General features: G+C 41.8%; 4 protein-coding genes across 4 annotated transcripts; 2 read left to right on the forward strand and 2 right to left on the reverse strand.

Moving 5' to 3' along the window:
- Positions 1-309: 309 nt before the first annotated feature.
- LOC137274544 (NF-X1-type zinc finger protein NFXL1-like) lies at positions 310-37,060 on the reverse strand. Its single transcript, XM_067807787.1, has 19 exons — positions 36,950-37,060; positions 35,144-35,274; positions 33,784-33,954; positions 33,243-33,352; positions 31,935-32,068; positions 30,714-30,892; positions 27,583-27,744; positions 27,025-27,125; positions 26,004-26,118; positions 25,243-25,358; positions 24,319-24,450; positions 23,784-23,874; positions 9,268-9,388; positions 8,974-9,133; positions 5,667-5,780; positions 5,161-5,292; positions 4,050-4,286; positions 3,283-3,492; positions 310-2,756 (listed from the first exon to the last, which is right to left on the reverse strand). The coding sequence occupies exons 2-19, from the start codon at positions 35,265-35,267 to the stop codon at positions 2,529-2,531; spliced, it is 2,637 nt and encodes an 878-aa protein (XP_067663888.1). The 5' UTR covers positions 35,268-35,274; positions 36,950-37,060; the 3' UTR covers positions 310-2,528.
- Positions 37,061-37,210: 150 nt separating this feature from the next.
- LOC137274548 (ubiquitin-protein ligase E3A-like) lies at positions 37,211-68,016 on the forward strand. Its single transcript, XM_067807800.1, has 11 exons — positions 37,211-37,411; positions 39,915-39,974; positions 40,390-40,730; positions 42,180-43,417; positions 44,478-44,622; positions 45,568-45,773; positions 46,444-46,611; positions 47,486-47,641; positions 47,868-47,941; positions 57,904-58,047; positions 58,789-68,016. The coding sequence occupies exons 1-11, from the start codon at positions 37,362-37,364 to the stop codon at positions 58,907-58,909; spliced, it is 2,703 nt and encodes a 900-aa protein (XP_067663901.1). The 5' UTR covers positions 37,211-37,361; the 3' UTR covers positions 58,910-68,016.
- A 2,799-nt stretch (positions 68,017-70,815) lies between these two features.
- Positions 70,816-86,645, forward strand: LOC137272979 (uncharacterized). Its single transcript, XM_067805418.1, has 2 exons — positions 70,816-72,258; positions 84,139-86,645. Exons 1-2 carry the CDS (start codon positions 70,852-70,854, stop codon positions 85,861-85,863), a joined length of 3,132 nt encoding a protein of 1,043 aa, XP_067661519.1. The 5' UTR covers positions 70,816-70,851; the 3' UTR covers positions 85,864-86,645.
- An 8,898-nt stretch (positions 86,646-95,543) lies between these two features.
- On the reverse strand, positions 95,544-118,038 carry LOC137272087 (neural cell adhesion molecule 2-like). Its single transcript, XM_067804451.1, has 11 exons — positions 118,024-118,038; positions 115,513-115,657; positions 113,769-114,029; positions 113,027-113,281; positions 109,414-109,689; positions 105,855-106,112; positions 104,662-104,958; positions 100,155-100,451; positions 98,029-98,130; positions 97,495-97,584; positions 95,544-95,641 (listed from the first exon to the last, which is right to left on the reverse strand). The coding sequence occupies exons 1-11, from the start codon at positions 118,036-118,038 to the stop codon at positions 95,544-95,546; spliced, it is 2,094 nt and encodes a 697-aa protein (XP_067660552.1).
- Positions 118,039-121,569: the final 3,531 nt, after the last annotated feature.

Genomic DNA, 121,569 nt, shown 5'->3' on the forward strand with positions numbered 1-121,569 from the left:
TTTATCTGGATATTTTGGTTTCACTTGAAAATTGTCCGGATAGTGAGACATCCAGTTAAATGGATCAAACAAGCAAAATCTGAAAACTAGGTGAAAGCAAACTGAAAACCGTTTCATGTACGTATCAATAAAACAATAGTCAATACTAATGACAATGAATCATCATAACGTAACAAGTGTACCGATAATGCATGGAAGAGGGAACTCAGTTTACATGTTGACAGGTTGTCTTGGACTTATAACCATGTGAAGCTTCAGGTGGTAAGTTAGATAAAAAACGTAAATCACTATTTTGCCAATTGCATATTCTTTTTTTTTTTAATTTAAGATGTATTTCATGCCCTGTAAACATATGACATCGTGTCAAACTGCTGTCTACAGAAAGTAAATGTATGGTTATTTTCAAGATGCATCGCGACAGAAAGTAGGGAGGCGATCTATAAGCGTTATATACAGTACAATAAGTAGTTTGCCTTAATCCAAATCCATTTGTTTTCGTTTCTGATGAGATGTTCCCACATCCACCAAATCCTAATCAACAACCTGAGTGACATGCGTCCCTAGTGTTTTGATGGGTAATTAATCAATTCACATCAAATGCCTTTAGAATGAATACACTTAGTTGTGCGGTAAATGGTATTGACGTGACACGTTCACATGCACATGTGCACAGATCTATCCATCTGGAATACAGGATCATTTTTAAATTGGAAATCTGTGGGAATGGTTTTTAAAATGTGTCATCCGGGTCTGGAAGCCTGAGATCCAGTTAAGTGAGTATAATTATGGAACGAAAGTTTCGTTTCACATAAAAATCGTCCAAAAGGCGAGGTTTCCATATATGTGAGGCCACATAAACAGGGTTTGAGTGTACAACCTTAGTGTAATGAACAATATCAGTAATGGAGCATGTCTGTCTGTGTGTGTGTGCATGCGTGTATGTGGTCTTTGGCATGATGAGCAGACCAGGCTACCCGAATGCACACGTCTCCAAAGAATTAGGTGGTCAGGTGAGTCTATCATGCAAATGAAAAGTTGGGTAACCTACTGTGACCACAGACATTTGGGATGGTCGAGTAACCTTTGTATTATGCAGCAGACGGCCAAATTATGTTGTCTGAAAATATCACAGGAATCTCATAATCATTAGAATCTAAACATAATAATTAAAAAACTACCAAACAGCTGTTTCAAGAAACACTTGATTTTCTACTCCAAATTTCTGGCTGTAAACTTCCAGAGCTATTTTGGAGGACAGACTTGAGGGACTGGTGATGAGTTTGACCTGACTGTGTAGAGCGGACTAACAAAACCACTGCTTTTTGGTTCACTTTGTAATTGACTTGTGACAGGAGTAATGCATGTCATCTTAAGAGACAGCACTGCACTCCTGGTGAAGTTTTAATGAGTAGGAGTATTTGCATGCATTGGGTGGTCATCAGGATCTGTCACCTCTCCATCACAGCCTCTTCACAGGCCTGTCATATAGCTGGAATATTGGTAAATATTGTACTGAACAATAAACATACAGATGAAGAATTCAATGCAACTTAACTTATTCCTCCAGATTCCTGTACAAGAAGAAAAATCCTTCACAAACTTCTCAATAAAAGTTAAGGATCATCCCATCGTCTTTAAATTACTACAATTAATCTGATATGCCAAACTTCTTTTAAAAATATGAAAGACTTACTGGTAGATGATTCTATACTTTGTTTTGAGTATTATATATCCAAACGAATACAATTAGCTGACTCTGCCTTCTCACAATAATCACAGTTTAAACTTAAATTATAGTCCATTTGGCTCAAAAGCGGACTGATGAATTACAGTCTAGCTGGAAAACTAATAAACATAACACACTCAGTGGAATGCTGATCATAATCAGAACATCATACAAAAACTCTGAGGTTTTTGCAGTATATTTTTCCTTAAAATATAAAAGTTGTTTAACAAATTATCATTAAAATACTGACACAGTTCACTGTTTGCTACTAGGGAGGAGTGCAGAGAAAGGGACAGCCAGGTGTGCGAGGAAGCATGGAGACAGCACAGCACAGGTTAATGAATAAATAACTTTCTTAGCATATGTGCACATGATACACAAACACCTGGATGTGCTTTTTTCTGCATTCCTCCCTGGTAATAAACAGTGAACTGTGTCAATATTTTAATGATAGTTTACTAAACAACCTTTTATTATTAGGACAAAAATTCTGCAAAAACCTCACACAGTTGGTACGACGTTTTGACCATGATCAGCGTTTCATCAAGTATGTTAGTTTTTGAGTAGCACTGCAATTCATTAGTTCGCTTTTGAGGCACACGTACTACAGCATATTTAGTGAAAGACTGATTATGAATGCATAGATGTTCCACCAATACAAATGTTGACTACACAAGCTGTGGTGTGAGGATTACACACAGAGAAACTGATGAATCCTGATGATCGAAGCTGATACAGCAGACATGATCAACAATATATTGAGAGTAAAGACTTAACAGTTCATTGTGTGTTTCAGTGTACATCAGGACACTCCCAGCCAAATTAGGAATATTGCCACAAAGGCAGTGACTAGCGAAGAGACAATGATAATGACTCTCTTGTTTTTCTCCCAAAATGTCAATTCCACAATATCTTCTAGATGTTTACGCTTCTTCCTTCTTCCTTTCATCTTTCTCTCAAATTCTTCCAGCTCCTGCTTTTGTTTCTTCTCTTCTTCCTCTTTCTTTTCCTGTTCAGCAGACTCTTTCATCTGGAAATGAAATAATTACCTTTAAGCAATCTAATGAGTAATGAAAAGACATTTTTCACTTGTTTGGGACAGATTTGCATTATCACACTTTCTTTCCTCTATAATCAGGCTTCAAAACAATCAGTTTCTTTGCTGGACAACAGTTAAGATCAACTGGCACACAAGTCAAGGTACTATACCAGGCACTGATGCCAAAGACATCAAATGAGTGAGTGAATGAGTTTAATTTCAAGCCACTTCTAGTAATATTCCAGCAATATCACAAGGGCTTCACACACTGTACGCATGTGAAGAGTAGAAACCAAGGGCTTCAACTTGACGAGCTAGTGCTTTTATCACCAGGCTACCCCACCGTCCACACACAATGCACACAAGCAACACACACTAAGTTCTAAATTCATAAACATGCACAAAAGCAACACACAAAATACACAAGCCCAACACAAAAAGACACAATAAATACACAAAGCATATATTCCTGCTCAAGTCACACACTCTCTTTCAGCCTTGCCTCTGCCTGTCTCACCCTTTTCTTCTCCTCCTTTGTCTTCTCACACACATCATCACAGTCGAGCACAGCCTTCTCCCCTCCATCTTGTCTCCGCAAAGTGTTGCAGATCACCTCCTTCTTCCTGCGGCGGCATGAACAGCGTACCATCACCTTCTTCTTACACTGGTCAGCACTAGGGCAGTCTCCGCTGTGACATGTTGATGGACACTGGTGGCCGCATGACAGCTGCAGACACATGGTCGGTCAGTATGGCAACAAGGATATAAAACATACTTGGACAAACCAGAATGTTAACCTAGAACACTGATCTGGACACACTTATTGACTGTACATAGTTTTATGCCGCTTTTAGCAATATTCCAGCAATATCACTGCATGGGACACCAGAAACAGGCTTACCCAATGTTCCCATGGGAAGAATTGAACCTGGGTATTCACGTGACAAGCAAACACCTTAACCATTAGGCTATCCTACCGCCCCCATGTTGACATACCGGAGAGAAGTGAGGTATATCCTGCCTTATAACACGTTGAAGAGCTAGATAGTGGTACTGTTATAGTCACAACTGGCTGTGTGTTGTTGACAGTAAAGAAGACTTTAATAAATTCTGTCGATGTTAACAATTCTGAACATGAGATTCATGTGATCGCAGCAAAAATACATGAGGATTTGCAGCATTGCAGCAGTGATGCAGTGAAGTAGGTTCATTAGAATAACAGGTTTCTGTCAATTGCAGGGTCACTTGTGCCCTCAGATACATTGAAGATGCTATGCTACTCACTGATTTGGTGCACTGTCCGTCACAGGACTGGAGTTTTTCTTGCTGGTCCTTCATGGTGACAGTCCAGTCATGGCAGGGGATGTGTTTGACGACAGCCTTACAGTGGCATCTCATCCGCACCATGCTCGTGCAGTTGGGACAATCACCAGGGTGACATGGAAGGCGACAGGGGTGCTTGCACCCAACTGGGCGTCCCTTCTCACATGGTTTCTCACACGTCTCACAGGTTTCTCCTGCCTGGATCAGGTAAGGTTCTCAAAGTAGAGCACTCCTTAAACTTCATTTATTTATAACTTGCTATAGTGTAAACAAAAATGTTATTTTCTGATTAAAATTGATATTATAAACTTATCCTGACTCATGCTCATTATGCTTGTCTCCTTCTTCTATCTGAACATAGCGGAACACTTTTAAAAAAGTTATTTATGACATCTTCGTGTGGTTTTCGATATACTAGTGTCCTACTAGTTATCTCATAGCAACTTCATTGCTTGATGCATCCATCAAGTGAAGATGCAATCCCTTCTTCAGGTACAACTATACCATACAAGTACAGGGATATAACCACTCATACTAGTCTGTTCTGAGACGTGCACATGGGCTCTCAACCACTTTACTCCATGGAGCGTATTGGCATCGACAAATCATGTGATGAAAAAAGGGTAAGATTTTCTCAGCACCTTTCAGGAACCGTTAGTTTTTGTACTACAACGAGTGGACCGATTTGGTGAATGGCAACGATGTCTTCGGTGGTGAAATCTCAAAGGAGGTGATTAGCAAACAGCTTTCCAAAAGCAGCCCTCCAAATTAATTGTTATTGAGCAGTTCCCATGTAGAGTGGCTGTTGAGGCGTGGTGGCTAAACGAATTTAACCAGTCAGACAATGGCCACTGCTTAGGAGTTTTTGGCAGGCCTTACAAAATTCCCAATTTACTGACACTGATTCCTCCAAAAACGAAAATCTGTATAAAACAAAGATAGTTGACCTGCAGCATATATGCCTAGGGCTTGTTGGTGACATGGATACCAGGGTTTGTTAGACTCAGAAGAGGAATGTAACACATGCTGGTCCATAGATCTGGAGATACTGTGAATACACTGGCAGACTTACTGTGTGCTGGTCCACAGATCCAGAAACAATGTGACACACGATGGAACATGTATGATTCCCACATGTTAGCTGCCGATTACATGGCCGTGCGCAGGAATATGGAGCCACTTCAGCACATGGAATGTTTGACACCTGTGAAAACGAATCATGAGGTCAGCAGCTCATACCACGTGTACATGCATGATAATTGGGATACATGTTCTACCATGGCAACAGACCTGTGAAGACCTGTGTCATTACTGTTGCATATTTAGCAATCATCCTGAGATAACTAATTACTGGAAAATACAAATCATTTTGTGAGCACCTTAAAATATTTTATCCCAGTCCCACATCTGACACATACATATATAACATAGAGTATGGACAATTCCCCATCAGGACATTTTCCATTTCAGGCAGTTGCAGTCTAATACTAAAATCAGGGTCTGAATCAAGTAATATTCAAATACAAAGAAACTATCTCTTCCCCCACATGAGGCAGTGATTAGAGTTACCCCCCTTACCTCGTGTTTGCCCATGCACTCTGTGGGTATGGGAACCTGACACGGGGGACAGGGCTTCTTTATTGTCTGTATCACATACGCAGGCCTGGCCTCCCAGGGGCCTGCACGGGGTCGCTGTAAGGGGAAGGATTGAGTCATTAAACAGGTCAAGCATCATGACAAATACCTTATTTTATCTAAGTTTTGACATTGGGAGGCAGACAAAAATCTGACATCTTACGGCAGCTAAAACGTTTCTCATCCTAGCAACTAAAAATCTTTCTAATCTTGCCCAAATCTAAGTTACCCGTGAAGATCCTGATATAGTTGGCACATGTTATTGTATCCAAATTGCATAGGTTGATGCTGATGCTGTTGATCACTGGATTGTGTGGTCCAGACTCTATCACAGACTGGCGTCATATGGCTTGAAGATTGCTGAGTACAGCTTGAAACCAAACTCTCTCACTCTAAACTTTCTCACTCATTTCTCTCCAATTTAAACTGTTCAAGGCCCCTACCTAGGATCTTCAGAGGAGGAAACAGAAACATACCTCTGGATTGTGTGGAACAGATATACAGAAACTTACACACGTCTCAAAAATGTAATTTTCTGAGTAAAATTAATATTTTACACTTATCCGGACACATACTTATCCCCTCCCTCTATTGGAAGATAGTGAACACTTGAAATCCCTTGAAGATCCCTCCTAATTTAAGTGGACGTAAAATACACTAACCCAAAGCACTATCCCACCAATATGTCACATGACTAGTCATGCTTGCCACTCTCTCCAAATCTCATAAGCCCAACATAAAAATTACTGTGAATTCAGCGTACTTAAGAGAGGCAGTGGGGAGGACTTGACGCCATGAGGATAAGTATAAAATATCAATTTTATTCAGAAAATTACATATTTTTCCTTGTCCTCATTCATGCTTATTATGCTTACAGAACCCAGTGAAAACAGCGGTGGGTCAGGCCATTCTGGATTCCTGGATTCTGTTTACTGCCATATAAGTACGTCCAGTACTTCCCCCCTGTCGGGAAGTATAACAGCACCAGTTTGGTCCTGTTCTTCCAATAGTCATCTGTGCAATGGGGGATCACATCCAGTCAAACTTGTCTTCTCTTGATGCATTCATTGACTAGAACGTGATGACATATAGAGCAGCTAACGAGTCCAATGCAACTGTATGTTAAGAATTCCAGTCAAGACCAGTCATGGCCCTTCTTCATGTACAAGCATCTTCATTACAAGTACAGGGTCATAATCACTCATGCTAGCCTGTTCAAGACATGCACATGGACTGTTAACCATTATACTCTGCAGAGCAGAGTCTTGGTCTCAAAAAGTCACGTGATAAAAGGTGGAGTGAAACTCAGGGCTTTTGTGGAAATATTAGTTGTTGTGTGACCACAAGTGGCCAAAACCGGTGAATGCCAGTAACCTCCTACGTGGCAATGTCCCGTAGGCATTGATTGGCCAACACTGCATCTGATTTCTGAAAGCAGCCTTCCATTATAATTGTTAACAAGCAGTTTCCATGTACAGCAAGTGTTGATGGCAAGGCTCTCACTTTGTGTGTATAGAAAGCTTGTGGATGTTTAAGTCTTGCTGCTTTGTAGGCCCTCAAAATAACAGCTCTCATCCATACTGAGATAGTGTTGCAGAATACTTCCATAGGTGTCTCAGTAAATGTTGGAATGAACAGGCACTTGAAACACTTTCTCCTTGTCTAAGTATATTGGAGATAAATTTTCAATGGTCTGACCGGCCCTAATGATATAGGCACTTGAAACAATGTCTCTTGGTATATTGGAGATAAATTTTCAGTGCTCTGACTGGCTCTAATGATATATCATATGCATCATGTGGCTTGAGGACTGTAGATAGTGCTGGGATGTGGAACTGTCTGTCCTGTTGTGCAGGCAGTTAATTTTTGACGATAAAATCCCATCTCAATCCTAGATGTACAATCTGACGATGACTGGAATCAAACCGTGTGCGACTTAAGTCCAGAGCATGTATTTCTAACATCAGTGCTGTTGCTCCTAGCGCGAGTAGGATCAGCGTTTTCTGTGTCAATAATTCAAGCAATGTCCAATCTAGTAGCTCAAAGTGAGTGAGTGAGTTGAGTTTTACACCCCACTCAGCAATATTCCAGCTATATGGTGGCGGTCTGTAAATAATTGAGTCTGAACCAGACAATCCAGTGATAAACAACATGAGCATTGACCTGCGCAATTGGGAACCGATGACATGTGTCAACCAAGTCAGAGAGCCTGACCACCTGATTCCGTTAGTTGCCTCTTTCGACAAGCATAGTCGCTTTTTATGGCAAGCATGTGTTGCTGAAGGCCTGCTATACCCCAGACCTTAACGGGTCAGTGGCTCGTAGACATCACTCATGAGGTGTTGTTGTATGACATTCAAGTTACAAGCTGAAGCCTTAAATCTGCATTGTTGGTCTTCCACCTTGAAGTTGAGTAGTTCAGGTACGTAGTAGGGAGAGCAGTTCAGGTACTTTAGTCCAAAAAACGAATATGGCATAATTTTGATTATAGGACTGAAACAAGTGTTTGCCACTAACATGGTAATGTCCCCTGCCACTAAAGAAGAATGGAATATATATAACACATTCATTACTCTTTACTTTTTGCTCATACACAAGATGCGTGAAATGACTGGTGTCTGGATAATGTTTTATGGATGCAATGTTTTATGGAAATCTGTGTTAACATGAACGAAAAGTGGACAAAGTGTTGTGGTCATATTGACAATAAGATCCAGGTCACCCAAACGACTGGTGTTTGCACAATCCCCTAATGTGGACTCAACAAAGTAGGCTGTCATCTGTCAAATTTGAAGATATTGGGTACAATAGTTCATGTGATATCGCGTTAACAAGAATCGGGAGGTACATACGTAAGTACAGACACTGCTGAATACATAGTCTCCCGCTCAGCGCTGCAGCGGGGGACAATTAAAGCAAAAAACTTATCGCTGTATTGGGACCTAAAGTGCCTCCAACTGTTCTTGTCAGATAATGGAGAGAGTGACAAACATGGCTGGTCATGTGACCATATTGGCGGGAAAGGATGGTGAGAGTCTGCTTCAATTAGAAGCAAACTTCAAGAGAGTTCAAGTGTTCCACTATCTTCACATAGAGGGGGTAGGTAAGCATGATAAGCATGAGTCAGGATAAGGAAAATCACAAACAAAGTAACAATCGCAAATTATACCCAACCACATCCTATACCACTAAACAAAACTCTACCATGGTCGAAAATACATTTTTCTACAAACACTGAAGATTTCTCCACCTGGTCTTCCACTTTGACCTTGACAGCATCGTGACACCTGACTGGGCATGTGTGTTCACACTTGGGTAAGGGCAGCAGACACGTCTGTTGACATGGCGGGCATTCATCAAAGTGACATCGATGTTTGTCTCGTGTTGGGTGGTGGCAGTTTGGAGGAATTCTAGATGAAGACACAACAATCTCAACAAAGATGGACATACATGGTACACTCCAACAATTACTTGGATTGTACTGTTTTGTAGGCTTTTGTCTAGACGAGGTTGAAGAAGAGACAGATGCTGGTGGTGAACTTACTGGCATTTCTTGTTGCATTTAGGTGGTTTTATGTCCTTCGCCCTCCCACATGGCACTGTGATGGATGTGGACTTGCAAAAACATGACAGGTTCACTGTCAGGGGGCACGGGTAACAAGGGCCTGCCACACAAAGAATCAAAGGTGACAGGTGAAAACAATACATCCACAAGAAGTGTCATAGGTGAAGACAAAACATCCACAGGAAGTATCACAAGTGAGAACAACACAACCATCGAAAGTATCATAGGTGAGGACAATACAAGAGGAAGTCTCACCGGTGAAGACTATACAACCACAAGAAGTGTCACAGGTATGGACAATACAACCACAAGAAGTGTCACAGGTATGGACAATACAACCACAAGAAGTCTCACACATGGGGACAATACAATAACAGGAAGTGTCACAGGTGAAGACAATACAACCTCAGGACGTGTCATAGGTGAAGACAATACATCAGAAACAAGATGTTTGGTATCTGAGTAAAATACAGACGGGAAATTGTGTTACAGTCATCCCTCACAATAACGCGCTTGGCAATACCGTGGATTCGGTTAAACTGTGGGGTAATCCGTGGCCCCCATGAAAAGGTTGTACTGCGATCACACCCCTTCACGAAATCAAAAATAGCTCATCAACAAATCCGCTGCTGCGCTCTTATAACTTACGTAAACTAGTGAAATTCAGTAGGGATGGCAACTGACAGTGTTTATCGTACATATCCATAGTGTTTCACATGCTTAAAACATGCAGGGTTTTCTCAATAATAATCGTACCAACATCGTAGCAGTAACTTATGAAAGACAAGACATGATATCAGTAGAGTTACGTCATCCCAGGATGTATGGTGTCAGAAACCACATTTTATTTGATTAAATTCAATCCCAATTTTGTTTATTAAAACTGTTGACAGAAACAACGGAAACACAGTGAGAGCATTACCTCATTCCATAAGCGTACAACTTCCGCTTACCTCATTCGTGAGGGTCCGTTTTTCGCGCCTACCCCCGATAGCGCCAATTTCACATTATTCTTATCAGTCACCAACAGTCTCGTAATTCATGGACTCCGAGACCCGCGATATTGACTCACTGAAGTCAGTTTCAACAATTAAATGGGCACAATTTTGGGTTTTTTTAAATCAAAGTTGCAAGCATCACGGGAAGTCAGCGGTGACTTGTCAAACTGTCTCCAACGTAAATTGTATCAAGATAGGTAACGGCCTGTGTTGATTGTTATGTTAAATATGTTTGCAGTAAACTGTGCACAGCTGATTGCTATTTCCAGCTTAGATGAATAACAATAGGTTTTGATAACAGGTAGTGATTTTTTATTGCAAAGTTTCCCGTACATATACGTATATATATATATTCATTTTCAAAGTTTGTTTATTTTTACCTTCAACAATACGATATATTTTTACTGGACCCAATTCACGAAACAGCAGTTTTGTTATGTCCTTGGAATATATGATCTAACTCGGCCTTTGTTCCACATTATGTAATAGGTACTATAATGCGGATGTCTAATAACGCCGGGGGTCATCCGTGGACCCCAAGACCCACGTTATGGCGAGGGATGACTGTATGTCTTTGTAAATAGAAATGACAAAATCTTTTACATTCATAAGAAATCTCTGCTAAAAGCAGAGTCATATCCTCTGACAATATCATGAGCATTTGTTCACATGACACTGTATTCAGCAGTGTTACACCTGTACAATGCTGTTGTTTTTGATAATTATTAAAATCTAAATATTTTAGATATTTAAATACTTACCTTACCATAGGTCTTATGCATATTACCTCTAGCTTCGCTAAACGAGATCAGACAGTCGTTGATTCGCCATCCCCTCGATGGCTACCTCATGTAATCTACGAATGTAGTCACGGAAGTGACGTGATCTCTCCACTCGCGCGAGAGCGCAGAATCCAAAATTCACTTTTACCGTCAGCCAGAAGGTCTGAAGAGTCCAAAGTGGGGAGGAGCATCCAGCGTTGGGAGGGAGTCACCGCCCTATGGTAAGGTAAGTATTTAAATATCTAAAATATTTAGATTTTAATAAATTTTTAACTTACCTTACCATAGGTCTTATGCATATGGCTTCGACAGATGGATGGTGGTGTGGACTCCGGAGGACCATCCCTCAGCAAACAGTGCACATGCATCAGGAGAACTCGGGAAAACCAATGTCAACGGTCTCAGGATAATACCTGGAACAGGACAAAGAGTAACCCAATAGAACTCCAAAGAAAAACCGATGCACCCGGGGGGTGAGGTTAATCTTAAGACCAACGGTAAGTAGAAGTGTAGTTACCTAATGGGCGGATGGTCGGGTACGTTGCTGAGCAACCACCAATGGACCAAATGACTGTAACTCCTCTACGTCTTCAACTGCCAAGTCCCTCAAGTAGTGGGATGCGAAGACAGTTGATGACCTCCAGAAACAGCCCTCCATGATCTGCGGTACTGTGCAGTTCCGATGGAGGGCCATTGTAGACGCCAAGGCCCTGATCTCGTGCGGGTTACTTGCTACCGGATGAGGCAGGTGCTTGTCGTCATAGGCCGCCAGGATAGTCGATCTGAGCCAGAGGGCAATAGTATTTCTGTTTACTTCGCCTTTGCAGGACACGGCAAAGGGAATGAATAATCTTTTGCGGGATCGTCTCCTAGAGGCTGACCTTTTAATATAGCATCTGAGAGCCCTGACTGGACATAGCAGCTCCTCCTCCATGTCATGATGACCCAGGATCGTAGACAAAGGAGGGATGGAAAATAGCCTGTTAGGCTGCCCGGGAAGCTGGTTCTTAGCCCCAAAATCCCAAAGCAAACCCAAATGAACACGTCCGTGTCTTGACTGTTCAAATCGGATCTGAGTAACGTCAAGAGCATGGATCTCGCTGACTCTAGCCGCTGTTGCCAATGATAGTAAGAAAACCGTCTTCTTGGAAAGATGTTCAAAGGAGGCTTCCTCTAATGGCTCGTACGGCGGCCCTCTGAGATGTTGAAGGACAACATTAAGATCCCAAGCTGGAGGACGGAACTTGGCCTTCTGGTCTTCCAGCTTGAAAGCTTTGAGAAGCGCAATAAGTTCCGGTATCTTGGAGATCTGTGTATCTGACTTGATAGCAAGGACAGAATTCAAAGCTGACAAATAGGTGCCTAAGGTACTGCCTTTGAGATGTCTAGAGTTCCGTAGATAGAGAAGGAACTGTGCCACAAACTGAGGAGATGCTGCCATGGGATTTTGAGATCTTCCTGCGCAAAAATTCTCAAAAGAGCGCCATTTGTCGTCATATAAAGAGCGGGTAGAAACTATAAGCTATAACGTTCGCCACGTGCGCAGAGTAGCCCTTAGCCTTTAATGCCCTCTGCAGATGACCCATGCGTGAAGATGGAATCGCAGTGGATCCGGATGCAGCTGTCGATTGTGTGGATGTCGAAGCAGATGCAACTACCCTGGAAGTTTGTAAGGGTCTCCGTTGGCGAGCCGTCGAAGATCGGGAAACCACGACCTGGCTGGCCACCAAGGCGCGACCAAAAGCAGTCGGAGGTTCTGCGTCAGTCTGATCTTGGCGATTACGTCCGAGAGAAGGACTGGAGGAGGGAACGCATATGCGTCCAGGCCTTCCCATGCCCACGCCTGTGGATCCGGCACGGGAGATACGTACGTTGGTAACTGGTGATTGAAACTGGTGGCAAAAAGATCTACCAGTGGTCTCCCGAGTTGCCAGCAAATCTGGTGAAATGCGTCCGGATGAAGCATCCACTCCGTCGGGGATGGTTTGCCGGGGGGCGCGACAGGGCGTCTGCCAGAATGTTTTTGCAGCCTGGAATGTGACGAGCCGCGATCACGATGCCGTTGCTGTCTACCAGATCCGCTAACAGGAACATCTGGTCCAGAAGTTGTTTGGATCTGGTTGTACCCTGATTGTGAATCACCCACACGACCGTGGAATTGTCGGACGCTACCAGGAGTCTGGAGTCTGTTAGAACCGGTAGCCAGTGGCGGACCGCTAGGATGACTGCCTGCATCTCCAGGTTGTTGATATGCCACTCCCTTTCGGCGTCTGACCACAGCCCTGAGGTTGTCTGGCCGTTCAAGTGAGCGCCCCATCCCAAGAGGGATGCGTCTACAAACAATTCGTGGTCGTGGTTGAAGCTTGTCAAACAAACACCGGCGCAGACGTTCCACTCTACCGTCCACCACCTGAGGTACTGATGCAGGTGCGGGGGTAGAAGAAATGATGACTGGAGGTCGTTCTCCCGAATGAATGGTAATAGGAACCTCTGTAGTGGGCGCAGCATAAGCCGTCCTCTGAGGGTGAGGTCTTGCGCCGACGTCAACAAGCCCAACAGAGACTGCCATTCTCTGAGGGTGAGAGGTAGGGACAGAGCTCGATCCGTAAAGGCGAGAATCTTCTGCCATCGATCGGGAGGGACCCTGACCAGATTGAGCCGAGTCAGGAACAACCCCCCAATGAAAGTTAACTCCTGCGTTGGTTCCAGTTGCGACTTCTCGATATTGATAATCCACCCCAACTGCTGAAGTAGGCGTGTGGAGAAGTCCAGTTGTTTGCGTAGCAACTGAGGATTGCAGTGATTTAGAAAACAATCGTCGATGTAAGGATCGAAGTCTATCCCCCGGAGGTGCAGAAACCAGGTGACAGGCAGTGTGACCCGAGTGAAAAGCCACGGGGCCGTAGAAATTCCAAACGGCAGCACTCGCCACTGGTAGTGTACTCCGTTGAATATGAAACGCAGGAACTTCCTGTGGCGCGGGAATATAGGAACGTGCAGGTAAGCATCCTGTAAATCTAGGCTGGCCATCCAAGCTCCGGGTGACAACTTGGCTCGGATCTGATCCAGTGACGTCATTCGGAAATGCGGGGGCTCGGCTAAATACAGGCTGTTGAAAGTCGCCATGTTGTGAATCATCCGCATTTTGGTGGAACCTTTCTTGGGTATCAGGAAGATGGGTGAATAGAACCCCGGGGAGTGATGGGGTTCTGACACTATCTCTATAGCACGTTTTGTTAAGAAAATGTTGATGTTCTCTAGTATAAGTACCTGTTGATCTATTGAGTACACTCGTGACAGGGGAGTGGTAGTCAGCGGCGGAGCTCTGGCTAGTGGTAGCTTGTAGCCGGCTCTCAGGATCTTGCAAACAAACAGGTCTTCCAGGAATGTCCAGTTGGCCCAGAAGATCCCTAGTCTCCCACCTACAGGGGTCGGATGAACTGGTACGACTGGGGGTGGGAGGTCCCAGTCGTAGTAGTCCATGGCTTCAGCGGCCGGAGTAGGGACGCTTGCCCCTACCTCGACCGGACGTAGATGGGGCATCCCTGCCGCGTTCTCGAGGCTTGCGCTGGACATCTGAGTCCTTGGTACGAACTCGTCCCCTCCCAAACGAGGAACGGATAGACTCTCTCCTGGGTACATATCTTTCTTGGTATTACCCCTGGCTCGGCCACGAAATGCAGAGCCCAAGGCCTCGAAGGTTGACGGCGCCACTTCCGTGTTAGTGAGTTCGGCATGTTGTTTATACACCGTTGGTATCTTTTCATCAAAGAGGAACTTAGACGTAAATGGTGCACGAAGTAGTTGTCGTTTAAATTCCTCTTGCCAAGAACAAGCATCTAAAAATCCAGATCGGCGCATAGTAGTAGTCATGGCTAGCGCCGCGCGTAAATGTCCAAGCAGGTCATGGAGTACTCTGCCTTGCCAAGCAAAAATAGTAGTTAAATGATCCACCCTCGAGGCATTATCCTCTGACAAATCCAAGGCTGCAGCGGAGGTGGCTGACGCAAGCGCCGAGATAGGTTTAAGCATACGTTTCAGTTCCGTATCAATAGCTGCTAGCTTTGAATCCTGAACTCTGTAAGATGACGGAGTTGAGCTTGACAACCTCTTAATTGAATCGTCTAGCACCGCCCCGTTGTCGGCAAAATTCAGACTGTGTACTTTATAATCTGATTTCTTAGACTTCGACACTTTGATGGTTGGATTTAAGGATAACTTCGCAAAGTCCGAATCTAACAAAGCAACAGCATCCACCACCATAGGGTGTGGTGGAATAAGTAACTCAGGAGACAAGTGAATCGACGCCGGGTTGCTTGAATCTGAAGAAGGGGAAGGACAGTCCGGTAATCTGTCGGCAATCCACTCAAAGACAGCAGCTAAGGGAAGATAGGTGCCATCACTATCACCATCATTGCCAGGGTCCTCCTCATAATCTGGACAAAAGAACTGTTCCTCGTGATCCTCCCAGGAAACAGAGGTTGATTCTCGTCGCTGACTAGAGTTGGAAGCAGAGTTCTTAGAGTTCAATTCCTTGCAGGAAGTCCGCAGTGGTTCCGGCGATCGCGAACGCTGGGATCTAGAGAGACGCTGTGGTGATCTTGACCGAGATCGCACTCTACGTCTACTTCTGGTACGTGAGTCTTCCTCTAAGGAGCGCCTTGGAGAGCGGGAAACAGACCGGGAGCGCCGGCGCCGGCTACGGTGTGGAGAACGAGAGTGCCGACCCCTCGGGGACCTAGAACGAGATCTGCGCCGGGAGCGCTCAGCCTCTAAACGACGAGCGCGCTCTTCATCCAACTGGTGCTGTAACATTTCTTCTTTAGTCAGCGTATGAGACACTCTGGGGATCCGATAAGAAGTAGGCATAGGAGCAGGGTCCGGCAACAACACTGGCTCTGGCGTTGGTACAGGCGCTGGCGCCGGAATAGGCGCTGGCGTCGGAATAGGCGCTGGCGTTGGAATAAGCGCTGACGAAAACACCGGTGCTGATGTAAACAAAGGCGCCGGGACAGGCAGTGGCGCCGGGACAGGCAGAGGCGCTGGTACAGGCAATGGCGCTGGCGTAAGTCTAGGCGCTGTCGTTGGTAAAGATGTATAAGTCTACAAAGGCGTCCGAATGCGTAGGCTCTGGAGAGGAGCGCGCCGGCGTAATAGATGAGCGCCCCACACTAGGCGTTGATACTGGTACTGAAGGCGGTGGTAGATCCTGGTCGTCAGGTAAAGATCCCAAGGAAGACGCTGGCGACGACATTCTTCTCTTACGTTGTGTAAAACGTTTCCTCCGAACCGCCAAAAAGGTCTTGAAATCGGCGAGAGATAACACTTGACAGTGTAGGCACCGATTATCGATGGAGCAAACAGCGGACGCACAATCCGGACACCAGGGATGTGGGTCCTTGGCTGACTTCTGCCCCTTGCAGACAGTACAAAAGTGTCGAGTCATACACAGAAACTTATACAAACCTGTAGAGGTTATGAATTCTTTGAAGAATGTCCTCCTTGGGGTACATATATAGCATTAAAATGTCCATTTAAAAATGCCTACGACAGTTGTAACAATATTGAATAAATATTTTACAAAACAAAAACTCGTTTTTGTCTTGTGAGACCACCCCTACAGGGCCCCCACCCGGGCCCCTTAACAGCCAAGAGCAGGTAACTCTCGCCGTGTACCTCATACCTCACTTTTCATGCTGAGATTGTCAGACAGAATGTGGGGAGGCGGGTGGCCGTACCCCAAGGAGGACATTCTTCAAAGAATTCATAACCTCTACAGGTTTGTATAATTCTTTTTCAGAAGAAGTCCTCCTTGGGGTACATATATAGCATAAGACAGACTCCCAACGAACGTGAGTCGGGAGCGGCATTCTGTCTGCTGATGTGTACCCTACACACACTCTCATACACTGCCGAAGCTGCGAGAGATAGAATACACTTACCCAATCACCAAGCCGCTGATGTCAATCAGGCGGGGGCGTGGCAACATAGGGCCGAAAGAGCCAATCGACAATAACCCAGCAAAGGTGATGGACATATGACCACACCTCATGCCATTCACTGTAAATATTCCCCCAAACCAGCGAAGTAGTGCCGGGAATAACAGTGCAAGGGTAAATATGAGCGTATGTCGACGCTAATAGTGAAAAAACCGTCTAGAGGTAGTTTCTCTTTGTGTTTTTGTTGTTTTTATATATATATATATATATATATATATATAAACACCACCACCAGGGGATATCCGTCACCAATATAACAAGAAATGTTTCGTGAAAACCCACCACCAGGAACATTTCATGATAAACAAAGTCGAGATCTCAGACGCTCATTCAGCTAGGGGAATCACGACTCTGCCCGCTGGTGAGAACTGTATGGCCAAACCGAGCACGTTCCCGTGAATGTTTGTCCAGTTGGTAGTGACGGATAAACGTGCTCGGTCGGCTCCAAATAGCCGCAGAGCAGATCTCCTCAATGGGCAGACCCGCGGCATAAGCCTGTGACGTAGCCACTGCCCTAACAGAATGAGCCTTTAACCCATTAGGGATAGGTAACCCTTTATGAGTATATGCCATACAAATGGCAGAGACAAGCCACCTAGATATGGTTTGCTTGTTCGCCGGCAGACCAGCTCTTCCCCCGCCATAACAACAAAACAACTGGTTATCTTTTCGGATATCAGCAGTTCGTTTGATATAAGCCCTAAGGGTCTTACGGACATCTAAGACGTGAGCACGTCGAAGAGAGGTACCGGGCGAGGGAGGCTGCATGAGCTTAGGGAGCTCGATAGGCGCTGTAACATGAAAAGCGCCTGCGATCTTAGGACGGTAAGAATCCGGCAGTCTAATACTGACCCTGTCTTTGTGAAAGACGGTCAAAGCAGGATCCGCTGACATTGCATGAATGTCACCTACCCGCCTGCCAGACGTTACCGCCACAAGAAAGGCAGCCCTCCACGTTAACAGCTGGAGAGAAAGAGACGATAGCTCGTGAAAAAGAGGACCGGACAACCAGTCAAGAACGACTGACAAGTCCCACGGGGGACTAATCCGCCGGACAGTCGGACGGATCCTATCCACACCCGCTAAAAAACGCTGAACAAGAGGGTGCTGCCCCAAGAGAGCACCGTCAACAGGAATATGGAATGCCGAAATGGCCGTGGAATAGCCCCGGATAGTAGAGGCGGCTAGGCCTGACTCTAACCGGGACTGCAAAAATTCCAGTACTTCAACTAGAGTTGAAGAAAAGGGATCAAGAATCCCCCTGTTGACACACCAGCGCGCATAACAGGCCCATCTATCCTCATATTGAACGTTTGTCGAATCCCTCTGCGAAGCCAGAATTGTGTCTGCAACTGGTGCAGAAATTCCGCTCGCTTGGAGGCGATTCCTGACAGTGGCCAGGCCACCCACTGAATCCTGGGATTCGGGTGCGGCGCTCCGTTCTGGGATAGTAAGTCCGGTCGAAAGGGTAAAAGGACAGGAGGCAATGCCAGAAACCTCATCATTACCGGAAACCAGCTTTGAGACGACCAAAGAGGAGCAAGAAGCACTAACAGTCGAGCTGGTTGGGTGGCAAGCTGCGAGAGGACCCTGGGAATCAGCGGCAGAGGTGGGAACGCCCACAATACCCTGTCCGTCCAATCGAGCTGGAAAGCGTCCTGAGCGATGGCTCTCGGATCCGGTATCCGAGAACAAAACACCGGAATCTGGTTCGTCCCCCCAGAGGCAAACAGATCCACCTGGAACGATCCGAACAACCGGGAGATAATCCCGAATATCTCCCGATGCAACATCCACTCGTGAGGAGCTAGGACACGTCGAGAGAGCGCGTCTGCTCGAACATTGTCCACCCCGGGGAGATACACGGGACACACCCGAACATTGAACCGGTCGCACCACTGTAGAAAGTGCCACGCCTCCTCTAGGAGGGACGGAGAAACCGTACCGCCCTGTTTCAGGATATAGGTCATTGCCGTCTGGTTGTCCATCTCTAGACGTACCACACAGCCTCGAACCGTCTCCCGAAAGTGTTGGAACACTAGCCGGACAGCTCTCAATTCGAGCACATTGATGTGCAGGCGCGTTTCGTGCCGTAACCATAGGCCCGAAACTGAATGGGCGCCCAGCACGCCACCCCACCCTGTGAGGGAAGCGTCCGTCTGAATTGAAAGGGTTGGTGAGGGAGCGTCCAGGGGTAACCCCCTGGATAGATTCCCTACCACTGTCCACCACCGTAAATGAGGAAGGAGCCACTCCGGAGTGAGGAGAATCATCTCGTAACTCCTGCCGTGGGACCACATTCGCGCCAAGGCGTACTGAATGGGTCGCATCCTCAACCGCGCCCTCCAAACAACGTCCACCGTCGCTGCCATGTTGCCTAGCAACTGGAGCCAAACCCGAGCCGAAGCCGAGGGGGACTCGAGGAATTGCATAACAACTCTCTGAACTTTGGAGATCCGATCCGGCGACAGGGAGACTATGCCTCTCGCTGTGTCGAACCGTGCGCCTAAGAAGATCAGATCCTGTGTAGGAACTAGGTCTGACTTCTTGAGATTGATAATCCAGCCCAACCTGGTGAGAATACACATTATGGCGAATGTTGCGTCTCGACTCAAGTGAGCGGCAAGTGCTCGTATAAGCCAATCGTCCAGGTACGGGTGACAACACCTGCCCTGTGACCTGGCCACTTGCGCTGGGATTAACATAAGCTTGGTGAATACCCTCGGAGCCGTAGCGATGCCGAAGGGAAGCACCCGAAACTGATAGCATACCCCGTCGAAGGAGAACCGCAGGTACTTCCTGAACTCGGGATGCATCGGAACATGCAGGTACGCATCCTTGAGGTCGATGGACGTAAGCCAGTCGCCTCTTTCTACAGATGAGATCACTGACCGTAGTGTCTCCATCTTGAATGACGGTACCTGCAGCATAGTGTTCAGCCGTTTGAGATTGAGAATCGGTCTGAACACTCCGTCCTTTTTGGTGACCAGGAAATAAGTGGAGTAAAATCCCTCTTGTTCCTGGCCCCCTGGAACCACCTCGATGGCCGCCTTGTCCAGTAAAGACTGAACCTCGGCGCGGAGAACCTCGGCTTTCTCCGGAACTACCGGCACAGGAGTGCGCCGAATTCCGGAAAAGGGAGGCGGGTCTCTCTTCCATAGTGGTAAGTGGCCGTCCCTGAGTGTGGATAGGACCCAGGGGTTGGAGGTTACCTTTTCCCAATCCGACAGGAAGTGGGAAAGGCGGCCACCCACAGGAAGGTTTGGCAGAAGGCAATGAATGCCCGACGTCGGCAGTGCTCCGACTGCTTGATTCGGGATCACTTGCAAGGGCTCCGGAGGATGACTTACTGGGAAGCCGGGGCCGACTTCCCTTTCCTCGGAAAAGGATGCTGGGGCGCCGCAGCCTTGCCCTTGCCCCTACCCTTACCCTTCCGCGCCTGCAAGGGCTGTGCCCACTTAGCAGAGTCCTTGGCCGGAGCCGAAGGATAAGCGGAGGAAAGCACCGGGGGACGCGCACGAGAAGTGTGAGGCTGTTCTAACAAGGGTTTAGACTCCTTGAATGTAGACACAGCCTCCGCGGCCTCCCGGACTACTGATGCCGCTCCCGGGAAGAGAGTAGATCCCATCCGGAATGGCAGTGAAAGTAGCGCTTGTTGAGTGGCCGGCGAATACCGTGCCACGGACAGCCACAGTCTACGGAGGCCCATAACTGCAGACATCATCTGACACGCCGAGGACCTGATCGAGTCCCGCGCCAGATGTGACTGCACCTCCGTAAGCTGTTGAGCGAGCGTAGGGGAAACACACTCCTCCTCAACACCGCCGCCGTCAACAAGCCGACGCTGCAATACCGAAGTATATGCGGCGTGTATTGTGACCTTAAGGCATTGAGCTGCATTTCGGTACTGCTCCTCAAACGACCTATAAGCCGATTTGAGGGCAGTAACGTTAGAGGTGAACGGAGGCAGGCGGCGTCCTTGCTTAGCCGAAGCTAAGGAGCTGCCAGAGGAACCCCCCAGGGCGACCGATGCATAGATACAGTCGTCGACCACTGGAGGGTTATACAAGTCAAGATCACCCATCAGGTAACGTCGGTCTAGCTCCGGCAAATCGAAGCGTGACCGCGCTCCCGTTAAAAGAGGGTTAATCACTTCTGACAAAATAGAAGGGAGGATGCGCAACCGAGAATCCACCACCTTGGCTGGGGCAAAAGCCTCACCCGGCAGTCGGAATTCCTCGGGGTCAGGTGTCGCCGAAGCAACCACGACCTGCGGCAGGACAGAAGCAATACGCTCCCGTACCTGCCTCAGCGAGGCGCCGAGCGAAAACGAAAACTCACTCGGCCCACCCCGGTCCTCCCCCTCCTCCATTATCTCCTCGGCGCGATCCCCCATGAGTGACACCTCAGATCTGTCATCTAAGGATAGCTCCGGGGGATCGGTCGAGGGAACATCCGAAAGAGAGAGAGGCCCGAGCAGAGCCGAGCGGCCCGACGCCATAGACCCGACGCCCGAGACTGAGTCTGGGTGGCGGATCGCCGGCAACGCTCCCAACATAGGCATGGTCCCATGACCAACACTGGCAACCTCGGAGTGGCTGGCAACCGACTCTAAAGTCGGTTCCTGCGCACCCCTAATGGAAGTCCCCACACCGGCGCCAGAGGCGTGGCTGGGGAGTCCCATGGAAGCCGAAGCCGGATACACACCCGACTCCGGACGAACGCCGATCTCCTGACGGAGACCGGACATCGCATCCGAAATCAGGGTATGCACCGACGCCATTTGCTGCTGTAACAAAGACGAAAGTAAATCAAATGTTAACGGTTGCGAGGGTTCAGTGGGAGGTGCTGCGGAGGTAGAAGCCACCGCTGGAGGTGGAACCGAAGTACCCTTCGCTGGTTTTGCCGTATCCCCCCCCCGAGACTGACGCCGAAGACGCCTTCTTAATATCTTTTTTAGCTTTTTTTGAAGGCGGCTCCTGAGCCCAAATATCCCCCCCCGCCTGGATCAAAGATCTATAAAAGATCAAGTCTGCATGACGGGATTTTTGAGCCCTGGGGGAAAAGTCCTGACATACGGCGCATCCTTGCTCGTCGTGAGCTTCCTCCGCCAAGCAACGCAGGCACAGAATATGCTTATCCCTCGGGGGGAGTTTTGCGTTACAAGTAGCACACACCTTGAACTGGAAAAAACCGAACCGTGCTATGATTAATAGCAAGGCCCGTTAATCCAACAAACACATGATTATTTAACAGAAACAATAATACGCACTGGCGATATTTAACCGTTAAATAATAAGAAAGCTATTTATGAAAACATACAATAGCATATAAGGATTTCTTTACCATGGAAAAGAAAGGTAAAAAACCATACAAATATCCGGTTTGTATTTAAAACCACCTAAAAGAATAGGCAGAAGAAATAACCACCAGGTACGTGCCGCCCGCCATCTTGTCAGCCACATGACTGAAGACCACGGTAGCCACGGAAAGTTACAACATTTCATGAATGAAAAAGAGTGAAATATGCATTCCTAATACCGCCCGTGCGTTAAAAAGGAACCATACATACGGTTTTCGTAGCTTTCTCACTCATTTCTCTTCAATTCGTAGGTTCTCTAAGTATGAGAGCTTGCTGATGGACGACTGTCCTCAAAGACGACAGCATGAAAAGTGAGGTATGAGGTACACGGCGAGAGTTACCTGCTCTTGGCTGTTAAGGGGCCCGGGTGGGGGCCCTGTAGGGGTGGTCTCACAAGACAAAAACGAGTTTTTGTTTTGTAAAATATTTATTCAATATTGTTACAACTGTCGTAGGCATTTTTAAATGGACATTTTAATGCTATATATGTACCCCAAGGAGGACTTCTTCTGAAAAAGAATGTAACAGACAAGAAACCAAGACTTGACGACATGTTGATACAATACTAGGAGAAAAACCCCCTACATAAAAATGTAGAAAGTAGTTACACCCCTACGTAAAAAATAGACACACCCATAAGTGCGGGGCAGCGAAAAACAACAACCACAATGGCTGCCTTCGCTACGCTGAAATTCATGGCAGAAAATGGTATGAAAAATACCGAAAATACAAGTGAAAATGACCAAGCATGGGCAGAAACATGACGGGCAAACAATCAACAAGATGTACTACCCCCATGGACACCATGCCGTTCTCACATACGGCACGGACAGGCCATGCCTGAGTGAGAAAAGAACAACACGAGGTAGCAAGGTAAGCACATTAAATGCTTGTATGACTTGACTTTAATACAAAATGAGGGGATACAAACCATACCTACCAAGGAGTAGCAACTTTATTGAAACTACACATAGTAGAAAAAAAAACAGCAAACCAACACGTCCGTTCGCACGAACGCTAAAGGTAAAAGTGAATTTTGGATTCTGCGCTCTCGCGCGAGTGGAGAGATCACGTCACTTCCGTGACTACATTTGTAGATTACATGAGGTAGCCATCGAGGGGATGGCGAATCAACGACTGTCTGATCTCGTTTAGCGAAGCTAGAGGTAATATGCATAAGACCTATGGTAAGGTAAGTTAAAAATATATGAAAATGAAAGAAAGTTGATAAAATGTATTTTCCCTATTTGGTATTGTTGATACAACTAAGAGTCTAGTATGTATCCATGTTAACTACTGACATTACAAGCCATGGTCAACTATGATGATACAGGAGATCCCACCATGAACTGACCTCGATGACACCGGCTGGCACACTTGTGGTTGCGGCAACGCAGCGTCTTCCCGCACACCTGCTCACAGGTTGGACAGTTTCCATCACAACACTGCAACAAAATACAGAACATAACACAACAGAAGTCTCTAATATTAGCTATTTACTCTTTCAAACATTTTGTGTCAAATTTTGATGTTGTCTTGAAGTTACCCATTGGTCATTGTGTATTCCTACTTTATTCATGATTTCAGTTTTTCTTGAGGTTCAGAAAACAGTATTTTTGTAGGTCCTTTCAATTTTGATAGTATTTGACAGCATTTAGTAATTTTCCTGCAATGGGTAGTTTCTTGACAAGACCACGCCAACAGACCATGACAACCTGTAGCTGTTATTTAGGGAAACAAGAAAGGTCAGCTGAAAGCCTAAATGTTCACAAATATTGATTGTTCTATTACAAAAAATAAAGGGTCAAAAGTCCTGACACACAAGAATGAATTTAATGGTCCAGTGAATTGGTGACTGGCAATAATAGTCACCACAGGATTCTCTGTACCTTTCTCTTGCAGTAGTGTTTGCCACAGTCCCTCATGATGGAACACTTGACGTCACACAGGTACTCCTTGCTACACAGGACCTCCTTCTGCTTCTGACCACATCGACAGCGTTTCAAGGTCAACTGACGACACTGGAACACAAGACAATCAGTTTTTGTGACACTGATTTAGCTGTGTCCAAGCTACACTCAAAACTGAAGTGCTGTTTATTTCTTTGTTTATGTCGCATTCAGCAATATTGCAGCTATGTGCGGCAGTTTGTAAATAACTCAGTTTTGACCACACAATCCATGGATCAACAGCATGAGCATGGATCTACACAACTGAGATACAATTACATCTGGCAACCAAGTCAGCAAGCCTGACCCTCCAGTCCCATTAGTTACCTCCTATGGCAAGCATGAATTGCTGAAGATCAGTTCTAACCTGGATCCTGAAGCATTGACCAGGCACAACAGCTGCTGAGAGTTAGGACAAAAGCTGAGGCATGTTGTAAGTTGTAATCTCCATATTCTCATTTAAAACCATTCAAAAGAAAGGAAAAAAACACCTAATATCTGCATGTAACATGTAAATTATTGTGACATGACAGATTAACTTATTACATATTCATGAGAGGCACTCTCATCATAAACTGTTTGTAAGTCCCTATGTTAGTCTAATGACCAGAGTCATATTTCACAAAGCTATCACAGCACTGCAACTCTCATATCACCTGTACTTTAACACAGAGTTATGACAGCTGTAACGCTATGACAGCTTTGTGAAACGAGGCCATGGTCATTAAAGTAACACTGGGACTCATTTTGTTTTTCAGATGTCAAAAGTCTGCTGCACATTACTGGCATACACCAATTACTCGGGTTGGAAACAACTGTTTATAATTTCAAAGATTACGTATTATAAATTCCATGTATACTGACTGAGCCACACTCTCCGTGATGGCATCGCTGCGTACATGTGTGGTGCCCACAGGTCAGAGTCTTGCCGCAGGTATCGCCACACGTCGGGATATCCTCGGTACATGGGAGGTTATACTCTGACAAAGACATGGGTAAACAAATATATCTTGTACCTCGTAATAAACATAATTTGAAGACACCCAATTCAATGGCAATGATACTTGAATTATTTGAATGACTGTTCAGCAGAATAGTTTGTGCATGTGGCACATTATTATTGGAGTGCACTGTATTACTGGAGTGTCACAGTTGAATACTTTGAGCTATCCAGGGGACGACACTGTCACAAAGGTTTGGCTAAGGGGGTAATGATTTTTTATGGAGAAGCACATACAATGCGAATGGCCATCTCCAAAAGTTCTGTACAAAGTAAGTGATACCCCCCTACCCTTCTCCATTATATTGAAGCACAAGTACATAATGCTCCCTCAACCTACCCCAGAAAAAAAGTGTGACCCTCTACGTACTCTCTTTTTCCCCCTACAATCTTCATCGCTCCCTGTAGCCAATAATTATTTACTGTCTCTAATTAGGCAGTATGCAGAGTGATAGTTACTAGTGAAGGAAGTGGTTATACATAATGTCATATGCTTCATTATTGCTCAAAGATAACATCAAACTTAGACACAACAGTGTTTGGTTACAGTTCAGAAAAAAACGATCCTCAGGGTATTTTCTATTGTACAACTGTAAAAACAGAGAATATCTCTCACAAATGTTACCTGTCTTCCCACATGGACACTGTCTCTTCCCCGATCTTGGGCAATCACCACAGGCTCCTTGATGACAGATGTCCTCACACAGGTGATTGCCACATCTCAGAGCTTTGCCACATGGCTGGGAACAAATCAGTGAGCAATTTTATCTGTAATATACCAATACATGTCGACTTGATGGTGAAGGAAGGCTTTGGTGACATTAAAAGAGTAGATATTTTAGTGACAACCCAGATAAATGATGTTGGCAAGTTGGCAATTTGAACTCAGATTACACGTCTTACACAGAAGCAACTCGAGGGCACCTATACACCAATGCCCCATGACAACCTACAAAACCTATAGATGGGTACATTATCAATACAAGTTAAAAGAGTATAGTCTTATCATATTTAGCAAAACATTCAAAGCTTTTGAAACTAAAAAAACGTTATCTCAAAAACTACTATGCGTGTATTAATGAGCATAATCATTGTTGTTTACACTGCACAAGTAGAATTTCAGGTGCATAATACAGGGCCCCAGTTCACAAAGCTATCAGCCCATGAAGGTCCAGGGTAGAATAGGCCTTCAGCAACCTATGCTTGCCGTGAAAGGCAACCATGCTTGTCGTAAGAGGCGACTAACCAAATCAGGTGGTCAGACTCGCTGACTTGGTTGACACATGTCATTGGTTCCCATGATCGATGCTCATGCTGTTGATCAATGGATTGTCTGGCCCAGACTCAATTATTTACAGACTGCCACCACATAGCTGAAATATTGCCAAATGCTGCATAAAAGTAAATTCGCTCAATCACTCACAAAGATATCCTAGCGCCATGACTGTCAGAACTCCTGCACAGTAACTCAGACATGCAATTGGGCGCTGGATTCACTCAGTCTTACCACAAGCATAGGCTGCAAGGGTATACATTTTCTCCCTAGTATCTCCATGTATATGTGAATTTGTTCAGTAGAAAAACATTTTGGAGAACTATTAAATTCAAAACAAGCTTGGTGAGTGCGCCATAGCTGCTCTCCTCACCTGGTCACACTTCCACTGTGGACTGGCACATGGCCGAGTGGAGGTCTTCTTACCACAGAGACAACTCTGATCACTCGTCTTGGGACACGGTTGACATTCACCTGACATAAAACAATGTATCATTGTAACATATGTCATATTTAGCATTACACTCTCTGCGTTAACTTCTTCCTGTTTATGTTGAGTCCGGATTCAAACCCGCACCTTCAAAGTGAGGCACCTAATTGCCAACACACAAAGTCAGCTGCCTCCCCCGCTTAGCCATCACGACTTCTAAATGGAATCCTGTGATCAAATGACTTTTACTGTGGTCATGGATAACAAGACATTCAATCACAAACTAGAAACCTTGACAAAGACAAATCACAATATATATTAAACATATCATTCCTCATTAACATGCATTCATCAATATTCTAGGTGTTTTCATTTATGTTATAAGGTTCCAGAAATGAAAACTGCTAAAAACAGGTGCTTTAGGAGAGAAAAGCATGCTGTAAAAAACACAGACAATAATGCGAGGGTTTTGTGTAAAAGTCGGCCTGTTGATTGAGTTACCTGGGTGACAGGGCTGTTCACAGTTGTGTTGTCCACATGACAGTCTGCGGCCACACGGCTGACCACACGCCCACTCTCTCCCACTGCATCTCTTGACCTGGGGCGGTTGGCGTCCACAGTAACATTTTGACTTGACCATCTGTGGACATGGTGGACAAGGTCCTGGAAGTTAGAAGGACTGGTAACTATGGTGACAGTTGTGGTCTCAATATTCTATAGAAACAGTTGTTTGAAGAAACATTTCAAACAGAACTTGTTCATGTACAATGTCAAACAGAAGACATGAGGAGAGTTGAGCTCATCATCAACTTGAAATATATTACAGCTATTATGATGAGTCAGCTCATGTTAAATAGAATGAGCTGCATATCCCTGAAGTCTGAAGGACTGGGCCAACTATTGTCAAACTTAGAACATTAAAAGGGGAAACATGGAATTTGAACAAATGAACTTTGGATCATTGCACACCTAAGGGATACAACTCTGCATAGTGAATGGCGGCAGCTCAGATGGCCTGGCCATGTTCGACTCCATATCAAAGTGAAGTTACTGAGTACCTCTACCACTGTTGTAATATACATAACTCTTATTTGAATTTCTATGACCGATGGGACTGTATTCACATTTTTGTCACATTCCAAATTCATCAAATCCATATGAATTGTAAACATTAATGATGTATGTTTTTATGGAAAAATGACCTTATCATGCTTCACTGTTCACATCACAACACAGGCAAACTAGATTATCTCCCCTTGCCTTAGCAGACGTCAACAGACCGTTTGTATATTGTTTTATTGTTAGATGTAACAAGGAAAATGTAATTTTCTGAATAAAATTGATATTTTATACTTATCCTAACATTATGCTTATCTCCTCCCTCTATGCGATAATAGTGGAACACTTGAAATCGTTTGAAGTTCCCTCCTAATTGAAGCAGATGTACAATACATTAACACATCGGAAGCCTCACTTTCCTGCCAATACGGTCACATGACCAGCCATGCTTGTCAGTCTCTCTGAAATGTCATGCGTCTGACATGAGAAGCACTGTGAATTCAACGTGCCAGAATTCAGGGAAGGCTTGAACCCATGAGTCAAGATAAGCATAAAACATCAATTTTATTCAGAAAAATACATATTTTTTCTTATCCTGACACATGCTTATTATGCTTACAGAATCTGATGGAAATAGTGGTGGGTCAGACCACGCTGGATTTTGTTCGTTGTTGTGCGCACACAAGTGGCACAAATTGGTGAATGCCAGTGACGTAATCCATTAGGATGTCCCATAGGTTTCCAAAAGCAGCCCTCCATTATAGTTGTTAGTGAGCAGTTTCCATGTGGAGCCAATGTCAATGCCAAGGCTCTCACTTCGTGTAGACTGAAAGCTAGCAGAGGTTCAAGACCTGCTGCTTTGCAGGCCCTCAGTATAACGGCTCTCTGAAGGCCCTCAGTATATCGACTCTCATCCATACTGAGATAGTGTTGCAGGATACTTCCGTAGGTGTCAGTAGATAAAGGGATGAATAGGCACCTGTAACACTGTCTCCTTGTCTTAGTTCACTGGAGATATACTTTCAATGCTCTGACAAGGCATAATGATAAATCCTGTGTATCATGTGGCCTGAGGACTGTAGATAATTCCAGGATGTGGAATTGTCTGTCTGGTTGTCCAGGCAGTTGTGTTTGGATCTTCCTCTCTGTGTGTATCCCTTGAACAACTGTCATTCCGTGAATGCCTTCTCGCCTGCCTTCGTGAATCTGCATTGGATGAAGAAGATGAATCGTGATGGCATCTACAACGAACGGGGATGCAGATGTGAACGTTTGCGGCTGTGGCAGGATCCATGAGTGCGAGTACATGGCGAGTCAATGGAAGGAGCTTCATTTGTACTGATAGAGATGATACAGCCAACAGCGATGATTTCCATGAACGAAAGCATGCATATAATGCATCCTCTTCATCAGATGGACCTAGTGGAGCCGATGAACACGTAGAGTGACTGTAGTTGTAGCTGATGACTGATGTTTCCGTTCTTCTTAAAAAATGGAGACCCATCAGATGTGATGAAATGTTGCATGAGAGGGTGAGTGAATTTAGTCTTACGCCGCACACAGCATTATTCCAGCTATATGGCGACAGTCTGTAAATAATCGAATCTGGACCAGACAATCCAGTGACTAACAACATGAGCATCGATCTGCACAACTGGGAGCCAATGACGTGTCAACCAAGTCATCGAGTCTGACCACCCGATACTGTTGGTCACCTCTTACAACAAGCATAGTCGCCTTTTATGGCAAGCATGGGTTGCTGAAGGCCTATTCTACCCTGGGACTTTCATGGGTTGAAATGTTGCATGAAGCGACTGGTGTCCATTGACTGCGGTGCATGCTGCAGTGGTTGATTCATAGAAGATGCTGTGTAGTTGAAGAGTCTTAGTCTTAGCCGATGATGATGACTTCAACTTCTGTGATCTAGACAAAGTCTTGTTGGTATCTCAACCATGCCTCCGCCGTACATATGGCTGATCACTAAAGCATGAATGTCAGCCGTGGTCAACATACGGTTATCGCACCCAAAGTGCCTCCAATCGTCCTTATCGGGCAATAATGGAGGGAGTGACAAGCAGGGCTGGTCATGTGACTTGGCGAGAAAGGGAGGCTTATGGTGGGTGAGTGTATTGTACGTCCGGTTCAATTAGAAAAGAACTTGAAGTGATTTCAAGTGTAGAGGGACATAGAGGAAGGAAATAAGCATGAGTCAGGATAAGAAAAAATGACTAATACAGATCAGATTTTGATTTGTTCCTGTAACATGGCTAATCTAACTCAAAAACAAGGAAATACATTCTGGTTGATTTTTTTGTGTACTGAAACAAATATACAGGTACAACAAATTGTTCTTCCAAAAATTTACATCTGAGCAGCAATGACCAAAAACTGTCAAACATATCTCCTGATGTTTTCTTTCATTAAAGGATGCGGTGATTGCACCCTATAACATTACACCCTATAACATTACACGATACTGAATTGTACCACAGTTTGGGGCTGCCAGCTGTTGGCTTATGCACTGGGTATTTCAGGTGGCCTAATTCTTGTTAAATCAATTGTAGAATTGGTACCTGGGTGACAGAGAAGAAGACAACTGTGTCCACAGTCTGGCCGTAGCTGTCGCCCACACTTCTGACCACATGAGTGAGGAACCAGCCATGGATCAAACTTTGGATCCTGCTCTTTGCCACAGAAACAGAAGTACCTGTTGGGGCACTCGCTCTGACGGTACTCGTATCGACACTTGGGGCTGGAATACACATATACACCATACAATGACAACAAATAAATAAATATTCCCCTGTTACCTACTTCAGTTTTAGTGAAGGAGTGAATTCTATGCCGCATTCAGCAATATTCCGGCTATATGACGGCCTTCTGTAAATAACTGAAATTGTACCAGACAATCCAGTGATCAACAACATGAGCATGGACCTGCACAACTGGGAACTGATGATGTGTCAATTATCAGCGAGTCTGATCAGCTGATCCCGTTACTCACCTCATACCACAAGCATGGGTAACTGAAAATCAACTGTAACCTGGATCATCACAGGTCGTTCAGTTAGTCTCCAGACAAGTATGTGACCCTTGATTACAACAATGTCAACACATCTTTTAATTGCTTCACACATAATGATATCAAATTAACATTTACCACATGCATACCAGTTATTGCTAACTAATCACCATAATCCTAAACATTATTGGACTTAAACATATAATCAGCTGATTCTATATTGGCAAAGGGACACAACTCTGCACTAGGAATAAGAATCCTTCTGTAACTGGTTCATATATGCTAATAATGTTCATTTAGTCCAACTGAAACCCATGATCATCTGTCAAGTTTTCTTTCTCTAACTGCAGTGTTACTTATCACTCAGCTGTTATGAAGGTATACAACATCAGCAAGTAAATTACAGCAAGCATCTGCACCTGCACAAGTCATGAATCTGACTACTCAACCCTAAATAAATAATTTGATGGAGTTCAGTTTTACACTGACTTTAGTACATACATGTAGTATGATATTCCAGTAATATAGGAGGACATCAGAAATGAACTTCAGACATTGGGTCCATGTGCGTAATCCAACCCGGGTTTTTGACGTGACAAGGGAAACCTTAAACTACTAGGCTACCCCACCGCCCCAATGTTACATAAAGCACAACATACCAAGGACTTCACATCATGAGGAACCACCAAAGGGTGAATATGTAAATAGCTATTGTGAACAGCAATGTAGTGAACTGAAATGGGTGTGGCAGAATTACTCCCGCAATACCTACCAAAACCATGGTAGAGCTGATGTGGGTCCAACATGATTCTCAGACTGATATACCTGTTGGTAGACGCCCTCCCGTACCCACTTCTGGATGCAGGGTATGTGGAACATGCAGAAACATCCTTTACAGTTCCAGATCTGAACATAAACAGTGACACATTTCTAATCATTTTAGCAATCTTTCATGTCAAACTAGTCAAACAAAAAGATAGGTCATCAATATGATGTACCACTGTGCTCTGTTTCTGTTGGTTCCGGTTTTAGAACTCTTCTATGACATGCAAGTCCTGAAAATACATAGCCATTTTTCCTATCTATAATGGTTACCCATAACATGTGTGCCCACTGGGGATAGCGTACATTAAGCCAAGGAAAAAATTGACAAGGGCCATAACACTGTAACAAATTGTGACACAGTTTATGCTTTCGAACTCCATCACATCATTCATGTCTTGAAAACACATGCCAAATTTCATTTCCCTGTCTAGGATAGTTTTAGAGAACATTTGTCCCCATCGGGGATACCATGCAATGAGTAAAGAAATGTGTGACAAGGGCCACAACTCTGTAAGAAATTGTGACACAGTTTATGCTTTCGAACTCCATCACATCATTCATGTCTTGAAAACACATGCCAAATTTCATTTCCCTGTCTAGGATAGTCTTAGAGAACATTTGTCCCCATCGGGGATACCATGCACTAAGTCCAGAAATGTGTGACAAGGGCCACAACTCTGTAAGAAATTGTAACAGTTTCTGTTTTCGTCAAGGCAGGGCATTCATGTCCTGAAAACACATGCCAAATTTGATTTCCCTATCTACAATGATTTCTAAAAATGCATCATCATCTTGGACGAATGGCACTCAAATCTAAATCCCCCTAGCACTTCATGGTGGACGATAACAACTCCTAACACACCTGAATATATGGTCAGCAATGGTCAACGAAGGCAGACACTTTGTCAAGTTGATGTTTTTGATGTTTTGATGCAAAAGATGGCAAAGACTCCCATAGCAATCTCAGGAGAGAAAATACAAATATGAACTTGAACCTTTGGCAAAACAAGGCTGAAAAATGAAATTAACACCGAAGTTGAATGCAACAACTAACTAAATACCAAATTTCATTACAATTTGACAGCTTTGACTTTCTCAGTTATCTAGGGTTTCTGGCAACCATATAAAAAATCCATACCTGCAGACTATGCCACTTTACTGAACCTCACCGTATACGTAGTCAGCAGTGTAAAATGTCAGCAAAGGCAAACACTCAAAAACAATTATAATCATTATTTGATGGCATTTCACTTACCGGTTCTTCCCTCTTGATAGTATCGATACACACTAGACAAGCTGATGTTCCTGATCGGAATGAGTGAAGCAGGTCGTCTTGGGCCTTATTCACATCAACACTACCACCGCCTGAACAAGGTCAAGGTCATACATTTGAATATGATATCGGGCTAATCTTGTTTTGTCTGAGTAATTTAGCAAGTACTGTGGGACACTGTATTCATTATGACAACTTAATGAAAAAAGTAGCTTTGCACAAGCACAATATATAGTAAGTGAGCAAGTTTAGATGTTAAGTCACATCAATAAATGTTTAAGCCACATTGTGACTAAATGCAATGATTGTAATTCATGAACAAAAGATTAGCAGATCAGATTTTGTAAATAACCTTGTTCATTTTAGTATTTTTACATAAAACATTCTTCTTGTATGCACAATTAAAATGCAAAGAACACGTTTTTACTTGAAAAGATATACATTTCAAATGATACAAACATTAGAAACTATTCTGGTGACAGGTATACCTGATCAAAAAGCATTCCAAGGAACAAGAGCTTACTATAGTTTTTTGAGTATCCACTGAAGATTGATTCCAAGACATTGTTTCCAATGTCATCTTCCTCCTCCTCAGAGCTATCCGACTGATTACAATTGTCTTGCAGATGGCGCTGTATTGACTGCTGATGGGACTCACTGACCTCCTTGAACCGATGCTCAGCAGATTTATCACCTTAAGAGAAACATTTTTCTTAAGAAACAAAACCTATAATAAAACAAGTGTTTGCCACTAATGTGGCAATGTCCCCTTCCACTAAAGAAGAATGAAATATTTATTACATATTCACTACATTTTAATTTTTGCTCACACACAAGATGCATGAAATGACTAGTGTCTGGATATTCAATCACCCAATGTAGGCTGTCGATAAAATTAAGGACATTGGTTGCAGTGTTTTAGGCGTTAACATAAGTTCGAAAAGTAGACGTGTCTAGTTCAGTTCCTGTTATTGCAGTTCTAAATGATGTTTGAGTGAGCAGATTTATCTTGAATGGCTTATTATACAATCTCACTCTAAATGTGATATCAAAACATATGGACTAAAAGGTCACATGCAACCAAAAAAATCAAACATAATTAAAACACAGTTATCACTTGTTCATGATATATAAAATGCATCGGTAATTGTTAAAAATGAAATAAACAAAATTATAAGCCTATAATCACAAATCAAAAGTGCAATATTTTGTACTTGGGTTTACCTCCCTTGAAACAAAGCAGCCACAGTATCAAAACCCAGTCAAGGCTGGTAGGTGTGTGCTCATGTGTAATGACGCCTTGTCATTGGCCACTGGTTTATTTGCTGATATGCTTAGCCGGCTCTTTGTTTATGGCTTATGAGCCCGATAGATGTTAATTTCAAATTGCATGTGGTCAGTGATTGAAATAGTGCATTGCATATTGTCATTAGCAGACAGGCAGGCAGACATACAGGTGTCAATAAACCAGACATTCAGTTTTCTCTGTGACACAGTCTGCTTATCACAATCAACATGTTTTGTTTTTTTTATGTAACGAGTAGATTATTTACTTGTCTGTAAATACACAGACACAACCAAGATTAGACTACTGCACACGACCTCATACTTCAGACAGGTATACTGTTTTAAGCTCTATGAACCTATTCACTGTACATGCGTTGTGAGCGCAGCGTAGCACAGCATAGCTGTTGACACCACTTTTAACTCCAACACAGGGGAAAAACTAGTGAACTGTTTCAACTCCAATTTTGCGGGCTTTTATTCATCACATTTTTGGCATTTTTGATGATTTGTTTTGGTAAGTGGATACCATAATGTGTCAGAATCAGCAAAGTTGTGCTCTACTTTGCATGCTACCTTTAATCAAATATAGACTTTACCTGCAGTGCTGTTGCTATTCCAAGCAGATCTGCCAACTTGTTTGTTCTTGTTTTTTTGCTGGTCCCCTGCACCTCGCCCTCTTCCACGGCCCCTCCCTTTCAAGTATGCTGGAGTGACATCCATCTATACTCTAAAGCAGATAGGTTCAAGTGAGCTGAAAATCTTGGGGATTTATCGGGATCACTTTAATCATAGGTTGGCATTCAACCCTGAGTCTGGAGCAAATGTATGAAGCATCTCAACATTAAAAAAGTATAAAACACTAACTTTTATAATATTTGCCAAACAATGGAAAGTGTTTTCAGTGTGATAAATCACTCTGGTAAACCAGGAATCATGAGATCACCTAGCAGGAAGTTTGACTAAGATAGATACTTGCTGTTCTTCATTTTAAGGGAGGTTATGAAAACACATATAGCTGAAAATCACTCTGCATACCCTTGGTGCGAGTATATCCATCAGAAAAAATCGGAAAAGGTCAGGCCCCCCTAAGTAATTGAAGGAATTACAGCAAATTTGAAGGAATTGCATCTCAAATGTAAACAAACGCAGCCTACTCGCGAAACAATTGCAGCGATATCGGTAGTTTAGCGGTAATAACAGAAACACATCGGCCCTATCGGAAGCAACGTCAGTAATACTGGAAACACGCTCGGCCATCTTCGGAGATTTTTGTGTTTTTAGTTCCTACTATTACATTTTTATACTTATCCATCTTTGACTACCCGTGTTGAATGCGTTTAGGTATGAGGTGTTGTCGGGGCAATAGCTTATGTTTTTAGGAAAAGATTGTCACTCTAGAAGAGTGTCACAAGTCATGTCCTTGGAGGTTGTTTACATCTGAACATTGAAGTCATGCCGATGATTATGAACGTGTGCTAGATATAACATCATTTTTTTTGTAAAATGTGTTTAAATTTGTCAATTGCACTTCATAGAAAGAAATATTATGGCTCATAAACTTCTTCATGGCGCACGTTCATGATGTTTGCAATCATCGGCACGACTTTGATGTTCAGGTGTAAACAATCTCCAGGGGCATGACTTGTGACACTGTTCTGCAGTGACAATCTTCTCCTAAAAACATAAGCTATTGTCCCGACAACACCTCATACCTAAACGCATTCAACACGGGTAGTCAAAGATTTATAAGTATAAAAATGTAATAGTAGGAACTAAAAACACAACTCACCGAGACGGGTGTTTCTTCCAACGACGCCATGTTTTGCTGCATGAGTTTCCGCTCGCGACCGAAACATCTCCGAGGATGGCCGAGCGTGTTTCCAGTATTACCGACATTGCTTCCGATAGGGCCGATGTGTTTCTGTTATTACCGCTAAACTACCGATATTGCTGCAATTGTTTCGCGAGTGGGCTGCGTTTGTTTACATTTGAGATGCAATTCCTTTAAATTTGCTGTAATTCCTTCAATTACTTAGGGGGGGCCTGAAGGTGCACTACTCCCAATACTTCATTCAGGACGCAAAAATACAGAAATTCTAAAAAAAAGACACAACACCTCCAGAAATTAATGTTTTGATGATGTCAATAAATTATTGATGGCTTCACTTAACCTTGAAAAAAAAATAAAAGGCTAACATGCTTTCCAAACTACGTGTCAAAATTATTTTAAAGGAGATTAAACAAACCAAATTGACATTAGCACAGTCATGTAACGTTCGTTTCCAGATCATTCTAATAGGTGCGCAAAAAGGCTGGTGCCACGAAACTGTTTGTCATCGAGCAAGATGACCTCAGTATCAACTTGGAAATGAACACTAAACTAATAATAGGATAATTGGCACCTATCGCAGGACCGGTAGTGTTTGGTCTGTTTTCTTCTCATAACATTTACATGCTTCTTGCTACGAAATGTCTCGCCGACGTGGGAGCTGACATGTTGGTTTAGGAATTGTGGGAACATGTTCTACGCGTTATTTTTATGATAATGTTTGATTCAAACCATCTTTCATCTAGTATTGAACGGGAGTATTGTTAAATAGAAAAAATACCCACCTCTAGGCGACTTAATGAAAGATATAAGATGATTTTCAATAATTCCAATAATCTCATAACAACGCGAAGAGGAGTGAAAGAAAATGGCGATGGTCTGACAATTTGTGCTGGTCAGCCACCTGTTTCTTTTAGTTGTTATAGTCACACTGGGGGAAGGGTGTTGATAAAAACGGAAGAAATCCCTAGGTGATAACGCTGCGTATGAATTCAAAGGATAAAGAAACCTCACAAGGCGGGATCGAAGCCGCAAGGTAACATGACAATCCTAAGTCGGGAAGCACTTCGTACCACAGCCTCAGTTTGAATAACGTAAAAAATGTTTTTAATTTTGTAATTTTCTTTCATAGTGTATGTGTATTTTATGAATTGTGTCCCCTACATAATCATAAACGAATCAGCAGTCAACTTACGGCATAACTGAACAATTGCCATCAAACAATATTCACAAGCTATTACAAATTGGCATAAAGACTGAAGTCGCAAGTCAGAGCAGAATATTATAGCAGCATAATGTGCAGCTTGGAAATGACCCAGCCATCACTCAATTCACCAAAATAGTTTTTGAATGAGATACATATATGCCAAAATGGGGCCGCCAAAATATTGAGGTTTCTGAAATACATTATGCATTAAGATCCTGGTTAGAACCGATCTTCAGTAACGTGCTTGTCGTAAGGAATGGGTGGTGAGGCATGCTGACTTGGTTGACATATATGTCATTGCATCCCAGTGGTTTAGGTCGATGTTCATGCTGTTGTTCACTGGATTGTCTGATCCAGACTCAAATATTTACAGACCTCTGCCATTTAACTGGAGTATTGTTGAATGTGGCTTTATATAATTTACTGACTCACCATTGTTGTTCTCTGTCAAGTTAACAGGTCTTCAATTATGTTGATGTCTTAACCTGAATCATTTAGCCTTCGTGTTCAGCATTCACTGTGATGTGCTAAATTCTAGCTGTTGCATGAAAATATACAGATATTTAAGTTTGTGTGCTTAGTGAACACTGAGTGTCAATTTCAGTTGCAGATTGACAAATAATCACCAATTTCATATTATATCCCATCCAAACTCATATCACTTACCACAGTCAAGGGGGAGATAACAATATTCCTCTTGAATAAGAAAAATGTCATCGCCCCAATCCAAAATCTGTAATTTCAATCCTTTTGAAACTAGCTTGCTGTGAAAAATTACACTAAAACCTCATCCTGCAGTAATTGAATATTTGTGTATAGGGCACATGGAGCGAAAAACATGACTTTGCTGATTCTGATAACTTTCAGTATACACTTACAGAAACAAATCATCAAAAATGCCAATTCATCCTATAAAGTTGAAAAAGAAACATGAAGGAAAAAGCCCATGAAGTCAGAGTTCAAACGATTCTCTAATTTTTCCCCAGCGCTGGGGGAAAAAGTGGTTTCAACAGCTATGCTGTGTTGCGCTCATTACACATGCACAGTGAGTTGGTTTGCGGAGCTTGAAACAGTATGCCTGCCCTGAGTATGAGGCCGTGAGCAGTAGTCTCATCTTAGTTGTGTACATGAACAAGTAAATAATCTACTCGTTACATAAGAAAACATGTTGATTGTGGTAAGCAGACTCTGTCTCAGAAACCTCAATGTCTGGTTTATTGACACCTATATGTCTGCCTGCCTGTCTGCTAATGACAACATGCAATGCACTATTTCAATCACTGACCACATGCAATTTGAAATTAACACCTATTGGGCTTATATGCCATAAACAAAGAGCCGGCTAAGCATATCAGCAAATGAACCAGTGGCCAATGACAAGGCGTCATTACATGTGAGTGCATACCCACCAGCCTTGACTGGGTTCAGTAGGTAAACCCAAGTACGAAATATTGCACTTTTGATTTGTCATTATAGGCTTATAATTTTGTTTATTTCATTTTTAACAGTAACCAATGCATTTTATGTATCATGAACAAGTGATAAACTGTGTTTTAATTATGTGTGATTTTTTGGTTGCATGTGACCTTTAATGCATTATCAATAAGTAGACATTAAAGGTCTCTGAATTGCATTTACTCATAAAAGGTCCAAATGTATGGTGGCAACCTCTTTATTAGGACATGATGTTTCAGAGTATATTATTTCCAAATGGCCTGTTTATATGTTATTTTGTGTCATGCAGAGTTATCATAAATGAAATGTGGATGGCATTTCATCTTACACATCATCTTGTCCTTGTCATGTAATTAATGCAGATTATCAATCCGATAACAAACCCCTCTACATGAATTGAGACTTAATGAACTTGATTAATACTATACAGCCATATCTTATATATCTTATATAGAGATTTTCATGTTGTCCATTTTTATGATCAAGCATGACATGTGAAACATAGTTATTGTTAAAATGTTCTTCACACAGACCTTTACTGGTTTTTTTTGTAAAAAAAAATCATAGTCTTCTTTCTTTTTTGGCTGGAATCAAATTAAGTGTGCCATTAGACCAGAGAGAAATAAAATATATAATATAACTAACAAGTAGTTTCCACAGTAATAACACAACACAGATCTCCTCCTACATGTTTCAATCGTGTATCTTCTCCTTGAAACATGTAGGAGAAAATCTGTGTTGTGTTATTACTTTGGAAACTACTTATTATATATCTACAACTGCACACTCAGTATTCTCATCACTTTCTTTACATATACATACATACATATTTCATATGCATTTTTATTAAAGCCATATAACATTACTATTATTTCAGTGTCTCTGATACCCAAGCTTCCACTGGTGCCAGTGCTCTGCCGAAGAGTGAGGACAACATGTGAGTTGACAAATTGACATGATTGTTTATGAGTGATCTAGAGCTGATGTATGAGAACTTTGTATTTTACTTATGTTAAAATGAGTTTCAGGGGTTTCTAGACTGTCACTATCAGTTCATGTGTACACCAGAGTTATATAAGTAACAAAGAGCATACTTGGGTGGGATGATTGCAATTCTTGAAAACCGAAATAACTGAAATGTATGTCTTGAATTCATGATTAGCAATTTGTGATACAGTGATAAGTATCAAAGGCGTAAAAGGTAATACTTTCTTGGCAGTTACTTTTATCACTAGATCCACCAGCATGGTGAATTTTGTTGTGAAGAGCAAGCTAAAATCACTGCACACTCTGAACAAAAGCTAAAGTAGTTTCTTGCCTTTAACATGTCTTATGTACATTTGAATAATCAGGAAACGAGCAGCAGTGCGCCAACTTATTGAGAAGTACTACACTCAGCTAACAGATGGGTGTGGCAAGGCAGACTGTGCCAACAAGGCATGTGCATCATGCCCCGGGTTTTGCTATAAGCACATTGACCGCAATCAGTTAGCAGTCCATGCTATGAAGTTGTGCCAGGAAAAGGCGGATCTCTGTGAACAACAGCCGAAGAAGGTTGCCAAGTTTCCCGTCCAAGAAACCAACCAAGGCAGTTCGTCTTCAAAATCAAACAAGCCTGATGGGGATGGTGCTTCAACATCCGGACATACCAGTAGTAAAAGTATTGTCTCTGAGGCCAAGATATACACAAGAAGTAGGTAGAAGTTGATGAAGAGACCTGTAAAGGTTGAAACTTTAATTTCCAGTTCAGTGTGTTGGAAGCAAACTTATCACTATATGCCTGAGGCATTTTCAGTGTGTTCTGAAAGCTTAGTTTTCTCATTATCAGCCAATACAACTTTAGTGCCAATAAATTTAAAGCATTAAAGCAATATATATGCTACCATGTTATGTTTTTTTTCTCATGAGTGAAGTATGAAAAATTCAGACAAATTCATGAAGACAGTTTAATTTTGTTGCGCAATCATTATTAGAATATCAGCACATGTACAGAGGAAACTGTCCAAATTCCACTTGCCATCAGTACACATAGTGCCAGTCTCTATCAAAACCAAGTTTATCATTGTGAATCTGAGGTATAAATCTTGAGAATGAAAGATTCACTGCTCTAAAGTTAGTGATTTTCTGTCCATGTTCAGTGAAAACTTTGTTGTTTAAAGAACACTTAATAATACAGGGATTGGGAAAGGCAGGGGCCATGTCCCATTTTGCACATTAGAACAATGGACAATTAAAATTTTGAAGTTTAGTATTTATACAAGCATAGCGGCCCATTCTAAATTCAGGGAATAACAGATAATCCTGAAAATGGCCCATTGTCAAAGTTCTCTTTCCCAATCCATGTAATATTCTTGCCTTATGACACTATAAGTAAATTAACATAATCAGCCTTAATCCATGCAACTGACTATCACACTGTCAAGAAGTAATTCACTTTATGCTGATCATGATTACATTTTTCAGTCAGTCTAAGTAAACTTAACCTCAGTACTTTTCGTTGCACTCCACTACTGAGTCTAACAAAACCTTATGGGAGGTTGCGTCAGGTAACCTTTGAGATTGACCAATCAGAACACAGCTTACCAAATCGCGAAAGTGCACATTCGCTCATACCTTTTGAACTTTTTATCTCGAAAAGGTTTGTACCCGAACGATTCCGAATGCTATTTAGCGTATGCTCGGTTCCGGGTGATGCACGCAGCGTGCGTACATCCATGACAGCTGTCAGTAAACAGTTGCTGAAAATAGTGTTTCTGGCAATATTCAGGGATGTTATCTTGCACAAATATTAGCTAATGGTAACCATGTCAACAGAAACTCCAAAGCTTATATACTGCAGGTCCAATAACTGTGTGGTATGCAGATTTTTGTTTGTGGACAGGTCTGTCTCAGTGACCTGAATATTTTGAAAGTCCCTCCGATCCGTAAATAATAGCTGTTGTCTGATTGGTTAAATCTATTTAAATGTCTCATGTTTGATTGGACGGTCATTGGTTGCTCAAAGGTTACCTGATGCGACCTTCTAGTAGGTTTTGTTAGACACAGTGGTGGAGTGTAATGAAATACACTGAGACTAAGTTTACTTAGACTGATTTATAAGTCATTGACTAACATTTTCCATGAATATGTTTTCATGTTTCAGTTCCAGAAGTGAAATTCCTAACACTTGAGAAAATGAAAGAAATAGTGGCTAGGTGTAAAGCACAAAATGACTGGGCTGAACTGATCAGGACTGTTGGAGAAGTGTTCAATAACCCAGAGTCACTCCTGCGGAGTTTTCGGAAAAGTGAAAGTAAACCTGAGATCCGAGAAATGCCTTCTAAAGTTCATGGAGAAGGGGAGGGGCCTCTTTCTAACCCAATTCAGGAGACATGTGGAGCAAGTACCATGGCATCAGCCTCTGCCACACTCTCGGCATCCGATATCCATAATGAACACACATTAGACCTAGACTCATTACGAGAGATGTATTCAATGTTAATGGACATTCCTGATCATCCATTTCAGGGTGCTCTGAATCATGCACTTCTTGTTCTTTCCAACACAGTTGACATGGATTTGAAATACCACCATGCGTATGATCGTGATCCGAACTACATCAACATCTTCATCATAGTGCTAGAGATTCCACTTCTCCACAGCCCTGAATTTATTGAAAGTGCATTTCCTGTGTTTTGTCGAGCCCTTGGTCAGTTGTCAGTTAAAGGTCAGGCAAAGCTGGCCCAGGTGTGGTCAACATTCGGGACAGATAAACTTCGGGAAACGTTGCAGTCCTTGCAGCAGCTCATCACAGTGAAGGTGATAAAGGAGGAAGGACAGTGGGGGCGGGGTTATCACTTGAACGATGATGAAGGTATCCTAAATGCAACAAAAGTCATGAAGATATTGTTCTATGCCAGTATTTATGGTGGTAAGAGAGACTCACAAGCACTTTTAGAAGAAGAAAAGAAAACAAATGATGCTGATGATAGTATTCAGAATGAATTTCTTCAAGGTGCTGTAGCACATGAACCAAAGGAGCCATACCAACAGAAGGAAGACCCGTTAGGAAAGGAACTAGGTGTTAATGTTCTAGACTGTAGAGAACCTTTAATACCATTTGAAGAGTTTGTTAATGAGCCTCTTAATGAGCATATAGACATCAGCACAGATTATGCATACTACAAAACAGACTCTGACTTGAAATTCTCTTTTGTGACACATAATTTTATTCTGACCACAGCATCTAAGTACACTAGTATGTACTTTGACAATAGAATCCGAATGTTGAATGAAAGAAGGACATCGTTCTTACATACAATAGTTCATGGAGGACCTCCAATGCCGTATCTCCGAATTCGTGTTCGACGAGATCATGTGATAGATGATGCCTTAGTTGCAGTAAGTATTTCCCAACATCATTTCATTATTGTGTGGGGTTGGGAGTCTGGAGGCTCTGGGTGGTCAGTTGTCTTCAGCACTGTGTTGTTCCCCTTTTGCCAGAAACGCTAGAATCGAATCCTGACCTATCCTGTTGATGTTTCTTGGTTTGTCACTCTTGATCATGGGTTTTACAATAGAAGTTAAAGGGTTTGACCTAAGAAAGATATTAAGAAGGAAGTGCTGCTAATGGTTATTACAGTTTGAACTTGTGGAACATGCTGACAGTGTGTGAAATAGTTTCCAAATTTGCCATTGACAGTTGGACTGGCTAACTGGCCGTTCAGGCCAGTGACTGAGGAGATTCACTGGGCCAGCTGGATGTTTGCTATCCACACGGTAGCGAGCCAGTGGCTATTTTGCACACTGCATGCTGAACATATAACTGATGTAAATTTATGATGTTTTCAATTTTCTAAACTTCATACTTAACACTTTAGATTTTTAGGATAAAGTAAACTGCAGTAATGACAGACTGAAATGACACAAACTTTAGTTCTTTACATACATTTTATAAGAAGAATCTGTAAATAATGGAGTCTGGACCAAACAATCCTGTGATCAACAGCATGTGCATCAATGCTGAAGGATAGCAGTTTGGGACAACCATTTTGAAAATGCATCATTGCAGGTTTTACATAGGGAAATTGCACCCTGAATTTTGTTAAATGTTTATAACTGTCATAGCTAAGATGGATTTGTGAGAAAAGGGTACTGGTACAAGCCATCATAGCATGGTGAGGTGTTTGCAACTGAATCATGGATCTATAACTATCAAACGTAGATCGCTTTTGTGAAACTGGGTCATGGACTTATAGCTGAAATAGCTTTGTGACAAAGGGTCATAGACATATAGCCGTCACGGAACTAAGATTCTTTTGGACAACTGGGTTATAGATCTATAACCATGATAACTGTCAAAGTTAGATTAGCCATCATTAACTGTTTAAGACAGCATGGTCAGTGGGACTTTGACTTGACATCTCTTCTTGATGATAATCATTTGATGTTATGTGTTTAGCTGGAGATGGTTGCCATGGACAACCCAGGGGATCTGAAGAAACAGCTGTTTGTGGAGTTTGATGGGGAACAAGGTCTAGATGAAGGCGGTGTATCGAAGGAGTTTTTCCAGTTGGTGGTTGAGGAGCTGTTCAACCCAGATATAGGTATATTATGTGCACTTTAAGCATGTGATAAGATGGTCAGTCCCTATGTTGGTTAATGGGTCATGATTATGACAACTCTTTTCCCTGGATCTAGTATTCTCATTGTTAATTTTGAATACCTAGGAGTTTCACTTCCTTGCTTAATTTCAGACACTACTAGAAACCGGTATTGCATCATGTTACATTCGTGAGCAAAAGAAATAAGATCAGTGTCATGTGAATTCTTAAAGGAGGCACAGATGATTAACCTGGCACCTCACAGCCAGCTTGGCTATCTGGGGTAGTAATAATCAGATTGTATTGCTTTGAGTGTGCCCCTCCATAGTGCCAAATTTAACACCTTATTATTCCCCACCATGAAGTTGTACATTCAAGATGAAGGGGACAGATTTTCTGGAAAAAAACAACAACCCAAAACTGATAGGGAAGCTTTGTTGGAGGTGAAAAATGGAAACTGTTACAATTTGTTACAGAGTTATGGCCCTTGACATGCATTTCTTTCTTGACTTGGTGCATGGTATCCCCAATGTAGATAAGGAAACCAGTTGTAGTATGTATTTTCAGGACACTAATGCCTGTATGAAGTTTGGTAACAGAAACCGTTTTTTGATTCTTTACAGAGTCTTGTTATGCATTTCTTGACTTAGTACACGTTATCCCCAGTGGGAACAGATTTTTAAGTAACAGTTATTGATCTTGAAACCACCTTTGGTATCTGTTTACAGGATGTGAATGTTGTGGTGGAGTTAAAAAAGAGGAATCAAATAGAAACAGAACAATGTCGTTGGAGTATTGATCTCCATGTCTTCTGCTCATTATTGTTATAATACGATCTACCCAGATAATCCAGGAAGTGAAGGAGTAGGAATGGTGGCCATGTTTTTCATGTCATAGCCTTGTTTATGAATGGATATATTATTGTATGAAAATATGTGATTCTTATAGGTATGTTTACATACAACGAATCAACGCACCACTTCTGGTTTAACCCAATGTCCTTTGAGAATGACGGTCAATTCACCCTGATTGGTATTGTGCTTGGTTTGGCAATATACAACAGCTGCATCCTGGACATCCACTTCCCCATGGTCGTCTACCGCAAACTGCTCGGCAAGAAGGGCACATACGACGATCTCCATGATGTAGACCAGGTATGGGAGAAGTTTTTTGGGAAACACTATCCCACCAAGTAGTAGTATTCAACATTCACCGTTAGTCTGCCTAACCGTTTGAGGAGTAAATTGAAACAGGAGTCAAACTGTCTAGTATGATTTTGCAATTTTGATTCTGGTTTTGAAATACAACATTGTGCTAGCTCCCTATTGTGTTATATATTGTCCCCCAACGCAGTGTGTAAAGGGCGACTATGTATTCAGCACTGTCTGTACGTATGTACGTCCTGATTCTTTTTAAGGTGATATCTCATGAAATGAAAGCTTTGAAAAATGAACAAAGTGTCGTGGTTATATTGAAAATAAGATCAAGGTCACCAAAATCAACTGGTGTCCGTGCAATCCATCAATGTAGGCTGTCATCAAATTTGAAGACATTGGGTACAACAGTCTTGTTGACAGCCTGCATTGGGTGATTATGCAGATTTCATATTGTGTGTGACCAAATAAGTAGTGAATATGTTATGAATATTACAATTTTCTTTGGTGGTGAGAGACATTGCCACATTAGTTGCACACACTTTTTTTATAATTTATTAGAGATATACTTTAAAGTTACTTTAATGAATGGGACTAAATGTTTATGGCATATACTGTAAGTAAATCTCTAATTATTGTCAGAAATGACCTCTTTTTTTTTAAATTTCAGACTATTGCCAGTAGTCTGACTCAGTTGTTAGACTATAAAGACGACGACATTGCTGATGTGTTCATGCAGACATTCAGGATCGGACATTCAGATGTGTTTGGCTCAATACTGTCTCATGACCTGAAAGAAAATGGAAATGAAATATTTGTCACTCAGCAAAACAAGCAGGTAAGCTTATACACTTAAATATTGTGTTATTGAATTTTGATGGCCAGTATTATAAGCTGTGAGATATTATTGATGAATGGCTACTGGAAGTCTGAATGTACTTCTTTCAATCAGTTGCTGCTAACAGCCACAGTATTGTTGATATGTCTGAAAGCAACATTTACTCACTCTGCAGCTGTTATCTGTATCCAGGTTTTGTCTGCATTACATGGAATGGTCTGGGCTGTGCTGGGCTGTGCTGGGCTTGACAGTGCTGAAATGGGATACATGCAAATTTTGTGATTCGTCTGAAGATGTTATGTGTTATAATATATATATATTAATAAGTCTTAAGGGAGACTGTTCGTAATTTATGACTAAGGGTGAAGCTGATGATTTTCAGACAAGTCACCCACTTTGTTCTGGTGTGCATGCATGCTTGCATTGGGCATCGATGTTGTACGCATACTTGGGTGAGGGGGTGTCTGCAATTGTGTACATAAAAAAATGTTCATTGATTTTGTAAATGTCATGACAGGGAGAGTCACTTGCTTTGTACATATATATTGTGATTGGGAGGGTCATCCTCACCCCCTGGTCATAAATTATGTCCCTAAGGTGTATATGGTATACATTTTCTAGAAAGAAGTTCACCTGTATGTGTATGTGTTCAGTAGAGTTACTAGCCTTGTTCAAGTGTTATTGCTATATGATTTCCAGTCTTTTTAGCAAAGGACGATTGTTGCTTTGTGTTGAGCCTTGGTCACTGCAGTCAGATGGGTTCCTTAACATGGTCTTAATATATACAGGTACTAACATTTGTATCACCACTCATGGATGATTTTACTGGAAAATAATGAAGCAAGTATTTTTATGATGGCTGTTCAATTTTCAGGAGTTTGTCGACCTATATGCAGACTTTATCTTAAACAAGAGTATAGAGCGCCAGTTTCGTGCTTTCAAACGGGGTTTTCTGATGGTGACAAATGAAAGCCCTTTCCGACTACTCTTCCGACCTGAGGAGGTGGAGCTGCTGGTGTGTGGTAGCAAGGTAGGAAAGCTTGTTTCAAGATTCGTATTTGTGGATTATAGAATGCATTAAAATAATCGCTGTTACATCTATCTGTTGTTGAGAGACCTATCTGTGTTAGACAGATAATGGGCAATTGTTTGGCAAAATTTGAATGTCAAGATGATAGAGGACAGGGTCTGCTTTACTGACAGTGTACAGATACACCTGACACAGACAACCCACATTTAGCACTGCTGTGTTTCAGGATCTCGACTTCTTTGCTTTGGAGGAGGCCACAGAATATGATGGTGGATTCACCAAAGATTCCGCTTCAGTCAAGTAAGTATTCTGAGTGACTGAGGGAGTCAGTGTGTATAGCAGTATCATCAGAATTGTCCTATATACATTGTAGCCATTTGGTGAATGAACCTAGGTTTTTAGCATGATGAACAAACCCTTAAACAACTAGATTACCATACTGTTCCTTAGTATATTGAAACCCACAATTGAGCAGACCTGTCCTTATATCCAGAGGTAATGTACTGAGCTGGAACATCTAATAAAAGGCTCAATATCATGTGTAGTATTTGATGCTTGGTATTATGCGCAAATCAGTTTTGTGTAGTACAGTTTTATTGCATTAATCTTGCAACAAAAATACAAAGCTGAAATCTTTTAATGCTGTTTCTGTTCTTTGATTGAGGACAGTATCTCTATGGTCAGTCTGGGCCAAAGATTATGTAACCAAAATGGAAGAAATGTTCAGTTTGTGGGATGCGTAATGTCAGTATGGCTATAACTATTTGCAAATGGGTACATACCGATACAGAATGAAACTTATGGTATTATTGTACTTATTTCATTATAGGCTCCTCTGAAGTATTATCTGTCCCTCAGCCATATAGATTAGGGTGATTCTTGAGGAATTAGAACAAATGAGAAAGTTTGTATAGGATTGTTAAGGTTATAGGAATCTATGCAGAAACTTTCCATCATTATGTAATACAGAAGTTGTTATCCATTTAAGTGTCACATTTTTCTTCTTATTCATCAGCGTCAAATAATGCCAATAAAACAGGTTGAGGTTTTGGCAGTGTAACCAAAAGCCCATTATGTTAGTGCAAATGAAATTCTATCCTCCTCAGAAGTTACCCTGCCTTTAAAGGACCACTAAACTCAATTTTTTGGTACTCTTTTTATCACTGCATATGAAAGTCTTTAGGTTAGTCATAAACGAAACACCATTTTTTAAAAAAAAAACCCCTTGTGGTTAATTAATACCAAGCACTTAAAAGTTGCTAAAAAGCTGTCTGCCTCTCTCTCGCCCGCAAACTAAACCGCAGACAGGTTACGCAACTCTGTCGCCAGAGCCCTACAGTGAAGTCATAGAAGGAACGATGTCCCGTTAAATGTATAGAAAATGTGTAGGAAGCTCGTCATTTTGCTGATTTCTCGACGTCACCAAAGACATGCCGAATTGTTGTGTTGCAGTCTATTGTTCCTTGGGGTCGGGTGATGGTGTCACTATTCACAGATTTCCTCCAGACTCCGCAGTTTGTGCTTAAATTGGTTGTTAGTGTGTGTGAAGTGAGCTTTATGGAAGCCTGTGGTATATACTAAATCGGATGGTTCGCCCCCTACCACGCTTCCATGATAGAAAATGGAGTTCAAGTTTATAAAATTGAGTTTATAAAATCAAGACTGCTTACTACACATTGCTGACCAAAAGGACTTTGCATGGATATATCGCTTTCTTCCTCGGAAACGAGGTTGTGGTCCAAGTGACAATATTATTGTAAGTAATTTTATATTGACCCCTTATATTGACCGATTCCAAGACTGAAATTGATATGTTATAAGCAATGTCATGTAAAATTCTAATGTCCATCAATAAAATACATATTTTACTACCAGTAGAAAGTAATTTTGATTTTGACAAACTTAAATAGCATTCATCCTCAGACAGGGCGCCGCCATTTTTTAAAATCGTGAAGTCACGGACTAAAGTCTGTTAGAATTATTGAGATTATGATTTGTTCTCATCAAGTTAGAAAATCAAAACTACTTTTTACTGGTAGTTAAATATGCATTTGAATCATGACCAAAAGGATTTTGCATGACACAACTTTTAACATAAGGACTTCTTCCAAGGAAGCAAGTTAAGGGGTCGAAATGACATTTATATTGCAAGCAATGTTATATTGGCCTCCACCTCACTTCCAAGAGTGAAATTGTTATGTTATAAGCAATGTCATGCAAAATCCTGTTGTCCATCAATAAAATACATATTTTTAACTTACCTTACCATAGGTCTTATGCATATTACCTCTAGCTTCGCTAAACGAGATCAGACAGTCGTTGATTCGCCATCCCCTCGATGGCTACCTCATGTAATCTACGAATGTAGTCACGGAAGTGACGTGATCTCTCCACTCGCGCGAGAGCGCAGAATCCAAAATTCACTTTTACCTTTAGTGTTCGTGCGAACGGACGTGTTGGTTTGCAGTTTTTTTTCCTACTGTGTGTAGTTTCAATAAAGTTGCTACTCCTTGGTAGGTATGGTTTGTATCCCCTCATTATGTATCAAAGTCAAGTCATACAAGCATTTAATGTGCTTACCTTGCTACCTCGTGTTGTTCTTTTCTCACTCAGGCTTGGCTTGGCCATGTCGGAGGTGAGAACGACATGGCGTCCATGAGGGTAGTTCATCTTGTTGGTGGTTTGCCCGTCATGTTTCTGCCCATGCTTGGTCATTTTCACTTGTGTTTTCGGTATTTAGCATACTTTTTTCTGCCATGAATTTCAGCGTAGCGAAGGCAGCCATTGTGGTTGTTATTTTTCGCTGCCCCGCACTTACGGGTGTGCCTATTTTTTACGTAGGGGTGCAACTACTTTCTACATTTTTATGTAGGGGGTTTTCCTCCTAGTATTGTATTAACATGTCGTCAAGTCGTGGTTTCTTGTCTGTTACAGTTCTGTGTATGACTCGACACTATTGTACTGTCTGCAAGGGGCAGAAATCAGCCAAGGACCCACATCCCTGGTGTCCGGATTGTGCGTCCGCTGTTTGTTCCATCGATAGTCGGTGCCTACACTGTCAAGCGTTATCTCTCACCGATTTCAAGACCTTTTTGGCGGTTCGGAGGAAACGTTTTACGCAACGTAAGAGAAGAATGTCGTCGCCAGCGTCTTCCTTGGGATCCTTACCTGACGACCAAGATCTACCACCGCCTTCAATACCACTATCAACGCCGAGTGTGGAGCGCTCATCTATTACGCCGGCGCGCTCCTCTCCAGAGCCTACGCGTTCGGACGCCTTTGTAGATTTATCTCACCCGGATGCCTTATCCCATCCTGAAGTTCAGAGGCTTCTGCGATCTCTCTTGACGCCGGGCGCTGCTGTACTCCCTACCTCAGTATCTACACCTTTACCAACGACAGCGCCTAGACTTACGCCAGCGCCGTTGCCTGTACCAGCGCCTCTGCCTGTCCCGGCGCCACTGCCTGTCCCGGCGCCTTTGTTTACATCAGCACCGGTGTTTTCGTCAGCGCTTATTCCGACGCCAGCGCCTATTCCGACGCCAGCGCCTGTACCAACGCCAGCGCCAATATTGTTGCCGGACCCTGCTCCTATAACTACGTCTTATCGGATCCCCAGAGTGTCTCATACGCTGACTAAAGAAGAAATGTTACAGCGCCAGCTGGATGAAGAGCGCGCTCGTCGTTTAGAGGCTGAGCGCTCCCGGCGCAGATCTCGTTCTAGGTCCCCGAAGGGTCGGCGCTCTCGTTCTCCACACCGTAGCAGGCGCCGGCGCTCCCGGTCGGTTTCCCGCTCTCCAAGGCGCTCCTTAGAGGAAGACTCACGTACCAGAAGTAGACGTAGAGTGCGATCTCGGTCAAGATCACCACCACGTCTCTCTAGATCCCAGCGTTCGCGATCGCCGGAACCACTACGGACTTCCGGCAAAGAATTTAACACTAAGAACTCTGCTTCCAACTCGAGTCAGCGACGAGAATCAACCTCTATTTCCTGGGAGGAACACGAGGAACAGTTCTTTTGCCCAGACTATGAGGAGGAACCTGGCAATGTTGGTGATAGTGATGGCACCTATCTTCCCTTAACTGCTGTCTTTGAGTGGATTGCCGACAGATTACCGGACTGTCCTTCCCCTTCTTCGGATTCAAACAACCCGGCGTCGATTCACTTGACTCCTGAGTTACTTATTCCACCACACCCTATGGTGACGGATGCGATTACTTTGTTAGACTCGGACTTTGCGAAGTTATCCTTAAATCCGACCATCAAAGCGTCGAAGTCTAAGAAATCAGATTATAAAGTGCACAGTCTGGATTTTGCCGACAACGGGGCGGCGCTAGACGATTCAATTAAGAGGTTGTCAAGTTCAACTCCGTCATCTTACAGAGTTCAGGATTCAAAGTTAGCAGCTGTTGATACTGAACTGAAACGTATGCTTAAACCTATCTCGGCGCTTGCGTCAGCCACCTCCGCTGCAGCCTTGGATTTGTCAGAGGATAATGCCTCGAGGGTGGATCATTTAACTACCATTTTTGCTTGGCAAGGCAGAGTACTCCATGACCTACTTGGACACTTACGTGCGGCGCTAGCCATGACTACTACTATGCGCCGATCTGGATTTTTAGATGCTTGTTCTTGGCAAGAGGAATTTAAACGTCAACTTCTTTGTGCACCATTTACGTCTAAGTTCCTCTTTGATGAAAAGATACCGTCGGTGTATAAACAACATGCCGAACTTACTAACACGGAAGTGGCGCTGTCAACTTTCGAGGCCTTGGGCTCTGCATTTCGTGGCCGAGCCAGGGGTAATGCCAAGAAAAGATATGTACCCAGGAGAGAGTCGATCCGTTCCTCGTTTGGGAGGGGACGAGGTCGTACCAAAGACTCAGATGTCCAGCGCAAGCCTCAAGAACGTGGCAGGGATGCCCCAGCTACGTCCGGTCGAGGTAGGGGCAAGCGTCCCTACTCCGGCCGCTGAAGCCATGGACTACTACGACTGGGACCTCCCACCCCCAGTCGTACCAGTTCATCCGACCCCTGTAGGTGGGAGACTAGGGATCTTCTGGGCCAACTGGACATTCCTGGAAGACCCGTTTGTTTGCAAGATCCTGAGAGCCGGCTACAAGCTACCACTAGCCAGAGCTCCGCCGTTGACTACCACTCCCCTGTCACGAGGGTACTCAATAGATCAACAGGTACTTATCCTAGAAAACATCAACATTTTATTAACAAAACATGCTATAGAGATAGTGTCAGAACCCCATCTCTCCCCGGGGTTCTATTCACCCATCTTCCTGATACCCAAGAAAGGTTCCACCAAAATGCGGATGATTCACAACATGGCGACTTTCAACAACCTGTATTTAGCCGAGCCCCCGCATTTCCGAATGACATCACTGGATCAGATCCGAGCCAAATTGTCACCCGGAGCTTGGATGGCCAGCCTAGATTTACAGGATGCTTACCTGCACGTTCCTGTATTCCCACGCCACAGGAAGTTCCTGCGTTTCATATTCAACGGAATACACTACCAGTGGCGAGTGCTGCCGTTTGGAATTTCTACGGCCCCGTGGCTTTTCACTCGGGTCACACTGCCTGTCACCCGGTTTCTGCACCTCCGGGGGATAGACTTCGATCCTTACATCGACGATTGTTTTCTAAATCACTGCAATCCTCAGTTGCTACGCAAACAACTGGACTTCTCCACACGCCTACTTCAACAGTTGGGATGGATTATCAATTTCGAGAAGTCGCAACTGAAACCAACGCAGGAGTTAACGTTCATTGGGGGGTTGTTCCTGACTCGGCTCAATCTAGTCAGGGTCCCTCCCGATCGATGGCAGAAGATTCTCGCCTTTACGGATCGAGCTCTGTCCCTACCTCTCACCCTCAGAGAATGGCAGTCTCTGTTGGGCTTGTTGACGTCGGCGCAGGACCTCACCCTCAGAGGACGGCTTATGCTGCGCCCACTACAGAGGTTCCTATTACCATTCATTCGAGAGAACGACCTCCAGTCGTCATTTCTTCTACCCCCGCACCTGCATCAGTACCTCAGGTGGTGGACGGTAGAGTGGAACGTCTGCGCCGGTGTTTGTTTGACAAACTTCAACCACGACCACGAATTGTTTGTAGACGCATCCCTCTTGGGATGGGGTGCTCATTTGAACGGCCAGACAACCTCAGGGCTGTGGTCAGACGCCGAAAAGGAGTGGCATATCAACAGCCTGGAGATGCAAGCAGTCATCCTAGCGGTTTGCCACTGGCTACCGGTCCTAACAGACTCCAGACTCCTGGTAGCGTCCGACAATTCCACGGTTGTGTGGGTGATTCACAATCAGGGTACAACCAGGTCCAAACAACTTCTGGACCAGATGTTCCTGTTAGCGGATCTGGTAGACAGCAACGGCATCGTGATCGCGGCTCGTCACATTCCCGGCTGCAAAAACATTCTGGCAGACGCCCTGTCGCGCCCCGGCAAACCATCCCCGACGGAGTGGATGCTTCATCCGGACGCATTTCGCCAGATTTGCTGGCAACTCGGGAGACCACTGGTAGATCTTTTTGCCACCAGTTTCAATCACCAGTTACCAACGTACGTATCTCCCGTGCCGGATCCACAGGCGTGGGCAGTCGACGCGATGTCTCTATCATGGGAAGGACTGGACGCATATGCGTTCCCTCCTCCAATTCTTCTCTCGGATGTAATCGCCAAGATCAGACTGACGCAGAACCTCCGACTGCTTTTGGTCGCACCTTGGTGGCCAGCCAGATCGTGGTTTCCCGATCTTCGACGGCTCGCCAGCGGAGACCCTTACAAACTTCCAGAGTGGTTGCATCTGCTTCGACATCCACACAGTCGACAGCTGCATCCGGATCCACTGCGATTCCATCTTCACGCATGGGTCATCTGCAGAGAGCATTAAAGGCTAAGGGCTACTCTGCGCATGTGGCGAACGTTATAGCTCGCGCGCATAGAGTTTCTACCCGTTCTTTATATGACGACAAATGGCGCTCTTTTGAGAATTTTTGCGCACGAAGATCTCAAGATCCCATGGCAGCATCTCCTCAGTTTGTGGCACAGTTCCTTCTCTACCTACGGAACTCTAGACATCTCAAAGGCAGTACCTTAGGCACCTATTTGTCAGCTTTGAATTCTGTCCTTGCTATCAAGTCAGATTCACAGATCTCCAAGATACCGGAACTTATTGCGCTTCTCAAAGCTTTCAAGCTGGAAGACCAGAAGACCAAGTTTCGTCCTCCAGCTTGGGATCTTAATGTTGTCCTTCAACATCTCAGAGGGCCGCCGTACGAGCCATTAGAAGAAGCCTCCTTTGAACATCTTTCCAAGAAGACGGTTTTCTTACTATCATTGGCAACAGCGGCTAGAGTCAGCGAGATCCATGCTCTTGACGTTACTCAGATCCGATTTGAACAGTCAAGACACGGACGTGCTCATTTGGGTTTGCTTTGGGATTTTGTGGCTAAGAACCAGCTTCCCGGGCAGCCTAACAGGTTATTCTCCATCCCTCCTTTGTCTACGATCTTGGGTCATCATGACTTGGAGGAGGAGCTGCTATGTCCAGTCAGGGCTCTCAGATGCTATATTAAAAGGTCAGCCTCTAGGAGACGATCCCGCAAAAGGTTATTCATTCCCTTTGCCGTGTCCTGCAAAGGTGAAGTAAACAGAAATACTATTGCCCTCTGGCTCAGATCGACTATCCTGGCGGCCTATGACGACAAGCACCTGCCTCATCCGGTAGCAAGTAACCCGCACGAGATCAGGGCCTTGGCGTCTACGATGGCCCTCCATCGGAACTGCACAGTACCGCAGATCATGGAGGGCTGTTTCTGGAGGTCATCAACTGTCTTCGCATCCCACTACTTGAGGGACTTGGCAGTTGAAGACGTGGAGGGATTACAGTCATTTGGTCCATTGGTGGTTGCTCAGCAACTTACCCGACCATCCGCCCATTAGGTAACTACACTTCTACTTACCTTTGGTCTTAAGATTAACCTCACCCCCAGGGTGCGTCGGTTTTTCTTTGGAGTTCTATTGGGTTGCTCTTTGTCCTGTTCCAGGTATTATCCTGAGACCGTTGACATTGGCTTTCCCGAGTTCTCCTGATGCATGTGCACTGTTTGCTGAGGGATGGTCCTCTGGAGTCCACACCACCATCCATCTGTCGAAGCCATATGCATAAGACCTATGGTAAGGTAAGTTAAAAATTTATTAAAATCTAAATATTTTAGATATTTAAATACTTACCTTACCATAGGGCGGTGACTCCCTCCCAACGCTGGATGCTCCTCCCCACTTTGGACTCTTCGGACCTTCCGGTTGACGGTAAAAGTGAATTTTGGATTCTGCGCTCTCGCGCGAGTGGAGAGATCACGTCACTTCCGTGACTACATTCGTAGATTACATTAGGTAGCCATCGAGGGGATGGCGAATCAACGACTGTCTGATCTCGTTTAGCGAAGCTAGAGGTAATATGCATAAGACCTATGGTAAGGTAAGTATTTAAATATCTAAAATATTTAGATTTTAATAAATTTTACTACCAGTAGAAAGTAATTGTCCCTTTGTAAGTCGGTGAAAACAAACTTAAATAGCATTCATCCCAAGACAGGGCGCTGCCATTTTTGAAAATCGTGAAGTCAAATCCATTTGAATTAATGAGATTATGTTAGATCAAGTTAGAAAATCAAAACTACATAAATATGTATTAGAATCATTACCAAAAGGAGTTTGCATGACACAACCTGTAACATAACCTAAGCGAGGTCGGGGTCGAAGTGAAAATACTGCGTGATAAATTTCTTCACTTGCTAAATTTACTTGGTTTGTAGCGTTCACTCACCAGTATGTAGACAGTTGTCAATATACGTTTTTATACTTGGTCTCATAATCCTAATTACTTTATAATCATACTTGCATGCATTTTGAAACTTAATAAAAAGAAGCGATCTGCGAATGTATAACAGGAATGTAATATGTACACATTTCTTAGTTTTCCTGTATGAATCATAATTTGCATGCACGCCCTAGTGTATGTCGTCTGCATCATTACACTTAACGACGAAAACAATGATTCTGTTAAAACTAATGAAAGCTACGACAACTTATTAAAAAGAAAAATGCAAATATTAAAATGAAAGTTATAGGAGCAATGTCAGGCCATTACCTTCTTCGAGGAATGTATCCATCAATATCCACAAAAACAAGTGATATATAATTCATCTGCAGATTTCCCAAGTGATATGTCTTTTAACAGTCTAATATACGAAAACGTGATGTATCGTTTCAGATTTTTCACATTGCTGTATAGTTTCATTGGTCACCCAAGATAGCACACCTGGCAACAAATTGCATAATGTGCATCATTCATTTTAGAAAGTTATTTAGATAGCCAATAATGAGCAATCAATCAATGCGTTGGCAGTTAATCCTTTGAAAGAAGGGTATTATTTTACATAGACAAAGACACGACAGAGTGTATTCAGGATATATTAGTAAATGTACATACATAAACACTACCTTTTGACAAATCCCCCATTTAAATCCCCATAAAACTAATTAATCAATCAGCGTGTTATCGGTTAATCCTTTGATTGATCCAGACAAAAGAAATGCCAAATGGGGACCTTTGTCGGGTAATCTAAGTGGCGTTACCACTAATTATACCTGTTATAAATTCATTAACTGAGCATCAAGTGAATGATGACAAATAACGTGTAGGTTTATACCACCTAACATGGATCACAACCTAGCGACACCAAGTGATTTTGACAGAATCCTCTATGAAAACAAGGGTTGTAACTCGAAAACTGAGCAAAGCAGGAGACAAAACTAAATGATAGTAGATTGTGAGAACGTATAGCTTTCATTTTTCTCAACAGCTTTCGCGATTTCAGGTTTATACAAACCTGTAAAAAAATAGTTTAACCCCTGAAATGTAGATGAATACTGCACAGACCCTCATTTCTATACCCACTATTACGTCACGGAGACGCGCCGCTCTGATTGGTTGAAATTTCATTTGCGGTTGAGAATTTTTCACTGTTGACAAAAAGGTCGATTTAAGGTAATTAAAGATCGAAATGAGCATTTTTAATGACGGGGTTTCATTTATAACGATGTCAGCAAGTGATTTTGCGTTTGTACTCTATGAGAGTATATGTGACCTTTAAGACTATGCCTCCATAGTAGCAGATACTGGTCTGGAATGATGTGATGGCTGTCAGTTTTGTTTGTTACTTACAGAAACTTCTGGCAAGTAGTGCATAGCCTATCAGAAGACCAGAAGAAGAAACTGCTGCAGTTTACCACAGGAACAGATCGGGTACCAGTTGGGGGGCTGTCCAAGCTCAAGCTCATCATTGCTAGGAATGGACCAGACTCAGACAGGTACTGTAAAACTATTCACCTGAAGTCCTATCATGGAGAGTCCTTGAAATTGTATTCTCTTTTGAAACAGATTTTAATTTGTCTGGATGCTTCTCCATATCATAAAATGTTGTAAACATCTGTTGAAAGCAATTAATGTCTTAAAGGAACCTTCGATCCTTCTACACTTAATAACCATAGAGACTTATCTCCCTTTGAAAGTCTCTTTGCTTCCATTAGAGTAGACCATATTATGAATCTGTGACATATCAAAGGATCATCAAGAATTGTATGATAATAAGAATTTCAAGCAGCAGATTTGCCCTGGTTATGATTGTTTCTTTGTCAGCACTGTACACATTGTTGTGGGCTTCAGTGAACAGTTAGACCAGGATCACTTCACACATTCCTCCCACATCAGACTGACTTGCTGTAACTTGAGGGGGAACTTGTCTTAGAGGATGTCAAAGCAAAATCGATTGAAGTCAATGAAACACAACACCACTAGTACAAGTTGTATGATGTATGTCAGTTTAACAAACTAATGATTACACTTATAACATGAAGAGGTTTCAGCCACAAAACTGAGTTTGATAGAAGTGGAATTTGCTGACTGTTACATAACATAGTGCTCACTGAGTGATTCTTGTCCAGTAATGTTACTCAGGTGTTGCTTGTCATGCCACACTTAGCTGATGACACGTCAGAACCAAAGTACTGGTCATAGTGCAATCAATTCACTCTGACATTGCTCTTCTGCAGGTTGCCAACATCACATACGTGTTTCAATGTTCTTCTTCTTCCGGACTATTGTTCAAAAGAAAAACTTCAGGAAAGACTGCTCAAGGCTATAACTCACGCCAAGGGCTTCGGAATGCTGTGATTTTTGTGACAATAGTGACAGACCCTTGACTGCCCCGCTGCTAGCAACGATGTAGTCCAGCTCACTTGCATACCAGTCTTTCTTCACTGTGTTTAGTGGAAGAGCAAGTTCAAAACCATTGCAAGCAAAAGATGCTCCTATCTTACAAGCATAGCAGTTGGGATGTGGAGCTGTTTCAGGAACAGCTGTTGCAAATCAAATGACTGAAACTGTTTTTGAAGCTGTGTTGATAATGTTCAAACGATTAAGATAAATTAGTTCTGTGATGCAAAAGACTTGACAATTTTCCAGTTAATTCATAGCTTCTTTGAAAGCTCCTTATATTTCACTTGTTGTTGTGCCTCATCTGTGAAACTGTATATGTAAAATGCACATCCATTGATTGAAGTGGTGTGGGGTTGACGAAGTCTGTGTCAGCACACTGAAGATCTCAGTCGTATTGCCCTTGAGGCACACTGGGTGCTGCATGTTTTAGTCACATGTGGAATTGTTTTTTGACCCCTGGATGATACAGTACTGGCTCATTTACATCCATCATTGACTAAAGACAAGAAGAGTAACTCTCTAATCCCTACAAGGGGTCAAAAACTTCCTAAAACTCATTGCGTAAAGTTGTGAAACAGCAATGCCGCTTGTACTACTGCATACATTCATCATCCATGACGTACCTGTGAAAGTCAACGCCTTGCAGCAAACAGTATTAGTATTGGGGCATCTGGAAGAGAGATACCCTACCCTACCTAGTTCCAGAAGTAAGTACTATGTCTTTAGAACAAACATGTTAGTTTGTAAAATGTCCTCACACGAGAGGGCACCTATGCAAGCAGAGTCCATGAGTACTCTCCTGACCTGGCAATTTGAAATATATATAAGTCTCATGTGTGGAAGTGATTTGCCAGTGCTGAAGTCAAAGCTACGAGGGGAGGTCAAAAGTTTTTTAGAACTTCTGGTATCAGAAGGTATCTCTGGTCTAGCTGTCACAATTTTAATACTCTCTGTTGCAAGGTGTTGAAACTTTAACAGGTATCACATGGATGATCAGTGTGAGGCAGCATTGCTGTTTCACAACTTCAGGTGGTGAATTCTATGAACTTTTTTTAACTCACCTCATAAGCTGAGTCAGTTAAATGAATAATTAATCATGTCACAGTTGCCTAGCATGCATCAATGGAATTTAGTTTGTTTATGAGTTAAGGTGTGTTGCCATTGCTATAGAGAATATAAGAAGCATCAAGGACTGATTTCAATACTGATAAAAATCTGGCCACGTATCTCAAGTATTTATGTTTTATTGAATTCTAAAGTGCTGGGTCCAATGTAGCAATTGCAATTCTTTGCCTGTCAGTATGCTACATTATTTCTGTCTCTCCTAGAGAGTGATTATACACTTCTTGCATAAAACTTCTTTGGGACCCATGGAGATTTTCAAGCTTGAAAAAGGATATGTTAAAATCAGATGAAAACAGACGTATACATTCTGTGTAATTCACACTAATTTTACAGCAGTGCTCTAAATGCTTTATATGTTAATTTGTTTTCATATGAACTGTGTGACCCCATACACTCTGGATTACAGCTAGATTTTGTAAAACACATTTGAATTTGTCATGCACAATGGTTACTTTCATTGTCTATAAGGAGACATAGTCACTATAGTGTGTTTAATACTTGGTGCTTCCAAGAATAGAGTGAATGTAACACTTTTCTTGTGCATGTAAAGGAAGTGATTTATTAGTCAGGGTTCAACACTCAACTGATTACAGAATCACCTGACATATATTTTATATCAGACTGGTAGTCCTGTCAAGTTTGTTTCAAGTCTGCTAGTTCAGTTAGCCTTACACAATGTTTCACTCATGAAAATGGGCTAAAAGTAAAGCATTTCCATATGGGGGATTTCATCTGAGACTGTTCAGAAGAAAATATTTTGCCCATTTATTTTACACCTCCCACATTAGAATGGAATGTTTCCCACCATGAATACTATGACTAAAGGTGACAGGTACTTTACCAATGAGCGGTATCAGAAACAGTACAGAGGAAGAGTCTTCAATTGACATTATTGCATTTCTTTGCATTGTATTGTATATAATGTTTTACTGGAGAAAATTAGAACTTCAGCAAATTGATAGTTTTAAGCAAAATAAATGCCTCTGCCAATCTGCCTGTCCTTTATAGTCCCTGCTCCTTTGATGTACCAGTCACTTGTGCCAGCAGTCACTGCTGTGCCTTGGAACTAACAAACATGTTAGCCTGTGTTTTTACCCCCCTTTGTAAAAACATTTAGGAAAAGGAAACATGCTTGTTTGGTTCACAGTAAAACATTTACCTGATGTTTGGTATTACCTTTAAACTTGATGATGAAGCGCTTAACAATACTGAATCTCTCCTAGTATGTAAATGTGTCCTCATGATGGGAGGTTTTTCCCATCTGTATAGCTGGAATGAAAGCACAATACCATTATGATTTCACTCAAATTGTGCTGCTGTGAAATTTGTTTCTTGGTCCTTTTCATGATCATGAATTTTCCTCCCAAGTGCAGACATGAAAAGACATGGCTACTTGTCTGTCAGTGTCCAGGACTGGTCACAATCTAGATAGACTAGATGTTTGTTTACAGACTCTTGTTATTTTACATAATTCTGAAATGAACTAAGGACCCGTTTGCCTATGATCTATGGTCTAACTGCTGTTGGTACATGGCTTTGTTTACCAAGGATGTTTGAACTTGCTCCTCCAATCGCAGTGAGACATTCTTTCGTTACACTGTAATAATACCACTGACAACATCTATTCCATGATCAGTCATAGGGATAGTAGCATCTGCTTGTTTCTGTCAAAGGCTTTATTATCCATTAGTGCTGTTTATCAGTAAGCTTGACATATCCTACAATTACTTTAGAGGTCAGTATACCATGAGGTGACAACAGAGTGTTTTAAGTACCCATCTTGTTGCCAGTAATACAGTAGGCTGACTAGAAATTACCCAGTAACTTGTATTTTAAAATTTGATAACCATGTTTATATCTATTTGGCTTGATTTGTTAAACATTCTTAGTAAATTTTCTGAATTTTTTATGTTGTCCCAAGAGATCTGTGGCTTTATCAGCAATGTACTGGCAGTCTGTTTATGGTTTTGTTGCCAGATAATACCTGTAAAAGAATCCATGGTTTGTAACCAGTTACGTACGATTGCTACCATACTATAGCAAAGTATTTATTTTATGATCATGTTGTGTCTGAATTGCATTTAAGTGCTTAATGAATAACTGTGTTATTTTAATCTGTGTTACAAATATGCACTCCAATGTCTTAGAGAAGTGTAGTTTGTGTGTACTTTACAGATTTATAAAAAAGATTTTGCTCGTCTTTTGTCAGCTCTTTCAGTCTTTCACCAATTAATATGGAAAACTGCACATGCTTGACATCCCTTTGAAATTGCTAGAAAAGATATTTTTCATGTCTTTGTTCTTGAAACCATTTGACATGTTTGTTGTAACCAGGATTGTTAGAGAAACTGATTTCATCAAGCTTCAGTTGTTAACTGTTGTTTCTGGGTTTAATCAGTCTCTTTTTAACCTTGTATTGCCAGTGCTGTCCAGAAATGTTTACTAGACATTATGAAATTCAGAAGTGCTGTTGTAGGAAACCAGAGGTACTATATGTAGTTGTGAGTGGTAGGTAATATCCGTTGTGCAAATGGTTAGGTTGACTAAGTTGTATTATGTGTCATGGTGCTGATATACTGACACGACTGAAGGAAGCTCACCATCCACAGCAAAAATGATGATCAAGCTGATAAGTATTTCAGGAAAATAGTAGAGGAAACCTGTTCTGGAGGATGTTTTCATTGGATTGGAATGCTCATATCATTGCCAACATGGTGTTACCATCAGAGCACGATGTGTTTGCATAATTGATTGAAGCACTTTAAAAAATGTTTTTGTTTTACATCTGTGATTTTCTACCCATGTTGTTCAGGATGATGACACAGATCAACATGCAGGAGGTTTAGCCTGCTGTCTTTACCTGAAAATAAACTGTATCATGTGACAACCTGTTGAGTAAGTCTTCGTCTGAATTCTTTGGAATGAATCTAGTAAATCCTTCATTGGAAGCCCAGTTGATATCATCTGACTTCCTTATGTTAGTTATGCCATGCTCACCGCGCCTTAGATAATACAACTAGGGAAAAATTCAGGTCCAAATCCATATGTGTGTCATAGAGTGTGCTCTGAAAAACACACCATCTGTAAAGATAATGGTAAATATAAGAGAGAGAAAAATATTCCCAGTAGTGCCAACATGTTTGATCTTTTTGTATTTGTTATGCTTTTACAACTAAAATTAAACCAGTATGATCATCTCTTTGAAAACTGGAATTTCTGTAATTCTGCTCATATGATTATCCTAAGTCATACTTGTCATTAATACGACTTCCAAACACCAAGTTACTCAAGATCTCTGATTCTCCGTTTGATACTTATATATATATACAACCACTAACTAGAACGCTAGTGTTGAGTGATTAGCCAGTAGTGATGAATGCCGCAAAGAACACACTTTTGGTATCCAGTCAGGAAAATACACCTGATGCAGAAATTGTACAGACAACTCAAAATATATTCACCCCAGGTGCAGATTGATCACTCACTTACTACTACAGTTGTTACTGACATATATTTATAAGCTAATTGGCATGATGTTATGATATGAAACACAGTTGATGTTTGTTACGCTTAGTTTTCTGTAAGTGCCACTTTGTCGAAGCTAAGTTACTATTTGGAACTGAAAAGAGTTGGTACCTTCCCTGTTATCCCCTGCAACCGCTTTCAATATTAGAAAAATAATGGATGTTTAGGAATTGGTATATGATTTGTCTGGTATTCATATTTTATCTTTCCACTCGTACACATATCTGACATCTCTGAAACTATTAGATGCAGTTGTGGTGTAGTAGTCTTCTTAAAACAACATTGTGTCACCACTTATGACACTTTGACATGTTTTAGGGGACAGTTTGTAGCCTAGTGGTTAAAGCATTGGCGCATCACACCAAAAACCTACCCTCAGTTCCCACATGGGTACATGTTATGTCTATTTCAGCTGTGGTGTTGATGGAATATTGCTAAAAGCAGCGTAAAACGAAACTCACTGGCTGATGTTGCTGGCATGTGTTCTAACCTGCACTCTACAGGCTGTTGATTCTTGGGTAACATACTGCTAGTTTTTGAGATATCACTTGTATCACTGAAGCTGTATTTACAAGCACTGTTTGGTCAAATATTACCTTTCACTGAAGAAAATGCACTTTTGAATCACTTTAGAGATGGTATCTAGAAGTGCATGACAATGTTGCAGTCAGTGGCAAACAGTAGTATGGGGTGTAAATATTAGCTATCACTTAAAGGTGGAAGTTTTTCCCTTGATGTTTTCAAACCTGACTTTCTGAAATGCTTTACTTGCTTGACTATGTTCCATATTCTGGTGTTATTTCTTGATCTGTAAGATATATCATTATCATTCCAATATGATAATTATACTGCACCCATTGACCCCAAAATGTTCTTCCAGTGTAGATAACATGATAAAATGGTAGTTTTAATTCATGATTGAAAGGACTGAACTCAACTTGTGTACTTGTGTCTCAACAACTGAAGGAAACACATCTTCTCTTACCACATTTCCAGCAAAATTTTCATGAATTACAGTCTTCTTATTTTCAACAAAGACACCATTTTGCCTGTACAAAGCAGGGATTTTGAAAATTATTTTTGCCTGTTGGACAAGATCTTTGCAAAGTGGATACTGGAGATGGTTTCTCTTGAAATGAGTGATGGTGAATAGATGGAAGTATTTATCATTATATGTTCTTTTGGTTTGGGATTAAAGTTCACCGACAGTTCAGCTGATCTGCAAATTTGCTGCTGATTTTATGTCATATTGATTGATTCTTTGAATTGTCTGAACCCACCATTTGATGACACAGTATCAGGTTAAAATAGATTTTCTTGTTGTTATCCCTGCTGACACATCCGAGATGGCAGGTAAGGAAATTGTGCATTTTGCGTAGTGCTAAGAAATAAAGGTGTTTTGTCTTAGAATATTTTTTTTAAAGGGGCAGGGTCAATTTAGGACAAAAACTAGTGAAGTTACTAAACCTGCTTTGTAATCACAACATTTCTTATCATCAAATAATCATTTGAAACAATCACATTTTTTCTTTAAATTTATGACAAACACTCTCAGAATATTCTCTGATGTGATATAAACAAAGGCAAGTCAAATGAGAATGTGCCAAAAGGGAGATAACTCTGAGATACAGTGTTGTCAGGTCTGTTTCACTTGGTTGTTTTGTATTAGTTCTGTTATTTATGATTGCGTGTATATTATTCAAATCGTTCTCTTGCATGTACAAAGTGAGCAAGTACATCATTGTTTGTGATTCATATTATTTAAGGTGTCTGAGTGTAATTGATGGCTTCTGAATTTTGATATGTTTGAAGTCAAAAATTTATTCTCTTTGTCAAATCCAAAGAAGAAAACCTATTCCCCTGAAGTTAGGTCATAATTGATGCTCATTATGCTGATCACTGGATTGTCTAGTCCAAACTCGATTATTTACAGACTGAGGGTGTATAGCTGGAATATTGCTGAGTGCTGCGTAAAACTGTACTCACTCATTGTTACATTTATTTCATGAGGTTGCACTTTGTGCCATTTTGTCGTTTCCTATATCAATAATGTGCATAATCATCCTTTGTTTATTGGGGCAGCGTGCTTGTCTTGGTCAGGCTTCTGTAGCTCTGGATCCACATTCAACAAAGATAGTCATCTTGTTTATGTTTGTTTTGGTATTACATATTTGCATATGCTTCTGTTAGTTAAGTTTTTTCCCTATTTTTCTGAACTGGTGCTTCTGTTTCGTTTTGGTAACACCTTTTGTCATGCTCAGCCACTTTTGTGTGTTAGTCAGAGATTGAGGTTACAGATGTGAAAATTTGTTTGTGCCACCGTTGGGAACTGTTAACAGCAGTGGTAATGGATTGTTAGGTAAATATTATCCAATAAGGTGTAAGAGAGTAGTGTTGATGCCTTTTTGCCTGTTATAAGATGAACCAAAACACTTAACCACATGTAATGGATGCTGAGATAATTTCAGGACAGCGCATCCATGCTGCATCTCTGCACATTATTCAAATACCTCTCATATTTGTATCTGGTTTGACTGTTGTGTAGTGAAATTTTATGTCTAACCATTTCCTTAATTCAGTGAAAGGACAGTCCCATATGGTACTTGATATAGATATATTTTCATTATCAGCATGGGTGTATGCGTCAAATAACAGCTTGCATTTGGCAGTGCATAGTATCACCCGATTGGTGTAAGGACACCTCAGATTATGTTTCTAGGACCAGGTTCAGGGTTCACCCTTGCTTAGTGCAGGTATCAGCTGAATACCACTGCTCATGGGTTCCATCAGAGTGGAAAAGTTTGAAGGCCTGCATCATTGTAGAGTTCCTCAATCAACAAGTCATGGTATACTGAAATACTGATCAAAGAGGCGTTAAACCACACTGAGCCTAGCGATTAAGGTGTTTGCTCATCACCACAACCAAGTTTCGATTCCCCGTTTTTGACAAGGTGAAGCCCGATTCTGGTGGCCCCCCTGGCGTGATATGGCTGGAATACTGCAAAAAATGGTGTAAAAGTAAACTCACTCACCTGACTCACAAATACCATGAAACCGTGTGTCAAGTTCAACCAGTATGTTATAGTCATTTCATGGTAAGTTGACATTTCGGGAGATGTTACACATTGTTTTGCTATGATGCCCTGATTTCACCTGCCTTGTGTGATAGCCTTTCTATTTTGTGTGATAGAGTTTTATTCTATAAAGAACCTGATGAATAAAGATGAATGTACATTAAATTTCTCATCAAATACTGATGAGTGGTGTTTCATTGAACCAATGTAATCAGTACTAATTTAATGACTGATATTTATGCAACTGCGGGTGTTAATGCTGAATATGAAAGGAACTGGGGAGTTTGCAGATGAAGACTTCCCAGGTCAAATTGAAGAGCTTTTTATGGATGAGCGATCAGGATTACTATTTAATATGATGTTAGTGCCATTACGCTACATAATATGAGCTATGTCATGTTTGCATGTAACAGTATATATTGTCAGTTTATGTAGCCACATAACTGGATTTGAATTAGCAAAATCTACTTCAGCAACAAATCTTTGACTACTCGATAACATTTTTAGCACTGTTCTTGTAGAGATGTGTCTAGACTTTCTTGGTGCATAAGTGAGTCTCTCTGGTATGTGAACTATACTGAACAGCAACAGAAAGGCATCTGTGGGTGTTTTTTTGTCAAGGTTTTAGATACAAGACATAAACATGAATGCTTACTTTTATGAGATTTCATTTTTTCAAAACTTGTGTTTCTTTTGCTGTGCAGTATATTTATGAATGTGGTTAGGATTCCCATTTTGCCGAAAGAATCGTTCAAGATCTGTCAGCATTATACCCTCTTCTGGGTTTCACTTGAGTGGTCAGTGTCTGAGAACTGCACCACTTTGACCCTACTTCCCACCTCAAGCAGCCACACATACTGTTGGAATATTTGTCAAGCCAGCATTTAAACTCACTCACCCCACCCCAGTTATTTATATATTGCACCTAACCTGTATTACCCTTGGTAACTGTCCACCTGAATGATCAGGCTTTACTCCCACCTCTATGAAACTATTGATGCTGTCCATACCAGCCTTGAATCCAACTTCTTTCTTTAGCTTTCGTTTATGCATTTTGTATTATGAAGTCTTGAAGTAGGTTTTACCAGACTGGCATTGCACATACTGTAATTGTTTGTAGCACCAAACAGTTGGGAAGACTGTGGGGTGTATCTTGTGATGTTTGTAAAAATACTGATGCAGCAGAATTGTGGATGTAAAGTGTTATTCACTTGTTTATAAGTACATATGTGTGTCAAACTTAAAGCCAGTTTGTAAACCAGTTGTATTATACAAGCGATGTTCAAAAACTGTTTTCATATGTTCCTATGGACAATAAAGGCTTGTTCTAAACATGCATCCGTGGAGTTTGTAAATTGTGTTGTGTCTGTGGCAGGAGGATGTTTTTGTTATTGCTGCCCTCTGTTAGGTTCTCCAGATGTATGTAAACTTGTATGCCTTTCCGTATGCACAGTGTGGGAGTATTTCCAGTGTACACATGAACATTCAATGTGGTAAATGTCACAGATAAATACTAGATTGGTTGGTTGGTTGTTATTTAAGGTCACACCCAGCAACTATGTGGCTGTGGTATTAAATAATCTAGTCTGGACCAGACAACCCATTGATCAAAATCATGAGCACAGATCTAGGCAATTGAGAAATGATGCCATGTGTCAACCAGGTCAGTTTGTCTGACCGTCCGATCCCATTAGTCGCCTCTCAGGACACACATGGCTTACCGAAGATAAAAATTCTAACCCGGCCTTCACGATACATTCAGGAAGAAATGACCTGTATTTGTCTTGGTAACAACGCGAGGATGGTCCTGATTGTTGTTTGCAGCGATAGTATTCCATGTTGGTAATGTCAGTGACGTTGGTGGATGACGTCTGGGGAGAACATGGGCGAAGGGTATTACGGACGTGTCTGCAGGTGTTCCAAGACGACACCGACCTGCCGTTTTTGCTTGAAAACTGTTAGAATCTACACCGAAACGTCGCATCCATTGCAAGAAAGAAGTTGTCATCCTCATCAAACCAATTTCTAAAATGCCACTTAAAGAATAAGACACCGTTGTGGTATGTTCGGATATCAGTCCCTCCTAGATTCCGTAGTTGCAGAACATTGCGGAATTTACCTTTCCATGCAGAAAAACGTCTGATCCGCGGAAAGAGCATTTACGTGCAGAATTTGCCACATTCCTGTCGCGGAATTTGCTTATTTTAAAAACTGAGTGAAAGCTGACTGACTGTCGAAATGAAAGGTAGAGATAGTGTAAAAAGTACGATCGGTTACACATAAAACGAACTGACATATTTACTGTGACAATATTTTTAAATAGTCATGAATACAGATACTTTACTAATAAGGCAAGTTTTAGGCATCCTTCACATAATATTAGATGAATTTGACACTGCAGTTACGTTCTCAAAATCGATCAATTTGAAAATAAATTTAAATTATTTCAGATTTCGTTTGGATATGCAATTGTTACTTATTGAAATCGGAAGTTGTTTGTCTGCATCAAAATTACGAATGAGAGGAGAGAAATAACTTTCTGCGAGTGTTTAATTCTCTAACAGAAAAAGTTGTGGGTGCTTTGTCATCAAACTTACTCAAGATGTGATGTGTACTGTCCACTTCACTTTACATGTGTTTGAGAATTCAACTATGAAGGTCTGTATATTGTTTTTGTTGGGTTTTTTTCTAAGTGTTTTTACCGCAGAATGTTTTGCAGAATATTGAAAGACAGGGTGCATAATTTGCTTAAATTTGCCGCGGAATGCAGGAGGGACTGGAATATACAGCCCTTCATATGAACTACCTTAGGTTCTTGGTGAAAATATAACACTATTCGTGAGTGTTCCAGGTTAGATATAGTCTAGGGATCTGGTGGTGTCCTGTTGTTCATGATATCAGATTTCGATGTAAAGCTAGGAACTAACCATTAAACGATATTTCTCTAAACCGCACATTATCAAATCGAGCCACAGATCGCCGGCAACTGAAAGTAGAATACATGCAATCAGCTCAGAGCCGTGGCAACGTAGGTCAGTGAGTGAGCGAGGTTAGTTGTACGCTGTACTCATCAATATTCCAGCGGTATGGCGGCGGCGTGGACCAGACAATCCAGTGATCAACAGCGCGTGATACGCAATTGTGATTCGACGACGTACAACCAAATGAGCGGGACTGACTCCCGATCCCTTAAGTCGCTTCCTACCACAAGCATGGGTTACTGAAGACCAATTCTAACTCAGGTTTTCACGGGTTTGACCGTGTTAGTGGTTGACAGCAATAGGAACAATTCGCGGATACATGCAATTAACCAATGTAACCATTGTAACCACCCTTCGTGAGAACAAAACATACACACATTGTTACAGCCGATCGTTCAGGTGAGAAACTTGTACCAAGTGTCTAAGTTGTCACATCTTTTTGATGCAAAAAGATCGGGGAGGTTACATGCATCCCTAAAATAACAAATAATGACACCACTCATGTTGGTTATCCCCTTTCAGATAAACTAAAGCGTAGTCACTCAGGCATGATGATAACTGTTTCATCACTGTTGATGCGTGAACCAGGTTTAACGTCAATACAACTCAACCATAAAGTTGTTTTTGGTAGGGCTGTAATCAGAATGAACTGTAGGCACATCGGGAACATCCCGATGTATCCGGAAATAACCACACCTTTCTACTGCTGGAGGCAGCACTGTCATATACATTTACCTCTGGCTGTCACCGGGAAGTACATATACAGTGAACAGACCGTCCACTGGGAACATTAGCTTGATCATATATATTTGTTGTTTGTCTGCAAAGTGTCAGCGGTAAGTAACGGATGCATTTATCATTTGTTATGAGCCACCTGTTCACATCGCAGAAACGACGCCATTAACATCAGTGTCTATAGAGACAATAAATCAATTATATACAGTGGCATGTAAGCCATTGTATGTTGTCAGCGTTCAGGTGAGTCACATTCACCGCTTGAGTCACTTTCAGCACTCACGGATCAACCCACAAGCACCTGGCCAGGTCAACCAAATGATGTGGGCACATAATGTCAGTAAACAGTGTGATTACAGCCAGGTAATATAAAAGGATGTTTACAACCAACAACCATTAGAAACTTGTATGTGACAATATTTGCCGCTTCTGTGTACTATTCGCTGTTGTTAGAACTATGATTGGCATGAGAACACTCCTGGCTGTACTTGTGATCGTTAAGACTTTAGAGCTTGGTGCGGCTGCACAGTCAGCTGAGTATGTGGACGATGCTGGAGAAACAACTAGTGGCGTTCTTGTTGAAACGACAAAATCCACTCTCCGTGAGGGAATAATATCAGAAACAGCACCTTTGAATAAGGTCAGTGAGGAAACTACTATGATCTCTCAAAATCTGACACAACATGTAACAGATGGTGGGCCATCGGGGCCGAGAAATGCAGGTTCCGCAACCGACGGAACTCCTACACAAAGGACAGGACATTCTACAGAATCTGTCGGAAATCCTACAGAAATCGTAGAAAGATTTAATACGGAACACCCGGAAGACTCGTTCAGACTAGTGACTGAATCCGTATTAGTGCACACTCCACCTCCCCACGTTATCCATGAGATTGTAACGCCCATGGTAACCTTTAATCATCCTCCAGAACCTCCTCAAATGCCAAGTCCGTTTGACAGATCGGCAACCATCTTCCCGGAGTTCCTGTCACAGATCGTAGCCACGGAATCCGAGTACTGTGGAAAGACGTGTGACTTTGACTATGAACATACACGATTTGTTGAACGCGGAAGCTGTGAGACATGTCGGTGTGACGAACAATGTGTTCTGTATGATGACTGTTGTCCGGATTACTTGATTCTCAGGAACCACACCTCTGTGCCTGTCCCATATAACTGTGAAAATACCAGTCCGGATATTGCGAAAGAAGATTCAAAATGGTATTACATGATCAGATCGTGTAGTGTTACCTCAGCACCAGGTCTTGTACAGGACTGCTTTGATCGACACTCTAAAGACTGGGAGCATCAGGTTCCTGTTGTAGACGCAAAGACTGGGCATCTCTACAGAAACAAATTCTGCGCACTGTGCAACAATGTGACAGTTTTTAATAACTGGGAGACGCAATTAATATGCAAATCCTATCCAAGCAGTTTAAAGGAAGCCAGATCATCAGAAGAAATTTACAGCTTTGCTCTAGAGGAATCTATTTGTTTTATCAAATTTATACCTTTGGGTGTAGCTTCTTTGAGAAAATGTTCCTCTCGTGAGGAGAGTGTCATATCCTCATGCAACGTCACAGGGAAATGGGTGTTCTACGACCGAAGGGTGGTTGAAGCCTGCGAGAGGTTTACTCACATTGTCCATGGCAAATACAGAAACGTATTCTGTTACGCTTGCAACACTAACTCAGGTTGGCAATTCATACTTCGTCAGAATGGGCCAGACCGTGTCGTTGTTGACACAGTTTCCCTGACCACATTGTTGAACTTTGGGCGTCAAGATGCCGGCCCAAGAACACAGCGTGTTGAACAGCTAACGGATGACCCCTGCAGGCCTGATCAGGTCCTGGACGACTTCATTGTAAGTAAAGCTTTCAATATTTTCATAATATATCAATAACTACTGGGTGGTCATGAATGAGTGAGTCAGTTAGTGAGCTTTTTACTCAGCTTTTCGCAATATTCCAGGAATATCGCTGCGGGGGACACCAGAAACGGGCTTCACTCATTGTACCCATGCTCGGAATCGAACCCGGATCTTCAGCGTTAACCATTAGGCTACCCCACCACCCCACGGTAGCCAAGACCTAATATTGACATACCTAGCACACTGACATACGTAGCACTTAAGCAAGTGTTTCATGACTGACACATGTTGAGAGGTGATCTAGGTCTTTTTGGCATATTTATCACGGAATCATTTTTTTCATAATGGTCACGTTAATAATATATAATGCTTTATAAATAAGCGATATTATGTCCTTATACAGAGTCTAGCAGTGTATATCGACCATACACTGTCATACTGCACAATACGAACTTGAATGTTAACATTTGATCAAATATTGTAAAAGTGTAACACTTTTATATGATATCTACGTTAATGTATATAGTTTTGGAATATAGACTTGGACTAAAGTGAATGTAGAAAATGGTCATATGAGTGTTTTATTTGGAATTCTACTTTTTCAGTAAATTACAGTAGGATTGTGTAAATATACTGTATTATATTGCAATACATTGCGATTCAGGCACCCGTATTGCGATAGGTATTGCGATACATTGGGAACCTAAGTGTTTGACAGTCAGTACCACTAGTTGTCGATCTTATTTTCTACATAAGTCCCTAAACATTTACCTTATGGCTTTGATAACAGGAACCTCAAAATTAAGTTGTATAGTCAGCGTTTGGGTTTTCTTCTTTACACAATTCATAATATTACAGTATGTCGGTTTGTCATTGAATAACTAAGGAAAAACTTGTTGTGAATGAAGTTTTAATTCAAAACGCAAAGAAACTTTATATATTCTTAACCTAATATACCGTATCGTTTGAAGAGGGTATTACGATATACCAGTCATACCACGAAGCCCTACGTTAAAGATAATTGTGATAATGTTTTGGGTGAGAATGGAAGAATTGAACGGAACTGAATATAGAAAGTGATTTATTTGGGATTAGGCGTTCTCAGCAAAGTACAAACAACTGTAAAAATGTTTTGGTTAAGTCCCTTCAATTCAAGTCCACACTCTCAGAGTCAAACAACTGCTCGTCAACACACGCACGCACGCGCACACAATTTACGCGGCTTCAAACACGAATAGAAGAATGATAAGATAAGTACTGGTACTGAAGATCAGGTGTACCTTGTGTACCCTCTGACAAGAGTAAATTGGCTCGACTTCCATGCTATAAATAAACCAAAACGTAGTAGAATCTGTAGAACACTGAGGATGACAGATTGTCTTCATTTCCTCCACGATTGAAGATTACAGGTTATTGAATAACATTAGGTATGGACACATATATGATTTATATAGCAGCAAGAGGTATGCACATGATATCTGTACAATGAAGTGAGGTTGCAAAAGATGATATAACGTCTTTAAACACCGTGCTGTAAGGAACATACAGTTTCCCCACGTTTCAAACGGAACATCCGAGAAATTCTCAGGTACACCTCCGAGCGTGAAAGACATAATGACATCGTCATCATTAGACCACCAGTCAACAAACGTATTCACATCAATGACATCACACAGGTTATCAAATAGTTCGTTTCGTTCATGCATTGTGATAGGACAGAACATAAGGATGTGTTTGACAATGCCATTTGCTACTCTTCCACATTTACATTCACCAGATTTGATTTTGTTGACACCGAGTTTAGCAATTCTTGATAAGTCACTAATTCTTTCGGGAGCATGAATAGCTGGTTTCCATATACTCAGTGCACCATGTCCGATCAAGGAATATCTACTCAAATCCTGTCTGACAGATATTTGCCTCTGTAATGATTTAGTCTCCACTTGCTTTATCCACTCGGTGATGAAGCGATTGGTAGCTAGTTTTGATGGTATGACAGAATAATCACTGTAGATGTCCAGCAGGTCACATATATCATATTTCTTAATGAGTCGGAGCATATTGAAGAGTGGAGATTTGTTGCATTTGTCTGTGTTGTTTGTGCTATCACTTTGATGTTGGTCAAGACGATATGCTTATTACCTCTTACAATACATGTCACAGTGCGATCTACAGAGTTTTCCAAACATAAGCAGAGCCTGCTTATCTATATAGTCTTGGACACTGACTGGGCCTGAGCAGTCCAGTACAAACGGAATAGCCGTTTGCTTTGGAAAACCTTGTACTTTCATGCAGAAGTATCGTTGGATGGTGTCAAGCATGTCGTATTCTCTCGGACTAAGTTGTCCCCAGATGTTACATCCATACAGTGCACAGGGCATGACTACTCTCTCCCAGATACGTGTGGATGCGATAGGATTGTGTCCTCCAAAGTATAGTCCAGAGTTGTGATTGGCGTTTATCAGTTTCTTGTGGTTTTCACAGGTCATTTGGGATCGTTCAGTTGATGATTTCATTGTACTTTTATGTACTCCTGCATACGTGATAGAGTTTTTGTGGGGAGGCCCATCATCTCCGCAAGGTACACATGGGTGTAGGTTGTGATGATGTGGTGGAAAGGTCAGCAGTGCACTTTTCTTACATTGTACACGAGCTGCCATTTGCAGGCATAACAGTACACAATACAGAGCAGGCGTTGGAGACTGTTAGGTGAACTACTTACAACTGTCGTGTCATCAGCAAGCAGCTGTCCTGGATAATGTCCCTAAGGTAGCTGAAGTCCAAGGCCAGATGCATCAAGGTCATTGATAAGGCCACTGATATATACCGTAAAGAACCAGGCCGACATAATTCGACCCTGTCCAACTCCTTGCTTCACTGCAAAAAGTTCTGAAAGGCATCTTGAATGTGAGACGTAGGACTCCATAGACGACTACATATGACGTAACAAACGCGAGATCATGTAGCTTAGTAAATAACCCATTTAACCATACTCTGTCAAAGGCGTTGGTGTTGTCTAGGAAGGCACAGAAGACAGAAGATTTCCTCTCTGTGTAGTAGGCAAGATTTCCCAAGAGACTAAAGCATGCTGTCTCTGCTCCGGTGTATTTGCGAAATCTAAACTGAAGCGGATGCTTAAAAAAACGTATTTACCGCTAACCCATTTTTCAGTTCTGCTTAGTAGGAGGCGATTAAAACGTTTGCTGAGTACCGAAGTCAGAGTTATCCCCCTGTAATTGACCAGATCCGTTTTGGTTTTGACGTGGCCTTTGTGTACTGGCAGGATTTTTCCGATATGATAGGAAGAGGGTACACAGTCGTAGTTTAACATATTATTAAACATGACTGACAGCTGAATAAAAATTCATCTTCCTGCACGTTTCAGATGTTCGTTGGTAATGTCATCAGGTCCGGGAGATTTTCCTGTTTTTAGTGATTTTACAACAGTTCATTATCTCACTAGATGTCACTGGTTTCGTTAGAGGTGAATGTAACGAGTCACAGAGTGATTCATTGCATAGAGAGTCAACAGTTTCTGATACCTGCGATGCAAATTCCCTGTCAAAGTTGTCGAGCATAACTCGTGTAGCAAGCTCACTAAAATAGTTTCCAAACATCGAACATATGTCCTGTGGTTCTGTTGAACACTGGCCCAGATACGCAACATAGCCTTTCTGTCTTGAGTTACGTTTAGTCACTCGATAGTATTCGCGAATGTCAACTTCGGCGGCCTTTGAGATTTCGGTAAGTTTGTGGTTCAGTTGTTGTTGTTTCGACCGACGATGTTGTCTTCGGAATATTCGCTTTGCTTCTTTGTATTTGATACAATGTTCATCTGTGTCATCACGTGACTTTCCAGACTCGCGCCACTGTCGTCGACATTGTCGCATCTGTGTGTGTAGAGACTTAAGATTGTCCTTCTTCCAGTATGGTTTCAGGTGTGCTTGATACTTCGATGTTGGGATACTAATTGATGCTGATGAGTGAAGTGTCTGTACAATAAATTCACTGTAGCAGTTGATGTACTCTTCGGGAGATCCGTACTGAGATCTGTCGAGAGTAGTGTTCCTGAAGTAGTTCTCTGTTTCATACCTGTATAGCATCAGATCTACCTCGCTGGCTTTCCTCCATTGCAATCTATCACCGTGGTAGCCCTTATCTGTGTTGTTTGAGTCTGGCATATGGTTTGATGCATCATAGTTAACACTAGTGTCTATTATGTATCCCACCACATATGATACATAATCTGTGTTCATTAAGACATAGTCAATCATAGTACGTGATGATCTACACTTAGTGGTGAAGGTATAGAGAGACTGGTCATCAGTAGGGACAGCGGATAGAAGGTGGCGTTCTTGTAGACATCTGTGTAGGTATTTGGCACGTCTCTTCAGATTACTGTCACAAGATCTGATATCAACATTAAAGTCTCCCAACAGAATAGTATTACCATCAGTTGAATGCTTGTCGTAGAGTGCCATAGAGTAGTCCAGTGCGTCGTAGTATTCAGCATCTAGTGCATTTGTTGAGGGTAAGTAATTTCGAAAGATAAACATGGCGCCATTACGCGTTTTAGACTTCAACTCAACCCCTATCGGTCTGTCACTTTCAGAGGCTTGGTGCTGTTTTCTAATAAACATAGTTAAACCTCCCGTTCCTACTGAATTAGCTACACATTGTGAACTTTTGTAAACGACATCGAAGTTAGGGTCGATATCAGTTAGTTGCCGAGAGTTAACTTCATCCAGCCATGTTTCATATACGCACATGACATCCACGTATGTTAGTCTAGTCTTCAGGTCAGATATGCTGTTGTTCAGACCACGAATATTCCATGTTGCAAGGCTAGTTATCAGCATAGTTAGGAGTATGGCACATACGTTGATAGCAAGGTTGAAGCATATCTTCAGCAACATACTAGTCGGGCTCGCTGACTTGGCTGACACACGTCACCGTATCACATTTACATATGTCAAAGCTCATGATGCTGATCAATAGATAATCCGGTCTAGACCCGATTAATTACAGAACGTATTTTAACTGTTAAATATTCAGCATTTCCAAACGAAACCTTCAACCAATCAACATCTGGTCATACAAGGACTCGCCAATATGTGTTATATCTGCCATGATTGTTACATCATTTAAATGTGCCCTTTTCTGAGGAGAGCGAACGCACAAACTATTCTTGATGGTTTACGAGAACCAGAAGACCTTATTTTGGTCCTGTGCTACGACGGCTACACCGACATCGACATGGACGTGGCCAGTGTTGCAATAACGCTCTACTCTGGAATCTAGAAAACGCAACACGTATAGTTCAGTGAAGAATACCCTACGGTACAGAGACGAAATCATATTGTTTCACATGGTTCTGATCAATGACCGCCAGAGGGAATTGTTGCAGCAAGAAAATAGCAGGTCTATGGCACATGCTACGATTCCGCATCTTCTGAAACATTACAGTGCTTCCACTGCCATCTACATCGACCGACCTCAACTCCAAATATTTATGGTATGACCTCGGCCGACACGTTGCTGAAACGTCAACCTATGCCCCAGACATCTTTTGCAGACATTGCAAGAGGAATGGGCCTGAATTCCACCAGATCGAATTCAAAGACTTATTCAGTTCAAGATCGTGGCGGTGTAGAGCAGTTTTGGAGCTCGTGGAGGCCTTACCAGATATTGATACCTTCACTGATTGAACTTTTGTATGAGCCATACATGTTTACTGACATTTGATCTCTAACCCTGTAAACCATAGCTGCAACTGATCCATAAGGACGTATACATGTACTAATGGATAAAGGTAACATAAAATTGTACAACATTAAAGTTGTTTGAAAAAGTAATGACAATAGCTTTAAAAAAACATGCAGCAAAGCACCTAGCATGACATTCGCGTTGCACGTGCACAATGAACGTACTGACTTTTTTCATGCTTTTGGACACCCGAAGTTCACACACCTGTCACAACACACCTGATGTTGAAGAACGGTTAATTATTGTCATACCCCTGAATGTTACGTTAATTTCACCCTAAACGGCGCGCACGTCACGTCATGGCTTACAGAAAGATCAACGTATCCGCGACATGGCTATGCTGGAAACTGGGATGGTCAGAAAATGCATTTTTTTCGGTTGTCACAACCTTATTTCTGTGGAGACGTTATCAATTTTGAGGGAACACTGGAGATTTGCATAGGACCATCCGTCCACTTGTGACGTCACGTCAGTAATACAACCACATTCGGCTGACGCATTTGAGAAATCGATCCCTGATTGCCAATTTGACTGTCTGGACCATTCCTGGCTTACGTTCAATTAGTTCCTGAGCCGACCGAAGGAGCACAGTATCCGACCCCGACAGCCTGCAATACATCCAGCATTTTTCCGAAGTCACCGACAGTCACTTCCTTCCTGGTGTCGACAGCAACTATGTTACAGGTGACTGTATTGAGATGGTGTTTTGTTCACGCACGAGTCGTGATTTCATCTGGACAGCTATGGAGAGGAATCACGCAACATCACAAATCAGCTATCTCTTTTTGCCTTTATTTATTTATTTATTTATTTATTTATTTATTTATTCCTGTAGTATTATATGCATGTTATCTCACTTAGCAGATAAATTCGTAAAAATACACAGATGCATTTCTTTTTTGAGAGAGTATTATGTATATAACTTTACTTTCAAGTATAACATTGTTTCTCCCGAAAAACAATTTTTAATTGAGTACATTAGTGACGAGTAGGGTTTACGTATCTATGCATGACATAGGTTCTATATTTATGAGCATATCCTGACCCATCGTAGCAAACTGAAACAAACACAAGCTCTGGTATACCAATCGTTCACCTGACATGCTACGAAATAGTAGACAGCATCACACGTACATTAATTCTCATTGGTGTGTCAAATTTAGAAGGCCTTCCACTGTCAGTCCACTATTAAACTTTGTGAAAGCCTTTCAGTGGTCTTTGATATTGTGACCAATAAAGTTTGCCTAGCTATCTGAAAATGTCGCTATTGTTGTCCTGTTTAATCTTATTGACTGATTCATCCATACTCATCACTAGACGAAGACACAGAGACAAACCCTGAAAAAGAGGCTAGTTCATACAGCTATAGTAGCCACAGATGCACGTAAATACAGGACATGAGCAAATTCATAACTGATAATTATAAAAAAATACTCCCAGTCCATCAAAGGATGTCTCATTTACCTGTATTCAACTATATGACCCAAATATTATTCCTTGTCGTTTAATGGCTGCACCGACTCAACACACACCATGTGTGTTAACCGTGACACCAGACTACCACTCTAAGGTAGAAGTTATGCTATCAAGGATAAAACACTCACCCAGGTCAAACTAACACCTTGCTAACTAACAACTGAGTGTGTATGGCTTTAGGACGCTTTTAGAAATAATCCAGATGGGGTGAGACAGCAGAAATATCCTCATTATATCCATAGTGACCATATGGTCTTACAGTTCCTGTAACCATACCAATTCTCGTTCCCCAAATCCTTTCTTTTATGACGATGTCCTAAATGAGACAAGCCTATACGTTCCAGTTCAGTCAAGTGTCCCACCTGATTGTTTGGTCTCCTTTTTGTTGCAGTTCTGTCGTTTCTGTGATAATTACATCGTTTCAAAGACCAAATGTCAGTATACTTTATACGAAGTCTTGCCCGGTCAGTTCGTCGTAACGAGCGAACGTCTATACCTCACCACTCTCTGTCTCCCCTCATGACGTCATGGATAAACCCCTTTAACCGATTAATCGTCATAGATAAAAGATTTATTGCATGGAGAATAACAATTAACAATTAATTATTCCCGATGTGTCAAACAGTTAAGAATTAGCAATTTCCGATATGTACACACCCTGGCTTAATTGTACATCCGTAGCACGAATGAATCGATTACATAACTATAATTGAGTTCTTGCGTCAATAAGCACTGGATGCTTTTGCCGTAAGGGTGATTTTATCGCTACTCACACACGTGTGATGAAGCCTGACTGTGCAAATGAGTCAGTTGTTGAAGGTACAAAAGGGTCAGTGCATTGTATCCGGGTGCCGAAGAGTGTGGCTGGCTATTACAGGTAAAGAACAAGTCACGGAGGTACACGCCTCTGACAAGCTGCTGCAGTACGTCTTTGGGTCAGTGCTCGTGGTCAGTGCCCGTGTTCGAAACATGCTGTTGGTCCTGACTCTCTTTGTACTGTTGACGTGGGACAAGATTCTGCCCGTCACGGACGCAGAGATACCAGCAGTTGATAAACCAGGGTTTAGTGTCACAGATCCCTCGCAACCAAAAGTGACCATGACAAAGTTAATAGAGGGCAATGGCGATGAAACGTTAGCTTTTACACCAGACACTACGACTCTTGAGATGAAACAAACCTCTGACACGGATACAGGAGACTCATCTGCTGACTCAGGAAGAACGTCAACTATGGTCCCCAAGCAGCAAGAACCATCGACCGTAGCTGCTACTTTTGATCTTAACCTAACCGGACTACCGCCCATGACGCCTCCAGTCAGAAGGCAAAATGCCTTTGATAAAGCTTCCGACTTTTTCCCTGAGTTTCCGTTTCAGATCGTAGCTTCGGAATCTGAGTACTGTGGACAAACGTGTGGCTTTTCGTATCTGCTGACACGTACTTCAGTGCGCCAAGCCTGTGATAAATGTCGATGTGACGAACAATGTGTTCTGTATGATGACTGTTGTCCGGATTACTTAATTCTTGGGAACCACACCTCTGTGGCCTCTCCATACAGCTGTGAAAATACTAGTCCGGATATGAGCCTATTTATGAGCAATTGGTATTACATGATAAGATCGTGCACAGTAACCTCCACACCCGATCTTGTACAGGACTGCCTTGATCGACACTCAACACACTGGGAGCATCAAGTTCCTGTTGTAGACGCAAAGGCTGGTAATCTCTACAGGAACAAATTCTGCGCACTGTGCAACAATGTAACAGTCTTTAATAACTGGGACACTCTGATGACATGCATATCAGATCCAAGCAGTTTAAAGAAAGCCAAATCACCAGAAGTCATTTACAACTTTGTTGTTGAATCTAGAAAGTGTGATGTCAAGTTCTTACCTACAGGAGGAAGCGTTTTAAGAAGGTGTAAATATCGTGAGGAAAATTTCATCTCATCATGCAATGTCACAGGACAGTGGGAGCATTATGACAAAAGAGTGGTGGAAGCCTGCGAGAGATTCACCCATGTTGTGGCCGGAAGGTACCGCAATGTATTTTGTTATATTTGCAATGTCCGCCAGGAATGGCCTCAGATCTTGATAAGCAAAAACAGACGATCCACGGATGTTGAGCGTGTGGGGTTTATGTCACTGTTGGACTTCAGCGATCAAGCGGTTGAACAGACGCTGGGAATTGTCGAGATGAAGAAAGATGTGTGTGGAAAGAATCAGTTTTATGATAATGTTGTTGTAAGTACATTGCGTTTGAATACTTACATATGCAGTGATGTACCCAAGTAATCAGTTCTACATTATTATCTACGAATACTAAATATTTTCTGATTTACCGTTCATGTTCTCCTCATAAAATATTTTAAGAAAAATACATGGGTTCTCTATAAACTGACCACAAAACTAAATGTTTCTTTTAAAGTATTTAGAAATTTGAAGAAGTACATTTGATTTACATGGAAGTTCCTAATTATCTGTATTCTCAAATATCTCAATGTTGTTATTGTAAGATGTTTCATCGTTTTCAGTCTGTTACTCTGTTTTACTTTATGAGGGTAACTGTCAGTGAACTGAAATTGTGCATTTAATTCTCCTGCTGGCTAAACCCGATATCCTTCTCACTTTTAACAATGAAATATATATACTAGGTGTACCAAACAAGCTACTTGTACAGTGATCACTAGAGCGGTGGGGTAGCCTAGTGGTTAAAGCGTCTCCTCCCGCCAAAGAGCGGGTTCGACTCCCCACATGGGTACAGTGTTTGAAGCCCATATCTGGTGTCCCCCGCCTTGATGTTGCTGGAATTCTACTAAAGGCGGCGACAAAACCAAACTCACACACTCACTCACCCTAGTGATTACTTTTATGTAGCTAACATATTATGCATTCTTACTGACCACTATTGAATACCTTGTAACAATCAACGAGAAAGATATTCATCGAACGATGGTGTTTTCGAAAATTTCTGTTATTAACGGAAATAATAATGCCTTCTGCTAAACGTTGCCATTTCAGGAGTATATTCAGTTTATATCACTTGCTCTCATTGATCGGATCAGTATATATTTTTTCATAACGGTCAACTTAGATTCAATTAATTGAAATACGACAGAGCATAAGACGTAGGCCATATGTTATTATTCTCAGATCGGAACTCTTTTTTTGCAATATTTTCACGCTACCAGGTACTTGATTTCCCTGAATTCCATTTGTTTTCTCTTAATTTGTCCCTTTTGGGCGTTATCGGACTGATGGTGGAACGTTTGTTCTTTTTTGGCTAAAAAGCTATCTCGGACGTTGTATTTTCCAATAATGCTTCTTGCAACGACCAGAATCGATTTGCTAGGGGTTGGACGGTTTTAGAAATATCGTAATAACACTCAAAGCGCCCTACTGCCCATCAATTAATGAAAAATAAATAAACTCGCCTGAACTGGAATCTTTTTTGGAAAAAAAAATTCCGGATTCGACGAGGCATAATGAAACGTCCAATGTCAACTTGTTACATTCTATCACAGTCTTCCTAGAGGGCAGCTCCAAGTTCGTACACAATGATCTGTGATTGCTAAAGACGACATTCGCCCTGTCCAAGGATATCCTAGCCATATAACATTAGTGACAAGTCTATATTAGAGGTACCCAGTAGGAATACGACCGAGATGTGCTCTTGCCTTGTAATCGTGAAACACAGTACGACGTCGATGTTGGCGCCCAAAAGGCAGCACGCGTGACTCCAGGATGTTGTCGTCATACTACTTCTCTGAGAATTCGTCCATGAATGCCATGTTTTAGAGGTGTTTTTACCAGTGACAGTACCACCACCCACCCTCGTTACGTTACGTTACCTTACGTTACGTTGTCGAGGGACACTCAAACGACTGTTTTGTATAACTTTTACGGTATGGAAATGCCTATTCCATCTACGATAGTCTGCTCTTGACAAGGAAGATCAAGGTAGATATAAGTGAAATAAATAGAGAGTATTTTTTCTATCTGGTATATATTTTCACTGAAACGTCTAATGTTTTTATTGTTTTGTTCTAGAGAATTTCATGTTGAAAAAGATATTTTATGCTGAAATAAGCAAAAAGGGACGCGCCTTCGAATTCTGGAGAAAATGAAATTAAGACAAAAATTTAGGAAAATCTTTGCCAACGTTCAAAATGCTCGTTAAAACCACTAAACAGGATCATATACTGACAACGTCCTACACAAATTGCACACGTTGAGGACTCAACCGTTCTTTCGTCGTGACAAGAGGTCCTCAGCAACCCATGCTTGCCATAAAAGGCGACTATTTTTGTCGGTAAAAGGCGATTAACGGGATCGGGTGGACGGGCCCGCTGACTTGCGTGACACATGTCATCAGTGCCCAATTGCGCAGACCGATGCTCATACTTTTGATCACTGGATTATCTGACCCAGGCTCGATTATTTACAGTCCGTCGCCATATAGCTGGAATATTGCGGTGTAAAACTAAGCTAGCTCACTCACCCACTCACTCACTCACTCACTCACTCGTGAGACCTGACCGCCCAGCCACCCAGCCTCTCTTGCTATTCTTGTGATTCACTATGCTAACCCCATGATGTGCCAGAAATGAACATTATATGTCTTATATTTCACAGGAGGCGTGCCGAAATGTAACGTGTTCCAAGGGGAAGGTTTTTAATGGAACTGCATGCAATGATGTCGTTCAGGCTACGAACGTATACGGACTGGAAATATGTCTGCACGTTCGTGTGGATGTCCCATCGCGGTTAGTATCAAAAGAAGCTGTAAACGATTTGACGTTCACCATCGCTAACATGCTATATGGTGTCCAGTGGGAACTCAGTAGGTATGTGTGGCTAAGGACATCACAGCAGCTTTATCATCTCCAAAACTGCGACAGTCACCCTCGTTTCCTCATTGTTCACATCCACACACTGATGTTCTCCACTACACCAGCCAGCCTGGAGAAAATGATGACCTCTCTACCAGACATTTTAACTAAACACATTTCAGAGAAACATGGAAACATATCGCTGACTTGGAATCAGAAATGTGCACAAATGATCCTCCCAACATTAAATTGTTTTGATGAAGCTGTTCACGATAAAAGAATAGATTCTGCTCCCCTCACACACGCAGATGCTTACATTTCTTCAGAGACAGAATACATACCTTGGAACAATCAAGCGCTTTGTCCGCAGGTGCACTTGCAGCCACATGAGTTCTTTCTGCAACTGGATGGCGACAAGCAATATCTCACAAATGTTCTGTTTCCGAACGTTTCTTTGCACAGCCCTTTACCTTTAACAACAGTTGATCCATATTTGCAAGAGTTTTATGTACTGAGAATCAACGGTACGGACAGCATATTTAAAAGTGAAATGTTTTTGCTGGGTGACAATGAAACTGCTGTTGTTTGTTTAGATGATTATCAGACATTAGTGAAAAAAGCCCCTGAAGTAACCAGTGAATACATTGACTTGCCTCTTGGTCGAACATCTTTGATTTGTACGTGTTTATCGTTAGTGTTTCTCATTATTACCTTCATATTCTATTGTGCATTTCCTACATTAAGAACATCTGGAGGGGTGATCAACATGTGCCTGGTCGTCACCTTGTTTCTTACTCTCTGTGTCTATGAATTTGGAATAGAACAGAATGAGAATGGGACTGTATGTGTCATCATTGGCATTTTCATACACTTCTTCTGGCTGTCAGTTCTGTGTTGGATGAATGCCTGCACAACTCACATGTTTCTTAAACTGTCCTTCCCGTTGAGATGGCGGCGCAATGAGTCTCTTGAAAGAACATTACTGTTTTGGTCTTTGTTTAGCATCCTGACACCTGTGGCAATTGTTAGCATCAACATAATTGTGCACTACACCCTTGACAGGGAGTTGGGATACGGTGGGAAGATATGTTACCTGAACACCGTCCCAGGACGAATATACAGTTTCGGTGTGCCAGTTGCTGTTGTATCTTTGTTAAACATTTTCCTTTTTATTTTTACCTTGTGCAAACTAAACAGAAAATTCGAACCTGTTCAAAAAAGTTCTAATTCAAAGTTAAACATGGTAGCATGTGTTAAGTTGTCCACAATTACTGGTATTTCGTGGCTCTTTGGGTACTTATATGAATTAACACAAACTAGGGCCTTGGCGTATGTCTTCACTATACTGGTTGCAGGGCAGGGTGTGTTTCTATTTTTGGCATTCATCGTAAACAAGAAGACGTTAGGACTTGTTTGTTCCAAGAATAGAGGTTCAACTAAATATACCTCGTCATCCAATTCAAACAACAACAGCAACAACAACAACAGTAAATCGGGGCCACCAACGACGCAGATATCACGACTGTAAGCCGGTCGCGAATACAAACCATTGATAAAAATTGTCTGTTCGTAAACTGTCTAGCCGTGAATATCCGGGTTAGAATTGATCTCCAATAAACCATGCTTGTCGCAAGTGACACCTGAAGGATGGAGTGGTCAGGAACGCTGACTTGGTTGACATATGTCATAGAATCCCATACTGTTAGATCGATTGTCTTGATGTTTATCACTGGATTGCCTGGTCCACACTCACACACTCATTTGTAACATGTTAAATCTGATATTTCATTTTTAAATGGCAGTGGTTCCATATGTTTATTGGGTTTTTTTATGACAGTGTGCCAATTATTTCAGTAAAGTTGATAATGGTTGAGGCAAGTTCACTTTAATCCCCAACGGGACTCGTTAGTGAGGTTCAATGACATGGTTTACACATGATGTGAATCACTGGATTGTCTGGTCCAGACTCGGTTATTTACAGACCGTCGTCATAAACGGACAAGCAAAGAGACAAACAAAAAAAATTCATCAAGATCTGCCTTTAGCCCAAATCATTCGCCATTGCTATATATACGTATATGCCCAGAAGCAAAATATATACAGTTTGTAAATATTGTGGAATTTAAGATTTAATTTTTGAACATATGTTTCTGGTCGTGTTTCTTGAGTATATCCCCAGAATACTTATAATACTTATAGCAGTGTGCTACAGCGCACAAAGACGTGTTGTGATGTTTTGGTGACATTGTGATACTATGCTATGTGTATAATCGGCAATTTGTTCCAGTTTTGTGCAATGTATACACGTCATCTACAATTAAAGAGTGGTGTTGACAAAACTGATCAGCTTGTCATTCATCAGTTATATGTTCACTCTCTCTCTTTCTCTCTCACACTCTCTCTTTCTCTCTCTCTCTGTCTCCCTCTCTCTCCTTTATGTCTTTCTAGTTCGTGAGTACGTACATGTCCCCGCTTTCTCTCTTTCTTCCATATGACATCGACTGCCGGTTTATATAGGTCAGTGATATCTGCAGTATTTCACCTATGCCTTTTCTATATACTGGACAAAACAAATTAGGGATATCGGTATTTTATGACTTATATTGTATCAGTATGTCAATGAATAAATACACCATTATTCGTAATTTTCAAATATCCCTAACTATTTTTGTCCAGTATATGTACCTACGCACCACAAAATTACCATCTTAAAATTAAGGGAATGTTATTCAATGGTTTTCTTTTAATCAACTTGGAGATCTGTTGACAGACCATACCAAAAGTCATCAGTGCTAGATAGGTTTATCGCATCTCTAACACTAATTATTTCTGTAATGTTGATAAGGTTTTGTGAGACCCAGTCACTGGAATGATGTGAAGGTAGTGACTTGGGCCACTTATCTCAATCCAGGTCCAGCCAAGCCCATGACGATCACGCCATACTGCCGCTCATTTCCGGGACCCATCCTCGCAACGACGGGATTGTAATCAAATGGTGCGAAAAAGCATTATCGCTTTGCTTTAACCACTTATACCCCACTGTTACTCACCCCATGGGGTCTAGATACAATTCCATTTAATCTACCAGGTATGAATCGAATGTAATATAAAACTGCACAGCACCCATATGGCGTATGTGCTTGTTTTCCCGGTGTCATCGTATTGTTTAGGAGATCTCGGGGATGACGACGCTTAATAATGAAATGGCACTACTGGGATGTTCCGAATGTTAATGGCAGTTTGAATAAATTACAGTGTTTGAATTAAGTAAACTGTGCAGTATTGGGATTTATCACATGCGGGGATGCATCACACAATAAATCAAACATGATGTTGATAGAGTTGATGAATATTTACATGTTTTTTGTTCGCCAATACTGATCAGGTGTCACACTGGGGAGTAGAAATTAGGTTAAACCGCTGAAAGACTAGAATTAAGCAACATTTCTCTTTTGAATAGCAAATGACTGGACTGAAAACCAATATCCACATTACGTATTGCAATAAGCACTAAAAATAATTGATATCGTTATCACACACACACACATACACACACACACACACACACACACACACACACAGAGAGAGAGAGAGAGAGAGAGAGAGAGAGAGAGAGATATGATAAAAACGAAGGATATTCAATCGCGAAACTTGAGGTTCAGGTTGTATCATTTTTTCGAAGGATTTCTAATTTTCTCATTTTCCTAGTATACGACTATTACAAGTAAATTCATTAAAGAAGCTGGGTATAATGTATAACATGTAACACATGTAATGATATATATAATGATTTATATAATGATGAATATAATGATCATGATTTCAGGTTTTCAGGTTAATATATTGTTACTCACCGAAATTGTAAGTTCAATGTGTTGACTGAATGTGTCGACGTAAAACAGCTTGTGGATGAGGGATAAGTTTTATGCGTTTCCAGATTTTACTTTGTGTAAAAACATACCAGTCTAGTTTGAACAAAACTTGTTATATAATATTCCAAGTTCACAATAAACCATTGAATTTGGACTAACTTTTGAGGGAGGAAAGTATTTTAGAAAGCCCAGATGAAGGTACAAAAGGACCGGTATAACCACAATAAAAAGATAAGAAAAAACCAAAAAAAACCCAATTACACCGCCCCTCTCTCTCTCTCTCTTCCCCCCCCCCCCAATAAACAACTAAACAAAATATCCAAATAATAACAACAACAGCATTTGAGAGACTGAATTTGCACAAATCATAATACAGAGACTTCACTGTTCTGTCATATTTCGCACAAGACATCACAGAGACGGAGTTGCAGCAATGTTCAGAGATATAATTGGTTCTCTTAGTTGTGCCAGGATCCAGTGATCACTGGCTGGAATTTCCAGTTTCCCTCAGTTATGTCCTTCAGTCTGCCATACTGAGCTGATTCCATTGATGTTACCTTTTGCGCCCTGTGAATCTGCTGATTCAAGTTTATTGAACCACCACTAGAAAAAAATGATACGGAATATTCCAAGGTGAAATCATTAATGTTTTACGGCTTCTTGTTTAACCCAGCAAGATTCGTCTTAAGTGAGTCTGGACCAGACAATCCAGAGATCAATACCATGAGCATCGTTGTACATTGGAATACGAATATAATCATTCGTTAGTCGCATCTTACCACGAGCAATTCTAACCCGGATCGTCACGGGTAGACGTCTTTAACGGAGGTACCAAAAACGGTATATGTATGGCCGCATGAGAGATGTTGTGGTTTCTGGAGAGTTTGATGCATTTTGATTGTACAGTTATCACTGTATGATAAATATAAATATTATTCGTGATTTTGTTTATATTTTGAGAGCCATGGAGATCCGGGTTAGTATTAGTCTTCAGAAACCCATGCTTGTCGCAGAAGGCAATAGACCGGATCGGGTGATCAGGATCGCTGACTTGTTTGACACATGTCATTGGTTCCTTACTGCGTAGATTGATGCTTATGATGTTGATCACTGGAGTGTCTGGTCTGTTCTGCCATATAGCTGGATATTTGCTGAGTGCGGTGTAAAACTAAACTCACTCATTTTGTTTTGAGCATAGCCTTCATATGAGAAAAACATTTAAATCGAACACCCACTGGCCTTTCTCAGTACTTCATCCTGTTATCCTACGAGACTTGAGTACACAGTTTCATATTTCAGATGCATACATGGCTTTGTTCCTCGAGTGTTGTTATTGTAAAGTCGTAATTTCTGTTTCGGGAGGACCATTGTTCAGCGTCCTCGCCAACTAACAAGGATACACGTCAAGTTGATTGTGTTCAAATTCAATTTATTAGCAACAGGAAGTAAACAATATTGTGTACTTGAAACAAGTATTTGAGAGCAAACATTAATTAAATAACCATTCTTCCGATAACAATATACATTGAGTGATGGACAATAACAATGCCAATATTAAATACATTCAATATAGTGGGGTCTCGCGTGATGTATGATACACCCAAAATAGTATTGATGGTATACATGTGACTGATGAATAAGTGATATACACTGGCAGCTATTCATTTATGATATGACAGATTGTGAGTGCAATCTGATTATTTGAAAAACGCTCCGAATTGGGACTTTTAGCTACGCACGAATAAAATGTTGTTAGATTAGATCATCCTATATCAATACTGAGGAATCAGGCTTCAGATCCATGCATGCATAAATAAAGATTTTGTTATGAAAATGACAGGCGGAGAGTGATATCGGATGTGATTGTCATGATTTGATTAAACAGGAGAGTCACATCAGTTGATTGGCGCACATCTTTCAGATTGTGTTGATAATTCATTAATGCAGAAGTGCCATGTGACAGAAACGTATTAAACATCTGATTTTATATAATCGACATTAGAACACAAGACGAATTTCATGTTCGACCTGTGTGAACTTACAAAATGGACACAGTCTTGTCAGTCCCCTTGTTGACAACGTCTAATCGCTGATTCTTGTCAAATTAAGCATTCTTCTACTCAAGCAAACCAAGTGGCAAGCCAAATGAAACTATGATGTTCTCTGTATTACGTTTCTCTTCCCACCTTGTGTCAGCTGGCTAACATACGGGACAATGTTTAGGATATCATGACTACCATGACGACTTCAAATACAGACTTGTAGGGTACTTTCTTACCTGCTACAAGTGCCAGGACATGACCAAGTAAGGTACAGTGAATGAAGATACTATACAGAGGTATGACACAACTCTCTCTAGGCCATTTTGCCGTGGTACGATCCCGCAGAACGTGACACAACATATAAAGAAAGTAGATATATGGTGTCATGGTACGATGGACAGAAACGGTGTGATGTTCAGTTACAGTCAACAGAAACGTTATGATGTTATGATACGGCCATCAGAAACGTTATGATGTTATTATAAGGTAAACAGAAACGTTGTGATGTTATGATGCGATCAACAGAAACGTTATGATGCAATGATATGGTCAGCTGAAACGTTGCCATGGTAAGCCGGACAATATATTGCTATGGTTTTGTCAATGGAGACGTATTGCCTTGGTGGAAAGACCACGAGAGGCGTTATTATGGCGCGGTAAGTCTAGAAAGGCCTGATATTGTAAAGGTACCAAGTCCAAACTTATACGGCCATGGTACAATCAAGTCGATAGGGATATAGCATATATGTCATGTTTGCAACATATGTCATATTTGGGATTTCACTTTCCTAGTAAAGTACAAATTCTAGTACTTTTTTCGGTTGAGTCCCATCCGGGATTCGAACCCGCACCCTCAGAGTCAGGCCCCTAATCGCCAGCACACAAAGTCAGCCGCCTAGCCTGCTCAGCCACCGCGACTTCCACAAATGAAAGTCGGACAACTGGTAGTCTAGACTGCGTACTTTGTGTACCCCTCTGATGAGTGTAAATTGGCACAGCTCCCACGGCCGAAAGCTATGATTACACGATGCCATTTAGAAAGTGGTCAAATGCAACATATGTCATATTTGGGATTTCACTTTCTTAGTGGAAGTCGCGGTGGCTGAGCGGGCTAGGCGGCTGACTTTGTGTGCTGGCGATTAGGTGCCTGACTCTGAGGGTGCGGGTTCGAATCCCGGATGGGACTCAACCGAAAAAAGTACTAGAATTTGTACTTTACTAAGAAAGTGAAATCCCAAATATGACATATGTTGCATTTGACCACTTTCTAAATGGCATCGTGTAATTATGTCATGTTTATTTCCGTATACAAGCAATAGACCCGAGCACAATACATATATGATTATTACGAAACGTAAATATTGTTAATACGAGTTAAAAAGTGCTGAAGTACAATTATAATCATATGTAATGATTTGGCACATATATTGTATTTAACATATAATGACAAAATTAGGAGTTAGCAATAAACCGAATACGGTTTATTTAGAAAACAATAAACAATAAAGGTAAAACTTGAAAATATAATAGTCATTCTACTGAGAGTGAGTGAGTATAATTTTGAACCTCTTTTAGCAATATTCCAGCAACACCAGAAATGGGCTTCACATTGTGTACTCATGTAGGAAATCGAACCCGGGTGTTCGTCGCGACAAGCAAACCTCTAGGCTACCCCAACCGCCCTAAATCCTCTGAGAACTGCTTTTATGTAAAGCTTAGACATGTGACTTGAATTTCAATGATTTCAGACTTAATCAATTTGTTCTTTGCTACATGTATCATGTAGATGTATATCTAACCACGCACGGTATTATTCATGTTTCGTGCTACAAAATGCCTTGTATATATTACAAGTATAACAAAACCGACTAAAGGAGATGCTTACTTCGCGTCGCCATGGTAACGCACATTCTAACGTAAATGAAATACTCATCTGGTGAATCTACAGCAACATCAACAACTGTCTGTCAGGGGGAATACACAAACGCACCTTAGCTGTCATGTTGATGCAAAATAAACCTGTTGACATCAACAGCAGCTTAGATCCGTAATCTGCAGGTTGTTCGTCACAGGGTGTTCATGTAAATCGACTCTGTAAAGAAAAGAGTGGTAAATGACCCAAAGGAATGGCATAATGCGGCTCTATAGTAGTTTCTCCTTATATACAATATTTATAAGAAACACACGAGCTAAATGTATGTCTGTTTCACATCATGCCACACTGACTTTAAAAGATGCACTCCAACTGATTTTACATTGAAACTGTGCATAAATATATCTTCCGTCTCAATTCAGTAACGATCAGGCCCGTGACGATCACTCATTCAGTGGGTATAACATGATTTGATGATACAGAAGCAGAAAAGCATTTCGATCACTAATTACTTTAAAGAAACCTATGTATAATTTGATCAGAAATTAAACTGTAGAGGGTGATATCATTCTATAATAGAGCTGCTATAGCTTGAAATATTCAAAGGATATTGCAATAATGACTACTGGACTGATACAGAACCAAATGTCGTTCTTTACGCCAGAACTACACGTGTTGTTTCAAGATGATTAACGTTTACAATGATTGTGTCAGAACTACGGATACTTACAACTGCACGAAATGTGGATAGCTATGAACTCCTGTGCTCCATGGGACTTGAGTGAGTACACTTGTAGGACAATCATCAGTGATTGCAGTTTAGTGAACAACGTTTGTTTAGCAGTAGCAGTGATAATAATAAATGCCAGTGGCACAAACAAATCTATATTTTAGATGTTGTAATTGTTGACAGAAACCACAAATGGAATTCCTAAACTTTTAGCAAGTATCCTCAAGCAATATTTAATTCATCACGCATGTATCGCACTGGTGAATGTATCAATACATATGTTCCAGACACGCAATGGGAGAACAGCAATAGTGCGTACAGCTATCCACTCTATAATAACCTAGTTACCATTCGTCAGTTCTCCTGTGTTGCAATACAGGCTTGTTTCTTCATCTTCCAGCCACTGATGTCTACCCATTTGTTTGTAGACATGACCAGATTCTGCAAAATTAAAACACCGTATATATAAGTCAGCATAAATCGTAGTCCACAAGTAAGGATGGAAATTAGGTACTACCTTATGTCAGTGTATGAAACTCTTACCAATACACAGTAAACTCACATGGCTGAAACTAAAAATGTTGTCGGCCTTGTTAACATGTAGCCAGCCCTGTATGAAACATAGGAAATTGAAATATGGTGTTAAAAGAAATTAATTAATCAATTACTTATGGTGAGGCAAACTTAAAACATGTGCTAAAGCAAATTTAATAAAACCATGACTTTTTGATCACTGTTAATTCATTTAGTGTCACTGCCATCAGAAAAGAGTGACATTATGCAGTAGCTGAAAACCTTGTCTAGACCAGTACACATTTAGTGTTAGATAAATGGGGAGGCTGATCTGTGTAAGTTACAGTTTCATTGATCAGGAACTATACAGACATTATCTAGTTACCACAATTGTAGATTATTTTCGGAAGATTTCCCGTAGTCAATGATATTGTCAAATATATACTCTTGCGACATGTAATGGCGTACAGGGCCAGCTTTATATAATAGAGTTGTAAGCCCTCCATGTAACTAGCAAGCAGCGGGCCGCCGGGCAGACGCTATTTCATACACTTATGTTTATATTTGAATACTTTTAACTTTCCGAAGTAGCATCCTTGCCAGTGATACAGACGGTCGTCTTTTTCTCCTGAGATTCTGAGGCGGTGAGGGCAACACTGTTATCAAAACAGGATGCAAACACACTGAAGTTTGATCTGTGGTTCCAAACTTACATGTATTTTTTTCCAGCGTGAGTGTAGGTTCTCTCACCTTCCACACACACACACAAAATATTTAGAAATGATTCAAGAATATGAAACACACTATGATGCAATGTATTTTTCGACGCGTGTAAATAATCCAAGCTGGACTACACAATCCAGTGATGGTTGTCATGTGTGTCGATCCATGCAGTGGGATAACGACGATACGCAATCAGCCTACCGAGTCACCAACCCTGACGATTCATTTTGTCCACTCTTGCAAGAGTTGCTTTTGGAACGTTCTTAAAGGCATCCTCGTGTGTTCTTTCACAGGGAGTATGTGGAGCAATATAGCCATGCATTCGGCCTAAACCCTCGCATATGTTGCGCTTCTTCGAGCATTTTCAGAATTTTTTCCCAGATTCAAATCGACAAGCCATCAGAATTGGTTGATGACCCAAAAACTGATTAAATACGAAGGATGAAAGCACGTTAGATCCGTCTTGATACAACAAGCTACTATCTGACCGTAGTTCAGTCATGGAAAGGTTAGTCACGGCCTTGAACTTCGATCTCACAATATGTTTAAGGAGGTTGGATACAAAATATCAAAATGTCAATAAATTGCTAAATTTGGCATCAGTTTGTAGAAGAAAGTGTCCCGAATCTAATTAAGTAATAAAAATAGCAACTCACCGAGGCATTTGTTTGACAAGCGGTACGCCCTTGTGTCACCGTCTGTAAAAAATACTCTTAAAAATATACTGTTTACTTTTATTATTCAATGTGTGTTTTTTTTTATTTATAAAGATATGTCAGTATTCATGTTAAATAAGACCGGAAATTTGTTTTCAAGGCAGTAAATGGGATCTGACACATTAATTAAACACTAAAAATCAGGAATTGAAAAATATGATTCATCAACGATAAAAAGATTTTTAAAATAAAACGTTTTTTAAAATGATTTTATGTAGTAAATTCAGACTAGATTAATATTCAAAAATATAAAACATATATTACAAAAGGGTATTAACATCATCTCCACTTTCAAGAGCATAAGTTAATTAAATTTGATAAGAGGTGATAACCTTGCCCAAGCTTACCTCAGGATAAATGCTTGTGTGGCCAAAATATAATGAAGTATGATTATAAGCAAGATAAAGGAAAATAACTGCGGAAAATAAATACCCGCTCCTACTGTCACATTCAGTCACGTACAGTATGCACACAAATCACGGTATCTAACCTCTTTATACCAGTATATACTGATGTAATTTTTCAGTGTCACTGATATGGAGATATGAGTCGATTTGCAGGGGATGGTGCACACCCCAGAGAAAAAGAGAGCGCACACTCCATTTTCACCCGTTTTAAATGGTCATTAAGTAAACTTTGACCATTGAAAACGGGTGTAAATGGAGGACTAAAGAGGACGGGGTGGGGGGAGGAGGTGGAGGTTCTGTCAACCCAAACACTGCCTCATCTATCCTACTATCTACTCTACAATATGGTCACCATTGTTCAGTCCAGCTGCGTTGCAGTACAAGTCTTCTTCAGCATTACCCATCACTACTTCATAGACACACTCCAGTTCTGCAAATAGATACAATTTGCAAAGAAGAATAGCTATGATGCTAAAGAATCGTAACACTAAGATAACTGCTAAGATGTTAAAGAATCTCATGCTAAGCTATCCGTGAAGACACGTGTTGGAACTGGTATTCAGTAACCCATGCTTGGCGTAAGAGGGATCGGGTGGTCAGGCTCGCTGATTTGGTTGACATATGTCATTGTATCTGGGTTGCGTAGATGGATGCTCATGCTGCTGACCACTGGGTTGTCTGATCCAGACTCGATTATTTACAGACCGCTGTCATATAGCTGGAATATCGCTGAGTGTGAAACTAAACTCACTTACTCACTCCCAAACCCCAAGTAAAATAATAATAATAATCGTGATAAAATATTCCACAATATTTAAAATATCATTGCCCGATAAAGAAGAGGTGTTTATGTATGATTTAATCGTATACCGACGAAAGAAGACCTTTCTAAATAACCCCATCTGACTCTTGTAGTTTATCTTTCCGAAGTGTTATAAGCAATATACTGCCCCATGTTTCTTTATTCTTCACTTTACTCACTACTTCATCAGACTTGGACACTGACGTTTCTATGAAGATTATTTAAAATATATTGAAATAGAATACAAATACTTAATTCCAACGCAATATGTTATTACATATATGTTAAACGCGATAGACCGTTTAGTAAAATAAGGGATTACAATTTTGCGGCACAGAACAGATTCTAAAAGTAATTTTTGGTTATATCCAGGAATCGAACTCCCCAAACCAAGCAGCTGATCACCGACAGACACAGACTGTGGTCTCTGTCTCGTTATTTAGTCTCACGGACATACTTTTGTCTCACTCGAAATCATTATGCACAACTACATTTTGACAGTACCGGAGAATTTCCTATTCTCCCGTCTGCAGATCGATTGAGATTACTCTAATTTAAAGTAGATCCTTACAGGTCTTGAGAATTCAATTGATATGATCAGTTCCTCTTGTCTTAAATACCTTCTGTGAATACAGAAATGAGCTTCCTTGGAGTAAGGATGTGGGTTCCTTGAGCGTGGATAATCATTGTGATAGGAGTGTGGTTATAGATTTGCTGAACTCTGTCACATGTGTCACTTGGTAGCGATACATACAGAGATAAAGAGATACGTTTATTTTAATCATTGGTAGTTTAGATTAGTAACTTAGGTTTTTAGTGACTGTACTCTCAAAGAGGGTCAAATACATTAAAATTATTCTCCTCCTGAGATGGTACCGAAACATTCTATGTAAATCTAAAATTTCAAGGTTCTTTAAAAGTAGTATTTTGTTATTACATTTTTGGCTAAATTCGACTGCAATCGAATTTGACTGAAGGGATGATAAAAATCCAACTAGAGTTCATGCAGGTAGCAAAAGTATTGTACGTCCCCACGGTCCGTAGTATAGTGATTTTCTTTCAGCTGTTGACGATCAATGGCCCATTTTTACATTGTATTATTCAAAAATAGTTTTCTACTTGGCCCATTTTTACATTGTATTGTTCAAAAATAGTTTTCTACTTTTATAGATATATGCCAGTTAGCTTTAACTCAATTTGTGATAATCTAGTATTTGTACCTTTACTTCGTTGCCTGGGTTGTTATATGTATGTATTATGATTTTATGACTGGTTTTAGTCACGGTATGGCTGATATACTGCCGATGTGACTTTAAATCTTAACTCACTCACTCCTTCACTACAGAAGTAAGACATACAGGACAAGAAAGGAATGAGCTTGTCTTCTGTTTTAGTGTCAAGCTACGAATGGTATTTCAAAACCCTATCACATCTAACTCTGGACTTCAGAATACACAGGTGGGGGATGAACATGTTCTTACCAGCATCCTGACAATGGCGCTTTGGAACTGAATATGTATACACATTGTCATATATATCACCAGCGGGTGGGTTGGTTATCTCACGTTTTCCTGTAAAAAGACAAAACATGAAAACGATTACAAAAATGATATTTAGAAATGCATGACGTTAGCATTCATCCTATGTACAGGCAACTTTATCATGACATGCTAGAGACTTGCTGTGACTAAACTGTTAGTTTCGAATCCATGCATCCCCGGGATGTTGTCACGTGACCAATAAGTATGGAGGCAGGCTCCAACACGGCAGCTCCATTGCTAACGTTGATGACGTTTCTCAGTCAGCGCTCGTTTAAGTCTAACATGAAAAGCTACACTTCGGAGGACTAGTACTAATAACAGACTGGACACACGACCTTTCATTTGGATGTGTTTTCTTTGATGAATTCAATGCCGCACGAAGTCTTATGGGGACTATTTTCCAATGTAGATATATCGGTTGGTTCGTTTAACATTAAGTAACATTTGTGGGTATTAAAACAGGTCTTGGGATACCTGAAGTCCGTATCAGGAAGATGCAGACGACGGCCAGGATGCTGACGACGATGGCTCCACTGAATGTTCCAAAGCCAACCATTAATTTAAATTTACTGGAAGCTAAGAACAGAAAGAAATAGGAAACAGTGTTACTTGCAGTTGCAACAATTCTGTTTTCGTTATCCCGTGCATTACAACGAGTGCATTAAAAATATTTGAAGTTAAAAGGAACCACATACTGATTCCCTTCTGTTAACGATGTTAGGGTTGTTAAGTAGAAGGCCTTCTTTCGCCCTGAACGATTTCCATGGAAGAAATGACGATGTCGTTCAAGTCGGAATTGTTTCCAGCCATACCTAGTTTGGAGACAGATGGAGCCACACCCGGAGAAACTGGGGATTGTTTGAGGGGTAAAACTCTACAGTCCTAGATTTGTAACACCTGTAAAATGTTGCCAAGTACATCATTCTGTCGGGAGTAGAATCTGTCTGATAACAATGTGCTACAGACATCTCAGTTGAGATGGATGGATGATGATCAAAACAGTCCCAAACATGCTTGGTGGAATTACGCAATATGTGCTGCAACTGTGTGGCAAGGAAACAGTATTTTCACACAATGAATAGTGATCTCGATAGGATAAAGTCAACGGATACTTTCGGCATCCGTTGGGGTCATATACGGATATCGATACAAATTAGAGAGGTCATATGCAAATTTTAGGAACTACTTTCACAGTGTAAACAAGCATGGCGTCAAGGGTCGGCGGTCGTGCCCGGTTTGACGGACGTCGTTACGGTACTGACAGTGCTTTGACCACTGAAAATTCATGCCTTGTTATGTTAGATGGAGTGGATTACAAAGCGAGGATAAACGTTCATATGCTCTCAAAGATACCAACCCCGACCTACAGTCACTGTTAGCGAAGGGACGGCACAGGAATCAAGGTGCACATTTTCACGCGAACATGAAAGTGTATTTGTTGTTCAAATAGTAAACTGAAGGTTTCTGAAGTTACAAGCGAGTTTGTAGCTATTTTTCAAATGTAAGCTAAAATTTGCTGATACGTTGTTGAAAGCAGTAATACGTGCTTTAACACAAAAAACCTACTGGGGACTAGATGACCTGACGCATTCAGTGATCAAGAGAAAATTTTGTCACCGGATCTGTGACGTTTGGTTTTACTAAGCACATATTTGTGACGTCATTGACATTCCACGAAGTGATTTTCATGATTTGTGGCATTTGACTTTTTTAAAGTTACAAAATACGAATGACATTGTAATGATAAACAGGTTATCACACTCCTGTGTACTGGGATGGCTAATGTCTTGCATTAGGAATAAACACCATGTATGTAGCTCGCCAAGGCTCGATAAATACAATGTTTATTCCTCATCCTATGATGTTTATCTGCCATTTCTCCATGACGATGATTTGGAGATTTTGCGTGCGGTTTCTCGGGCAAGCGATTGAAGTTTTAGGCTCATGACGATATTTGCGTCATGCTGCACTGAGCAGATTGTTTGAGTTGATGCACCCCTACGCCCCCCACTGGATCCACCTGTGTGGTTAGAGGTAACAGATACAGGGACTTTGTTCCACAAGCTGAAACGATAGCCGTATTGCTAATATGGATTGGGACTAGGGAGGTATCACCCATCACTGCTTATGGATCATGCACGTGTTTTAAATGCTTCGGATTAAACTGAAAGAGTATTACTCCTCATGATGTAATGTCGTAGTCCATGGTGGATTTAATTATTGATTTATAAGAAATCTCCCAATTACGCAAGTGTAACAATCATTTTGAAATATGAAAGAATTGTGTTCAGATATACTGAATACTAAACGTCAGTGAGTTTTGATAGTACGTTGTACTTAACAGCATTCAACTAATATCGTGGCCGGAAGACATTGTTTCCGAATCTTAGGTTTTGCCACCCCCTTCCCCAACAATACGGTAGCACGCACACTCACACGCACACGCACACGCACACGCATACTACACAATCTACTCCCCTCTTGAACTTCAAGACTGTATCGAATCCGTTTATCGGTGTGGTGAGCCTACCTTTTCACCGTTGAGACACCAGGTCACGCCCACCTCCAAATTATATCATGGAGAATTAAACAATACCTACATGATGTAGTTGTTGTGATGGTGACGCCTTCCCCATCACCGTAGACATTGACGCCGTATAGATGGAACTGGTATGTTGTGGCCGGTGTCAGCGACTGGACGTCTTCCTTGACCAATCCCCCTCTTCCTGGATCAGTGATGTCATCTCTCCATACTGACCAAATTGGGTGTGTCTCTGATTTGTACTGCAACATGAATGTCTGGTTCGCTCCGCCGTTGTAGCCCGAGATCCAGTTTAGTGACACCGACGTGTCCCCCACTACCAACAATCGGACTTGTGAAGGTGCAGCGGGTGGGGCTGTGGGAAAAGAAAAGACAGCAATAAAAAAATATGAACGACATGGAGTTGTACCATGCAATATTTTGTAAGCGGTCGGAATCAGTGACATACTATATGGTTGTGGTAGTCAGTGATTACTGACGAGTCAGCTTCACACTGCAAGGTGTGTCTATTGTTTTACCATGTGCTAACATTAGCAATAGAGGTGAAAACACTGCAATTCCAAACAGGTCGACAGGGACAGGAGTGTCTCTGGACGTTTAGTTTTGGACATGCCATACCTTCTGACGTTACTCGATACCTTACATTATAAGGTGTTCATTGGTCACGAAGGGGTACATCAGCTGGATCGATGACCAACGTATTTATGTTACGTTTAACTTTGTTAAATCGTAGAATATGTGTACGTTTAATCCATGACTAGATTTGTCATCTGTCACCAATGGCTGAAGGGATGGTGTAAATCCAGCTAGGGTCCATGCAGGTAGCAAAGTCCCCATGGTCCCTAGTACAGGTATCTCCCTGCCCGTTTCTATTTTGTACTGTCTGTAATGTTTTCTCTGTATGGCAGCCTATTAGCTTTAAATGTATATAGCTGTGATAATCTAGTATTTTACTGTCGTTCGACGACAGGTTTTTACGTTCAGACTTTACTGATTTTCAAATTAATATAAACTAGATTGCTCTCGTCACAGTATGGCTGAAATATTGCCGATGTAACGCTAAATAATAACTCACTCACTCACTTATCTTACCGAACTCCTCAATGTTGATTTTGAACTGTTTGAAGCATGCCATTGGGTATCAGATCGTACACTTCAACCTGTCCGGCTCGCTGACCTGGTTGATGCATGTCATCGTATTCCAGTCGCATCAATCACGTCATCGTATTCCAGTCGCGTCGATCATGTCATCGTATTCCAGTCGCGTCAATCACGTCGCGTCAATCATGTCATCGTATTCCAGTCGCGTCAATCACGTCATCGTATTCCAGTCGCGTCGATCATGTCATCGTATTCCAGTCGCGTCAATCACGTCGCGTCAATCATGTCATCGTATTCCAGTCGCGTCAATCATGTCATCGTATTCCAGTCGCGTCAATCATGTCATCGTATTCCAGTCGTGTCGATCACGTCATCGTATTCCAGTTGCGTCAATCACGTCATCGTATTCCAGCCGCGTCGATCATGTCATCGTATTCCAGCCGCGTCAATCACGTCATCGTATTCCAGTCGCGTCAATCATGTCATCGTATTCCAGTCGCGTCAATCACGTCGCGTCAATCACGTCATCGTATTCCAGTCGCGTCGATCATGTCATCGTATTCCAGTTGCGTCAATCACGTCATCGTATTCCAGTCGCGTCAATCACGTCATCGTATTCCAGTCGCGTCGATCATGTCATCGTATTCCAGTCGTGTCGATCACGTCATCGTATTCCAGTCGCGTCGATCATGTCATCGTATTCCAGTCGTGTCGATCACGTCATCGTATTCCAGTCGCATCAATCACGTCATCGTATTCCAGTCGCGTCAATCACGTCATCGTATTCCAGTCGCGTCGATCATGTCATCGTATTCCAGTCGCATCAATCACGTCATGGTATTCCAGTCGCGTCGATCATGTCATCGTATTCCAGCCTCGTCAATCACGTCATCGTTTTCCAGTTGCGTCAATCACGTCATCGTATTCCAGTTGCGTCAATCACGTCATCGTATTCCGGTTGCGTCAATCACTTCATCGTATTCCAGTCGCGTCGATCATGTCATCGTATTCCCGTCGCGTCGATCACGTCATCGTATTCCAGTCGCGTCGATCATGTCATCGTATTCCAGTTGCGTCAATCACGTCATCGTATTCCAGTCGCGTCAATCACGTCATCGTATTCCAGTCGCGTCAATCATGTCATCGTATTCCAGTCGCGTCGATCATGTCATCGTATTCCAGTCGCGTAAATCACGTCATCGTGTCTATCATGTCATCGTATTCCAGTCGCGTCAATCACGTCATCGTATTCCCGTCGCGTCAATCATGTCATCGCATTCCAGTCGCGTCAATCATGTCATCGTATTCCAGTCGTGTCAATCACGTCATCGTATTCCAGTCGCGTCGATCATGTCATCGTATTCCAGTCGCGTCAATCATGTCATCGTATTCCAGTCGTGTCGATCATGTCATCGTATTCCAGTCGCGTCAATCACGTCATCGTATTCCAGTTGCGTCAATCACGTCATCGTATTCCAGTTGCGTCAATCATGTCATCGTATTCCCGTCGCGTCAATCACGTCATCGTATTCCAGTCGCGTCAATCACGTCATCGTATTCCAGTCGTGTCAATCACGTCATCGTATTCCAGTCGCGTCGATCATGTCATCGTATTCCAGTCGCGTCAATCATGTCATCGTATTCCAGTCGCGTCGATCACGTCATCGTATTCCAGTCGCATCAGTCACGTCATCGTATTCCAGTCGCGTCGATGATGTCATCGTATTCCAGTCGCGTCGATCATGTCATCGTGTTCCAGTTGCGTCAATCATGTCATCGTATTCCAGTCGCGTCAATCATGTCATCGTATTCCAGTCGCGTCGATCATGTCATCGTATTCCAGTCGCGTCGATCATGTCATCGTATTCCAGTCGCGTCAATCATGTCATCGTATTCCAGTCGCGTCAATCACGTCATCGTATTCCAGTCGTGTCGATCACGTCATCGTATTTCAGTCGCGTCAATCATGTCATCGTATTCCAGTCGCGTCGATCATGTCATCGTATTCCAGTCGCGTCGATCACGTCATCGTATTCCAGTCGCGTCAATCACGTCATCGTATTCCAGTCGCGTCAATCATGTCATCGTATTCCAGTCGTGTCGATTACGTCATCGTATTTCAGTCGTGTCGATCACGTCATCGTATTTCAGTCGCGTCAATCATGTCATCGTATTCCAGTCGCGTCAATCATGTCATCGTATTCCAGTCGCGTCGATCACGTCATCGTATTCCAGTCGCGTCAATCACGTCATCGTATTCCAGTCGCGTCAATCATGTCATCGTATTCCAGTCGTGTCGATCACGTCATCGTATTTCAGTCGTGTCGATCACGTCATCGTATTTCAGTCGCGTCAATCATGTCATCGTATTCCAGTCGCGTCAATCATGTCATCGTATTCCAGTCGCGTCGATCACGTCATCGTATTCCAGTCGCGTCAATCACGTCATCGTATTCCAGTCGCGTCAATCATGTCATCGTATTCCAGTCGCGTCAATCACGTCATCGTATTCCAGTCGTGTCGATCACGTCATCGTATTTCAGTCGCGTCAATCATGTCATCGTATTCCAGTCGCGTCGATCATGTCATCGTATTCCAGTCGCGTCGATCACGTCATCGTATTCCAGTCGTGTCGATCACGTCATCGTATTCCAGTCGTGTCGATCACGTCATCGTATTCCAGTCGTGTCAATCATGTCATCGTATTCCAGTCGCGTCAATCACGTCATCGTATTCCAGTCGCGTCGATCACGTCATCGTATTCCAGTCGTGTCGATCACGTCATCGTATTCCAGTCGTGTCGATCACGTCATCGTATTCCAGTCGTGTCAATCATGTCATCGTATTCCAGTCGCGTCAATCACGTCATCGTATTCCAGTCGCGTCGATCACGTCATCGTATTCCAGTCGTGTCGATCACGTCATCGTATTCCAGTCGTGTCGATCACGTCATCGTATTCCAGTCGTGTCAATCATGTCATCGTATTCCAGTCGCGTCAATCACGTCATCGTATTCCAGTCGCGTCGATCATGTCATCGTATTCCAGTCGCGTCAATCATGTCATCGTATTCCAGTCGTGTCGATCACGTCATCGTATTCCAGTCGTGTCGATCACGTCATCGTATTCCAGTCGTGTCAATCATGTCATCGTATTCCAGTCGCGTCAATCACGTCATCGTATTCCAGTCGCGTCGATCATGTCATCGTATTCCAGACGCGTCAATCATGTCATCGTATTCCAGTCGCGTCAATCATGTCATCGTATTCCAGTCGCGTCAATCATGTCATCGTATTCCAGTCGCGTCGATCACGTCATCGTATTCCAGTCGCGTCGATCATGTCATCGTATTCCAGTCGCGTCAATCTTTGCTCAAGACGTCAGTTGCTGTATTGGTCCCAACGCGATTATATACAGGCTGGCGTCTCTTAAGAAAACAATATGGAGGCAAATACATAAACTCACATGCAGCAGTTAGAGTAAATGGAAGCATCACTCTGCCTTCACTGTTTTCAGCTTCGACATAGTAGTGTCCATAGTCATCATCTGAGGTGATGTTGATCTGTAGAATGGACTCTATGCTTGTATCGTATGATCTGCTTGCCCCATTAATGACAGACGACATAACCTGTCCGTCATACCTGTACCAGGTGAAGTTAGGTCGGGGGTTGGCTATGATGTCTGCCCTGAAAGATACTGATTGGTTTTTGTGACCGGTCACCACACTGTCCAGCTGTTTCCTGTGATCTTGACGGGGAGAACCTGTGGTGGACAAACACAGCTGACCATGAAGGATGAGCAATTTATAGAAACACATAACTGTGTCACAGTCGAAAGAAAATGTTCATTTAAATAGACAATGCTTACATTTATGCATAACTTATGTATTTATAAATAGATTTCCCCGGACATATTTATACGACTGGCAATTAGGGAATTCTACCGTAAACATTTTTAATAACACTAAATGAACAGTTGAGTCTGAATACCACGAAGAAGGAAAGTCATCAAATAACTGCATCATTGTTAAATGTACTGAAGGAAAAAAATTACGGATCACAGGAAAGGACAAGTGTTCCATTTTTTTTCAAGGTTTCTCCACGAGCTTTGTATTATATAGCTTGTGAAGAAACCTGGAAATAGCAATAGGAACACTTGTGATTTCACACGATCCCTTATTTCTTTCCTTCAATATATGTCTAAGCACATATTTCGTATGAATAAGGAAATGCCTTTTATTGCCTTTCTAAAATTCTTCCTCCAGTTTAACACCGGTCGCAAAAGCCCCTCTCCCTACCTTTCGTTTCGCAGTTTTTATTATTGCAATCGTTGGCAAATAACTACAGCAAATGCAAACATTTTGATGATGCATCCTTCAAAAGAAAAGATCCATGAAAATCTGCATTACAATTGTCTTCATGCAGCTACCCTATGTAATCAGAGTCGATGTTTTGGTTGACAGTTGTCACCGTATCCCAACTGCGTAGATCGACGCTCAAGATGTCAATCACTGAATAGTGTGTTGTTTACAGACCACCGTAATATAGCAATATTGAATGTTGCTGTTGTTGATTCAGTTCCGTGAGGAAAACGGTGTTCGAACAATAATGCCTATTGGATTGGTAATGGACATTTTGTGTAAGATGACGTCTACTCACATAACACATTCAGTGTCTTGGAATCATCACGTCCAGCAACTGTATTTACAGCTGAACAAATGTACCTTCCGGAATCTAAACACCCAGCTCTTATTATGGTGCGGGAGACACGATTGGTGCGTTTCCCATTTCGCACATTGTAGTATTTTCTGATCACCAGTTTTGCAGTAGGGTTGCTGGCAACCTCACACGACATGGTGACGGTGTCGTTCTCTTTAACTTCCTCCTCTACAATAGTCAGTCGAGGTTCATCGATGTCTGAAACAACCAAAATACAGGTGTCAAGTAAACACGATAGGACACGGTGAACCTGGCCACAACTTCCTCCTCTACAATAATCAGTCGAGGTTCATCGATGTCTGAAACAACCAAAATACAGGTGTCAAGTAAACACGATAGGACACGGTGAACCTGGCCACAACTTCCTCCTCTACAATAATCAGTCGAGGTTCATCGATGTCTGAAACAGCCAAAATACAGGTGTCAAGTAAACACGATAGGACACGGTGAACCTGGCCACAACTTCCTCCTCTACAATAATCAGTCGAGGTTCATCGATGTCTGAAACAACCAAAATACAGGTGTCAAGTAAACACGATAGGACACGGTGAACCTGGCCACAACTTCCTCCTCTACAATAATCAGTCGAGGTTCATCGATGTCTGAAACAACCAAAATACAGGTGTCAAGTAAACACGATAGGACACGGTGAACCTGGCCATAACTTCCTCCTCTACAATAATCAGTCGAGGTTCATCGATGTCTGAAACAGCCAAAATACAGGTGTCAAGTAAACACGATAGGACACGGTGAACCTGGCCACAACTTCCTCCTCTACAATAATCAGTCGAGGTTCATCGATGTCTGAAACAACCAAAATACAGGTGTCAAGTAAACACGATAGGACACGGTGAACCTGGCCACAACTTCCTCCTCTACAATAATCAGTCGAGGTTCATCGATGTCTGAAACAGCCAAAATACAGGTGTCAAGTAAACACGATAGGACACGGTGAACGGCGCCTTAACGTCCTCCTCTACACTAATCAGTCGACGTTCGTCTGAGTCCGAAACAACCAAAATACAGTTTTCAAGTTAACACGACAGGACACGGTGAACGTCGCCTTAACGTCCTCCTCTACAATAATCAGTCGACGTTCGTCTGTGTCTGAAACAACCAAAATGCAGGTGTCAAGTAAACATAATAGGTCACGGAGACGTTTCCTTTGCCATAACTTCACAATCTTCAATGCGGTACTAATTTGCCATGTTGAAACAAATATACGAGTGTTTGTGTCTCACTGACGTCTCTGTTAACCAATAAAAACGTGGTGTTGGAAGTCCGAAAAAAACATTGAGCAATTGAATTCTTTACATACTGAGGGAAAGAAATAAGGGGACATCAATGCACAACCTGTTCCTCCATATATTCTCGGATTCTCGCCCATAGTGCGATACGAAGCTTGTGAATAAACCTGGCAAAGATTAAAGGAACGCTTGTGCTTTAACATGTGACCTTACTTGCTTCCTTCAGTATACACTTCATGTATCCACTGACGAGCACAGTGATCCTTTATTGCATATAATTTGCATTCTTAATTTGTATGGAGGGAACTATCACGGTTAAAATGTGAACTATTTTGATGAAGACTACCTCAAGCATAACATGGAACTTTATTGCCACTGGAACAAAGTAACTGTGAATTAATTGATATGCCATTTCGTTTAATGCCAAAAGATAAAAACATGATTCGTTGTGTTTTAATTAATCACCGGTTAAATGTTGACAGGATATTACTGAAATCTGTATGATTTGACACTAGGCATTGTGACACCATGAAGAGATGTGGTGTCAAATGTCAGTTCACTAATCGTGTGGGTCCACCATTGGCGTTAGTGCAGGCGTACAATCAATCGATGACGCATAGACGACACTAAACGATGGACGAAAGCTTGAGGAATGTTCTTCAAATTCAGATCCAACCCTTGCCCCAATTCAGTTACCGTCAATGGCTGATTCTCGGCTTGACGTAAACGTTGTTCTATTTCATTCCAAGTGTGCACGACTGGGGACAAAGTCGGAGAAAACAGCTGGTTAGCTGGCTGTGCTGTCTCAGGAAAACTGTCACAACACCAGCGACATGTGGACGGGCATTATCTTACTGAAGTGTGAGGTTACGTCTCTGTCCTTGAATGGATGGCTGCACATGAGACCCAATGATCTCATCCCTGTACTGCAGGCCTGTCACATTGCCACTGACAATGAACAGCTGTGTCCGACCGTCATATGTGATAGCTCCCCATTGCATAACTCTTCTTCTACCTGTCGACGTTGAACAACGCACCATACCGTTCACCGCGCCGTATGTACATCATTACCCTGCCACCTGAGCTGAAACGCGACTCGTCAGCGAACAAAACACCCAATCGTGTTAGAGGCTTGAGAATAATCAGCCGTCCTTCAATTTTCTATATCAGGTGTGAGAATTTTAAAAAAGTACATGTGCTCCCTTTGAACACACTGATGTAACGTTAACATCCTTCAGCACAACAGTTAAAGTTGTCTGGATAGACCTCCATCAAACAAAAAAGAATTGTTCACTGTACGTACATTCTCGAAAGAACACCATTTCCGTTGGAAATTCTCATGTACATTTTGATGAACCAGGCAAATCAGAATTTCGGAAAACCTTTGGACTCACAATCATTGAAACAGTGTGCTAAAGTTGCAACACATAGATCAGGTCATGTTCTAGACTGGGTGGTTATACGACAGGATGATAACGGTGGTGCATATATATACAAGTGTAACGGTGGTGGACAGACGTTCGTTGACCAATCAGTGGTTGTCCTTGTACTTAACCTTCAGAGCTGCACAATATCAACACAATATCAACACCAGAGCATGTCGTGATCTGAAAAGGATTGATGCAGTGAAGGAGAATGCTGTTTCAGATCTTCCCCTGCGTACATACTGCTGACAACAGATTGTTGATTTTGCTAATAAACCGCGTTATCAGCAGAAATTCTTGAACTCTCTGATTTTTAGGAAAACTGAGGTAATCCTGCCGACATTAGCTACTGCTTCTGAACCAGCTGAACAATTCAATACTTTCTTTGAGTCTAAAGTCACGGATATATGGAATAGTCTTCTCCAAGGAGGAAATCTCATCTGTAGAATTTCTGATAGTTAACTTTAGCGTCCCCATTCTGACTGACCATAAACTTCTCCAAGACTGTACCCACCACTCTGCAACAGAACGTCTTCTCTGGGTCACAGACATTTAAGATCACCGCCAATGGTCAGTAATGAAATAAGAGGCGACAAACAGGATCGAATGGTCAGATTCACTGACATGTTATCCGTTCCCAAATGCGTAGATGGTCATGATGTCGATTACAGGATTGCCTGGTCCAGATTCCAGTATTTACACATCCCCGTCATATATTAGTGCGGCTTAGTTTTCTGTATCACATCATCGCGAGTGTTTCATGTTCCCAGAGCATACAGGCTCATGAACATAAATCATTAATGCATGAAAGAATCATAAGCTACTCACACTGTACATATACATTGACCGCTGATGTTCTGTCCATTTGCAAATACAATGGGACAATGTTGTTTCTGACAGAACAGATGTACGTTCCTGACTCGCTCCTACTGATGTTCCTTCTATCAAGCACAGCCTTTGTACTGACAGTAGATCCACCATAGGTCCACTTGTAGCGTGTGTTTGGAGGGTTGCCAGGTATTGTGTAATTACTGCAGTCTATCTTGAGACGAGACTTTTCCCTCACCTTGTGGACTAACGGGAGTCCATCAATGGTAGGCCCATCTGCAAAATATAAATGCATAAATAGTAATGGATCGGTCAAGTTAAAGGGGAGGAGTTATTGAGCATCTTGTGGAAGATCAGGCCTACACCTATCTTGGAATGCAAGTTCGAGACAAGCTCCAGAATGCCCAGATGTAAGATAATTTTAGGGCCGAGTATAAATCCCGGTAAAAGAAAATCTGGAGCTCCAAGCTACACGCTCGAAACAAAATCAAAACCACGAAAAGTGAACTGTGCTAGTCCTTTCCTATTCCTCTTAAACAGTTAATTGAACAAAAGAGTTGTCCAGAGTCTTCACCGCCTGACTAGAAGGATCATGTCTGATAACAAAGCCCACCTCCCTCGTTCCTCTCTTAATCGTTTATACATACCGTTCAATACAGGGCAACGGTGTTTGATTAATTCAGGATAGAATTTTATTGTGTACCATTTGCGCATATCTATTTATTGGGTGATCCTTTGGTGATGCATGACATGACTCACGATGACAGCAAGGTATCCCACAGCTATTCTGAGCTGATTTTGTTGATGGTAAAGTACTGCTGGAAGGTACAATGGTGAGACTAATCCAGGTGAAATCTTTTGTGAAGAAGCTGTCTGAGAAGCCATTCCATCGTTGGTACATGCAGTGTGTGGAACAGAATAACAGTCCTAGTGACTCCTTCGCCTGGATGAAGTCGGCGGGTCTAAAATATGAAACTGAGGACTTCCTTTTCGCTGCTCAAGACCAGTCACGTCCCACTCAAATCGCCTAAATGAGATTCTCAAAGAACATATTAACATGAAATGTTGACTTACAATGAATTTACAGAAACTCTCCAAGCATCTTGTCAGTGGATGCCCTTCCTTTGAACAAAAAGCATATCTTAAAAGACATGGCATGGCTCCCTGCTTTTACTATCGTCTCCGCCATGCCTCTGGCTTTGACGCCAAGGTCCATCCATGGTACAACCCTGGACACGTCAAGGGCCTCAGGGAAAATGATGCTTCCAAACCTCTTAAGGAATAGGCCCATATACAGCCTCAGAAGAAGTCCAGCGGACAAACCTCATCTTGTTCTTTTGATAAAGCCAATGAATTTATACATATCATTGAAGTTTCTGTCCCTTTTGACAGCAATGTGATTGGCAAGATTCGTGAAAAGCATGCAAAATATGCGGGCCTCGCCTTTGAAATGTCTTGCTTGCATTCCAAGTACACTGTCGTCAGACTGCGCATTGTTTTCGGTGCCCTTGGCGCCGATCAGGAGAGTGCCCGGGTTCTCCACAGGGAGCACAGGGCTTATGGGTATTAAAGAAGGCTGCATTGCTAGGGATTCTACATATTTTCTGGAACGTTTTTGTTGGGCAGAGTTTCCTGGGAGAAGTCCCATTCACTGTCTGGGCTGCATGTAGATGGGGCAAGGGCCCTGAGCTGATGACGAGCCTTACCAGACTGACATGCCAGGATCACCCGAACCCTCCCTGCTGTACTCTGTAAAATTTTTAATCTGTTAAACATAATAATAATAATAGTCCTTTGTGGAGAAGCTGTCTGAGAAGCCATTGCATCGTGTGTATATGCAGTGTGTGGAACAGAACAGCAATCCAAGCGACTCCTTCGCCTGGATGAAGTCGGCTGGTCTCAAATGTGAAACTGAGGGCTTCCTTTTTGCTGCTCAGGACCAGTCACTTCCCACTCGCAATCGCCAGAATGTGATTCTTAAAGAAAATATCAATATGAAATGTCGTCTTTGCAATCAATTTACAGAGACTGTCCAACACCTTGTTAGTGGATGCCCTTCCTTGGCACAAACAGCATATCTTAAAAGACATGATGGCATGGCTCGCTGCTTTTATTATCGTCTCCGCCATGCCTGTGGCTTTGACTCCGAGGTCCATCCATGGTACGACCCTGAGCATGTCCAGGGCGTCCTGGAAAATGACAGCTACAAACTTCTCTGGAATAGGCCAATATACAGCCTGAGACGAATTCCAGCCAACAAACCTGATCTTGTCCTTTTTGATAAAGCCAATGAAATTATTTATATCATTGAATTTTCTGTCCCTTTTGACAGCAATGTGATTGGCAAGATTCAGGAAAAGCATGATAAATATGCGGACCTCGCCTTTGAAATGTCTCGCTTGCATCCCAAGTACACTGTCGTCAGGCTCCCCATTGTTCTCGGTGCCCTTGGTTTGGTACCTCCTGATCTCTTGGCGCAGATGAGGAGAGTGCCCGGGTTCTCCACCGGGAGCACAGCCCTTCTGACAATCTGGGTAATGCAGAAGGCTGCAGTGTTGGGGAGCCTTCATATTCTCCGAAAAGTTCTTGGTGGGTTCGACTAGGCAGTGTTTCCTGGGAGAAGTCCCATTCGCTGTCTGGGCTGCGTGTAGAGGGGGCGAGGGCCCTGAGCTGATGATGAGCTTGACCAGCCTGACTGTGCCAGGATCACCCGAACCCTCTCTGCTGCATTTCAATTTTTAATCTGTAAAAAATAATAATAATAATAATAATAAATGGAGGGTTATTTGAGGAATAAACCTACTGGAATTGTTTATTCGTCGTAGTCCTTTTGATAGCAGATAACGTTTACTTTGGGATCCTCTGCTTCAGTCAATCATTCTTAGAACTCACGTTTTATCTCATGTAATCTTGTTGTTTAACGCCGCACCGAACAATTTATTAGCTTTATGGCGGTGGTCAGGGACCGATAAAGCCAGTGACCGATATAAACATCGAACTACTTAAATGGGATACTATCATATACATGTAAGTACACGTACACAAAGATAACTATGCTTGCGAAACGGGCTAGCTATTCTCGAAACGTTCGTAGCCCTACGAACTTTTTAAGCCCATTCTTAACACATTGGCTACGATCAAAGTTAAGAATTCTTAGGGCTACGAACGTTTCGAAAATAAGGGCCCAGGTGTCTACATGTACTACTTCTGACTGTTCATTTTCACAATACATGCAAACAATGAAGATATTAATAACGCTATAATAAGCTGAATTAAGTAAACTTAAGTTGATTTCGTGCCAAATACTTATAGTCACACTTTCATTCATTTGCAACCTCTGAAACTAAAGGAGAGAAAGGGAGAAACATGTTTTTTGCATTCAAATTGTACTTTTCCTTTCAATATCATCAGCATATATTCATGATGCTAGCATGTTTAATTTTGTCAGAAACTGGCCATATTTCCAAGAGTTTCAGATTGGCTTTCCGGGACTCAATTATGATCTGTTATGTGTATGCATATTGTTCAACAATGCGCGAACCAGCTTTCATTCCTAATGAAAAAAGAGGGATGCGATTTGTAGAAAGGAAATATAATTGCAAGCGTTACTTACATTGTACATCAACATTTACTGAATGAGAGTCTGACCCCTGAGTGTTGCTGGCAGTACACGTGTACTCTCCCCCCTGCCGCCGGCTGATGGAGCTTCTATAAAGTATGCCCCAGTGGGTGACAGTAGAACCATCATAGGTCCATGTATAGCTCGTAAATGGAGGACTGCCAGGTGTGGTGTAGTCGCTACAGTCTATCTCAAGTAGTGAATGCTCTGTCAGTTTATACACCGACGGTCCGTCTATTGAAGGCGCATCTGTAATGAGATGATACGTTTGGTTGAGGCATACTGTTGACAGAAGATGGCAAACAATTTTTTTTAAAAAAATCCATGACACATCTTTGGGAAATACATAAAATTATGTCGTTCTTCTGGTGATAATCTTCAGTATCTCTCTAATGTGACATGTTTCCCGTCCCGTGGAAGATGAGTATCTAAACGTCACTTAAACATAAATAGACAATGCCTAAGACTATCCAGTCTTTACTATTCACAGAAACAGATTCCTTATTTCTTTACGGTGAAAAGACATAGAAGTGACAAAACACTTTTCGCATTCAACTGAAATCTCTGCTAAAGGCAGAGTCGATTGTTCAGTTGTGATAATATCATGAGCATATATTTGTTTCAGGGATATCACACCTGCATGATCTAGTTTGCAAATAAACCTAGTCTAGGCCAGTATGAAAATCATATGTATATTAGATATATAAGTATGTGTTTAAAGTAGTCTTCTACTCACGTTGTACATCAACACTGATGTTGACTGAAGCGGATCCTGCTGCGTGTCTAGCTGTACATAAGTAGTTTCCTGCTTGACTCCTACTTATGTTTCTTGTCACTATAACCGCGCCGGTGCTGACGGTCTTCCCGCCACGGGTCCACTTGTAGGTTGGTGTTGACAAATTGCCCCACGTCGTATACCTACTACAGTTCACACTGAAGTTCGATGACTCTTGTACTTGGAAGGTGTAAGGTGAAGTTGAAAGACCGAATGTAGCAACTGAAAGGAGATAGCGCTATACATAAGAACATGAGAGGTGACCATGTGTAAAATACTCAACCAAATGTTGCACACGTGAAGAAATGAATTATATTGATTTAAACTGAAAACCGGTTGTTGAAGGTAGTTAAAATGGCGAATTCCGCCATGACCAGATCTAATATGACGCATCAAATATGGTGGATCACACAGAATGCATGTAGGAGGCTCGTGTGTGAACACGCTACCCTCTATTCCATGTGCCTAACCACCAAACATTTGCAGAAATTGTGGGTGATCAGAAAAAACAAAACAAAAAAACCCAAAAAGACCCCAAAAAAACAACACTTTCACAATTTGTGAGCAATAAACATTTCTCTTGTTGAACGTAAACCTGGAATTGGAATGCGACAGTCTGGCCAGTCTAGTGTGGCTGTTGCATGGTGTTATGAGGAGCAGTAGACAGACAATTCACAACCTGAGGACACTTGGGGTATCTTTTTAAAACGCAGACTCGTTTAAATAACACTTGTGACTGGTTGCATCCGTGATTAGTAAGGTCTGTGTTATGGGAGTAAACGAGTAAGATCTGTGTAATGGGAGTAAACCCACGTGGGCATCGAACAGTTATGGCTACGCGTGACGTCACTTGCCGAGGATAATCAAATCTGGCTAGAGATATACGTGGTACTGAAGAAGCTCAAATACAGATGGCTAGTCCATCTGACATAAAAAATGATGCAGTCATGCTACCGTTGACTTTTGCGGGCTCACCAAGCGCATATTAATGCCTAATCCTGTTTTAGTGTACACTCATTAGTGCCACAGACCAGATTAATCTAAGACTTTGGTGAGTTTGCTCTATTGTATTTTTTTACCCATTGCCTTAGATTTTGTCTCATTTGTATTGTATTTGAAATCAGCATTGTGATACTGACTTGTGACTTTGTATAACTTGCTCTCTCGTTTCTAATTAATACAATATCTGAATATTTTAAACTTGTCTTTGTTCTGTTTTGCTGGTTCACAGGGGATTTCTTACATTGTTTGTAACGGTAGATTCTTAACCGTAACAGTATGTATGGGACATAAAGTATTACACGAGACGTTTCACCTTTTTGTTTACTATACATTGAGTTAACCGAACGGACATTTGGCATCATAAGCAATTGGTCAAAATATTAAGTTGTCTCTTTCGAATAATATTAGGACATACCAAATGATTCAGTAAACTATACTGTACAGAAGAGGATTTCATCTTTAATGGTCAATTTCGGGGCTGAAGTTTTGAAAAATGAAATGTCGCCTTTCACAGAATGAAAGAAGCTGCATAATTTGTACATCCATAAAGATAATTGTCATCATTCTTTCTCAGAGGGTTTGTGGCAAGCTAGTCAGAGTGCAACCATTTCACAGAGCGAGATAATAGGCCCCATGCTTTCATATATGCTTTTGTCACTGTAAATTGGGAGCTTGTTTCAGTTGTTAAGAAACCAACCATTACATTCCTTCCACACAGCCTCAAATGTTCTGTAACTTCCAGAGGAATCTGAAGTGAAAACCACTTTCAAATACGATGCGGGGTGCAGAGTGAGATCACCCAAACGACCCGTCAGAGAAGTCCGCAGAAAGCCGCCAGCATCATATATCTGTGCAACAGAAACACATTGTGTTTGTGAATATCACGGAGCCCAAGTTACTGTCACAAGGAGTGGGTTCCATACGTATCTATCACTATGTGCAGAACCTCGCTCCTTCAAGGTGTGTGGGAATGGTGCATTTCCAGTATCGCTTGCATTCTGCCAGCACACTCTTTACATGCAAATTAAACTTTATATCATTACTGTCACCTTGAAACAGATTACATTACATAAACTGCATTGCACCGTGGTCTAATATCTACCGTTTTACTTTCGTGGTCATGTTCACAACACATGGTAACAATTATACGCTGTAAAATTGTGTTAACATGTAAAATTGGGATTTTTTGTAAAACCCAAAACGAACAGAGTATAGTATGCTTTAAGTAAGCACGTTATTGCATATATAACAAATGACACGCAGTCTACACTCCAAAGCCCCAAGACATAGCTTTTGAACATAGCATTTTTACGTAAGCTGTGGAATACAGTTAATAGGGTCATTTCTCAGCAACATTGCTCCTTTCGGGCTTCGAACAGGGACAAATACTTTTCAAAATGATCTACGTTTATATCAAACATGAACTCAAAGTGAGGTTTGGGGGAAATTTAATAGAATGAAATGTGTGAGTGAGTTAATATTTAACGTCACACCGGCACTAATTTGACATTGAAATGAAATATATGTATATTATATATTATAACAACCTGTCAATGAAGGACAACATAACAGCTAGAATATCACATGCAGAATTACAACTTACGTCGAAAATGAAAACTAATATCACCATTTGGACAATACAATATGTAAACAGGCTACAGATCTCCTGTTAATGTCGACATGTTTTAAGCAATGTCGTCTTAATGCTATCAGAAACACAACATCAAAAGGTAGATCACCATGCTAGGGACCATGGGGACTTACAGTACCTTTGCTACCTACATAGGACCCTAGCTGGATTTACACTGATTTTGAATGTTTCGGGACTTATGTACCCTCTCAGCAGGACGGAAGGACATGAAGTAAAAGTCAGTCGAAAATGTCGATAATGATAATCTTAACGTGGTCAATTCTATATACTTACTTGATAAAAATGCACAACACAAACTTAAAACGTACTTGAATATCTCAACATTGCCTTGTCTTATCGTAAGACGTGTGCCATTAAAAGTGTAGTCTTTGGGCAAATAATTGCCGGTCAAGAGACAAAACGCAAGCCTCGATTTCAGCATCTAGAACTTGTGTCGGTGTGAATTGCAACTGCACAATGCAGCCACATATATATACCTGCTGATGAAACAGAATAATGAGGAACTGGCTTGACGGATGAGTACATGGACAGTGATGGAATGAAGGATTGTTGTAGTTGATGCCGTGAAATCTAATTCTAAACTTCAATACCCATCCTATTCATGAAACAATATACTATTTTGTCTGTGAAGCGTTGATGGTCAATATCCAACGCTTCAGAATCAGAGTGTTTGAAATCCTCAAAGATAAAGGGTGCTTGAGTAGGATGCTTCTGCATTTCAAAACAAGATAAAAAATGAACATGATCACGTGATCATTTGCTGTGTATCACATACAATCAGAGCATCTACCTTCACTTACCTTAACATAATCAAATCTCTGCTCTGTTTCGAAGTCTTCGAATGAGAGGCTGACTAAGGTAGATCCAGTGGTAATGGTATACGTGCATGTTATCCCGTTTCGGTATTTATTACTGGAGGTGTATGGGATGGTGAATGATCCTGATGTGTTTCTGTATGTGTGACCACAGCCTTGAGAGGAAAAAACAGCATACTGATTACGCGACAGAGGTTTGATACACATCATCATCATCATCGTCATCATCATCATCATCATCGCCGCAGTGACCCGTGAAGCTCCGGTGTAGAATAGGTCTTCAGCAACCTATGCTTGCCATCAAAGCCGACTATGCTTCACGTAAGAGGCGACTAACGGGATCTGGTGGTCAGGCTTGATGACTTGGTAGACACACGTCATTGGTTGCCATTTGTGCAGATCGATGCTCATGCTGTTGATCACTGGATTGTCTGGTCCAGGCTCGATTATTTACAGGCCGCCACCATATAGCTGTATTATTGCTGAGTGCGGCGTAAAACTGAACTCACTCACTCACTCACTCACTCACTCACTCACTCATCATGGCAGTGATAGTTGTTTGTCACCCAACTATAACATATCGATTGAGGCATGCTTTAGGCTATATCGTCTTAATGCTGTTAGAAACACTACAACTCATGCTGTTAACTGAAATGGTGTTATATCTGTTATAACCAGATCATGACTTACTTTCAGCTGTATGACATTGTCCCAAAAGCAGAGAACACACCACACCGACAAGTCCCACCCAAGCGGGCCCCATCTCGCATTATACAGACTCTCTGCCTAACACTACAAATCTTCCTCTTTCCTATTTGAATCTTACTCATGGTGAGGTCAGTTGGATGATTGGTACGCGTTAAATGTGTCTATGTATCACAGTGCTTCCTTGTATATTTAAGGCTTAGGTAGCGAGAGACACAACTAGTCTCTCCTCACTCCTCTACCCATAACTGTCACAACCCTCTCTCTCTCTCTCTTTCTTTCTCTCTCTCTCTCTCTATTTGTCTCTCTCTCTCGATATCTCTCGATAGGACATATTTCTAAATGTCAAATACTAAAGTCAAATGCTACATAAAACAAGTGGCTGATACGAGAAATACAAAATGCTCATGATACCATCCAGATATGTTTCAACTGAAATGACTGTGGTTTGGTAATGATCTGAACTTGATAATCCAGTGACTGACATCAGAAAGGTCGATGGTCACAACAGTGAGTGAGTGAGGTGAGTTTTACGCCGCACTCAGCAATATTCCAGCTATATGGCGGCGGTCTGTAAATAATCGAGTCTGGACCAGACAATCCAGTGATCAACAACATGAGCATCGATCTGTACAATTGGGAACCGATGACATGTGTCAACCAAGTCAGCGAGCCTGACCACCCGATCCCGTTAGTCGTCTCTTACGACAAGCTGAGTCGCCTTCTATGGCAAGCATGGGTTGCTGAAGGCCTATTCTACCTCGGGACCTTCACGGGTCGATGGTCACAACAGCCTGACCACCTGACCCCTTGAGTCGCCTCTTACGACAAGCATGAGTTACTGAAAGTGGTGTCTAACCCGGATCTCTATAGGACATATAGTGTCTAGTCACATAGTCATAAGCTGTGAGAGGTGGTACTTTCACAGCAACGTCAGCATCCATGGATGTCCTTCCTAGGCTGTGCACACAAAAACAAACACATTTACAGCAGGTGACAACTGCATAGCCGTAATTTACCAATTTCTATCGACTTAAACACCGACGGGATGAAAGCAATCAACGATACAGAGGACACGAGTACAGTACTGAAATATTTAATACACAGACCTGCAACCTATACATCCCGTAAAGATTCCGGTGGTAAATTGATTACCTTAATCATACAATACTTCCATTGGGTGAGTGAGTTTAATTTTACGCCGCACTCAGCAATATCCCACTGTTTGTAAATAATCTAATCTGCACCAGGTAATTCAGCGATGAACATCATAAGCGTCGATCTACGGGATACAATGACAATACGGGATACAGTCTCAAACAAGTCAGTGAGCCTGACCACCCGATCCCGTTAGCTGCCTCCTACGTCAAGTATGGGTTATTGAGAATGAGTGTATGGGTGAACAAATAAGTACATTTCTTGCATTCGCAATTAATGAGCGTGACTAACGAGCACTTTATTTCGTATATAAATTTCACGTTATTTCTTGTATAGATATATGACGTTATATAGATATGAATATATGATATTCATATAGCGCACATATCCACGCACTAGTGCATGCTCAAGGCGCTGGTATTTTCCCCTCGATCACTGGATGCCAATCTCAACTCCCTGGGGAGTATACAACTGTTGCTGCCACTTGTTCTTGTCCAACGGAGTTCATTGAGGCTCTCTCATCCTAACGAGGTACCCATTCGCACCTGGGTGGACTGGGACACATAGTCACAGTACTTTGTTCAAGTTCACTGCACGTTACTGTACCTGCAACTAGGTATATGCAAGTGTTCACGTGGCCACCATCTGGTCACATACCAACGGATTTGTGGGTTCTTTTAAGTGCACAGGGTTGTGTACTGTACACTAGGGGTTGTGACAACATTGAAAGAGTCTGCACACAAAGCTGACTGAAAGGTTTTTATACCCGCTCAAAGGTGCGCTCGATCCCGACACCTCAACCTCGCTGGATCACTACGCTGGCGCCTTAGCCTTTACAGTTCTTGTAAACATTTGCAAAATTGGTGGGTCCCACGAACAAACATGTATGACATAGACAAACCCAAATAAGGATACATGTGGTGTTCAAACTACAACCGGATTCTGGAAACTGGGACGGATACTGGTTTAGTAACAGTATCTTGAGATATTTGTGAAGTTCTTTTGCAAACATGGTCATGGGAAAATTCAATCTTTTAGACATAAAAATGAAACAATAAAAAAGTTAAACCTAAAACAAACTAACACCGTCATCTCAGCCTCTCTTTAACACCAGCGCATATGCTCTGCATCATGCATCAATTTAGTGACCACTCATAAAACAAAGACACTTGAAGTTTCCCGTAATACTGCGGTGTCTATTGTGGAATATAGTGTCACTTCAACCTACACTTAACTTTATTTCAGGGGTCCTATCATGATGGTGTGTGAGGCATTAGAACAAACGGCTAGGGGATTTAGCAATCAACGCAAATGCCAGTGAACACAACCAGGAAGCTTCTATTATTAATTCATATATCCGAATGAAATTGAGATGTTCTACACAACACAATATGTTTAGCCCGATTTAGATACTTCAGCACGAATCGGAAATAGACTCTTGCCATCGCCAACAATTGTGACCACCGTTTTGTTGCCATTACTGCTCCTACAAGATACAGAAATATAACAGCAAGAATACGTGCCATACATCATAGTTTAAACAGTCAGTGATATGAAATACGCCATCACCAAAGTTGCAGCATATATCATCCTATAAATATGTTTGATTTTAACCACATTGTGAAATGTACTTATGATTTCGATAAACTACAGACTTACGACACTCTGTAATGCCGGTACGAACACTTTGTGGCTCAGGAATCAGGACAAGAAATCCTGAGTGGATATTGAACTTTATATTTACAATGGTCCGGGCCTTGTACCCGTCCATATTTGTTTGTTGCTAAAGCCGCACTCAACAGCACTCTAACTCGTCACGCCGAAGACCATGGTTCAACAACCCACAAGCATATCCGCACAATGTGTGTGTGAAGCCCATCCCTCGTGATATTGCTGGAATATTACTAAAACTGCGTGGAACTAATTCATGTAATACAGCTGACATATGTTATATGTGTCCAACGGTGTACATGTTGGTGTCCTCGAATGGTAGTTCGGATGGTGGTATGACAGTGGACAACGGACGGAAAACAAAGGTCAGTGGTGGAGTTGCTACAACAGGAGGGCAACAGACATTCTATGATGTACTTAGAGGGAAATAGTTGTCAAAGCTGTACAGGGCGATGGTAAACATCGAAGTAACATTTTCAACACCCGAGAACAACAAATTTTGAAATAAACAGGGAGGCAGGATGGTGTTGCAAGAAAACCTGCATTTTGTTCTTCGTGCAAGATAGAAAAAGAGTTACATTGCATGCTAATATAACTCAAACATATGCATTTATAAGACACACATATTTTTTCACCTTCATGAACGGAACTGCATCACAAGTTTATGTTCATCGCAATCACTGCATCACAACGTTACATTTCTGGTTAACGTAATCACTGCATCGCACCGTTTCTGTTCATCGCAATCACTGCATCACAA

This window comes from Haliotis asinina, chromosome 2, assembly GCF_037392515.1.
Source record: "Haliotis asinina isolate JCU_RB_2024 chromosome 2, JCU_Hal_asi_v2, whole genome shotgun sequence".
Classification (NCBI taxonomy): Eukaryota; Metazoa; Mollusca; class Gastropoda; order Lepetellida; family Haliotidae; genus Haliotis; species Haliotis asinina.

Coding starts and splice junctions, on each gene's coding strand:
- LOC137274544 (XM_067807787.1), bottom strand. CDS start 35,267: ATGGATGTCACTCCAGCATACTTGAAAGGGAGGGGCCGTGGAAGAGGG. Junction 23,875..24,318: donor AACACTACTGCAAGAGAAAG/GTACAGAGAATC, acceptor ATTTTGTTGCAG/TGTTGTGATGGAAACTGTCC. Junction 5,293..5,666: donor AGTGCATGGGCAAACACGAG/GTAAGGGGGGTA, acceptor TCGTTTTCACAG/GTGTCAAACATTCCATGTGC.
- LOC137274548 (XM_067807800.1), top strand. CDS start 37,362: ATGAATTCAAAGGATAAAGAAACCTCACAAGGCGGGATCGAAGCCGCA. Junction 37,412..39,914: donor GGCGGGATCGAAGCCGCAAG/GTAACATGACAA, acceptor CTATTATTTCAG/TGTCTCTGATACCCAAGCTT. Junction 39,975..40,389: donor CCGAAGAGTGAGGACAACAT/GTGAGTTGACAA, acceptor TTGAATAATCAG/GAAACGAGCAGCAGTGCGCC.
- LOC137272979 (XM_067805418.1), top strand. CDS start 70,852: ATGATTGGCATGAGAACACTCCTGGCTGTACTTGTGATCGTTAAGACT. Junction 72,259..84,138: donor AGGTCCTGGACGACTTCATT/GTAAGTAAAGCT, acceptor TATATTTCACAG/GAGGCGTGCCGAAATGTAAC.
- LOC137272087 (XM_067804451.1), bottom strand. Junction 113,282..113,768: donor CATCAGTGTTGATGTACAAC/GTGAGTAGAAGA, acceptor ATCTCATTACAG/ATGCGCCTTCAATAGACGGA. Junction 95,642..97,494: donor GCGCCATTGTCAGGATGCTG/GTAAGAACATGT, acceptor ATCTATTTGCAG/AACTGGAGTGTGTCTATGAA.